The following is a 117037-nucleotide window of genomic DNA, read 5'->3' as shown; positions in this document are numbered from 1 at the left end:
TAGTGGTCCAATAAATCTGGTACAGATGTCGCTAAAAGCTGGTATTTGAATCAAATTTGAATACAAAATTATTTGGTTTTTTGCAATTCCAATTTTTCTTTTATTTATAGACCAAAAAAAAAGCAAAAATCTCTGTAGCAGTAGAGTTTCACCACTAAGTTCATAGTTCCCCATCATTATATGCTTCTTATTATACCATGCATATATGTAATATGCAAGGTATACTAAGTTTAGTCCCAAGTTTGTAACGCTTAAAAATATTAATGCTATGAACAAAATTTTGGTATTCGTTGTGTGCGTAGTCATGGTAGGGACAATAAAATCGATGCCAGCGCTACCAGTGAACAGTTTTGGCGTTAAAGGAGGCTGTTATGACTAATTTGCAATTTTTTACATGTTAATGTTATAGAAAATGTCAAATTAAAATTATTGAAAAACACTAATTAATTAAACTTAAGCATTAAAAATATGAAAATAAGAAATCAAAATGTACAAATATTATTTTTCAAATGTAAATTATCATAATTATTTATTTAAATTTGTGAGACAATAATATTAAATTTTCAATGTAAGTCATAAATGCAATCCATACAATTATATAGGCATCCATACAATTCTATAATTAAAGTAGTGTATCGTTCCCATGGAAACGCATCTAATAAAACTCACGCACGGTGCGAATACCTACTGTTATCAATTTGGTATTATATTCGATCCTGTTAATTAAGTTTCATAAGTTTCAATAAGGAAATAATTTTATTAGCGATAAATTAAAAGTGGCTATTTTAGTTATTAATACCTATAAAATATGATTAATCTTTTATGATTATTCACAAAAATTTATATTTAACAGGTGAAATAAATTTCTTTTTTTTTTTTTTGTATTTCATGTGATTTAATAAGAATTTTAACAAAGTGTGAGATATTTATTAGAAACATATATAACTATATTTAGAATTCCGTTTCAGACAGTTTTTTTTAGCAACTGATCTATACATTTCTTTTTTAGATATAACATGAAACTTAAATTTTTTTCTATTTTGATTTCGCATAAAAATTAAATGTTATTTGAAAAAGTTTGTTAGAGCAAATTCAATTTTTATGGGAATTAAAAAAAAACTATTTAAACTAAAGTTAAAACTTTAATAATTTATTGAAAACAAAAAAACCCGTTGTGCCCGAATAATTGAGATGTACGAGTACGGAAGTGGGGACACAAATTAAAAAAATATATATTTTAACTTTTAATGGTGAATTGTGTTATAACTTGACAATATAAGACGAAAAGTAATGATACAATTTTTCGATATCTGGAGTAATTTTCAAAATATCGAAAATTGAAAATTTTTATAAAATTATTTAGCTTTCCATATTTCGAAAACCAAGTCAGATATAATAAAATTCATCATCAAAGTTGAAAATCAGGTATAAATAATTAATTTCAACCTTAAATCTAAATTTTTCTTACTACCTTAACTTACAGAAATTCAGAATTCAAGCCGTAGCATCACCATACACTTAATCGATTTTTTTTTTTGTCAATTTATAATCAAAATAAATCATTTCCGAATCATTTTTATTTATATGTGTGTATAATAATTATATTATTATTTGTTGAAATTAATTTAAAATATATCTTTTTTATTTTCAATCTTTTTTGTTGCTGTAGAACTTTATTGTTATAAAACTATGTGCATTCATATTTAATATATTACATCATATAACTTCCATCATTGCTAATAGTGCAAAAGAGAAGCGCTTTTAAATCTATGAAAAGAATACATCAAGTTAGTTAGCAAGTAGCTAACAAAAACTTCGAAAAATATAACTTAAAATTAGTAGAATTGCATACTTGGTTTATTAAAATTGGACAAAATTTGCGTTTGATATAGAGAAATTCATTTTTTAGGATTCGTGTTACGTCATCATGTACAATAAATCAATTTTTTCTACTATGGTAGCCAAGTTTAACCTAAGATACAAAATTTTATAAAAAAATTTGAATAATGACTCAAATTAGAAGAATTGCAAACTTGATTTTTTAAATTAAGATAAATTTTGTGGTTGATAGAGCAAATTAAATTATTATACCATGTAGGTATATATGAAATATATCAAGGTATACTAAGTTTAATCCCAAGTTTGTAACGTTTAAAAATATTGATGTTACGAACAATATTTTTTAATAGGTGTTTAGTACCTGGATGACCGAGCTTTACTCGATATTTTTTCAGTTAAAAATGTACAAATTTTATCATTGATATATTAACCATTTAAAATGTCTCCACACAAACACCAATTTGAATTTTGCAGGAAAGTACTTTATATCGTCAACAATAGATGTCAGGAAAAGTCATATTTGGCAGTCAATGTTTCAGTTTTCCTGAAAACAAGGATAAAACGACGTTTTCTAAAAATGAAACCTAGCTAGATCAAAAACCCCCTGAATTCTAATTTTCCGAGATTGCTGATATATAATATATATATATATATATATATATATATATATATATATATATATATATATATATATATATATATATATATATATAAGATGAAATAACCTAATTAAACCATTAAAGAAGAAAACCATTTCCGGTTTTCCGTCCGTCTATCTGTCAACACGATAACTCAAAAACAAAAAGAGATATCAAGTTGAAATTTTTGCTCAGAACGTTACAAGTGAGATTAAATTCGCAAGTGAGCAACATCGGTCAATTGGGTCTTGAGTCCCATCTTATATGTATATAAGATATGTATATATCTTATATAGTCCCAAGGTATAGGTGTTCATAGAATCACCTAATTAATCCATTTCCGGTTGTCCGTCCGTCCGTCTGTGGACACGATAACTCAAAAACGAAAAAAGATATCGAGCTGAAATTTTTACAGCGTACTCAGGACGTAAAAAGTGAGGTCAAGTTCGTAAATGAGCATCATAGGTCAATTGGGTCTTAGGTCCGTAGGACCCATCTTGTAAACCGTTAGAGATAGAACAAAAGTTTAAACGTAAAAAACTTTCCTTTTAAAAAAATTAACAACTTTTGTTTGAAACATTTTTTACATGACGAAGAAAAATGTATAGACAGTGTTGATGACGCAATCGTTTGCTTTTTGACGTCACGTAAATAAAAAAATATCTACTTTTAAATAGCCACACACACATAACTGATATTCCCAGATTAATTACATACTATAAAATTTTTTATAAGGAACATTTTTTACATTTATAATTTTGTTCTATCTCTAACGGTTTACAAGAATTGTCTTACGGACAATTCTTACCCAAGACCCAATTGACCTATATTTCTCATTTACAAACTCGACCGCACTTTTTACGTCCTGAGTACGCTATAAAAATTTCATCTTGATATCTCTTTTCGTTTTTGAGTTAACGTGTTGACAGACAGACGGAAAGACAACTTGAAATGGACTAATTAGGTGATTCTATGAACACCTATTCCAAAATTTTTTTCGTAGCATCAATATTTTTAAGCGACTAAAAATAAACTTGGGACTAAACTTAGTATACCTTGGTACATCGTATAACAATTCGAAAAATATGCCCTATTGATATTGATTGACGATTATGGAAGTTTAATAAGAATCGAAATAAAAAAATCGGTACGTGTAATGTGTATAGGTACTTTTTTGATTCGATAGAACATAATAATATAAAATATATACATTTATTTTTATTTTATTTTTTAAGAAGAGAAAGAAAGAGTGGGAGAAAGCTAAATGTATCTCAAATTTGGTTTTCATCTTGTTATAAAACAAACATATTCTTATAAATACGTTACAAGAATTACATATTCAATATTATCAACGTTTATCGATTAGTCAAACAGTTGTGTTTTGTTGATTTAGTTGTGTGTATTGAGAAAATATATCGGATCAATTTTCATAATTTTCTGGTAAGAGAGACAATTTTAAACAAATTAAAAAAAAAATTTAGCGCTAAATTTTTAACGAAAGAAATATATAATTATGAAAATTTGTCATAAAATAATTTTTTCAAACTTAAAATTTATTTCTGGTTTTTCGGAAAAATTTTTTTCCATATTTGAATAACAAAAATCTGTGGAAATATGGTTCCAATTAAAATTATTTTATATATCCTTCAAAATGGTATTCTAAATTTTTTCTAAAGTAACGGTTAGAAAAATTAATTTTAATGGTTTATACAATATACAAGATTTTCTGTAAATGATCGCATCCGAATTTTTTAAATAGAAAAGTTCCTTGAGAATTTTTCGAGTTGATATAGGTACCGTTAATCTCAAATTTTAATTTATTGTAGTATTTAATTTTGCAAGTATTTTCCATTACTATTAGCAAAATTGAAATTTTTATAATAAGTAAAGTTGTAGAGAAAAACTTTTACTACAATTTTCAATTTATTATCTGATTATTTTCATGTTTAATATTTACGGTACAAAGACTTAATTTAATAATGGAAAACATTTTTCGAAAAATACAAAATTTTTGGATGTAAATTGAAACAACAAATATTTCTCGAGCTTGCGCGTGTATTTTAGGTTTCACGTTTTCAATTAAAATGTGCCTTATTTACCTTTTTTATTTTAACCGACTTCATACAAAAACGGAGGAGGTTATCAATACGACTGTATTTTTTTTTTTTATGTTTATTACCTCAGAAGTTTCGACTGGGTGAACCGATTTTGATGATTCTTTATCTATTTGAAAGCTGGTGCTTCCCGTGTGATCCAATTTCATTTTAGTCTAGTTCTGACAACGATATCCATGAGAAAACCACAAAAGTCTTAAATTTGCATTAAGTATGCACAACAAGAGGGCGAAAAACTCAATGTCACGCCAACCGATTGATTCTTTTTTTAGTGACAAATTAGTTAGTGTACCAAATTCACAAAAAATAACAAAATAAAAAAAAGCTTTTAACAAAAAGAAAACCGACTTCAAAAGAAGGACTTTTTCAAAACAAATTAAAATGCACTAAAAAGTAAAAACATATCGATAAAATAATGTAGTTAAAATTATTGTTATTTTTGGAGTCGGTGTCAGTCAAGCTAATGTAGCAATCTGTTTCGTCAGAGTTGATTTCTTGGCTGACACCGACTCCCAAAAATAACAATAATTTTAACTACATTATTTTATCGTTATTTTTTTACTTTTTAGTGCATATTAATTTGTTTTTGAAGTACGTTTTCGACAGAGTGTATAATTCCAGATTCGCGAGGATATGTTTATTATTTTTGGGTTGTTGAATCGAAATTTCGAAGTTATTTATTCGAAATCTGACTAATTTTATGTCAAGTTAGAATTTTGGGTGCAACTGGGAAAATATTCATCTGAAGATTAAAAGTTTCGGGGAGACTTTTATTTTATTTTGGGTCATAAAAATTAGAATATTTTGTCTGATGTTTAATAACCCCAAAATTAAGATTTAGTGCCCCCCAAAAAAAAAAAAAAAAAAAAACATTAAAATACTAAGTAATGTCGCGTTTCTAGAATTACACAGTCCACTATCACTCGATACCCGAAGGTTTGTAAATACGGAAGAAAATTATTCATTTTTAAAATTTTCAAATGCATATTTAAATTAATTTCCATGCAAATTGTGGTTTTTTTATGAAAAAATTAAAATAAAATAAGTGAAAACAAACAATTAACTGAGTTAATTGTCGAAATACCATGTATAGACAGTGTTGATGATCCAATCGTTTATTTTTTTACGTCATGTAATTAAAGAACGATATCATCCACTCTTAGATAGCCACACCTAATTTGTAAACAGTTATGTTTACGAAAAAATGTTTCAAACAAAAGTTTTTTATTTTTTTATAAGGAACATTTTTTACATCTAAACTTTTGTTCTATCTTTTACGGTCTACAAGATGGGTCCTACGGACGCAAGACCCAATTGACCTATCTTGCTCATTTACGAACTCGAAACACTGTTTACGTCCTGAGCACGCTATAATAATTTCAACATGATATCTCTTTTCGTTTTTGAGTTATCGTGTTGACAGACAGACGGACAGATAACCGAAAACGAACTAATTAGATGATTTTATGAACACCTGTACCAAAATTTTGTTGGTAGCATCAATATTTTCAAGCGTTACAAACTTGGGACTAAACTTAATATACCTTGTATATATGTCATATACATGGTATAAAAACCATAGAAAATCAATAGTTTTTTTTGTAAAAATTTAAAATATGGAAATAAGTGTTTAATTTTTTAATTAATTTTGTTAATGAAATTCTCAGAACAGTTGCGTTTTAAACATAATATTTTCAATAAATTCTTATACTTATTAATATTTTATTTTTTTATTGAAAATTTTTTGAGGTGAAAAACAGTTAATAAAGTTTTAATTTTTATGGTTGATAATTATTTTGTGGAGCTTTTAAGGTTTGTTTGAGCTTTAAAAAATTTATTATATATTTTAATTTAGAAATATTTTAAGTGGGAATCCTTTGAAGTTTTGATTATCTTTAATTTCAAGTAGATTTTTTTTTCGAGTATTCAGAAGAATTTTATTTGTTAAAAAACAATAAATTGTTAATTCAATGAAACGATGTTAAAGTTGACTTGCAAAATTAATAAATAGGCAACTTGAATTACTTATACATAATATATGTATAAGAGTTTTCGATTATTTGCAAACACTTAACATTTATGTCATACAAGTTGCCCAATTACTAATTTTTTAAGTAAACTTTAAAATTGCTTGTTTCTTTGAATTAAAAATTTATTTTTATTAACGATACTTATATTACGTTTACTGTACTATTTACCCTGTTTTACGACTCTACGTTACTAGTTGTTGACCTAAATTTTAACCTGATTATAAAGCGCGTACATTCTTGAAACGAAAAAAGAAAGCATCTTCTACATTAAATACTTTATGAGAAGAATCATAAAATTATGTAATTGCCTAATCATTAAATGAAAAGGAAAAAACTAATTAAAAAAATCACACCTATAATTTTCTAATTAGGGTCAAAATGTATAAATGTAGGTAACATAAGTAATATTAGTTCGTAGAACCAGGAGCATTTTAATAACACACTTTATTACAAGTAATTTCTTTATATATTCTACCCGGAACGATATTTATTTATTAAGTATTTTTCTTTGTTTTATAGAAAGTCGTAACTCATAAAATGATTTTTTTTTTTTGCTATTCATGTTGTCAATTAAACACGTAATAATATATCACACGACTTTTATAATAATATTTATAAAATCAATCAAAATTATATAATATTTATTATTATTATTATTATTTATTTATTTAATAATAATTATGTAATAACAAATTATATGTTACTTTTGTAGTGTGTATACGATTGTTGTAGATATTATTAATTTTTGTTTTATTGTACTTAAAGTAGGATATGTGGTATGAATATTGTACTCAGAGAGTGCAAAATAAGACAACAAAAAAACCATTCTTATTCAAGCATCAAATGTATAAGAATATTATGCAAAACTTTCACCTTTCTGAATATAACAAAAAGACTATAACGTGTAAAAAGTAGGAATCCAGTATTACCATTTTCCGGAGCCGATGAATAGGGTTGTCATAATTATTCTAGGATATAGTATGTAAAACAATTCATGAACCCTAATCGCCTGCCGTGTAGTAGATAAGTTCCTGAATCGATGGAAAGCATTTTCTTTCATTAGACATACATATGGCAGACCTGCCATTTTCGAGATAGAGGAAAAGGGGCAAATAAAATGAATAAAAATTGAGAAAAATTTCTGCCGCTTACCAAATAAGCTCCCTATAATGATCGCAAAAACGTTACATATCTGGCAACTATATCCCCCTTCCCTTCTCGACTAATATCAATCAAACTATGTTACCCGTTTTGGGACGTTTAGTTGGAGAGGTAAGGTGAAATGTCTGCCAGCAGTATGTAACCTTTCGAACAAAAAAAAAGCTGTGATATAAGTTTGACCGTTATGTGTGTCTGCTTGTGGTATCATAGTGTCTAAACCTGTCTAAACGGATGAGCCGATTTTAATATTTTTTGTTTCGTTTAAAGGCAATTTAATGGGCAGTGTTCTTAGCTATGTTTCAAGTACAAGTTTAATAATCCTCAAATCGGTTCAGTTTGGAGAAGGCTCTAAGGAAAAAGGTAATTTAATGGAGAGTGTTCTTAGATACGTTTCAAGTGCGAGTTTAGAGCTACGTACCCGAAAACTTTATCGAAGGTTTTTGTATTTTTGTAAATTTCATTTGTAATGAGAATAAATTTCAAATTATAATCTCTAATTTAACTCAAAGCTCCAGTTTCTTCTTTTACAATTTTATCAACATTCTGATAATTGCCTATTACTTATAAACTGACATCGCCCAACCATTCTTTTTGAAACTCTCTGTATGCTAATCACTTTTAAGCACTACATAAAACATGTGCATTAATTGTTTAAACTGTAATTAAAGATTATTATATAATTTATTGCAAAATAAAACACCATATGCCATTTTATTAATAATACCTTTTAATTTAATGATCGTCTTGTAAGATAATATTAAGTTACCTTCAGAGAAAGGAACGATAAACTCTAATTTCAAAAAAGCAAGAGAAAATAACAATTTACAGATTTAATTGTTTAAATGTGTTAATAATTTTTGTGCAAAGACTGCATATTTGCAAGAACCAGTAAACTAATATAAACAAAACAATTCCATAATTTGACCGTGGTAATAAACCTTTCTAATAAGGGTCACGGTAACCATTAAAAAACAAATTTTTTTTCTTCAAATAAATTACATAAAAATATTTGATAATAATTATGGTCCGATGTACAAAATCAAGATACCTATTTCTATTACTTAAATTAGTCAATATGAATAATATTAAACTACTTACTCTCACTTTAAGTCAGACAAATATTGAACTTGACTTAAATTCCGACTTAAAAGTCCGGTTGTTTTGAATGTATTACAAACGCATGATGGCTGCGGTATTACATTATTTTAATATGAAATGCACCTCCTTTCACTTTTTTTTTAAAGTATAAACTGTAAAATTCAGTTTACAATGAATGTTATAACAATATTAATAACTGTTGTAAAAATACGGGCAGATCCGTATATTGAACCCAAAAGTTGTAGGCAAATTTAGGTAGATAGAAGTTCAATTCTTTGCGACTACTCTTCTAATTTTCTTACCAGCCATCATATTTGGTGTAAATGTGTATTGAAGTCTTACGTCATTATTCTTTGTAAAGAAGGTTTTAGTCTTTAATGCAGATGAACTCTCGATTCTTTTTTGGTTACATGAGTTGCTTCATACTTATGATGGCCTTGAAACGTATTACGTAGCTACGATTAATGCCGCTGGATAAACCATAAATTATAATGTTTTATAATGCATTTCCTGTTTATTTCTTTGAACTCTGGGAAATATAAGGCAGCATTCCATTATTTGGGATGATAACATAACGATTTTATGATTTTTTTAATGGCTTTTCAGACTATATATAGTCCTGTCATTTTAGAATTTTAAATGGAATTTGTTTGTACCTCGACCTATAGGGCCAATTTCGAGGTCGCTATTCATGATTCCGATTTTGTTGATATTTTCAAGATTTTAAAATTTGCAAAACTAACCTCAGAAATGGGTTAGAATAATTAGCTTATTTTGCCAATAGCAATGCCCAAACTTTCTAATGACATCAAGTTAGATGTAGATTTTGATCTTTGCACCATTCAGAACATAAAAAAAATTGGCTCAATAGGTTGAGGTACAAAAAATTTCCCCATTTTACCCATTTTCCGTCTAATATGATACGTCTAATAGTAGGGATTACAAAAGGTAAGTATAGAATTTTGAAAAGTATTACCTAAATAAAAACTGAAACACGCAACAGCTAGTATCGGAACGCCGAGGGAGGCCTTTTTTATATAGATAAAATACTGAAAATCGAAGCAATAAAATAATATATTTCGATTATCAGTCTCTAATGAGTGTTCTATTTTTTGTTCAGGAAAAAACTTGGATTTACTACTTACATTAAGGGGATTTTGAATTCTCACCGCTGACTTAATATATGCTCTTTCCTTAAAGCTTCAAAATTGCTTCTTTAAACATTGTTAAATGCATCCAGAAAAAGAGCAAAATTTAAAATCATTTTCTTTTTACAGAAACTGTTTGAAAAATGACCAGCACAAGAAAATGGGTCACCGATATCGATGATTATAAATGTGAACTTCCCGAAGAAACAATTGAATTAGCGAAAAATGAGTTACGTGAAGATCCTGATACTCGTGACCAAACGTTGAAATCATTACGTAATTGGATAATGCAAAATCCAAGGATATTAAACTGTCGAATGGGTAAACAGTTATTTCACTAGGTTGATTGATCAGGAGGAAATCTAAAATTAATTTTATTTCTTTTGTTTTGATAAGGTAATACGAGCGCCAAGACAATTTTAGACTTAAGGTTAAAATTATTTGTACTTTATTTTTAATTTTGATGATGAATTTTGTTATAATTTCATGAATGTAGACGAAAAATAAGAATAAAATTTTTCGATATCTGCCTTGGTTTTCGAAATATCAATTTTGAGAATTGATTTAGACATAGCCCAACTTCATATTTAAAAAAAATCAAGCCTTTTATCAAAAATTGTTCAGGCACTCGTACATTCTTAAATTTTTGAAGAAGGAATGGTCCTAACGTAATAAAAACCAAATTAATTCTAGTTTTCCCCGAATTATTTTCTAACTTTTTTTTTCAACTAAGCCTTTGTACGAATGAAAAAACTTATATCATTTTTTTAACAGATGCGAGATTTTTAATACGTTTTTTGCGCTCCAAGAAATTCAGTGTTGTTCAAGCTCAAGAAGCATTGGAACGGTATATTCTTCTACGAACAACATTTGGCATAGCATTCAATTGTTTGGACATACAAATTCCTACAATGGAAGAATTAGTTGATCTTGGATATTTATTTGCATGTCCACAACGAGACTCGAAAAATCGTCGTGTAATTGTTGCTCGTCCAGGTGTTTTCGATCCACTAAAATATTCTAATGCTGACATGTGTCGCATTCATGGTATTGTCTATGAAACGCTTATGGAAGATGAATTAAATCAAATCCATGGATTTGTCCATTTTGCCGATGGACAAGGTGTTGGATTCTCACATTTAACGTTATTTACACCCAAAGAGGCGATAAGAATTGTGAAAAATGGTGAACGTACTTTACCAATGCGACATAAAGAGGTGCACGCAATTAATGTACATCCATCCGTGAAATTTGCTCTAGATTTTGGAATGAGTTTAATTTCAGAGAAAATACGAAAACGTGTGAAAATTTATACATCATTAGATGATGCTTTGAAAAATGGTATGGATACTACAGTGTTGCCCAAAGAGTATGGAGGTACAATGCCTATGGAAGAAATGATAAGTATGATTTTTTTTATTTTTGGGACTCCGAAGTGCTTGGTTATGACAGTCTTATTGCTTTCAATTTGGGACTTTAATTTTTTTCATATTTTCAATTTTACTGATAACTTTACGAAAAATGAAGGAATTGAGTTCAAATTTTGGAAAAAGATGTAACTTATGATGAAACAAGTGAAAACAAACAATTGACTGAGTTGATTGTTGAAATACCATGTATAGTCAGTGTTGATTTGTTTATCACATTACACGTACAAACATGTGACACATACGTAACTGATAATCAAGTATAGTACATATTATAAAATTTCTGCCTAATTGGCGCCCTCACGGGTAAACAGTAATGTTTACGAAAAAATGTTTCAAACAAAAGATTGTTTAGTTTTTGATAAGGAACATTTTTTACATTTAAACTTTTTTTCTATCTCTAACGGTTTACAAGATGGGTCCTACGGACCCAAAACCCAATTGACCTATGATGCTCATTTACGAACTTGACCTCAATTTTTACGTCCTGAGTACGCTGTAAAAATTTCAGCTCGATATCTTTTTTCGTTTTTGAGTTATCGTGTTCACAGACGGACGGACGGACAACCGGAAATGGACTAATTAGGTGATTTTATGAACACCTATGACAAAATCCTCCCTATTATCCTCCAGGATAAACCCTCCCTATTTACACATTCGCCGTTGGATCACTTATTGTTCCGCGATATCAGAAAAGAATGCAAAATTTATGCCTCTATTTTTTTTATTGTACAAATGTTTCTTTTACGATTTTGCAGCGTTTAAAATCGAAAATGGAAAAGTCCAATTTTATTGTCGATTATTATCAATTTTACTTTCTGCTATCTCACTTACTTTGTAAATAATCTAAAACTCAAGTAAAAATAATAGAAATTTTCGCTTCATTATGGGCTTATGGTCCAAAATTTAACTTATATTGAGAATTTAGAAACTATTATAGAAACTGAAACACTACGGTTTATCCTGGGCAATCTAAGCCTGATTCTTACCTGACTCTCCTGTATCTAAAATATAATTTTTAATTTTGTATTTTATAGAAATCTTTAAAAAAGAATTACATGAGACACGAGATACAATTATGAGCCACGATCTCATGGAAGTGAATGTTGAAATGTACAGCGAAAAGGCACGAGAAGGTGCTGTATCAGCATTACGACGTGAAGTATCTTGTGGAGCTGTTGGTGATATGATGCAAGGTGTTACTGGAAATTTCCGTAAATTAGAGGTGGATTAATATTAAAAAAATATATTCAAAATTTATATTTTATTATTTTTATTATTACTACGTAGATATTAAAACTTTTTTTGTTTTATAAATTTAAAATTATTTTGTTATAAAAGAAAATATGTTAAAACACTTAATGGAAATTAAATAACTATTCGAAGCAATTGGGATCTGATTTTCCTTCAAAAACTTTCTTACAATTTTATTTTATATTCTTTTATTGTTACATTGATGTTATACTTATTGCCTATATCAAATAATGTTACATTAAAATGTTCTTACTTACATATCAAAATATATCCCGTGAAGAATGACATCGAGATGTGTCTAACTTTATAAGGATGGGTCATGGGCCAGATGTATCTGGTGCGGGGGCTATGGACTTAGAATAAGGGAATCGATTACTCATGGTCAATATGCGATGGATTTCATTCTGAAATCTTCGTCTTGCGAAGAGGTGTCCAGATCTGTAAATCGAAAAGTTACAGTGGGGCACCTATTAGCATATTCTCAGAAAGTCAAACCGTAACACGGGCCTTTGAGGCGTGAAGATTCCAATCAAGGAAAGTTTGTGCATGCTTCGAGGAGCTGAAACGCCTGGCACTGAATAAAACAGTCAGACTGATCGGGTAAATTGACCACTCTTCTCAAACGCCCCTTTCACCTGAGCCTGTCTTTCCCATAGCAAGATGTTCCGTAGTTTACCGAATTAAGGAATGGCTACGACAAGCCCATTTTGATTACTGAGACTTTGTGGAAGGGATGCAACAGGCTAAACTGTGTATAACCACAGCTAGGCCATTCGACTGTGCTCATCTGCAACTTACTAGAGCACCTTTGAGAAGGGTGGTGGGACTCTTGACAGGACACTGTCGATTGAAGTATCACATGTTATTTGCCCCTGCAGAAATCTGCAGGGCATCTGATTCAAAATGTTCGAGCCTGAAACTTTGGATCCATCAATTTTGGGGGAGATATCGGCGGAGAAGTTGTGATCTAAAATGAGCGTCTCTTACCCGTAGACGTCTCATCTTCGGATGACATGCTGTTCTCAACGAGGAGACACCTTGGCCTAGGTACTAAAATTAAGGATTCACTTGCGGTACTCCTCTTTATTATTATTACATATCAAAAATTTCGAAATGGTGTTCCGAACTATAATTTCTTTCTTTGTACGTTAAAAAAATAACAAAAAAGATAAATGAAAGATCCGTTGGAGCTTATGAATAATTAGGATGAGCTTGATTTTTGTTTTAGGATCTTAGGGCTTCCAAAAAAAAAGACAGCAATTGAAAAAATTCCATTGGCTGTGATTCAAAGACAAAGTTTGTGGATATTTTATGAATAAAAACACAGATTATTTTTACAAAAACTCAATAAATTCTTATTGTCAATAAAAAATACAAATAAATAATAACAATTGAGAAAGACAGTATAATATTAAACGAAATAATTTTATCTAAAACCATCAGTTTTTACCCCCAAAACACCCACCTTACTATCAATCCGTTTACAACCGGTTTCTTCTCCATTAATATATAACAAAACATCATCAATTTTCTGTTCAGTCACTTGTAAATTGCGATTTTCCAACGATGCAATCACACATCGTCGTAAAACTTCTTTCGTTAAATTATTAAAATATATCACTGTTGAATTATTCACAATATTTGGCAAAATTAAATCTCTTGTAACGATTATTATCACAATTGTAGGATAAATTTGGAAATCATCACGCCTTAAGAACTTTTCAATTTTCTTTAAATCGTTAATTTTTAAATTATCAAAAATTATTAGATTAAAACTTGCTTTGGATAATTGGTTTAGTAAATCGATTTCATTGAAATGGATAATACCTACAATTTTGAAAATATTTTCTGGAAATATAAAATGTTTGGATAAAAATGTTGCTGTAAAGGTTTTTCCAACACCAGGATTTCCAACAAAATAAATTATACTTGAATTCGTTCTAAATTCTGCTTTAGTAATTGGCAGTAAATTTTCTATCACAGTTTCTTGTCCAAATAAATTCGTACGAATATCAGTCTCAAATGTTTGATTAAATAAATTCTTCACGATTAATTTCGTTTCGGTGGTTTCAATTTGTCGCCCAAGTAAGTAAGCGAAACTTATAGGAACTAAAAAACATATAAATACTATTAATTTCGAAAAACTTCGCCTTTCCAATGGTTTCTTGTCTAGTTTTGATTCATTTTGAATTGCTTTAAAGCTTTCGTCAATATCCATAGGTTCAATCGACTTTTCTACATTCATTTTTGTCGGTGGTAATCGTAATTGTTTTAAATTCGTTGGTTCTACTCGAAAATTTTCATTTAAACTTGTGTCCACGTCCATTTTCATATCATCAAAACTTGTACTGCATTGCATGTGGGTGAAAAATTGTGAAAAATGATTTTCTCCATTTGCATATTGCATATTGATAACACTTTGAAAACTAAATTCAATATTACAGAAATTTCCCACCAAATTTTCCAATAATGTTTTATCACAGTGAAAAAAATTGTCAGTGAAATTATCAACTTCACTCATGTTTTTTCATAAAACGGGGGAAAAAGTAGAATAAAATTTTTGATTAAAACATATTTTGTAAAATGTTTTCAAACTGTATCCTAACTGTCTTTTTTAAGGTTATGTTTTTGTCTTGTTTACAGTTAAATGTCATTGGCATTGCATAATTATGGCATAATTACACTACAGAGTTCATGGCACTTGTAATCCAAATAGGGTATTATCGTTAGTCAAAAATAAGTCATGAAAGTTGATTAAATGTTCTGATTTCGAGTTATAAAAGCACATTTTTCTTTTAAAATATTAAAATTAAAAATCGTAATTTTTAAACTGTATATCACGTGACCTAAAACGCGGGCAAGCTCTGCTGTGATGTCATTGCGGTATGAGTCATAGACCATCAGTTAGTTCAATGTAGACAGCTGGGTATAATGTATACATAGATAATAAGTATTTATATTTATTATAATCAGATGTCTATGAATAATATCTGTCAAACTTATTTGTGTTATTTCGTATAGTGATACCCATGTTACGTCATCAAATTGGATGCCCGCGTTTTTGACAGTTTAAAAAAGGTTTAAAATTTAATTTAACAAGAAAGCGTGTGTATTTTTCCGATATAAATTTTTGGTGGATTTTTATTAGCAAAATCAACATTTTGAAGTACTTTTTCAAAAATAGTGGAATACCCTATTCTTATTCCAAATACTTCTCAATTGGATTTCAAGTGATTACATTGAATTATTCAAATCCAACCCAAAAGAGTTGAGGCAGAACTGTTTAAGTTTATCTATACCAAAGCAATTGCCTTTAAAAATATAAAAAAAAATATTAAACAACTTTTTGATTTTCTATTGAGATTGGAGTAATAACAAAATATCATTATTGAAATTCAAAAATGACAAAAATTCGGTTCATTTATCAGTCGGATGAGTTTTTTTGTTTGTATAACATATCAAAGCTATCGATATCTCATGATTTTCAGAAACCTGAACAATTGTCAAGTAAAAACGATTTTTAGTATTTTTTGGGTCAAGTATCTCTGAGTTTTACGTTTTCTCTACGGGCTCGACAAAATTGTAATGATAAACCAAAAGCAAATCAAAATTGTTAAGAAAAGTTCCCACAAAATAATCAAAGACAGACAAAATAATGAAATGTTTAAGTTATATAGGCAAATGGTTTTACAGCTATGTAGTAAATTTCACATAAAATAAATAATATATCGATTTAAGATTATTTAATTTTTTTATTATAAAAATTCCATACATAATTATTATTAAATTATGAATCGTGATATATAAATTCGCATATTATGTGTTAAATTAATAATAATTTTTTTTGAAAATTATAAAAATAATTGAATCATATTAAACGAATTGAAACATCTGAAATGAATCACGATATTTTTAGTTTATAAAATAGCTAAGTATAATTTTTTTTTTTGTACAAAATGATTACACATAATTATTATGTCATTAATTTAATCATCAAATATCTTTTAATCAGATAGATATTGATTTTCAATAAATTTTTATATTTTTCTAATAAATATTATATTGAAAAAATATTAACTCATCTCAAAACAAATATACCTTATACAACCATATTGAATTTTTTCATAATTATATGAACTTCACCTTTCAAGGTCATTTTTATCAAGATACGCAAGTAAACAGTTAGCTTAGATTGTTTAGAGTAGATGGGTTCACTTTGGTAATAAATCCTCTCTTCCAGTAATATTAAAATATTAAAAGTATTTTCAATAGTTTTAACTCAATTTACTCAGTTCAAATTAGTAAGATGGGCAACTATTTTTTTGATAGTTTGAACTTAAAACCTACAGTTCTTGGTGGATGTCCTGGATGGTTTTTAAAAATGCAATTTTATGCAATTTTCTTGTTATGTTGAGTTAAAAAATGGATTTCTTTCCTTCAAACTTTTCTTTCGATATGCTCTAAATTTCCATTTAATGTTTCCATTTAATGATTCCTCATTATTTGCTACAGCTTTGTTTGTGATAAATATCTCCATTTGACTAATCACTAATACTAACGGAGAAAATAACTTAGTTTTATGTTTTAAAGTATTCAAATCACAAATATATCTATCTATATCTCTTAGAAAAACAAATTTTCTATGAAACTTATAATAATTTCCATTTTGGAAATAGTTTAAAATTTTGCTGTATTGATATAAATCATTTATAATTTTATAAATTTTTAATGAAAGATGATCTACGGCTAATTCGAATACTTAGATTTCGGGTGGCTGATTTTATCGTATGCTAAATTATATGATAAAGTATTAATCGATATTATTAGTAAACAGTATCGAACTAGCTCCCGAATAAAGTTTCATAAAAAAAAGGGACATCGTGATCCTTATGTGCCCAGAGCCTTCAAAGTTTAAGGACGGTTCAATATGCGGAACAACCTTAGATCGTATATTTTAAAGTAGTGTATTTTCAAAGGGAACAACATAGGTAAACCTATTTATTTATGTATCTTAATATTTATAGTAATTATTGGTTTTTTTGCTGTATTTCATGGTTGTTTTAAATTAAAGCAAATATTTATCTATAAATAATTTTTTTTGTTTATTTTTGTCTCTTATTATATTATTTGAGATAATTATCGGACGGTATGTTCGTTTGTTTAGTAGATGCTACAATTGGGTAATAAGTGTTTTTGTTTTACAGCAAAAAATTTGTTATAGATTCACTTAAAACTTTTGGAGGCCACACCTTTATATATCATTTTTAAATATCTATTCGTGCATTTAGATTAAAAGTTTTTTTTAAATAAATTTTGGTACCTAACTTTTAAAAATACCGAAAAATACTTCAACTAGCTGTTTAAGATAATTATTTCTCCAGCATGTTTATTTCTGTCCATACCTTATCTTCCTTATTCCTTTATCAAAGTCCATGATTCACCCTTCTTTTTCAAGCTTTTCATGTTGGCTTCTGATGAAAAGTATACTCACGGACTAAAATTGTACCACTTAGGAAAAGACAGGCTAGACAAACAATAAATAAATTTTAATAAACAAACTCATTTTAAATTTTAAGGTATTTCCAGCATGGTATTTGCAGTTTCTATGTTAAAGCAATGGTACAATTTTTTTTTCGACAGAATTTAACGAAAAATTAAATTTAAGAATTTAATAATGCTTACTATTAATTCCCAAAGTTTCAGAAATTTTGACCGTTTAAAATGGGAAATAATTATGCCAACGTCCCAATTTCGATCAATTTACGTCAAAATTAATATCTCGAAAGTGAAAATTAATTTCTAAATTTTTTTTTTAGAATTTTATTGTATAAACATTTTTTTCTACTTTTTCTTCAATATATAATAATATCATCAAAAATAGTTGGAGAGACCGGACATTTTACATGCTTTAAATGGGACATGACCCTCAAAATCGCGAACTTTGTCTTTAAATATCTCGCGACCTAAACGGCCAAAAATTATGAAATTTTAGGAATTCATAAATAAAGCTATTATAAACCCGAGAAAAAAAAATTCGGCCAAATCTGTCAAAAAGTGATTTCATGCTGGTACTACCTTAACGAAATTTAAAATGAGTTAAAAAATAAGTGTATCAGGCAAACATGATTCGAATGTAACAGTTTTTATAGATATTTTTCTAATACTGAAGACATTATTAAGAAGTGAATCAGCAACTGTAAAGATATTTCAAATGAAACTATTTTTAAAACACGTACTAATATTAATTTCATAACTTTTGTATTTGTAAACCACTTTTCTACGAAATTTGTTGTTGTCTTTTAGTCATGAGTATAGGGTAGCCATGGGTTACGATAGTCAAGGTGGCGGAATTCTGTACAGGTCGAGCTAGTTATTGTAATACAGTAGAACCTCGATAAGTTAAAGTCCAAGGGAAACACAAAATATTTTAAGTTATAGAGGTTTTAAGTTATCAAGTGTCTATGTTAGGTAAAGGTTAATATAGAGGTATGTACATGTTTCTATGTACCCTAGTTAATATAGAGGTATGTACATGTTTCTATGTAGTTACTGAGGGCCTATACAGAGATTATTTATTTAAGTTATAGAGGTTGCGTATTTTAAGTTATCGAGGTTCTACTGTATTTTGTTAATGATCACTGAAATGTAGACGACATAACAGCGCCAAATTGTTCAAAAATAGTAAATATTTTTTAGCATTTTTCTCATGATTCATGCAGTTTCTTTTTTGCTTCCCAAAAAATAAGTGTATGTAAATATTTGAGACTGGATTTTAAGAGTGGATTCTGTTAAAATTTGGAAAAATTATGCGAAACAAAGAGAAAAATTTTTCGATGAATACCATAGTTTTTGAAATATTGAAGCCAAAGATTTATAGAAAATCACTTGTATAAGAATCACTTTTAAATAATGAATATTAGTTTTCCAAATTAATCTTAAGAAAATTAGCCTTGTTACATAATAAAGTATACTTTTAAAAACACTTTAATATAGAATTTATATGTTAAAAACGAAAACTTTAACAGCTCAAATTTATAAATTTAGCTCGCCGTAAGGGCTATGCCTATACCAAAACAATAGCCTTAAGTACCGTACATTGTAGGGAAATTATAATAAACTGAATTTGTACTTCTTGAAACAAAATATTTCCCAGAGGATGCAATTTCCGTAATCGTTGGACATTTATTAATTGTCATGTAATTAAATTGCAGGTTCCGTCTTATTAAAAATTCATAGATATTTGATTTTTATTACAATCAATATGATAATTCGTACAAGTATGAAGTATATTGTGTTTTACAAACGCAAATAGCTAATTATAAAATTTTAAAACATGTAATATGAAGACCATTTTACATTATCGTCAAATAATTAAGTAACAGTGATTTTTCAATATCAAACAACAAATATTTAACCATCGCGATCGATCAATTACGGTGTCATTATACAACGAAAATTTCAAGTGTATTAAATTGTCTAGGTCTTAAAGAAAATTACCAATGCTAAAAATCTCATACATTGAATAATTTTTTGTTTAAAGTGCCCGAGTTTCTTAAACAGCAAAGCTTGTTTGATGAATAATCATTATGCGATAGTTTTTTCCGCAAGTCACACAATCACCCACCAATTTTCAGTAGATGATAATAGATGGACATGTTTTTTGAGTGAATAGTTTCATTACTCAACATTAGAGCGATAAGTTATTATATATATGTAGTCTCAATCAAATGTTTTTGAATGGCTCTCTCTTTCTTAATTTCTCAAGTAACACCAGGCAAAAAGTAGAAAAATCAAAAGGAATTCGCTTCAATTTTTTCCTGATTGTATTTTTATTTATTAAGCGTAGTATTCTTTCTCTAAACCTATCCTAAGTTGCACGTTTTTTTTTCGTTTTAAGTTAAGACCTCGCATAAATTATATGTAATCTGCATTTCGGTCAAACTTTTTCAAATTTTGGCAAATGATAGTTTAAGTCATTATGAATAAAAGTTTTCATGGTCACAAGTCATGAAAATGACAGAATTTCATGTTGTAGCTAAATTAAAGTTGGAAAATGTACTTAGTTGTATAATATATGCCTATGTGTGTATAGGCAAATACATTTACAGATATGTATAATAACATGCATACGTGTGTTTTTTAATGTAAGAGTGTTGTTTTTTAATTCTTGTTTTTTTGAAGAATATGTTACGAAATTCAAAGAAGAAGCAGTGTTAAATGTTCAGTGGATCAATAATATGGGCTAAAAAGTAAAAAAATAACGATAATAGAATGTATGTGTGTTTTTCTTTTGAAGTCGACAAGTTTCATTCTAATTCTAACATCTTAAGTTAGGTACATACGCGTAAGGATGCTGAAACACTAGGAAACATTAAATTATTGAGTCAAATAAAATTTAATACCTACATCGAGTGGAATTGTGTTTTTATTCATAAATAATAAAGACGGCAATTCAAACTCATTTAATAGATATTTCACATATCCGATCTATTTTTATGTGTCGGTGCAAAAAATTTTAGTTCCTATATTTTTATGAGTAGGTACTACTAGTGAATGTTTGTTAGATAATTTTTAAAACTAGCAGATTTTATGTAAGGCGATCGGATTGCATTCCCTAGATTCCGGAGGGGATAACAACGAGAAAATAACGCACCTAAAATTATAACTATCATATGATTTACCACTTCAATCTCCAATAATGTGAAACAACCATTACTGTCAACCATTAGTGTCATAATGTTAGAAATGATTAATTTATTGTAAAAATGGCATGCATAGGTACTCCTCATAAGGGAACTCACTTGAACATAGAACATAACTTAATTACTACATCAGTAACAAAACAATAAATGAAAACCTCCTTCAAAGAGGATGATCGAATATCTGCCATGACAATTTCAAGGACGATATACAATATTGTGTAGCTGATTGTATTTATTTTTTATTATTTATTTATTTATTTATTTACGTATTTTTTAATTCATTATATTTTACATAATTTACTAATTAACTGTTCATTCAAATTAATGAGGTGACGATGGATAACTGTTTGTGCATTTGAGAGATGATCTAATTCTATAGAAAAGTTTACTCATGCTACAAAAACGTATGAAAAAATGATTCTTTTAAACTTCAATTTTTAGTGAAAATATGAACCCAGTATGATTCCCAACTAAGTCCATGTCTTCTTCTTTACTGAGTTTTCTATGGTACTGTGAGGTTTGATTTATTCTAATAGGTTTTCAAATTTTTCCTGAATTTTCCAAGACAAAGAAATGTTGGTGATGCTTGTTTTCTATTTCTTCATGCTTGCATACGTTCTAGAGCCCAAAAATTTTCTTCATTATTCTTGCTCTTTGGAGAGATACCTACAAGATATGTATTTAAAGAGTACGCTATAAAAATTTCAGCTAGATATCTTTTTTTGTTTTTGAGTTATCGTGTTCACAGACTTCGAAAATTTCATAATGGATTTTAATGTTTTACAATAATGTAGCTCATACATCAGAATAATACATAGGCTATAATTTATAAAGATAGCAGTTGTAGGCCCGCATTGCTGAACGCATTCGATTTTATAAGCAATATTTATTTTTAATATTTGTTTTATATTTCGAGTGTTATGTATGGGAGAATAAGTGAGATCATCCAACGAAGTATGCGGGTTACTCCTAGTTGTTATATAAAATTGTTATTAACAAGTTTTATGACGCATATATTTTATCAGTAACTTTAATCATATAATTTTATAATATTTTTCCTTTCTAAATGAATGTAGAGTTTTACGAATAGAAATTGTTTTTATTTAATAAAAAAAAAAGTAACCAATGCCTAGAAAAATCTCTAACTTTCTCTTAAATAAAAATTTAATTTGGTCGGTGATACAGATAATCATGCAGAAGAAATTTTTAAAAAAGTTCGACCTTATAATATAAAAATTATTTGGAAACTATAGACAGTCGTCATTTCAATGAGAAAGTAAAATCTAAAAACCAAATCGACTTTTCCTAATAAAGTATTTCAAACTGAGATATGTCATATAAAGCGAGAAACATCATATAAAGTTCTAGGATTAAAACATGGTGCTTTCAAAAGTTTTTTCAAGACTTTAAAATTATTTGTAGCAGTAAATATCTAATCACTTTTTTATTGATTTCTTGGAAGTTTCTGAACATTAATTCAATTATGTACATTGAATTCTATTCTAACAACAAAACCTCTTTATCGTTAGCTGTTAAGTTTTTACATGGTATGCAATGTGCATTACTTAACAGAGCTACAGTTTACATAAGCAATGTGAAAGTTTTCTTTTTAACCAGCTTCAAAAACGAGTAGATTTTCAATTCGATTATATGTAATACCTATGGGAGCGTTCATAAATAACGTGGCTTAATTCCAACCACTTTAGAACTCCTCCCTCCCTCCATGTAGCCTCCTGTAGCTTTTACTATGTCCCCCCTCCCCAAATGGAACGTTGTTTTTTTTTTATTATTAAAAGTTTCAGAAAAAGTGTGTGATTTTCAATGGAGAGTGTTATGTTTCAAGAGCGAATAAAGGGTTTCGTACCCGGAAAAACTAAAAATTGGCGATGATCTTTCAAATCAGCTCAGTTTGGAAAAGGTTTTAAGGAAAAAGACAATTAAATGGAGATTGTTCTTTGGTATGTTTCAAATGCGAGTTTAGGGTTCCACACAAATATCACTTATTTTACTTTTTAGTGCATTTTTTGAAATCAATTCTATTTTTTTCTAAAAAAATCATTTCTTTATTTCTTTTTGTTATATTTTTATTGTAAATATTTATTTAATTTATTATGTGGAGTACGAACCTAAGTAATTTATTATTATTTTTCTATAATATGGTTAAAAAAAATCAATAACCACTTTATTGTTTATAGAAAAAACGGTAGGAAAATTTTATAATGATAAGAATGATATGCAGTATAGACACCTTTTAACGAGGCAATATGATAAATATATAAATAGTATTACTAGGTGTTATATTACTGTATATAAATTAAACTTTTAGATACACTATGATAAATTTATTCTTTTAAAAAATTTAAATAAAAGGAAATTAAACATTTTGTATTTAATTCATCAATTAGTTTAATTTATTGGTATCTGTGTATTTTTTGATATACATATTTAATATTTATTATGTCATAATTATTTGTTTAATTTTTCGTATAAAATGACTTCTCTCTTTTTTACTTATACTTATAATTTTCATATTGTAAATATTGAATTTAATAATTAATAAAAAGATTAATTGCGTCAATATTAAAAAATATATTAATATTATTTTTATATATGTTATCTGTGTGTTTATATCGTATATCATTATTTTATGATACTATACCTTCAGAAGATGTCTGGTTAATAGATTGCCTAGCAGCAAAGTCTATTTTCTCTAATTCTGAAACATTTTGATTTTTATGCCAAGGGTGGTTTATTGTGTAGGGCACCTCTTCAGAAAATATTTCAAACAAATGACTTAAAAAGTCTTACTAATTTTGGCATTACATTGGATGTGATAGACCTTTGCCTTACTTGAATATTCCACAACTAATTTCCTGTAACTTTTTGAGAAATAAATATTAAAGAACTACCGATAAAAACTAAACTTTTATTTTTAAATATGTGATCCATGGTATAAGACCATAATGTACTATGGCTCATATTTTAGTATTACTTTGATCAACCCTCACTGGAGCCGCTCGCTTCAATATGAATACTACATACCTATTCATTGATTATAGATATTGATAACTGGGAGTTGAAGAAGGCCCGAATTCAGTAGTTACAATTTCGACTACCAGATGGCAATACGTGTAATACCATTTTTTAATGCCAATAAAAATATTGAAATTCAAATGAGCTAAATCCCGCCAACTAACGATAAAAATTTGTACTATTAAACAGGAAGGGGACCGCTTTTTCAGTAGCTCCAATCTAGATCACCTGATTACTTACCATTTATCAATAGAAAGTTGTCTAAATCAAAGGTACAGGACAGTACGTCTTTTCGAACTTTACCTCCTCAATATTTTGCGTTATGTTTAAAAATGAAATATGCCTTAACTCATGAATAAGCAGTGTTTTAATTAGAATGTGATTGAAATACAAAACGCGATAGTCAACTTGTAAATAAATAAATAGTTAAAAGTTTTTATTTTTTGCCCTAAAAATTTTATTTCTAGGCCGCTTGAAAAAAAAAGGTCAGAAAAACCATTTTCTCGGTTTCTTGATATCTGGTAAGTATCTAATATCTAACTACCTCATAGATAGCAATATCTTTCATCTCAATAAAAATGTTGCATGCAAAAGAAAAAGTATACTTGCTGCTGTCCTGAAACTGAAAACTATCTCTCTACCGCGCTATAAACGCAAAGAATGTTCAAGGAAAACGGGAAGAAATGTTTTTGTTCATAATAGATTTCAGTTGATTCATCTTATGTCGTATATAATTTAAGAAGCAATTCTTGTATTAATACTAAATTGGCTATTAAAGAAACCCGAAGAACTAGGTTCAATCTGGTGTCAGATGATATCACCCACCAAACTCTGCAACGTTTGACTGTTGAAATGGCCCATCCTTGGTATGCAGGAGATTTTTGGGCGAAAAATCGATCTAGCTAGGTTTCATTTTTAGAAAACGTCGTTTAATCCGTGTTTTCTGGAAAAACTGAAACAAAACTGCAAAATTTGACTCTTCCTGACATCTATTGGCGAGTATATACATTGTATGTGGTTTTTTTCGTATGCATTATAGTGTGCGGTCCGTGTGGCTATGTCAGTTTTGATTGATACATAGCTGGTGTGATATACGTATATCGTAGTTAACGAAATAAAGTACATTATCGGGACATTCAAATTGGTATTTGTGTGGAGCGTTTTAAACGGTTTTAACTAAAAAATACCAAAAAAAGGTCGGTCATTCAAGTACTGTGTAGTAATGTGCGATCGGTCGCCAGTGCCCTGTTTAATGTGTAACGGAGTTTATTAAAAGTACTCCAATCGCAGTAAATCATTAATCTTTTCGATAGACACAATTCATGAATTTTCTCCAAATATGATTTTCTTTAACATTCGCAAGTGTTTTTCTTTTCAAACCATTACCGTAATAGATAAAACCTACCATAATAAAAACTTGTTAACCACATACAGGTACACATAATTTTTAATAATTTTACTTCTTCTTCTTATTTATAATCCTTGTAATAATCATCATGCATCATGTATTACACATATTTACCTATGAAATCATAATTATGTTTTTTTTTTCTACATACACAATTTCGATACACGATATCTTATACAACTTTTTTAAACAAAACAATATATTTTGCTATTTAAACCACTGTTACTTATTGATCCATTAATCAGTCTTAACTTTATTTCCTTCTCATCACACATTTATTCATTTGTTTTGACACAATAAAAAAAAAAAAACGTTATTAATTTGTTTTGTCTTTTGACCTTTCAAACAACCAATCAAATTAAAGGATTGGGTTTTTTGAATTTAATTTGAAATTTCAAAATGATTGTGAAATTTTTAAGTGTGACATCGATCTTATTAGTTAATTATGTGGTCAAAACATCGGTAAGTTCACCATCGTTAAAACAAGTTGATCGATCATTACATGTGCGTAGTTTACCACCCATTAATGGGATACAAAGTAATATTTATGAAGTGTATATGGAACCATATGGATTTGTAAGTGCGTTTTTAATATAATTTGCATGAAATTGGAAAAACTTCTCTTTTCTTTCTTTTTTTCTGCATGGTTCTATATATTTCTGTCTTAATTCCATAAATTTTTTTTTATTAAGGGAATTGTTGGAATAATGTAAGTACAAATGGATAGTGTTATGTACCAAATCTAATCTAATTTCCTTGCATTGCATGACTGCCTTTTTTGCATAAACTTACTCAAAATTCGCTTTTCAGGAGTTGACTGCCGTTTTTGCATGAACTTACTCAAAATTCGCTTTTAAGGAGTTGACTGCCGTTTTTGCATGAACTTACTCAAAATTCGCTTTTTAGGAGTTCATTATCGAGAATTAATATTCGATTTTCAAAAAAAAAAAAAAATCAAATACTTATTCTTCGAATTACAGGCGGGCCTAGTGGGAGGCTAAAAAAAAAACAGTGCACCGTGGTTGACACAATTTCAGCTCTTGTAGTGATCTGAAACCAAAAATTTGAAAAATTATTTACCAGTAAAGATGTCGCTATCGTCTGAATCTTAGAAAAAAAATTCACAAAGTGGTGTTGACATGAAAAAAATATTTTTTTAACCCTTTTTTGGACATTTTTTGAATTTTCATCAAATTTCAAAGGAATCGGTCCAGTAGAACTTGAGATATCATGCCAACTACCTCAAAAAACGTAGTTTCAAGAAAAACGCGTTTTAACTTTGAGAGATAATTCCGGCAAAGTAACTCGGATAATAATATAATACTCACTTTTAATTTATCAGCGATCTCAGATCCATACATTAGGCCTTCTTCTACGTCATATGCAATATCTTGCAAAGTTATTTCTGCTAACTGAAGCTGTTCTGTCTTCTTTTGAAACAGCAGAAGCTTGAAGTTCAGAGCCATCAAATCGAACTTCGATACCAGAAAATCCACTACATCTCCGAAAATTATTCGAATTTTGAAAAATCCGTTTAAGGACATATTCTTAATGTCTAATCTTTGAAAATATGTACCCAAAAACAAAATTGATTTGTTCAAATTTCTAGACCAAAATACTGCCTTTTAATACCCCGACCTTTTACACTATTTCCGTATGTTCTTTTTTAATAGGACATTGCATTAGTTTGCCTAATCTCAGTTTATATACCTAAGTAGGATTCCACTCTTTGTTTTGGAGTACCAAAATCCCAAACAAAAATAGACATTTTCTTTGTAGATTTCGAAATGTGAAATCTTATTATCGAAACCTTGAGATATGAGACTTTAAATAATATTTAAACCTCAAATTTCATAATTGTTTATTGAAAAAATTAACCTATGAATTTTAATCATTGACGTTAGCAAGTGTCTATGACTTCATTACCACCTTGAATTATGATTCAACTTCTAAACAAAAATAATTAACCTTTTCTTTAAAAAATTATTGACCTTTTCTTCCTTTTTTTCTACTAACCAATAACACTAACAACATCTGGAGCTCAGTGAACTTAAAATTAACTTTATAAATAGGAACTAGGACCGATACTTGCATCAGCAGTTATTCGTCCAAATGGTGGAAATTTATCGGGAGGTAAACAAGATGCCGCCAATGTTGGTATCAAGGTGAAAGGTGAACTATTATTACGTCAAACACATCCACCACATGGTCCCGTACAAATTGTTGGAAATATAACTGGATTACCACCAGGTTTACATGGTTTCCATGTTCATCAATTTGGTGATATTCGTGAAGGTTGTACGTCATGTGGCGAACATTTTAATCCATTTATGGTAAGTGTTTATACTTTGTGTTTTATATTTATGTATTACATATTGCATATCTTGTCTTTGTACGATTGTCTTGTACGGTTTTACATTTCTCACTGTTTCAACCCTCGGTTCCAAATCTAGGAAGTACAAGTTTTTAAAAGAGCATCATGAGTTTTTAGGTAACGCTTTTGTAAAATGGCGGATAGATAAAAAACGCCTAAAATGTGTGAAAGTTCTATCTTTTGAAATGATTTAAAAACGTGTGAAAAAAATTTCAAGGCGATGAATATTTCAGAAAATACAGGATAACAAATTGAACATACTTTTGAGTGGTTTTAACAAATTTAGTAAAAATAATGTTTAAAATTTTGGTACACTTTTAAATTTTTATAAAATTTCAGGCTCGTAGTCACGTACGACTTGTTCCCCGTACGGCATGTGACCGAAGTGTATAAAAAGTGTAAAAGTTATAATTTATTGTTTATTAAATGTTTAAAACGTCGCAAAAGTGAGAAATGTTGATACTGAAGTGATAATGGATTTGCGCGGTGACTTAAAATCCTAAGTTCAAAAATAGACTAAAAATTCCCCCAACAGTCATAAAAAAGACTGCTATTTTGTACTCTTTAGATGCTAGGCGAAAATTTTTTTTTAAATTTTCCTTCCTGTCTTTTGCTACTTTGAGCCCGTACTATCAGTTCTGGTCTACTGCGATCCTGTAACATTTATAAATAATATTTCTCACTCTTTCAACCCTACGTGCAAAGCGGCAAGGGGTAATATAAATTTTAGATTCTTAAGTAAATTTGAAAATACATGTTTTTAAATGACCTATTGCTGTTTCAAATTCAATATTTTTTCGCAAAGATACAGCTGTGAAATTTTTGTAAAATTTTGTGTAAAAAAAATGTCCCTTTAATACTTTTATTGAGCATATAAATATTTATGAAAATACTTGTTTATTTTCTGGATTTATGCACAGACATAGAGAAATGGACTGAACGTTCTCATCTAATTGTACAGTAAACAAAAGCAGAAATTTATAAGAGAGACAAATATATAAGACGACCAATTGATGTTCTCTATGTAAATGCTATAGAAAGAGACAGGTATTGGCCGTCAGTGGCCGTCTTTGAGAATATTGCTACAGGTATTGTCCATTCTTTGTCTGTGATTTTATGTTATTCATAGAGGCAACAAACACGACATATCAGTGTAAATCATTGCATATCAAAAATTATACATTGTATAGGTATTTTTATTTTGATAGGCAACTTATTACATTGAAAAGCACATCCATTGCCAATGTTTGATAACCAATTAAATTTTTTTATTATGTTTTTAGGTTCCACATGCTGGTAAAAATGATCCAATTCGACATGTTGGTGATCTAGGTAATATTTTAGCTGATGCTGAAGGTAAAGCTGAAGTAAATGTTATGGACAGTTATCTAACACTCAAACATGGCCCACGTTCAATAATTGGTCGTGCTATTGTTATCCATGAACTTGCCGATGATTTAGGACGTGGTCATACTGCTCAAAGTGTACAAAGTGGTTCATCTGGAAAACGTTTAGCATGCGGTATTATTGCCCATGTTAATTGATTTTATTTTTTGTTTGTTTTATCCAAAATTGTATTTAAAAAGTTGTTTTCCACCAAAGTATTTTATTTTTATGATTTTTTTTTTGAAAATAAATTTGTATTTTTGATTTTGAAATTTGGGGTAATAAAATTTGTTTTTTGTTTCTATTTGGTCAAACATTAAAAGTGTGTATTTTTTAAGAGTAAACTCTGAATTTGTTTATTTGTGCAAGTTTATGAGATGTACTTTCGAAATGCCTCAGGGTTTGTATAAATTATTTTGGCATAAATAAATATTTGTCCAGTGGGTTTTTTAGCATGTTAAATTAACACAATATTTCCGTTTTGCAACAAACTTGTTAAAAAGGCCTCTAAATGTTAAACAAACAAAAAAAATTGAAATATATTTTAAATATAATGTATTAAGAATACATTCCAAAAATGAAAAAGCAAAATTCGTATTATTTTTGAACTTATAAGTAATATAAGTTTAAAAGTACAAAAAAAAAAAAAAAAAATCCGATTTTTAGCGTGTTATTTAAAGCGCGCAATAACAATCACTCCTAAAAAGCTTTAAAACTAAAGAACAGCAACTTGTTGAACAGGAAGAAGCATTGTGATAAATTATTTTTGGACTTATTATATGATCCAAGAATCGTTAAAGCTAATAGTAAGGAAGTCTAATGATAGGTAAGAATATAATAAAGTCCATGGATTCTAAGATTTTTAATCATGGGGTTAAAAAATTAAAAGCATTATAAACTTTGAAAGGATTGTTGCAAATTTAGTTTACTTTAAAAAGATTCTGAAAACGTAATATCAAAAACTAGTCCTTTGGAATTATAATTGCCAAAATCTGAAACAAGGCCGAAATTTTCACAGTTTATTTCGGCGCTCGAGGTCACAAAATTGGATTAATCAGAATTACTGGATTTGATGTAAACTAATTCTTCCTTTCAGAAGACTTACTTTCCTTATCGGATTATATTTTTTAAAATAAAATAAATAATTAAATTTGGATTTTTTTAAATATATTTGAAATTTTTCAAAACACTCGAAAATTTTAAGAATTTCTTGATTAATTATGGGAAACAATAGTCTAGTATTAATAGTTGACTAAAATTATTCAAGGTATTCTTAAAATTTGCTCGATAAAAATTTTTTAGTGCCAATGAGTTTGATGCTTCGTTCCCTTTTACTACAGAGTGGCTCGTTTCTAAGTATTACTGTGTTCAAGTGGAAAGTAAGTAAGAATCAATCTTCTATGCTAAATATTCGAAAATTTTGAAACAAATATTTTAAATGTGTATTCGAAAACATTGAACGTAAACTTCAACGTAAATATTAAACAAAAACTGATCTGATGATTAATTGTAATATACAGTAGAATCTCGATAAGTTAAAGTCCAAGGGAAACAAAAAATATTTTAAGTTATAGAGGTTTTTAGTTATCAAGGGTCTATGTTATTGAATGCATCAGAAGGATGGGATGTTCTAAATTAGGGAATTCGGCATTTTTTTGTCTTTTACATTGAAGATTTCCTCCTGATTCTTGTTTCTTCAAGATTTCAGCTTCTTTTTTAATGATGAGAGACAATGTACTCTCATGTATTCCAAATTGAGCCGCAACTTCTTTCCTTTTCAATCCATTTTTCACTGCTTCTATAGCTTTTAATTTATCAGCGTAGGTGAGGGTTGGTAGTTTTCTTTTTGTACTCATTTTAAGACAGTTTTATCACACAGTAAGTAAAGCGATGTTTCCAGAACAACAATCAAAAAACTTATGATGCAAGTAAGTCGTTGTCACAAAGCTAACCACCGCAAAGCTTTGAAGAATTTAGATAAAGCAAACAATAGGTAATGTTATTGTTTACGTTAACAAGTAAAAACGTGCAAGCAATAAATATCGAAACCATTTGTTTTGACACTCTTTCAAAATGACTCATTCACACAATTTTATGTTATAGAGGTTGTGGAAACATTTCTTTTAGTTACTGAGGGCCTAACAGAAATTATTTATTTAAGTTATAGAGGTTGCGTATTTTAAGCTATAGAGGTTTTGGGCTCTGATGGGAAGGGAACGTAGTATTTTTTGAAGTAACTAAGGTTTTTATGTTACCGAGGTTTAACTTATCGAGATTCTACTGTATTTTATTTTGTACATAGCTTTGCTTGTTATAAAAATTACAGGAAAATTAATATTAGTGGAGAAATTCTTAAAATGGAAAGAGATATTTAATACAAAGCGCCCACTTGTTAACGGGCGGTGTGTCAAAATAAAAAAAAAAAGCTGAAGGGTTGTTTTGTGTTTGCTGAGATTTGAGTCAGCCTATATTATATTATTATTTATCGAAAGACAACATAATTTCCTATACGGGAACATTTCGAAATTCGCTTCGATTCGAAATCTTTTTTCTTAAATTCACCATCGACTTGCTCCAAACCGGTAGTGTTGTGCTAATACGGCCCTGTTAGAGGACAGATGCCAAAAATTAATAACTATTTCTTAGAAATGATAATATTTACTGCTATAATTTTCAAGAACAAATCATTTGTTTGATTGATACCTAGATGTAAGACTTAGTTTTTGTTAGCATTGAGTTAAGAGTTGCTGTAACCTTCTATAAAATTCATGTGATTTGATAAATTTTACATAATGTGATATTTACAAGGTAATAAAAACATTAATATAGATTTGTATCATTAATATTTAGATGATCCAATAACCCAGTTATTAATTCTTCAAGATTTAAGGTGTGTTTATTTTATTTTACTTTGAAATTCAATTTCATCTATCGTATAACCAAGAATTTCTATAAAACATACAAAATATTGTCTTTCGTTAGTCCATGAATGAGGTTTTACTTAACCACGATACTCGAATAGATAGTTTATATAGTTTGATAGTTTCAAAGCTAGTTTTACAATCAAAATTTAGTGCAGAATTGGAACAGAGTATATTTATCGAAAATAAAGTAGGATACGTTATTATAAATATGACTTAATAGTATTTGAAGTCAAAATAGTATTTTACGATGGTGTTTTGTTTCAAGTAGTCCGGTAGTCCGGCTGTTGTGTAGTCAACTAGGCAATTTGTATGACGTAAATGTAATAAAATGCTCTAAAAATATCGTAAACTAGGCAATTTGTATGACGTGAATGTAAAAGAATGCTCTTAAAATATCGTAAAAGCGTCAAAAACCAAAGTTTTTATATGTTTTCTTTTTGGAAAGCGCCGCAAGGTAATGTTTTTTTTTTGTTGCAAAAACAGAATCTGTCATTAAATTTTCCTCATTTTTGTACAATTAACATTATTGTGAGTTTTTAAATAAGGTACTATGCTAAAAATCACAATTTTAAAATGAAATAATTCAAAATTTTGCCACGCAAGATACCCCAAAATTGTGTTTTTTGTGATCAAGGGACTTTGAACTATTATTTACCGCAAAAATATGAACATTCACCCTACTTGCTCAAATAGCCGGATTACTTTAACTGAAAAGTTATGTAAATGTAAAAAAGTGTGTTTTTATATGCGCTGATCGTTATAAGCGATTAATTCATGTAAATGTCTTCATATAGGGATTCCGTGGGGACCTTTCAACTCGTCGTTATTGCCGATTCGTTGCTATAACCGAATTTAACTTAATTTAGAAAATAGCGCTACAAAAAAAGTGGCTTAGTAAATGAATTTAGCAAGAAACATTTTGAAACTTGCAATAAAATCGATCAACTTTTGTTATTAAATATTATATAACAATTAAATATTTATAAATACAGAAAATTTATTAAATGAAACTGGCTCAGGTGATGTTCAAGGTTAATCAAATTAATAACGCTTTCTTGTCTTAAGGATGTACAAGCAATATATCTAAGTACTGATAGGTAATTTGGCGTGAGAAAAGAACTGGGAAAAATAATAATTAAAAAAAAAAAATTTCATACAAAAATTGTATTGTTAAATTGAACGCTAGATCCTTACTGGTTAGAAATAGAGAACATTCATTTTTTTCCATTTTCGATCTTTCACAAGACTCACAAAATAAAGCTACTTACAAATTTCCAACTCTATCATTTATAGTTTTGGAGAAAATAGATACCAAATTTTTACTAAACCAAAAAATGTTTCTAACAAAAGCTGTTTAAACTTTCTATATCGAAGCTTTTGTTCTGTCCCTTACGGTTTAGATGGGTCCCACAGATCTTAAGATGGATCCTCAATGGTTGTCCAGATGGGTCCTACGAACCCATGGCTCAAATGACTGATGTTGCTCATCTACGAACTTGTTTTTCAGTTATCATATCGACGCGACAGTCGGACAAACAAAAATGAACCAATTAGATGATTTTATGAACATCTATACCGATGCATCATCAATATAAGCGTTACAAACTTGGGACTAAATTTAATGTACCTTGATATATTTCGCATGTTTTGTAACAATAAACCAATATCGTGTTCCATGTGATTTCAATTATACAATTACAATTATGTTCAAGAAATAGCTTTTCCAAAAATTAATCCCAAAAAAAGTTTCCGATACCGCCCTAATATGCACTATACTTAAAACAAAATTTAGATGCTATTTTTGAAACGATTAGATGGTAGTACATCCTTAAATTATATTTGTTATTAAACAAATAAAGTTGCAAATAATATTCAAAACAAAGTATTTTTTTTCTATCCCTTCCATATTTAGAAGTATTTTTTATACGTGCTATGAATTTTATTATAGTTATTAATTACAAAAATTTTAACGTATAATTTTATAAAGGCTTGGATACACGTGTATCTTAACTTTGGTTAAACTGGTTCGGCTGTCACGTGACTAGTTAACTAGTCAACTAGGCAATTTGTATGACGTAAATGTAAGAAAATGTTTATAAATATCGGAAACTAGACAATTTGTATGCCATAAATGTAAAAAAATGCTCTAAAAATATAATAAACAGAATCTGCGATAAATTTTCTTCACGGTAAAACTATTTTGAAGCAAATTCACCGATTAATTTATGTACAATTAGCATTATTGTGAGATCTTCCCTAAGGTACTGTGTTAAAAATCACAATTTTAAAATGAAATAATTCAAAATTTTGCCCCCTAAGAGGCCCCAAAACTGTGTTTATTGTGATCAAGGGACTTTGAACTATCCTTTACCGCAAAAAAGGATATTTACCGTACTTGCTCAAACAGCCGGACTACTTTAATAATATTTTTAACCTTCAGCACAACAGAAATAGAGGTGCTCAAGAGTTGACGTGTGAATTCGTGTGAGAGTTTGAGAGTAATGTCGTGTGAGAGTAATCGAAAGTTTTATGAGGCATGATTCAAGAAAATCTGTAGGTACAGTTTGAAGAGATTCTCAGTAAAAAAATCGCATTTTTCGAGGTTTTAATGACCTTGCTCGTCTTTTTAATTCCTTCAAATTGGGATAGAGCATTGAAAATTTGAAGTAAGTTCAGATAGAACTAAAGAAAAGAAATATTCAAAATCTAGGGGTCTTGAAATCAATTTTTTCATGACGTTGCTTTTACACCATTGGCAATTTGTTTATCTATTTATAAGTAAAATATTCGTTCGATTTTATCACAAATTATGTAACATTATATGTAATTAATATTATTTTTTATTTACGTATTTAAAAAGTAAAAGAATTTAGCCCTGAAATAATATGCCTATAACGAAAAAAGACTTCTTCCTCGTAATCTATGCAAAGGTATTTGCATCCATGCAATACCTTTTGCATAACCATTTAATAATGAAGACAAACCCTGTGTTTCAATTTTTTTTCGAAAAACTAATAGTTGTTCGTTAATAATTAATAATAATAACGAATTAATTAAGAATAAATTTCCAATCTATCGAAAGGAAAATATGGGCTGTTTTCCTTCATTCCTTTTTATTTCAAATAATTCGGCGGGGGGTGTAGAAATCTGGTGAAGAAAGTGGACTTAAACCGTCTAGAAGCAATGGTAAGTCAAAGCATCTATTTTATATAAAACGTAAAAAATAGTGGCAGGCAAAACTTTATGGGGGTTTCGGAGTGGGGTGGGGTTGAAGTAAACTGGAAAAAAAATTGGATCCTAATCGGTAAACTCAAGTGCGATTTTCTTGCTACAACATGTACTTTCATGGAAAAATAGTGGCAGACACCGCAGACTGGGAATATGGCGGTAATTTGAAATCAAGCGTGGGAGAGTTACCCTTTTTTCTAGTACCCGGCTAAGATCTATGTTAACTTAGATCACTTGAACTAATAAAAGGAAAGCATGTGTTGTTACATAAGAAAATAAAATATTTCTATGCATTTTATAACGATATTATACACTTCAAGTCTCATAAATATGATAAACCTGTTTTAAGAGTGGGGCTAGGAGGGGGCATATAAAACAATTATTTTTATTGTTTGGGTGGACTACAGAGAATAGGGATTGGATGATCATAAATGATAAACACCATACAAAGTTATTATTACTTAATACTGTGAAACAGTGTAAACAATACGAAATTGTGTTATCAGTGAGAAGTGATTTTTTGTTTAAAAATATTTTAAAGTTTTGTTTTTCATAGTCATAGCTAAACAGGTAAAATATATTTATTATTGTACTACTTTTATTGATATTTCTTAAATTCTTTGTATAAAATCATCGATAATGGCTAATAGTACGAATGCTATCAATATTTGAGAGAGTTCATTTTATGACGGCTGGATTTCGGTTATTTCTGTAACATGCGTGATGCGCCCTAGTAAAGCATCGAATAGTTAAACAAATAAATGAAGCACTAAAAAGGATGAACTGCCGATTTTGTGATACCCCAAGGTATCTGGTGCTCAAAGTGGGCAGTTAACACCTCGCCTATTTCGCCGAAACTCATTATTCGGAATTTTCGAGGACGCTGAACATGATTATCATTACCAAAATAGCCCGCGAGATACCTGTTGCCTAGGGTGAATGAAAAGGAGATGTCCAAGTACGAAATATGTTACATGTTCTCTTAAAACTTCAAGAGACGAGGTGTACACTGTCTGCCCTAGGCACTAGGTATCTCGGGGGCCATATTCGTTGTTATATTCGAGTTCAGCGTCCCAAAAAAAATCCGAGTAACAAAATTAGTAGTCTTATTTCCATCGATATTTAGTTCCAGTTTTTCCAGATTTTCATTTCTCTTTCATCACTTTTGCTCACAAAGTTTATAGACATCCTCACGAATCGATTGCATAAAACCGCATCTCAATGTGTATTATGGCTCACAAAATTGACAGTTCATTTTCTTCGACTAAATCATATGTAAATATCAGCCACACTAAAATTAATGCGAAATTTTTGTGTGTGTTAGTGTCAGCAACAGTAAATATGTCAATTATAATTTATATCGCTAAAAGATATGAAAAAATTGTCTTAAAATGGTTTTAAAATCTTTTTTCGGGAATGCACACACAAGAAACGCAGTTAATATAACCGCTTGATTTAATAAAAAAATATACAAAATCCAGCCGTGTTTTAGACAAATACCCAGTAAGTTTCAAAGTTTTTAGAATAGTATTCAAAGAGATAATTAAGAAATCCCAAAAATACATCATTTATGGTTCTTTTTATCTGAGTTATTCCATCAGTAATGGAGATCTTCACAGTTGGTTTACGCTTGAATTTAACGTATAAATCAATAATTATTATTAAATGCTAAAAATATTTGAATATAACTTGTAAATTATTTTAACAGATGAAATTAAATTCAAGGTTAATGTTTAACAATTGTAAATTTTATTAGCAATTATTCTTTAAATTAGTCTAATCGCAACTGTAGGAAGTTTCTGTTCAATGTTGAATGGTTGACTCTCATGCGATTGAATGAAGCCTTTCAAAGTTGTTTGATCTGAATCGTTTGGATGTGTTCTCGAATTCGAAATGAGATCGAGAAATTAAGTTTGGCATTATCAAATTATTGATTAATGTTTTTTTACGCACTGTTATAATCCATTTGGAAAATTGGTTACGGGTTGGGTTATTTTGAGGGTTTGGTATTAATTCAGTGTAATAATAATAATAAAACGTAAGAGGAATACCACAAGTAGATCCCTAGCACCTAGACCAATGGGTCCGCTGTGCCCTCGTTAAGGAAAGCCTGCTACTCAAGGGCGAGATGTTTTCGGGGGAAGAGATGCAATTAAATCAGATGAAGCTGTAGGATTCTAGCGAGGCCAAACGCCACTCAGAAAGCAGCTTTTCCGCTGGGATCTTTCTCAGGATTGATGGATCTAAGGTTGCGGACCCGAACATTCTGAATCTGATGACCCCAATGTTATTCAGATGGTAGTTTAGTCCTGCCTCCCTTCTCAACTGTGCTGTAGCAAGTTTTAGGCGAGAACATTCGAATGACCTGACTGTGGTTATAAACAGTGTGCAAAAGTCCGCTGTGCTTGGTCCCAGTAATCAAGACGGGCTTTCCGTAGCCATTCTGTGTTCTTAAAACCCTTAATTTTGCTGCTAATTACAATTTATTTGACCACATTTGTGTCTCGGAACTCTTTTTAATCAATTCAGAAAAAAACATGCGAAATTATTAAATTCAGGTGCGAAAAATTGCACATGGACCCTACTGATAATTGCGACTAGACTAATTATGGTTAGTCATTATTCGTCATGAATATAAATAATTTCATTTATTTATTCTTTCAATCGTAATAAATTGTTATCGTAAAACTTTGTACAAAATAATAACCTTTGGCCATCTTTCAGCCCCAATAGTTTAACAACTAATATTTGGTAAATAAATTTTAAAGATAAATAATCATTGTAAACGTATATTTTTAATATTTATGTATTTAAATTAATCCTTAAGGAATTTCGGTATTAATGAAAACTGACGTTTTTGGCATTGGTTATAATTAGATAATACTGAAATAATTTGATTTTACTGAAAATCTTTCACGGTTTATTTTGAAATTCGTTAAAAAAAACTCTTCAATTTACTCGTTCTCCAACTCGAAGTTTGTGTATTTTAGAAGAAATTGAATAAACACAAAAACATTTCGACTGATGACTTTGAGACTTTCTGTCGTTTTATAGTCAATATGTTTATATCAGTTAACTTAAAAAAAAAAATAATCATAATTTAGTAGAAAATCGATTTTACCCTAAGCCCCTTAATTTTGAAGTTTATGTAACCCAGAGATAAATACAACCTGTTTATAAGTTGAGATATTTTATAATTAGAGTAAATCCTAGCCGGTTTTGATTATGCAAAAGGTGTTGAGCAGTTTTTTTTGTTGAGTTATTTTCAAGAATAGCATTCAAATTTCAACTAGCCAATATATTCCTTAAATTTTCTTACGGTATTCTGGTCTAGAAGCCTAGATGAAAAATAAAAAATTCGTCGAATTTCAAGCCGGTAAAGTGGGGGCTAAAAAAAACACGGTGAATCCTGATTGACATGATTCCAGCTCTTGTTGTGATCTGAAGCAAATAGCGTCGTTATGAAAAGTCTTTTTTGACTGTTTTTTTTTTACCTTTTTGATTTTTTTAAAAATATTCAAAAATGAAATTTTTTTAAATCCAAGACAGAGCCGATAGTGAGATTTTAAAAGAAACACCAAATTTAATTGACGATCCTAAATCCATAATGGACCTTCTTCTATTTGAGTTTCTGGAAAGAACGAGTCGTCTGGCAACATCTGCCGTTTATTGCTTGATGCACTTCGCCGGCTTAGATGCGGCGTCACAAAATCCACTGTATCTCGGAAAATAATTCGAATTTTGAAATGACATATTCTTCACGGGCTAAACTTTGAAAATATGCATAAAAATTCAAATTTCTAGACCAGAATACCGCATTAAGACAATAAACTCAATGGCTTTCGCATAATCCAAACATATTAGTTTTCAGGTTTCTTCGCTCATTAATATTATTTCAAAAAAAATGTAAACAAATTCAAAATAATAAATAAAATACATAACTTTCATTTTTATCTTCTATCCTTGACTAAGTATATCTACCAGCTACAACTGAAAGTGGCAATCGGCTTTATTAAAAACTTCTGGTCGTTTGAAGAACATATCAACTAATAGATTTATTATTTTTTTAAGTAGTTTATTGTAAGCGACTTTTCTGTTAATTATGTAAGTGTAAATTTTTTTCTATTTATTCTAAATAATTTTTAATGTTGTTTATTATTAAGAAATTCCTATGAAGTTATAGTTTTATGCATGTTTGACCATTTCAAAGTCTTGCATTTTTTTCGATAATTAAATTTTATTTGATCATTTTGAACAAAAAGGGGTATTAAGTGTTTCTTTGAATATTTTTCAAAGTTGGGTTTTACATTTATGAAATAATCGCATGTTGAGTTATATTTTTACATTAGCTACGGTCTAAATTGCTAAAAAATGTGTTGTTTATTAGTTAATTTTTCGTCTTCCTAATTAAATTTTTTATGGTTGTTTGTTTATTAAAATTAATTTTTAATATTTTAAATAATACGAGAACACCAGAAAAAATTAGTTGGAACTACAGTGTTATCAACTAATATACAGCGTGTCTTTCTTTTTTAAGTTGATTTATGCTTGGAATTCGATAAATAAATTCAATCGAGGAAAATGCTACAAATGAAAAATGTTAGTTTCAAAGAAACACATCTTATATCGGCATTGAATTCGATCGTAACTGATAAACGTTAGATGAACGCTTTAAGTTTAAAAAATCTTAAATAAGTTTAAAAAATCTAGCTTTTTGTGCCTTTGTTCATTCAATTTGAACAAAAATGGTCTTTATAAAAATACAGCCATTTTATTGGATTTATCTGGTTTTTTTTTTTTTAGAAGAGTACCTCGATTTTGAAAAAACAATTATACGAAATAACAATTTTGATATGAAAAAAAAAATTTTGGGTAAAACTTTTCAGTCCGTTTTTACCTAAACTGAATGTTTCGAACAAAAAAATATTACTTTTTTAATCAATAACAACTTTCTAATTTAAAGTGTTCATCTATCGATTACCTGTTATGGAGTAGAGTGAGCTTTTCATTGAGCTAGAAAACCTAAGTCAAGCTTAATGTCTACGTAAGATGTGCGCCTACACATCTAAAAATTTTTCGCGTGAAGCTTTTTTATCAATAAAACTTATTTTTCGAGTTTCAAGCATTGTTCAAGCTAAAAATTCACCCTGTTACGTTTACGTTATACATGTATAATACTTTTCGATTGTTTGACAAACACCTAACATTTACGTCATACAAGTTGTCTAATTACTAATTTTTTAAGTGAACTTTAACATTGTTCGTTTCATTGAATTAAAAATTTATTGTTTATTGACAAATAGAAATATTTGCAACACTAACTCATGCCTTACTTATGATTTTTGACACCTAAGAAACACATTCCATGAGGTTTTATCAAAACGCGAGCGGTTTCTTTCATTTTCCTTTATTTGCCGATTTTTGTAACACCTATTACTGTATTATTAACGAAACAAAAAAATATATTTTTTTCAACGTATTTGTTTTGAATGCTAGTTAAAACCTTTTTTTCTTATCACATTTTCACGGTTAATTTATTAATAAGCTAAAAATAGCAACTAATTATGATTAATGATTTTCATTGAATATTTATTGACATTTGTAATAAAAGTTTGTTTTATTAGTTTACAATTAGACATTAATTCGATTCTTAAAGTTAGTTTGTTGGTGCCAGGATCCAAAATAAGTTGTTCATTTACATTTAAAAAATAAAATAATTTTGTAAAGAGGTGATACACAAACAAAATATATAAAGACTTTGTTTTTTTATTTTGTTTATAAAATCCAGGTAAATTTCGGTATTTTTTATTACGACATATTAATATAATAAGATTTGGACATTGACTTTTTAGTATAACTCTAACGTCAATGGATTTTGAAAATTATACCCATAAAATCGTACTGTATCGTGGAATAATTGGACTAAGCGTTGGTTAAGGTCTTGTAAAAATGCGGTTGAATTTTATTCTGATAAACGCGAATATGGAAAGGGCTCTTTGAAAAAGTGTCCTCAAGAAAATTAAAACAATTTCTTGTTTGATAGTTTGATGAATCTTAGCGTATAGGGTAAATTTTGAGACGAAAAACAGACACATATTTGAAAATGGATTTTTTTCTAATTGGATTCGCCCTTTTCGCAATCACGCTGCTTGTCTCAAATTTTATATTAAATCAGTCTCCCACTAATTAAGTATTTCAAATCATTTGCGATTCACAGATCACAGAAATGATGATTCAGGAAAATAATAAACTTTCCAAAGGAAAAAACAATAATAATAAACAAATAACACGTAACTGGATAATTTTGTGACTTAAAGAATGTCAATGTCGTCATGCTAATTTTTAATAGAGATTACAAGAACTTCTGATTTAATATTCATTTAGAATACGCCTGCTTATGTCGAACACAAGCCGAGAAAAATAAAGACACTTCGACGATAAAAATACCTACATTTCGATTTTAAACCTTGGTGATACCCGAATGCAAGGAAAAATATCATGTTTTTATAAAATGTAAAGTGTCAACAAAAGTAGGGAATAACAGAAAAATGGAAAACTCCTATTCCCCTATTAAACTTAATTTTTGTTGTTATATATTTTTGGGACGCTCTGTTTAAGTTCATAAAAAATGTCGGTCTCTTTGAAGTTCTTATATTTTAACATTTCCATTTTCTTTAACTTTTCAGAAAAATGAATCAATTTGTGATTGCAATTTTCGTTCTTTTTGGAACAATTCTAACGGCTAATGGAGTAAGTTAAACTGTTATTTTCCATTTGGAAAATATCGTAATTTAATGATTATTTATTGCAGCAAGAAGCAGTTAAGGCAACAGTTAAATTAATTGGTTCCATAGAAGGTAATATTACTTTCACACAAGCAGCCTATGGACTTCCAGTACAAGTGGAAGGTGTGATTCTTGGATTAGCGCCTAATTCTCAACATGGCTTCCATGTACATCAATCTGGTGATATTACTGGAGGATGTGGCTCAACAGGAGGGCATTTTAATCCAGAAAATGTATGCAATACAATTCCATATTTTAATTAGAAAGTGTACTATAATTCCAAGAAATCGTTCGTCGAAATTATGCAGGCATTTCTGCGCGAGGGGGTTGATTTGAACTATTAACCTCCTCCTCATTGAGAATCTTTCCAAATAAACTTGGATAGTCCATAGCCATTTATGAAACGAAATTTCACTGACTAGTCAGCTGTTCAAACTGTTTCGATCTTTGCTGACACTGACATTTTTTCAAATTTTGCTTGCCTCTTTTCCTACAAATAAAAAATTTGGACGAAGAATTTTGCGCAAAACTTTGAACTATACTCTCCAATTTTGCTCGATAATTTCCGTGGCATCTGAGTCGACCAAGTGAAGCTTTATCAAACCAAATTGGCGAACAGAAGGTCAAAAATTTTCTCGACGCACTCGATAATTGAAAAGAAGATGCATTTCCAAAAGTCTACCAAATGTTTCGTTATCTGGAAGTATTACCTGCGACCACAGCGATGAATGAATGCTACTTTTCAACTTTACGTCGTCTCAAAACATTCCTTAGATCAACAATGTCTGAACATCTACTAAACGGTTTAGCCTCGTTTAATGTACATCTCGGAGTGGAGGGTGATGCGCACAGAGTTTTAGAAAAGTTTTTTTTTGTACCTTAAATCCTCAGAATATCAAATTTTGACATAATGTCAAAATAAATGTTCTCTTACTCGAAAAAGAATTTCTTGTTGTTATTGACTGCATGATCGATCGAACATGATGAACAAAAGTTTGCCCCCCCTCCCCTGAATGATTCCTCTGCACGGGCCTGAGTGCATGATTCAGGTTGTATGCAAGCCAATTCTGTGGCGACTGTAATGTGAGGCATATTTTAAAAATTTGCATTATCTGATTTACACGTCATAACCGGTTTTCTTCGTTACAACAATTATTCTCGAATAAATTTCTCTAGGTACAAACGCTCTGAAGTTTTCCATGAAAAGTCTGTTATGTTTGCCTATAAGCGTTTGTACTTGGATACCATTAATTTTTATTTAAAGTTCAAATGAAAGTATTCGATGCACAGTTTTTTGGGCGATCGTTTCCCAGACTGCATATTGACTTTGTTTGTATTTTTCCAGCAAAATCATGGTGCACCAAATGCCGCTGTACGTCATGTTGGTGATTTAGGCAATGTACAAGCTAATGCCAATGGTGTAGCTCAATTTTCATTCGCAGATCATTTAATCTCACTCTGTGCTGGACCACACAGTATTATTGGGCGCGCCATAGTCGTTCATGCTGGTGTCGATGATCTTGGTCTAGGTGGAAATGCCGATTCATTGAAAACTGGAAATGCTGGTGGACGTCTTGCATGTGGTGTTATTGGACTTGCGTAAATTTTTTATTTATTTATTCTAATAAATCATCATAATTAATTAATAGGATTACCAACTTCTCGTGAATTGCGATAAACTTCTGAAAAAATGAAAATAATAAAAGTAAATTCGGCAACCCTATTATTTAATAAATCATAATAATAATTTAATCGTACGAATGATAACATTCCATTTATAAATAAATAAATCGTTTTGCACGGTTTTTAAATTTATAAATGGAAAGTTATGATTCGTTTTGTATGTTGTACAATTTAATTTATTTCGCTAATATTTTTTTTTTTTTTGTAAATTTCTCTGAATTTAATAAAATTAATTTGTGAATGCGTCCTTTTTCTTGCATTGTGTTTATCCTCATTAAATGTTTTAACACTTAAGGCGGTATTCTGGTTTTTATGACTGAATGTTTTTTGACAATTTGAATTTTTTTTTTTTAAATCCAAGAGTGTGCCGATAGAGAGATTTATAAAGAAGATTCCCACCAAATTTCGAAGAAATCGGTCGGGTAGAAATTGACATATTATGTGAACCACTTCCAAAAAAGTAATTTTCGAAAAATCCGTTTAAGGACATATTCTAAAGGGTCTAAACTTTTAAAATATGCAAAAAAGACGAATTTTTGTCTAATTTCTAGACCAGAATACCGCCTTAATAACGTTCGCTCTTAACAAATTTGTATGACATTTCATCACAGCGTAGATTTGTGTCAAATATATACCGAAATAGTGTTACGTCAGCATGTATGTCTTTATGTGATGCCCAGTGTCCTTGTCTCACATATGGCTATAATTTTATTTATTTTATTATGGTGAGATAATAACATTGGACCACACGCCACAGCTAGTGTAAGGTTCGAAGCTTCTTGATACAGGCTGTCCCTGAAGGATAAGTACAACGCTGTACCACATGTAGTACAGCTCAAAATAAGTCGATTTAGCTAAACTTGCCTTGGTGCCAAATGGCTTCGTTTGGAAGCTAGGCTGTCCTAAAGATTAAATTTTGAAGTAGTTTTTTGTAACTTAACAAGGTAAAAAGCATTTTGCCAAAATTGGAGCTCACATAAATTTTTTGTAAATTTGCATAGCGGCCACTTTCTAATTTGCTTTTTTATAATTTGCTGCTATAGCAGCTATTTCCAAATAATACCATTCATGAGATACAGCCCGCTGTCAGACGGGCAGGGGAGTCTTAATAATAGGGTGCTGTTGGTTACCCTTCGTGTACAGAACCCTAAAAATCAATTCGGTACTTAAAAATTTGGACAAGCTTAGCTAAATCGACTAATAGTTTTGAGTTTTACTACAGCTGAAACAGTTTTGTGTAGATATTAAAAAATCGGCGGTTGCAGATTTCTAATAAAAGGTCTACAAGCATTGCGTATTGCAAATTGCAAAGATTAAATTTTAGCAGTTAATGTTAAGACGTATTTCTTACGAATATAGAAAATTTCGACGTTTTCTAGCTAGGAGAAGCCTCAATCAAATCCTAGCACTGGATAAAAAAAGGAAATTGTCTCCAGTAGATGAAAACTTCGAAGGTTCACGACTTCTGTTAGATTTTCGTGACTCAATTTTAAGTTAAGAGAGTTGCTTACAAGAATTTGTTAACTAGAAAATTTTATAATAAAATTGTTTAGTATTTATTACGAATAAATTCGTAATAAAATTTATATCTGACCTAAAATTATGACAGATCATGGTTTATGCTTTATGTCAACTTATTTAACATTACTGTAATACACACTGCCTATAAAACTATCAAAAATCAGGAAGTATGAAATAAATTATATTGTTGTAGAAACTAGAAAATGTTATTTAATATTTAACGTTAAAAGATTATTAATTTGGATCAAAAGTTTAACAACCTTATTTCGAAACGGTAAAAGGTAGAATTAAATAAAAATTATTATTAAAATATTGAATATTTGAAATCAAGCACATGTGTGAATGTTCTCTTAAAACGCTTAAAACGAAAAATTATAACAGTGGATTAATTTACATATTTTACGAATAAATTATTTAATGATAATCATCTATCACGAAATTTCTACTAACCAACTAGTCTCGAGAAAAATGTATTCAAACAATGCTGTCACTTCCATGTAAAAAGAAAAAACTTATATATCCTATACACCGTCTGAACGGTGTATAAGAAATTAACAGGCAAAGTAAGTTTTTTTACCAAAAAAGGGCACATTTCTCATAAACCGTACAGAGAATCGATATGTATTTTTTACAAAAGACGTATACAAAGGTAGTTAATTGATAAATTTTAAATTTTGTTATCATTTTCATTCCAACACTTTAAGATATTTCGATACCATAAGTTGAAGATACCAAAAATTTGAAATTTTATTTATCAATTAATCATCGTTTTATATGTCTTTTGTGAAAAATTCATGCCAATTCTCTGTACGGTTTAGGAGAAATTAACTATCAAAGTCAGTGTTTTAAAAGTTTTTCATTTTTATGCACAGTTCTTTAATTTTGGTATGATTTAAAGCTTAAAAATTGAGGACTATTGACAAAAGTTTTTTATGTAAGTGGTAAAACATTTTTAAAAGTTCTTATTGACAAAAAATCAACATTTACCCAAATAGGATAAAATTATCCCCGATTTTAAGCAATTTTAGAGAATAGCTATACTCTTTTGATGAAAAAACTCTACTCTAGCTACAGACTAGTCATTTTTGACATTTATCGATAATTTTTGAAATAATTCGAATCGACTTTTGAAAAAATTTTTGTGAAATCTTATAATCGATACAACATCAAAAGATAAATTTTTAAATTCGATCAAAAATGAAAATATTTGGATCAAATTTCTATTCGACTTGCAGAGTAAACTAAAATATTATAACAATTTCTCTTGCAATTCTTGGGAGCACAACTTCATTATGCGACCAAAATGTTTTCCTGTAAAAGCTTTTTAAATATTAATTATGGAAGTGCGAAAACTAAAAGTTCAAAATATCGTTTTATCTTTTTGTTCTTAATAAAGTTCATTTTTTTCATATGACCTTTCGTAACACTATTTTCGTTTGCTAGTCACCACATATATTTTCAAGGTCCGTAGTAACAAAACCCAAAAATAGTATTAAGTAAGATTGATTAGAATGCTAGGTCTATTTTCTCTTTTCAAACTTCCCTTTAAGCCATTCAATTATTATAAAATATTTAGAAAGTTTTTCATGAGTTTATTCCACTAGCAAGTTAGTAAACCGAGATGAATTTCTTAAAAATTTTGAAAAAAAAAAATACTTGAATCGATTGTGCAGCGAGATATTTATAATAAAAGTGCAAATAATTAACATGCATTACAAATAAGTATAAAAGAAAACATAGTTTCGTGTATTCTTAATAAACCGTTTTTAGGAATATTTTATAAAACAAAATACCTCAGACTATATAGAGAATTTATTTCTGCATTAAATTACAGGAGTTATTTTATTATTTAAATAGACTCAGTATCACGCACTGAAAATTACAAAAATAGGCGGGGGTAGTGCCTTCATTTTAAGGAAAACCGTTTTATAAACCGGCAATATCCTCATAACCGTGCACTTTAGACCTAAATAACCTTTATTGTAGATAATTAAATTACCAACCTTTTTAGTAAAATAATTTTTTTTTGTATCACTAACCGTTTATAACTCATAAGACTATGACGATTTACTTATTGACTATTTGACCAATATCCCTTCTAATATTTTTTTAAACAAGAAAATGATAATAACTTAACTTTTATATCTACAAATTTTCGAAAACTTTTACTTTAAACTTTGTTTCCTAAAATTAATATTTATGACGTTATAACGCCTTTGATGAAGTTAGACTAAGTCTCAATCAATTCAGAAAATTTAAGGGCTGGTTGCCCGATTATTTAAAGAAATTTTTTATTTTTAACATGGTTTCTATTTTCATTTTTAGGTCAGCTAAAACATGCGCAGGTGATGGAAGTGGTGTAAGCGGATTGAAACCAACCGTTTTCACTATGGTTACAGTTATATTCGCTATGATTTTGAAATCATTATAAAATAAGATCTTTTTTTTTTAATTCTATTTTACAAAAAAAAAAAGCTATTATTTTTCAATTTACCAATAAAATGGTAGATATTATTTTTATTAAATTCAATTTTTTTAATTTGATGACTGTATTTTGGTACTTAAATTTTGTTTGTAAAAGTTATTTATATTAAAAAAAAAAAGCAAAAATAATAATAATTAGTTTTAATTTTTAAATATTTAAATATTTAAGATTATTGTAAGGTATTGTTTTGACAGTTGCATTGAAAACAGTGGCGTGAATAATGGAATTAAATGCATTATTTTTTATGTTATTTGATGTTAACAAATAAATTCTTTTAAAAATAGAATGTGTCTCATAATTACATTTTAATCGTGTTTACCCTCTAAAATGACCTTCATATATATTTGATGCACCGAACTAAAAATAAAATAAAGTTGAAATATATACGTTTTAAAACTGACTCTAGTTGCCCACAACTGAAATACTGAATTTCAAACTTGAAATTCGTCTTTTTAATGATTTAGCCGAATAGGGTATTATCGTTCGCTGCTGTATGAGCGCCGGGCAGTAACAGAGAAAATGGATCGATGTTTCTTCTGAATTTTCTCCGCATCTGTCACACGCGGGAGATTGTCTTTTTCCAATCTGATGTTGGAACTTGTTCATGTTAGTAACTCTACGATGACTCTAATATCAGCTCTGTTTAGTTTCAAGATCTCCTCGGCTCTGTTACCGAGCGAGTTTCCTTTACCCAACAGGCTTTTGGCGATTCGCCCACCCTCGTAGCTCAGGATATTATCGTTAGTCAAAAATAAATCATGAAATTTGAAAAAAGTTAAAATTTATGTAAAAATATACTTAAATATTTTGATTTCGAGTCATAAAAGCACTTTTTTTTTTAAATATCAAAATTAAAAATCGTAATTTTTAAACTGTATATCACGTGACCTAAAACGCGGGTAAGCCCTGCTGTGATGTCATAGCGGTACGAGCCATAGACCATCAGTTAGTTCAGTGTAGACAGCTGGGTATAATGTATACATAATAATAAGTATTTATATTTATTATAATTAGATGTCTATGAATATATCTGTTAAACTTATTTGTGTTATTTCGTATAGTGATACCCATATTACTTTTTCAAAAATAGTGGAAATATAGTTTTGAAGATACTGTTTTCGAGATTTTATAAAAATTGAAAGTGTCCAGCTAAAAGCTCATTTTAGAAATCGTCCCTCTATATATTTCGCTAACGGAAAATCAAGAAACGCCAAAAGACGTATCGGTATTTTAGGGGCATGAAAATACAGTCCCTACCTATTCAGTTTTCCTTATGCAAGGAAGTTTTCAAGGCTAAACTGCTATGTATTTATTGTAGCAGATTTTTGTTCTTTGAAGCATTTTTGTTTGAAAAAATTTCTAGATCTAAGCTTTTACTGATTTTTAAACTGATTTCAAGTATTTTCAAGTTAAAAAGCCATCACCATCAAGCAAATTTTTAAATATCAAATATACAAAATAATTTATTTTTCTTATTATTATTTTTTATTGAAAATCAAATTTCAATTCAAATTTTTTCAAATTTTTTTACTTAAAAATATTTTCCTATACTAGTCTTACAGTTTTGTGCCTTAAAAATTCACTTAAATCAGGTCAAACAGTTTGATCCCTGTTTCCGAAATATAAAGATGAGGCCGTTTTAAAAATCATTCTGTATTAATAGTACATATACATTAATTTCAATATAATTACAAATTTATTCCTAATGGTCATAACTTTTCTCATATAAAGCTCAAGCTTTGACCTAAATTGATATTTGTATTAATGTCACCAAAATATTATTATTACATTTCTATTTCGATGTAATCAATTACAATTACATTTGTATAAATAAATCTTGTCATTGAACTAATTATTTATGTTATTCACCTACTTTTTTGTAGTCCACTTTATTATATAGGTTTAGTTGTTCTCGCAGCTTTACCGTATGGACTATTGATTCATTGTTATGCCTTTTTATACCCTGTATATATCAGGCTCGTGCCCAAGGGGGGGGGGTGGGGGTCAACCCCCCTCATTGAGAATATCTTCATATAAATTTTGAACTAACAATATAGTCCTGATGACGAATCAGATATCCATACATAATTTGAGATCACGGTACATTCTTTGACTGCACGGCTCGTCTTTGAATCGAGTACTTCAAACAGAACACATGGACTTGGCTAGACTATCGAACTATTTGATGCTGCACAACATATTTTGCTTGAAAGAAGAGGAAACGTTGGAGAACAGTTCAGAAAAATTTTCAAAACGATGAGCGATATCTGCGATGAATACAAAATAGAAGTGCGGAAGCCAAGAAGATTGTAGATCAAATTTGAAATCAGCTTGTCAGATCGAGCTTGTGTCTTTGTCAATAAAATGAAAAATTTTGATGAAAACATTTGCTCGATTTTGTCAACTAGAATTCTATCCAATTTTCTGGTTCAACTTTGATAATTCCTGCGCACGGGCATGGTATATATGTAATACAGTGAAACTTGGATGAGTGGGACCTGGATAAGTCAGAAATCTCCATAATTGGAACTCGTGCTGAGGTCCCAACACTTTGGCACTGAATTACCTCTGTTAGTGGGACGAAGCAAACCTCTATATCTGGGATTTGTTCCTTCGAATTATCGTCATAGTTTTAGTTTTGCTTTACTATCATACGGAAGTTTATTTGAAAAATGATGAAACGAAGGCTCAAGTCGTTATCAGTACTTGAAAATCTGAAGTTAATTATCCGCATATGAAAGTAGGAAGACACGTGATGAAATAATTCAATATAATGAAAATTTTCAGTTATGTTCTGAATCTGAAGCTACGATGTTCTGAATCAATGTTTTGAAGGAAAACTAAAATGTGTACGTTTATCAGAATATCCTGAACTTGAACAGTGTTTGCTAACATGGTCCAAGCAACTTCTCAACTGACATGGGTCAAGCAACTGACCTCTATTAATAGAACCCTCTGTAAATGAGACAGATATTTATTTATTCCTGGATATCTGAGACACTGACTAAATGGAATACCTCTATAAGTGAGACAAATTTGTAGGTCCCTTGATGTCTCACTTAACCAGGTTTCACTGTATCAAGGTATGTGTACTAAGCTTAGCCCCAAGTTTGTAACGCCTAAAATTATTGATGCTACGAACAAAACTTTATTATAAGTCTTCATAAAATCGCCTAATTAATGCATTTCTGGTTGCTGCTCGTCCGTCTGCCCGTGGACACGCTAACTCAAAAGCGAAAAGAGATATCAGGTGGAGATTTTTATAGCGTGTTTGGGACGTAAAAAGTGAGATTGAGTTCGTAAATAAGAAATTTACTGGATAGTAAAATTTCCTTGAGCAAAGTAAAATTTAATTTATTTTATAGATACTAATAAATTTGGTAATATTCTTATAAAATGAACTTTATTCTCCATATGTTTTTAACCTGTTAATGAGCGAATCAATACTTTCGAGGGATATTGAACCTTTTTTTTGTTAATTTGAAATAAAAGTTTAAAAACCATGAGTAGGTATTAAAACAATAAAATAAAAATAAAAAAAACTAACTAAGTAGGTAATAATTATATTTTAATAATAAAAATGTGTTGTAATGGTTCGGGTAAATAACCTTAAAGAAAATCGATACGTAAATATTATTGATACCGAAAATAATATATGTTATTTTTGATAATATTGCTTTGTTAGTCATAGTTTCACCGAAAAAATAGACCGTTAACGGGAAAGGGTGGAGAATGGACATTTACACCGGAATCTTTTAGCTCAAATGAGCTGAAATGTATAGGTTATGTTTACTGGTCAAATCGATGTTTTAAAATTGGAAAGAATTATTTTAGCAATTTGCGGGGGGGGGGGGTTCACAAGGGGAAAACCACTTTATTCGAGGTTTTATGGCCTTGAAGTTGAGTACAATTTTTTTTAACGAAAAGTAAGAATACAATTTTTCGATATCTGGAATAATTTTCAAAATATCGAAAAATTGCAAATTTTTTATAATTATTTAGCTTTCGATATTTCGAAATCCAAGACAGATCTCGAAAATTTTATTCTTATTTTTCGTCTACATATTCATGAAATTATAACAAAATTCATAATCAAAGTTGAAAATAAGGTAATAATAACTTCAACTCTAAGTCTAAAATTGCGTTGGTACTAGTACTACCTTAATAAGAAATATATAAATTGAGGGAGAAATGTGAATTTAGTGATGGGGGTCTGCTGCTTACAGGCTTTTATTATAAATGCATGTCACCTTGTTAAAAATTTATCGAAAGAAAACGTATTACTATCAACTCATGCAGGTGTTTCTGTTTTATCGGAAAATTACGTAATGCATTAAAATTAAAATCACTCTATGATCATGCTATGGGCTAAATAGATATACCCTTTAAGAGGAAGTATCGATGATTTTTAACTTCCCAGCCTATAGTTAAGTTATTTTTATGAATACCGAAGGGTCGGGCTTCAACTAGTTGGTTTCGTGCACCGACGCCCTCCATTCAAGAGGCCCCGGAATACGGTCTAACAAACCCCGTATTGAACTAGCTAAAAATTCTTCCACTTTCAAAATGTAAGCAAAATAAGTTGAAACACAACTTTAATCATGGCAACTTATTTGAAAGAATACAGGATAGTTCTCAACAAGTTTCGTCATCTGTTAGAATTCCCCTGAATTTATTATGTTGTTTGTTTAGAGTTGTTTCGCCAACTTGAAAGATTCGAAAGTTAAGGCAATAAGCACACGGTCTACAAAAATAATCCATTAAATGAATTAAGACTTTGTTGCAACAAAAATCTTTTAACAGGTTGGCTGATAAGTCCCCGGTCTGACACATAAATGGCGTCGCTAGTATTAAATGCATATTATTTTTATATAGTACCAACCTTCAAATGATTCGTGTCAAAATTTGACGTCTGTAAGTCAATTAGTTTGTGAGATAGAGCGTCTTTTGTGAAGCAACTTTTGTTATTGTGAAAAAAATGGAAAAAATGGAATTTCGTGTTTTGATAAAATACTGTTTTCTGAAGGGAAAAAATACAGAGTCCGGAAACTCATTATCAAGCCAAGTTTTTGCTTCCACTGTATTTTTTCCCTTCAGAAAACAGTATTTTATCAAAACACGAAATTCCTTTTTTTCCATTTTTTTCACAATAACAAAAGTTGCTTCACAAAAGACGCTCTATCTCACAAACTAATTGACTTACAGACGTCAAATTTTGACACGAATCATTTGAAGGTTGGTACTATATAAAAATAATATGCATTTAATACTAGCGACGCCATTTATGTGTCAGACCGGGGACTTATCAGCCAACCTATTATAGTAATGCGTTTTAACGCAAAAGACGCTAGGAAAGAGAAGATAGCAAAAAAAATTACCCAAAATTGACAAATTTTTAAGTCAACTTTCTACAAGTATTTCTGACCCAAAAACTGCTGATAGTGGCTCAGATAATGTGCTAACCCCAGCGCCGGTTGAGAAGTTCACTGAAGAAAATCCAATAAAGAGATTAGTTAGACCAGGTTTTTTTGCACCAGGGCCTTTGATTTCCTATAGCTGCGCCTCTGAATCTCACCATACTTGCTAAAAGTATTTAGTTAATAATTAATGTTAGATTAGGCGAAAAACTCCTTAGATTTGTTTGAACTTTAATCTAACGACCTTGTACTAAAGGCTTTTAATATGACCTTATGAATATTAGGTCACATAGGTTATTAACCTTCATAATTTACAAGGCCTTTAAAAAATATACAGGGTATGGTAGAGAAGTGTGCGATTTTGAATAGGGTGTTAAATAAACACTCTTGAAATTACATGTAAATTGAATTTTCAAGTGAATTATAAATTGCATTTTTAATTAAAGTAAATTGTATTTATAAATACATCAATGGTTAAATTGCATAAAAAGCGTTCAAGAAATTTAAATGTAACATGAGTATAAATAATAATTCCAGAAAAATAAGATCCAACACAACACAACGCTTGATGAGTTATTAGTTGTTTACAATCTTTTGCTATAGTTATTTCTCTTACAACCACAATACTCTAATATAGTTATTTCTGTACAACAATAAAATTATTTAATTTTGCGCTATAATATCTCAACATTGGGACTGTTAATAATTTTGTTTTTCTTTTTTTAACTCAGAGCAAATACATATATATTGTTAAAAAGACAACCTCTCCAGTTCTCTCCTTGTTAATAAGATTAATGAGAGTGAAAGACGACCAGTCGAAATCAACTTTTGATGGTAATTGTATTATAATATCCTTAATAAATATACAAAAATTTAAAATTTTTGGACACTATGTCTCTAAGTAAGACAACTATTTTGTCAAAAATACAATTTGTAATTTACTTAAAATTTTCAATTTCCTAAATGCTTTTTCATGGATTTTAAGATTTACAACGTTTTTAAAATCATACTCTTCTCTGCTCCACTCTGAACATAAACATTAACAAATATTTATTGGAAATAAAATTTTAATTTTCTTGATTGATAACAATCATCAAAATTGAACTTACAAAATAATAATAATATCAGTCTAATTAGAGCTTTACCAAATACCAATTATTTATATAATGTAATGAAAAACTTTTTAACAAAAAAATACCGATTTCTAAAATGAAATAAACAAAAAATAATTAAAAATCATATAAGTCTCATATAGACTAGTAAGAATTTCAGAAAATCGAACTTTTAGAAAATTTGGATCCTGCTGAATCCGAATATGCCGGTTGTCTAACCGAAATCTCAACCGGAAGTAAGATATTCAAGATGGCGGTCAGATGGTGAATTTAAGCCCCCCCCCCTTAACTTAGGAATGCGCCCAAAATGTGTAATTATACGTTTTTGAAAATACACTTAAAAATATTCTAGGTTACAATTTTACCGTGCAAGATGGCGACTAAGATTACAAAAATTTACTCTAAAACAACATTTGAACTTAATTTTTAATTCAAGTACAAAATATAAGATAATACTTGTTGAAACAAAAACGAAAGCTTATAGAAGCTTACAGAAAAATAGCTGATGTGTCTTTCCAGAACCTATCATTTATCTACCGTTTTCCGATAAGACCAATTTTAAATAAGCATAATTTTGAAGTCATTTATTTAATTAAATAATCGGGCTAACTAACCTAAAATTTTCAAAATATATTGGGACTTAGTCCAACTTCATATAAAAAAATCATGCTTTTAATCCAAAAATGCCCTGACGCTCGCACAGCGTTGTTTATGGCTTATCCATCTAAATAAGTTTAAGTTATGATTTCAATGATTTTTCTCAATGTATTTTTAATTACAAAAGGATGTATTATAAGTAAAGTTTAGGCTAGGAACTGTAAATTTAATTTGCTTTGATATATATACACATTGTAATAAGACAATTAAATATTAAATTTGTACTCCAAAGACCTCGTAATGATTTTAGGTTCATAGGTTAGATTGTAATAAAAAACCTTTCTAGTTTTTCCCAATCCGTTACAACAATTGACAATTAGCTCATGTTTATAAATAACAAAGGAAAATTTTTATAGAAAAAGACAGAATAGTAACAAGCTTTTTAGTAAATAAAATACAAAAACATACATTTATTTTATTTTATCAAAAATTATTTCCTTTTTAAATAAAGCTCTACAATAGCTTCAAGTTTCCATGACAACTTGTTTGTTTTGATTTTTGAAATGAACCAACCAATTGCAATATGTATTTATATTTGAAAAAAAATTGAACTAAAGAGCTTTTTGTTCAAAGCACAATAATAGCTGTATTGTTGTTGATGACGTTCGATCAAACTTGTTAGTTTGGCGCGTATTGTTTAGTTAGTTATCAAAAGCATAAACAAGCAATAATAACTTAAGCACGGTAGTTTTGAAGTTGTGCATTTTGAGGAAGAAAAGTTTTTGGCAAAATGTTGTCGTGCGAAATGAATATTATTAAATATATTTTATTTGTTTTTAATTTATTATTTGCGGTAAGTAAAATTTTTTACTTAATTATATAGGATACTGAAAAATTTTTATCAAAAATTGGCAAAATTTTCCCAACGTAAGTAAAGTGCTCTAAGGATTACTTCAAAAATAATTTTTTATAGTTGAAAATTTGTTGAATACTTTATATTTCATAATAAACGTCTAGCAAACATTGCCTGTAATTTACTATTGAAAAAGTTTTATGCATATACTCAACTGTTGTGTATTAAAAGCTGCCTAATATAAAAACTATTAACAAAATATTACATTCGAGTAATTTGAGTTGCCAGAGTCTAATTTCATTTATGCAGGAAATATTTTTAGCCACTGTTGATGAGGTTTAAAAAAATCTGATAACTTCATAATTCAAAAATAGATAAAATTATATGAGGATAGAAAAAGTTTTTTCATAAAAAGTTGGCGAAGTACTATCAAATTAAGTAGGAAATATTCAATCTGTACTTTAAACTTGCTTAAAAATAGTTTCCTCAAGACTTTTCGACCTAACATGGGTAATTAATATATATTCATGAATTTCCTTGGAAAAAAGATAAAATTAAATTTAAAAAATAAAAGAAATGATTTTTCTTTCAAGTCTTTACTTTTCAACCGTTGTGTTTTCTAGCACAATGTCGAAAAAAGTGTTTCCAAAATAATAAAAATAGTTATCAAATGATAATTATTTTGTCAAACTTAAATTTTAATACAATTTTACAGTGCTAGTTGGAAAATGCTCTAAAACACAAACCCGTCAACTTTTCCAAATTATTCTTTTGCCCATCTTAAAATACATAAAAAAGCATTTAAGAAAATTAAAAAAAATTTCATAAATTGAACTCTTAGTAAATGGTATACATTTTAAACTAGTTAATTAAGAAAATTATAAATGAGTTGGATCTTGCGAGTTTTCCATAAAAAAAGAAATTTTAGGAAAGAGGACATAACTAACTACCAACTGCTGAAGCTCTGAAGGATCGGAATTGACAATAGGTGGTGATGAATAACTCGATCATCTGGAAGAATATAGGACGTCCTATTACTGGAGTTATTTTTTGAACTCAAATACATTTCATTAATTTTTTTGAAAGCTTCTAGCTGGAAAATGAAACCTTACACACTTCTTTCCTTACACAAATATTCTTACACACTTGCTTTATTATATATTTTAAGATGCTAAAAACATTATTTGGAAAAGTTAATGATATTTTGTTTTAAATCAATTTCAAAATCGCACATTCTGCTGCCTCCCCCATTATTTTACCATCAAAGAAATTAGATGTAGATGTAAGTTTGCACAACAATTACTATTATTATGAAATAAATATGCATTAATAATAATCATCCAATCATTCGAAACATCAAAAGCATTGCATTATAAACTTTTAACAAACATTGTCAGTAATTTACTATTGAAAAAGTTGTATGCATATACTCAGCTGTTGTGTATTAAAAGCTGCCTAACATAAAATTATTAACAAAATATTACATTCGAGTAATAGAATAAATCTAATTTCATTTATGCAGAAAGCCCATTAATTCTCGTTTAAAATTTAAATCAATTTCTATATTTATATTAATCAAATTGAATTTTTATAATTTAGTAAAAATTATCATCTATGGTTTTTCCTCTAATTTTATGGTGATATTAACGTTCAAAGTTCTAAAAAATAAAATTTGAAATGTTTTGACAAATTGTATTTTCGAACATTGAACGTAAATATTCAATGTTGAATTGTTCTTATCTTCTGCCTGTAGTTATTCGAGATTTGTATTAAGAGTTATTAGATAAGAGTTATACATTTTTAAATTAAAGTAAAAGCAAAACGGTATGAGATATCAAAATGATTTTTTATTTTATTTAAGCGATTGAATCTTAGCATTATTACTTAAAAAATAACCATATATAACATTTGCAAAAATAAAAGTTATTTAAGTTTTAAATCGAGCGTGAGCAAAATGCTCATAACGTGAGTACTGACGGGCTATAGTGATATCTCATTACGTATTGCTTTTATTTCAAATAAAATATGATAAATTCTTTTGATGCTATAAAAATATGCAAAATCTTGAAGAAAAAATCTTGAATGATCAACAAGGATCAACAATAATCATTATTACAGATCTTAATTTTAATTAATTTTAATAATTAAGGTGGTCCGACTGTTGTGTATAGTCAACTAGGCAATTTGTATGACGTAAATGTAATAAAATGTTCTAAAAACATCGTAAAAGAAGAAACACCGATTAATTTTTGTATAGTTAACATTAGTGTGAGCCCCCCCCCCCCATTGCCCCCCCCCCCCAAGAGGCCCCAAAACTGTGTAAACTGTGTTTATTATGACCAAGGGACTTTGAACTATCCTTTACCGCAAAAAATGTACATTCACCGCACTTGCTCAACGAGCCGGGCTATTTTAACCACGGTATCAACACACAGTATAAAACAAAGTCGATTCGTCTGTCTGTCCCTAATCCTTATGAAGAGTAAGTGGTTGAAATAGGGGTTGAAAAGAATGTGCTTCAAAATCTTAAAAAGTTGTGCATCGATTAAGCTCAAATATGGACAAGATATACAACCAGCTTCAAAGATTGTTTTTATCTATTTTTAACTTTCGCGGGGGAGGGGGTATAGAAAGGTGGAGCGAAAAAGGGGGGATAAAAAATCGAATATTTTCAAATATATCCAAGTGGCGTATCAAATAAGAGCAGTTCACAGCTAGTATATTAATAAAATGATAATTGTTTATATTTTATTGAATTTTGCTGTTACTCATATTATGATTAATAACTATTTTTATTATGACAAAAAAAACTATGTTTTTTCATCGTACATGAAAACCAATCGATTTATTTTCTCGTTATGAAAGTGCTTTGTAAAATTTTCTACTTTTTTTACACAATGTTTACATGCAATACTTAATAAATTGAGACTTGTTTACAATGGTCTACAAATATTATGTTTGCTATGTTTACAAAAACGGAGGATTTTTTTGATGTCACGGTAGACAATTCTTTTTGTATTATATTTCTTTGATTTTTTTTTTAGATATCTGGAATTGGTATAATATTGGCTGGTGCCTTTGTAATCAGTGACATTGCAGAATTTAATCATTTTGTTGAAGGTCGAGTTATGGCACCACCCATAGTTTTAATTGTGGCTGGTGCTATTGTATTCTTTGTCGCTTCATTAGGATGTTTAGGTGCTATTCGAGAATCAAGGAATATGTTGATTGCCGTAAGTATAAATTTCTATTAGAGCAAGCGCTAGAAGCAGTTTCATTTGCAAAACATGAAGACCATTAGCTAAACTTGAACTAATTCCCTAAAAAATAAAGTAATTCATCTTTCAACCCTTTAAACAGTTAAATGTGTGCTGCAAAAGTCACAAGTGACAATTTTTTTAACGAAATGACTCTCCTTCAGGCTTTTTGTTTCATTTTACGTCGAAAAAAATTATTATGTAGTTTAATGTTTGGAAAAACTCCGAACAGACCATTTTCAAAGCTGACAAACGATTCTAAAAATTTAATTTTGGAGTTGAAAATAATGTTTGAACATGGTCTGTTCGGAGAAAGAAAGTTCTGAAGAGTAATTAAAGATTACTTCATTCTAAAGCTGAAATTTTTAATTCTTAAAAGAATGTTATGAATGGGAATTATGGCATGGTTTTAAGAATTAAAACGTAGCTTATATCAATCATCAAAACAACGATATAGTCCTGTTAATGCAGAACTTTATGAAACGCATTTCCCTTGACTAGTTAGCTGTTAAAGCTATTTCATACTGTATAGAAGAGTTCAAAAAAATGTCCAAAACCGTTGGGGAAATCTGCGATGAATATACGACATGGAATTATGAGGCAGCGCTTGAATGTAGTACAGACTAATTCAGTTGAATTTTATTTCTGGATCACAATCTATACATACCGTACATCGATTTGTTTCTGCGACACATTTTATTTTCAACTTTTTGAACCATATTCTTCAATTTTTCCCTATCATTTTCGTGGTGCTTCTGCGTTGACGAAGTTTAACTTTGAAATGCGAAAGTGCATTGCCGGACAAGACGTCAAAAATTCACTCGAAGTACTCGATATTTGCAATGAATATGAATTGAATTTGTAAATTAACAAATTTTAAAAGCGTTCCTGCGAAACTATAGGGATTCATTTGTTTCCTGAGTAGGAAGGCATATCTTGCTAAAATTTACGACTTTTGTGTAGCTGGTTGGCATGGTTAAGCTGTAGGCATGAGCACATCTATTAACAAATAATAAAATTATCGTTTTACTAAAATTGATAAAATCGAAATATATGCGGAATGGAATTCTTCATAAATTTTAGAATTTCTCGCATTTCTCTATGACTCATTTCAATATAATTTTTAAAATTCTTTTATTTCTATTTTATTAGTTAATAATTTTATTTTCACCCTTGACCTTTCATAAAATTTTTTTTTTTTTAAATTATATAGAAATAACATTAAATTTTAGTGTTCTTTATAGCTTTATATTTCTTTAAAAATAATTACAAATAATTATTATTCAAATTATCAAAATCAAAATGTAATGAATACCTATATTACATATATAATAGGCTATGCAAGCTTTGATTATCATTGTCAAAAATAATTATTTATATTATACCTATACATACAAATTCACCAGAGAATTAGTAACAATTTTGTAAGAAAGGGTGGGGGGGGGGGGTTGTATATGGGGGTGTTATTATAACACTCTGTTATATATAAAAAATATTTATACAAAATAGATTCGTTTTGTAATTAAACATAATAGAAAAATTAGTTTATCGCGTGCTTTTAGACAATTGTTATTTTATATTTGTTGCTTCGATTTTACATATTTTGTATTACAGTGATACTTAATCAGTGGCGAATTTTTAATGCCTCTGAATCACTCATTTAAAATGATAAAACTTTCACGTTAAATTAAATAGCTTGTGTATTAAGGCATCATACTTTTTTTTATTGGATAGCGTAAAAAAAGGTGTAATATCTAGGATAAAAATTTATGTTTTCTTCTAAGGTCATACATTAAAATATCACTATGTAAATTGTACAAGTTCGTAGCACTAAAATTCCTCAACACTATGTATACTTTTCAAGAATTAAGGCAGTATTCTGGTTTAGAAATTTGAAGAAATCGTTTTTTTTTTTTTGCATATTTTTCAAGAATAGACCCTTAAGAATATGTTCATAAACGGATTTTTCAAAATTTGAATTATTTTCGGGATACAGCGGATATTTTCTTGTAACGAAGTACAAATTGATCGCTCTATACTGCGATCATAAATTCAGTTGCTTCAAAAGAAAGCAAAACAGTTAGGTTAGCATAAATAGCTTTGTAAGACATTATCCGAGTTACTTTGTCGGAATTGTCTCTCAAACTTTAAACGCATTTTTCTGGAAATAACATTTTTCGAAGTGGTTGACATAATATCTCAAGTTCTACTCGAATGATTCCTTTCAAATTTGGTAGAAATCTTTATAATCACTCTATCGTCTGGATTTTAAAAAATTTTACTTTTTCCTACTTATACTTCTTTTACCTATCCTTTACTTCCTCAAAATTTTACGTTATTACGTTGAGAATGATTTATAAAACATTAAAAAAAATCAAAATTTTTACTCTTTTTGTAAAGAGATTTCATTATCATAAAATACTCTCATTCGAATACAAATATCTCTACCAAGAAACTACATAAGCTTTAAAGTAAAGTCTTAAGGTACTACTTTTTACCCTATAGTATAACAAATTAAAAACACATGTTTTAGAATCACTGGAATTATTACAAATTATCTATACAATCAATCTAAAATGCAAATTATGGCTATAATAAACTTTAGTAGTTTTGTCCGATTAGTCCATTATTTTTAATTTTTTAATCCAAAGAAAAACTGATTTCTTTGAAAAATTTTCTTTTTTTTACAGTTTGCTGTTTGCTTATTAGTAATTTTCATTATGGAATTAGCTGCTGGTATTGCAGCCGCATGCTTTAAGAGTGATTTCCAAATGACATTAAAATCAGCGCTTAAAGGTTCTATGAAAAGTTATTCCAGTAACGATAATGACCGTTTGGCATGGGAAAATGTTCAATCAAAAGTAAGTTCATTTTTTAAACAGTTTAGGCAATATGTATTACATTCCTGAAATAACATTTGTGCATTTTACATATATATGTTATGGGCAAGTCATATACAAGTCTATGCATTAGGAACATGTTCCCTTATTGATGTACGCGTTAGTACATCGAATCCAAACCACTGTCATATTATTATTATTAATTTATTTATTAATTATTAATTTTTATTTCAACAAATATTATTTTCAATTAATTAAAATTATTTATTAATTTAATGAAAATAAATAGAATTTATGTAAAATTAAAACTTGTTTATTTATTTTAACTTTTCTACTAATACCGCTATTTGGATTCAACATATGTGGCGCTGTTTAGGGTTTAATAATGTAACTAAAACATTTTCATTAAGAGACCCATCCGGCCATGGTTTGGTTAGAAACTAATTGACTTGTATATATTATATGACTTTGGTTATAGGTCTTATTTAGGCAAAATGTTCAGAATTTTTTTTTCGATTTCTAGTTAAAATGCTGTGGAATTGATGGCCCAATCGATTGGTACAATGAAAGCCCAGAGCGTTTATTACCAAAAAGTTGCTGCCACCCAGTAAACGAAGGTGAAGATCCAATATCCGATGCGGTATGTCGTACAGCCATTGTAACAGCTGATTATGTGTATCAAAATGGTTGTTTTGAGAAGTTGGAAATGAAAGTCAATGGAGCCGCAAATGTTTTAATAGGCGTTGGAATTGGAATTGCATTTGTTGAGGTATTCCGTTGCAAAAATCATTCAATGACTTTACTTATGATGCATTTGTATACCGCAATGTTATTTTTTCAGATAATTGGAATTATTTTAGCATGTTGGCTGGCTTCGTCGATTAAAAAGGATGAAGAAGAAAAATAAACTTTAAGTTTTTGTTTTAATGTTTATTTATAAAAACAAAAAAATAAATAAATAGGTTAGAGAATGTTATATCACACCTCCTATTTTGATATTTCTTCCTATATCACAGATGGCAGATACTGTCTTAGTTAACTTTTTTTCAATAAATGTCACTGATTTTATTTTTATTTAAGAAAATTAGAAGTGTGATCTAACGTTCGCAGCTGGTTATAACTTTAAAAAAGAAATCTCATTTTATTGCTTTCGTGTGTGGCTTTTTATGGTTGGAATTACTATGTTTCGTTGGAAGCTTCATTATAAGAGTCCATGATGCTAGAATAAATAGAATCTAAGAAAAAAGAAAAAAAAAATTAGAGGTTTATTTGAAAATATTTATTTAATAATCTTTTTATAAAACATTAAAAAAAAAAACGAAGAAATATGTTTTAGAGTTAAGGAAAAAATTGATATTAACTAAGTCTCAAAACAGGATTTGGTACACTCGAGGTTAAATATGTTATTTTGATTAGTCATTCGTGATAACGATGAAAATTCTCTGTGATTTTTCCTCTAGTAAAATCAGAAAGAAGTCACCTGTCGAGACGTGAAAAGAACTGATTGAAATATTCGTTGAATATCTCTTGTGTACCTAATTTAATTTTGAAAAATAAAATGGCCATTTATAGGTTATTTCATATTAGTATAACTACATTATACAAAATATTTTGTAATATTCTTATAATAAAATTGTGTTTAGCAGAAGAAAGCACTTTGATGAGTTTAGAAACAAATTAGTTATATAAAACGGTCATGCAGCGTTGCCAACCCAAAATCTTTCTAGGTGGTAGATATGATTAAAAGTTAGTACATATTCTGCTTAAAAGTTGGTAGATCTAATCATAGATCTAGTTACTTTGAGTAACTCAAAGTTGGTAGACCTTCCTAAAAGTTGGTACAGATGACAACGCTGCGACCATGTTTAAAATTCTTGATTGTTATATAGCATAAAAGTGATTTTAACTGTTAAATACACCCGTTTGTGTTTACCTAGAAAAAATTCTAAATAGGTAGAATTTCATTTAAATAATTATCATACGTACAGCACAGACATTATGGTTCAAAATGACAGATTTTAAACCTTCATAGTACAAAAACTTTTAGTTTAGTTTTAAAATTTTATTTACAGTATAAAAAAAGATTTATGTAATATTAAGTTAATAAATTATATCATTTTATTACTGTTACCGTTTTATTAACTGTCTCGAAAATTCAATTATTAAATATTTTTTGAGAAATTACTATTCGATGGTATTACCAATTTTAAAAAAAGTTTAGATAGAAAGTTTTGTTAAGGTAATTTATTCAATTTCTATAATTTCACTACCATTTATATCATTTTATTTTTACCTGTGTCACTGCTAGCCCCAATAGTAAATAAATTATAACCCATTTTTCATAATCGCCAACATCACTCAGAACATTTAAACAACCATCAACAAATATGTAAGAAAAATCAATTAAAGGATCACATCGATCTGGATGAGTCGTAGCTTTTGGGCAACATGATTTTGGAATATAATCAATAACAATATTAAAATCTGTCACATCTGTACATCCACAACATTGTAACTAAAAAAAAAATGTAAATATTGCAAGCAAGTTGGACATTGGGTATTGAACTGTTGATGATTTCACAACTTTTATGACAGTTGAAATTACTTACACTTGTTTGTAGTTGATCAACTTGATATTTCGAATAATTTGAAGATACATAACTTTCTATATGATGCATAATTGAACTCGATATTTCTGGCGTAGTTGATTCTTTCCAATATAAATGTTTATAGTTAAATACTAAAGCTATCTCACTTATTATTAATATACATAATAGAGCAAAATGCTAAAAAAGTTGAATTAAATTAACTTTCTGCGATAAATATTTATTTTCAAAAAGTAAACTTATATTTTTAAGACATATGAGAAGGATTAATAATGGCGGCATTAATCTGATAAATGTAACTCTTGTTGAAATAACGAGTTGGTTAGGTTGAGTTTATCGACCATAGAGGAGTTTATTGGGTTTTAAAGCTTTTAGCCCTTGGGACACTGTTACAGAAAACGGAGATATTATTGTAAACGATATTCACCTGCTATTTTCTTTGTCCAAAGATATTATATAAGTACAGTGAATTGAGTAATGTGCAGTAAAATTAAATAATAATAAATTTAAATCTAGTAACATTTGCGTTGCGACAATTGGTATCGGCAGCCTAGTCTATCCTGCCACGAGACGCTCGTGATAAAAGCATTTGAAAGAAAAATGGCGAGCACTGTCAAATGACAGAAATCAAACTTAAGAAACGCAAAATTACTTACGATTATCGATAAAAGTATACTGTTATAAATATTGCCAATTATACCAAAAAATGTTATAACAATTCCAATGATGGCATTTAAAAAAATTACATGTAATGGAATACCCAAATAAACTTTTAGAAATTCCGTATAATCATCTAATGTAATTCTTGTAAATCCGCAAACGATTATTATTGCAATATTTACAAACTGAAACATAAATTATTCAATTAGTCTATGTGTAATTCCTTGTTAACGTTTCAAAACACGTAGAATTTCTTGCAGCATGCATTTCTACCTACCTACATGAAATGTAAGTTATAGCTGTGATTTTAAATGAAATTTTGTGCATAGTTTTATAATCTAATGTATTGCATATAAACTTCATGGAAACCAGTGGCGATCAACCGATGGAGAAGACGAAAAAGATTTCGACATCTAAATACCGCCCCGAAGTACTGTAAAAAATTTTACCGGCTTCTAAATGTATATAGGGTTTTTTTTTTTAAGTTGACATTTGGTTGAAACTCGAAGAATAAGTTTTATCGATAAAAATGGTTCAAGCAAGAAATTTTGGGTGTGTAGGCGCACATCTTACAGAGCTATTAAACTCGACCTAGGTTTTCAAGCTCAATGAAAAGGTCACTCTACTCCATACCTGGTTATCGATAGATGAACACATTAAATTAGAAGGTTGTTATTGATTAAAAAAGTAACATTTTTAATTCGAAATATTTTTCCGCAAAACTTACAGTTCCAATAAAAGGGGCTTGTTTTTCTATAAAGATCTTCTTTTTTTTTAAATGAACGAACAATCTCACAAAAAATTAGATTTTAGCTATCAATTTCCTACTGTCTAAACTATTCGGTCTACAAAAAAATGTTTGCGTATTTATAGAGAACAACTTAAAGTGTTCATCTAATGTTTGACAGTGATAAAACAGACTGAGGTTTAAATTGAACCTGAAAACTTCGAATTCGATGTCGATATGAGATGTGTGCCTTTGAAACTAACTTTTTTCGTTTGTACTTTACTTTTGTTTGACTTTATTTATCGAGTTTCAAGCAAATACCAACTTAAAAAAACCACTCTGTATTTTGATTATTTTCTTCGAAATCTAAGGCCCTTTGCCCCCTTAAAAAAATTATTTATAAAAAAATTCTACTTACCAATAAACATAATGCAATGAAAATATGTAAAAATTTAATATTCAACAATTGTTTAATCTGAGAATGTTATTCAAATTAAGATGAGCATTTCTGTGGGCTGTATTATGCATTTTGTTAAAATATATCCCCTTAAGGACCCACAATAAAAATATTTAGCTAGATTATAAAATTATTAATTAGCTAGACCGGTTTCGATTGCTTTGGCAATCCTCTTCAGTAGCATTAAACCTCTTAAAATTAAAAGTCTTAAAATTAAAAAAATATTTACAAATCCGAAAAAAGAACCGCATCAATCTGAAACAAATAATAATAAAATATTACCCTTAAAATAAAATTATTTACCCGATTATAATAATAATAAATCTTTATGTTACACCCTCTGAAATAATGTAACTGCCTGCTTTCACCTAAAACACAATAAAATATTAAGTTTTAATCCTAAGATAGGATTATCGTTATGAAAATATCAGAAAACTAAGGGATTAAGCCTGAAAATAAAATGTAAGATAAGAAACGTTGTAAATATAAAATAAAAAACACAGAAATAAAAATAAAAATAAAGAGAAAATTAGATTACCAACAAATTAAAAATTTTAATCCTCGGTATACCTAAAACAGAATAAATAATTAGAATTTAGAAAAACCTGCAATAAACCAAAATAAAATTTAACGAAAATAAGCAAATTAAAAACAAAAATTAAAAAATAAAAATAGAATTAATTAAAGAACAATAGAATAAGTATTACCAAATGAAGTAAAATGGTGTACCTAAAACAGAAGAAATTATTAATTAGCGTACCTAAAACAGAAGAAATTATTAATTAGTGTACCTAAAACAGAAGAAATTATTAATTAGCGTACCTAAAACAGAAGAAATTATTAATTAGTGTACCTAAAACAGAAGAAATTATTAGTTAGTGTACCTAAAACAGAAGAAGTTATTAGTTAGTGTACCTAAAACAGAATAAAATATAAAATAAATAAAAAATGAAAGTGAGCAAAATTATAAAAATACAAGAAAATACGTTGAAAAAATAAAAAATTTACCAAATGACAAACTGAAACAAACAAAAAATCAAATTAAGTAAAAATGATAAGCAAAAATAAAAAATAAAAATTAAATCAAAAAATAATAATAGGAAAGATAAATAAAAAAGATGAAAAATAGCATAAAATATCGATTCTCGAGACAACACAAATGAAACAGGTAACTAAAAGAAACCCTGCCCAAATTGTGTTGTTTTTCGATCACCATTCAAATAAAACAGGTAAAAAGTGTACACCACAAGTATAATTAAGCAATAAACTTAATCGTCACATGTACTCTAGTTAACTGTTAAAAATTTGGTGATTTTCGCTTGTCTTATATGCTTCGTTCGTTGAGGTACCGGCCCTTGATTGGTTCTTTTATTTGAATCCAATGGCTGGCCGACCTTTGTTGATTGGCTGGCATCTACACATAGGCTGTACAGGTCAGAGAATGGTACTGGACCTTTGTCGCTATTCAAAGCGTTCTTTCCCATTCTGTTGATGTACAAACTTTCGTAGGCATCAAGTTTCGATGGAATGTTGACTAATTTTAACAACTTTATCTCACCGATCTGATGTCCCGTTTCCATGGCGTGTGATGCCACTGATGACTTTTCCTTCCTTTTATTGTTGAAATGCGCTATATGCTCTTTGTAGCGTACGCTAAGGGAACGGGCTGTTTGGCCAATATAACCTTTCGAGCAATCTGTGCAATCAACTTTATATATACCTGACTTTTTGTTGTTTGGAATACGATCCTTCGTATTACATAACATTGACCTCAATTTCCCTTTCGATGTATATGCCACTTGTAGGTTTGTGTTATATTTTTGCATGGCCTCCGATACTTGGCTGGTTTTTTTGCCATAAAAGGTCAATGATGTTCTTAGGACTGGTTCTTCCGTTGACAATGTTGTTGTTTCTTTAAGGGACTTCCGCCATTTCGCCTTTTTCAATAATTGGTCAATTACGTTGGTTGAATATCCGTTGAGTACCGCCACATTTTTTATGTAATCCAATTCCTTCTTATAGTTTGTTGTTGATAATGGGTATGTTGTTAACCTGTGAACAAGAAAATTAAAAGCGGCCATTTTGTGGCTCCAATGAGAAAAGGAGTCCTTTGGAATAAACCTATCTACATTTGTCGGTTTCCTGTAAATGTTGAACGCCAACTTATCGCTATCTCTGGATATTTCGAGATCCAGAAATGGTAATTTTTCATCCTGCTCCTCTTCAACGGTGAACTTGATGCTGGGTTCCGCTTTATTCAAAAATTCCAAAAAATCGTGTACGCTCGTTTTCTTAGTATCTATAATTGTAAATATGTCATCTACATAACGATACCAATGTTGTGGGAAATACTCCGCTGCTTGTTTTAAATTCCTTTCCAATCTTGACATGAATATGTTTGCTAAAAAAGGGCTCAATGGGTTGCCCATACTGGTTCCATGTACCTGCTTATAAAATTTTTCATTAAATTGGAAATAAGTTTGTTCCATGCATAATCTGGTTAATTGGAGATATTCTCCTCTTTCCAGTTCAGGCACATTGTTCTCCGTCAACCATTCCTCCAGGTGGTCCAACGCTTTATTAATTGGCACACTAGGAAAAAGGGCCGTTACGTCAAAAGATACAAACTTATCCCCATCTACTAAATTTACACCCTTAAGTTTTTCTATGAGTTCCATAGAATTCAAGACACTATCACCTGTCGGCTTGTTGAATTTATTAAATTCTGACACAAGCCATTTCGCGATCTTGTATGTTGGTGAGTTGATCCCGGATACAATGGGCCGCATACCATCTCCTTCCTTGTGAATTTTCGGCAATCCGTACAATCTAGAAGTTAGTGGGTTTGATGATTGTAACTTCAAACGATCTCTGCTTCCAATCAGCGCCTGACATTGTTTGATCACCTCTTTTACCTCTTTGATATTCTTTTGGAGTGGGTGAAGTCACGATCACCAAGGCAGATAAAGGTAATGCTGTTGTTGTTTTAGATAAAGAAGATTACATTCGACGGATGGAAAAACTATTACGGGAAGGACCATATGAACGTGTCGAGAAGGATCCACTCCAAAAGAATATCAAAGAGGTAAAAGAGGTGATCAAACAATGTCAGGCGCTGATTGGAAGCAGAGATCGTTTGAAGTTACAATCATCAAACCCACTAACTTCTAGATTGTACGGATTGCCGAAAATTCACAAGGAAGGAGATGGTATGCGGCCCATTGTATCCGGGATCAACTCACCAACATACAAGATCGCGAAATGGCTTGTGTCAGAATTTAATAAATTCAACAAGCCGACAGGTGATAGTGTCTTGAATTCTATGGAACTCATAGAAAAACTTAAGGGTGTAAATTTAGTAGATGGGGATAAGTTTGTATCTTTTGACGTAACGGCCCTTTTTCCTAGTGTGCCAATTAATAAAGCGTTGGACCACCTGGAGGAATGGTTGACGGAGAACAATGTGCCTGAACTGGAAAGAGGAGAATATCTCCAATTAACCAGATTATGCATGGAACAAACTTATTTCCAATTTAATGAAAAATTTTATAAGCAGGTACATGGAACCAGTATGGGCAACCCATTGAGCCCTTTTTTAGCAAACATATTCATGTCAAGATTGGAAAGGAATTTAAAACAAGCAGCGGAGTATTTCCCACAACATTGGTATCGTTATGTAGATGACATATTTACAATTATAGATACTAAGAAAACGAGCGTACACGATTTTTTGGAATTTTTGAATAAAGCGGAACCCAGCATCAAGTTCACCGTTGAAGAGGAGCAGGATGAAAAATTACCATTTCTGGATCTCGAAATATCCAGAGATAGCGATAAGTTGGCGTTCAACATTTACAGGAAACCGACAAATGTAGATAGGTTTATTCCAAAGGACTCCTTTTCTCATTGGAGCCACAAAATGGCCGCTTTTAATTTTCTTGTTCACAGGTTAACAACATACCCATTATCAACAACAAACTATAAGAAGGAATTGGATTACATAAAAAATGTGGCGGTACTCAACGGATATTCAACCAACGTAATTGACCAATTATTGAAAAAGGCGAAATGGCGGAAGTCCCTTAAAGAAACAACAACATTGTCAACGGAAGAACCAGTCCTAAGAACATCATTGACCTTTTATGGCAAAAAAACCAGCCAAGTATCGGAGGCCATGCAAAAATATAACACAAACCTACAAGTGGCATATACATCGAAAGGGAAATTGAGGTCAATGTTATGTAATACGAAGGATCGTATTCCAAACAACAAAAAGTCAGGTATATATAAAGTTGATTGCACAGATTGCTCGAAAGGTTATATTGGCCAAACAGCCCGTTCCCTTAGCGTACGCTACAAAGAGCATATAGCGCATTTCAACAATAAAAGGAAGGAAAAGTCATCAGTGGCATCACACGCCATGGAAACGGGACATCAGATCGGTGAGATAAAGTTGTTAAAATTAGTCAACATTCCATCGAAACTTGATGCCTACGAAAGTTTGTACATCAACAGAATGGGAAAGAACGCTTTGAATAGCGACAAAGGTCCAGTACCATTCTCTGACCTGTACAGCCTATGTGTAGATGCCAGCCAATCAACAAAGGTCGGCCAGCCATTGGATTCAAATAAAAGAACCAATCAAGGGCCGGTACCTCAACGAACGAAGCATATAAGACAAGCGAAAATCACCAAATTTTTAACAGTTAACTAGAGTACATGTGACGATTAAGTTTATTGCTTAATTATACTTGTGGTGTACACTTTTTACCTGTTTTATTTGAATGGTGATCGAAAAACAACACAATTTGGGCAGGGTTTCTTTTAGTTACCTGTTTCATTTGTGTTGTCTCGAGAATCGATATTTTATGCTATTTTTCATCTTTTTTATTTATCTTTCCTATTATTATTTTTTGATTTAATTTTTATTTTTTATTTTTGCTTATCATTTTTACTTAATTTGATTTTTTGTTTGTTTCAGTTTGTCATTTGGTAAATTTTTTATTTTTTCAACGTATTTTCTTGTATTTTTATAATTTTGCTCACTTTCATTTTTTATTTATTTTATATTTTATTCTGTTTTAGGTACACTAACTAATAACTTCTTCTGTTTTAGGTACACTAACTAATAATTTCTTCTGTTTTAGGTACACTAATTAATAATTTCTTCTGTTTTAGGTACGCTAATTAATAATTTCTTCTGTTTTAGGTACACTAATTAATAATTTCTTCTGTTTTAGGTACGCTAATTAATAATTTCTTCTGTTTTAGGTACACCATTTTACTTCATTTGGTAATACTTATTCTATTGTTCTTTAATTAATTCTATTTTTATTTTTTAATTTTTGTTTTTAATTTGCTTATTTTCGTTAAATTTTATTTTGGTTTATTGCAGGTTTTTCTAAATTCTAATTATTTATTCTGTTTTAGGTATACCGAGGATTAAAATTTTTAATTTGTTGGTAATCTAATTTTCTCTTTATTTTTATTTTTATTTCTGTGTTTTTTATTTTATATTTACAACGTTTCTTATCTTACATTTTATTTTCAGGCTTAATCCCTTAGTTTTCTGATATTTTCATAACGATAATCCTATCTTAGGATTAAAACTTAATATTTTATTGTGTTTTAGGTGAAAGCAGGCAGTTACATTATTTCAGAGGGTGTAACATAAAGATTTATTATTATTATAATCGGGTAAATAATTTTATTTTAAGGGTAATATTTTATTATTATTTGTTTCAGATTGATGCGGTTCTTTTTTCGGATTTGTAAATATTTTTTTAATTTTAAGACTTTTAATTTTAAGAGGTTTAATGCTACTGAAGAGGATTGCCAAAGCAATCGAAACCGGTCTAGCTAATTAATAATTTTATAATCTAGCTAAATATTTTTATTGTGGGTCCTTAAGGGGATATATTTTAACAAAATGCTGAGAATGTTGTTGTTTATTTCTTGAAGACATTGTTCAAATTGAAGTTTGTTTATCTAATCCATTTTGTGTTTTGTAAAAATTAACAAAAGACATCTTTATATTCAAACATTACGGGAATTGATAAAATGACGGGAAATTGATAAAATTAGATAACGATTAACAGCGATTCACTTGTTTAATCAAATCAAAATTTTAAAATAATCAAAATCCTATTTTGTATAGTCTAAAAGCTGATGGCATAAAAAAACTGTAACACCAAGTTCGGGTGCTTAAACAGTGCCAAGTCGAATAATGACGAGTTAACCCGAATAAACTACGAAGACTTGAATAATACAGAGTTGATTCGGCTTTTGTGTTAATACTAAGTTATAAGACTTTTCCATAGGCTGTTTTAAACCATATTTTACAATTCAAAAATTTACGTTTGAAATTCAAATTTTGATAGGTTATCAGAAAATTGCTTTTTCAAAGGGTGGATAAAAAACGATAAAGGAGGAGTGGTTATTATAGTGTATGTGACATCTGTAGTCCGTGATGATCAACTATTAAGTTTGCTGGCCTTTTACGAGGGCGACTATTAAGTTTGACTACTTTGCGGGGGCAACTTTTAACTAGTAAGTATGAAAGCTTTAGTCCGTATAGGTGTTGTAACTCTTATACTATGATTTTTACATTAGTTCTTATGAACTGCTTCTTCTCTATCCCATCCTCTTTAGCACTTTCTTAAAGTATTTCTAAAAATTGTTTATTTTCTTTAAAGGAAGGAAAGGATACAAATGAGGGATGCTTTGATCTTAGATAGAATGTAATTGAGTTTAATTTACCAAAAGGCAATAAACAAAGATTACTTTTTGGCGAAGATTTAGTCTAAGCCAGAAGTGAAGTGTACAAGCGCCAACGTTGTTCAATTTATTCCGTGTGCTATGTCGAGAAGATGCTTGTTTGTCTCATTCTAAGATATTGCGTTTTCTCTTTTACCGTTAGATATAATCTGAGTAAGCATCTGCCGAGGTGCACAAACCTTTAAGGGCTGCAAGAAAAACACAATATTTTGGCGTAAAAAAGGAGAAAGGACAATTGGAAAATTCGCACTAATGAATCAAATTTTATTTTCAATCTTTTATTTGATTTGATTTTATTCAAAATTTATATAAACACTTAAAAATTAATGAAAAAAAAAAAGACTGAGAACGTGCGGTACGAACTTATTCACATCACAGATAAAAAATTATTTTAATTAATTAATTATTATAAAATGTTCTTAAATAATTTAACAAATAATAATTAATATTCTTATATTTAAAAATTAAACAAAAATATTTACAAATGATAATTAATTATTTCATTTTAAAGTATTTTAATCATCAACATTTAATAATTAGACTTTGATGTATTTCTGTTTCTAAATAAACTGTAAAAATTGTTGACTAAGCGACAATCACATAGAAATTTATAATCAAATCAAGACCGCTAACAACTATTAACAAAGTATTGAGTCATGTAGTTATTTGGTTCTATTTAGTCCATATCTAAAATACAATATAGTCCCATTTGAAGCTGACACACTGACTGACTGACTTGCCTATACAAATTCTAAGGGACTTCGAAATGCTAGAAACCTGTGATTTTAGGCATTCGACAGGGAATTGCTTGAACCTTCTGAGAAAAATCGAAAAAATGATACATTTTCATTGCAACTTTCCCTTTCTCCCCTCGAAAATGGGGAAAACTCCCGGAAACTACATTTTTCTGTTCTATTTAAGCTCGAAAGAATGGATTTTCAACAAGCGACCCGAAATAAAGTAAAATTAACAGAAAATTTCGAAAAATTTCACTCCCTACATCATAATCCCATGAAAACGGGAAACACACCCTTAAAACTACCCCCTTTTTTCTTTACAAGCTAGAGAAATGCGATAATTTTTTTTTTTTTCACTTATTGATTTTTGAATTATATTATGAATTAGTCAATAGAATTTAATATGTTTTCAAACTTTGAGCCAACACATTCAATCAATTAATGATTTCCAGTAAATTTAATTATTACTGGAAGCAAAATGAATTTTTTTTATCTTGCGTAGATCTCTTGAAACATATTGTTTCCTTCTCTGAAATTAGTACCGGCTAATAAAAATCGAATTTCCCTCAATACCTTATCTTCCTTCGACAGTACATAAGCGATCGAGATTTAAAATAAACATCTATGACTTCAAATATGTGATTTTCGTATGTAAATATAATTTTGTAGTCATTATTAAATCGTAAAACAACTTCCGGAAAAGGATTTCCTTGTTAGAAAATTTGTTTAAAATTTGTGGTTACATTATTATTTTATAAGCAACTTCATCACCATTTATGTAATAGCATTTGCCTATTTTTTATTTTTGAGTATATTTTTTAAAATTTAATAACACTCAGACTAGATGATAAGTTTATTTAGTTTTCTTTCGATTATAGATAGATTTTTTCGAGTTTGTACCGTCTTTGTTTGTTTATTTTAGAAAACAATTTTTTTAAATGATTTAATATAATAATTTTCTTTCTGAGTATGAAAAATTATTTTTATTTTAAATTCTTTCTTCGTTTTTCGACAATTTTTGCTTTTGAGGCATCGAAAAAAGAATCTTACTCTTGTCTTTTGTCGCTAAATTTAACCACGTAATTGTTTGCTCTTATTGTAATATTTGATTCGTGTTCTTTCGAAGATATCTTTGGAAAAATTGCACTGTCCAGTTTCTCTTTTCTCCTATTTTTTAAACTTTTTATCCTAATCGAAATAAAGTCTCTAAATAGGAACTTGGGAAACTCATTTTTTACTGGCAAGATGATTTGAATTTTTTTCACATTCCAGGTAAAGAATCTTCTTGAGTATTTTTCACTTTGAGCAGTATAATTTATAAAATATAAAAATTCACAATCGTCAAATTCATTTAACTTAAACATACAAAATATTTACAAATTTTCCTCGAGAAAATCGAGAAAATAATATCACTAACAATCAAACGATTCCTTACAAAATCCATAAACTTTATCCAATCGAAGGATTAGATTTAATCACATACTTTTTAAAAAAAAAACAGCCCGAGTACAGCAAATTTGTTGCTAAATTCACAGAACTAAAACCAAATGCTACGTTTGATTTGCAGTTGCTATTCGATTTGAACCTGACGATAACTGATCCCTATTTGATTGCTCATGATCTTGACTTAAATTATCCAAAGATAATTTAATCTCACTATTCTCGGATAAATTATGCTGATTTTCCGAAGTAGTTGTTTGTGAACCTTCGGGAATATCCGCAGCAGGCGATGTCGGATTTGGATCTTCCAAAGGCGCCACAGCACTGGTAATAACTACACTATTCCCAGCTGCAGCCGTTGCAATCAAATTAAGTGTATTTAAAATAATCGATTCCCTTTTATTTTCTGGGAATAGGGCAGCATAAGTTGGTGGTTGATCTAGTTCCTCATATGATGGGGGACCAGGAGTTGGTGGAGGAGGTTCTTCCACAGGAGTGTTTAAAATAATCACAGTATTTGGAGGTATAGGCATTCGACGTATCGAAGGTTGTGGTTTCATTTTTCGACAGAAACATTCCCATAATCCACAAAGCATTAAAATACATCCACAAATTAACATACCCAACATTAAGTAACCCCATGGGCCATAATGTTCCAAAGCCGCAGACACAGAATCAACTTCGACATCTTTTTTTGTTGTTGAATCACGCCGTAAAACAATATTTTGTGTTGTTCCCGAATTTCCATTTGCTGAATTTGCTGGATTAATAACATTTCGATGTATCCAACGATTACCTTGGATAGCTCCGGCTGGTAAATTATTGGAATTCTTTTTATTTGTGGATAGTTTTTTGATCCATTCATGTGCTATGTACTCCCATGATTGATGTTGTACAGCGCGGTCATGGCACATAGTAGAATCTTCGTCACTTTGGGCTTCACCACGTGGACAGTGCTGGATACCGTCACATACTAATTCCTCTGCGACACACATGAGAGGTTTGTAGCCAACGCTCATGCATGTGTGTTGATGTGGATTTTGGCAGAAATCATCTGGAATTAAAAGAAAAAATTAGCAATTAGCTAAATAATGTAAAAGCAACATCGGATGTCTTTGAGTTTGAAAAATAAGGTAGTTTTGACAAAAAAATGTAAAAACTAAAAATAGGGCATTTAACTTTGGGTAGTAAAAATTAAATTCTGAAATTTCATAAAAATTAAAATTAATGTGGAAATATACTTAAATATTCTGTTTTTGAGTCATAAAAGTACATTCTTATTTTATTATATTAAAATTAAAAGTCGTAATTTTTAATTGCATATCACGTGACCTAAAGCACGAGCCGCGCGATGTGATTTCATATAGGCAAAAATAATATACATTAATTACCAATTTATTGATGGCTTTCATAGTAATTGTAGGTTACGTTACCTACTTTAAAATTTATTTATACATATAATAATTACATATACAACTGTTGTTTTTACCAATATTACGTCACCAAAATGGCTGATAGCTTTTTTGCGAGAATGAAAAAGGTTTAAAATTTAATTTAATTTTATGGCAAGAGAAGCGTGTTTCTTTTGCTGAAATATATATTTTTCTGACTTTTTATTAAGAAAATCAACACTTTGAAGTACTTTTTCAAACATAGTAGAATGCCGTATGGACCGATTATTTTCCGGAATATATCTTAAAATTTTTTGCAGTTGTCAGCCAAATTAAACAAATTTTGGTGTTTTTGGGTCACCCAAAACTATTAAAGAAACCGACGGAAAATTATTTTGCTAATTTTAAAGGGTATTTTAAAGGCAATTTTGTATGCTTCTTCTCAGGGTATCGGGAAGTCCAAAAAAGTGTTAATCTGACTTACCTTGACCAACAGCTGTGATAATCATTTGCGTTCTTGATAATAAGTCAGGATAATCTCCAACTGGTGGATTCCATACAATTCGTAGTTGATGTGTAACTAATCTGGGTGGTGGTAATGGTTCGCCGTCACGACATGGATCAATTTTCCAAAATACTTTACGCCGATTTTCTTGTAAGAACTAAAAAAAAAACTTCTGGTTTAAAAAAGATTAAATAAATGCGAAGAGATGTACCTCTGAAGCTCAATTTTCGGCAAGGTCCCTATTGACTTGGGTTTTAGACAAATGCTTGAGAAGTTGAGAAAAATATTAGAAACTCCTAAAATCATTCGCCAAATATTTTGCTTTAATATTGTTGATTGTAATTTTGTCTTTAATATTGTAATAAACCAACCAGGATTAATAAATTTCGAATTTTGCCCCAATCTCCTAGATCAGTTTTTTGTATTTTATAAATACGTATCAGTAGACTGATGATGACTACATGGTAGTCGAAATGCGTATTTACAAAATACAAAAAAATGATCTAGAAAATTGGGGGCAAAAATCGAAATTTATTTCGAAATATCCTAGAGTTCTCATTTATCATCTTCGATAATATTTATACAACCAGAATTAGTTTTTGACATAGGCTGTTGAAGAAACGGCGCAGATGAATAAGAGTTATGGTGGAATTTTTATTAACTGACAATCTCTTCAATTACGAATAATTTTTAGAATACTAGATTTGGACAAACATTGGTAAAGATTAGTAAAGTTTATTTACTAAATAATATTTCTTAAATGGCAATTATTATGTTGTAAATACGCGCCAGGATATTATATTGTATATTAAGACATGCGCATTAATAATCAGGCTCTCTAATTTACTATCCTTCTCAATCATTTTGGAATGGTGGTTCTCACTCTGTTGCCAATACACGTTAGTATATTTTCAAAGAGTACTACAATACGAGTTTTATACTTACAACACTTAGCATGCAAGTTGAATTATCCTTTTTATTATCCGAATTATATGCAGCGGGTGCTGTTACAAATGACACAGATACAATGTGTGTTGTTGGTGCAATAATTTGCAATTTACATGGTCCAATATTATCATCTTTACTACCATTTATGGTTCCTTGATTATTACTATTACCAAATGTAACACTTAACGCTGAACCAAATCCACTTGAATTTAAGTAATGTTCAACACGTTCTTTATTACATAATGCTATTGTTGGTACTGTAACAAAAAGAAAATAGATTAAGTACATTATTAAGGTTATACGTACACTAAGTAATGTTAAGCTCATTAAAAAACAATAAAATGTTCTCTAGCCATTGAATCTAAACGGAAATAATAAAAATACTGTCGTGGGGTGGAACACACTTAGACCATAGAGTCCGTTGCGAACCCAAAAGGGTTGGTTCATCCCTAGCCACTACTCCATGAACCATTTTTATCTGTTTAAGAACAGTAGCAGTAGGGAAGTGCAAGAGCTGGGCCGTAAGCGAGAAGATGACATATCGTTACTTCCTACTCCACACGGTGACAGCTCCGGCAATAATAGTGATGCATTGATAAGCCCAGTCGTTCAGCGTAGTCAGTGTCCTGTAGTAGAAGCAACGATTTTGCTTACAGAGGCCCTTTAAAGCTATATAATATCTGCGGAACGCCAACGATTGAATTCAGACTATCTGTCTCGTAGAATCACAAGTGCGTTCCTCCCGTTCAACTAAGATTAGTCTTTCTTAAGATATCTTCATTAAGGAGTAACTTGCAATTCGCAAACGGAATTCGTGGAAACTCGTCGGCTTCACAATTCCCTGAAATGTCCCTGTGTTTCAGTATCCATACCAAGCTTACATCCATTTGTTTCGGAAGCTCATTTTAGGACGTTCGACAGTCTTGTGCAACCTTTGAGATTAGGTATAGATCGAGCTTAAGAATTTTAGCGCCGCTTGGCTGTCGGTAAAGATAATAATATCGCCGCAGATGATGTCGTATCCATTCGCATGCCTCGTTAATAGACATAATTTCCGCTTGATCCGGCAGTCGGAATGATAGCCGCAAATTTGGATTTCCAGAGTAACTTCACAACCTACTTTCCTCTCTAACTTAGATCACTCTTTGGCTTAACCAAGTTCTCCTCCCATTCCTAACTAGTGATATCTTCACTGAGAACTTGATCCCAAACTTAGGAGAACGTAATCACAGTAATACACGTAGCCGTGCGTGACAGTAGTGCGTATCAGGCCAGGGTGAGACCAGATTTAATCTGAGAGCCACACCTGCTGCTTATTTTTCTAGAGAACAGACTTTAGGCGTATTGTACTGAAATTTGATACAGATGCTTCTAAAACTCATATTTCCGCCAAGAAAAAATTATCTGCAATTTATCTATCCTTTTTTTAGCGAATTGTAAGGGAAAAATAGAAGTTTCTCTGAACACATATATTTATGTTTTCCCTTTCAAAAATATTAAAAATTTAATTAAATGTTCTCGAAGAAGCTATTTTCATAAAGAATTAGTAAGGAATTGGATAAATTATTCATAAGTTATATAAAGGGACTAAATAGCACAAAATTCATATTATTTTATTTAGACATTAAAATATTTATGTTTAGTTAAAATATCTCAAGATATACAGAGTATTTAAGCAATTAACTAAGCCAGTTGTAAGTGTTTTTATTTCTATTTGCCATAACAATGATAATAATGTGGCTCTTTTAATTATACAATAATGTTAAGTAATATATATTTAATGAATGGAACATATTTTTATTAAAGTAGCATTTAGTTTTACTTAACTTTAAGTAAACTATGTGTATTTTTTAATTCACGCTAAAATTAATGTAGATATTATACAATGATGTTTATATTTTCTGGATAGGTAATCATTATATTTGCCTCGATAATCGAAATTCATAATTTTCTAACATCTTTCTTTACGTTTTATGGTGTTTATAACGACTTTTCAGCCTGTGATCTATGATTTCTATATTTCCAGTCAAAATGGACTAAAGATAGTTGAAAAAGGATCAATACGAAAAATACATAGAAAATTTTGCAGAAAGTTAATAAATGATTAGCGAAATGCAACTACCGTTGAGTCTCGATAATCGGGACTCAATAAAAATCAGAATTTTTCGGATTACATCTATTATTTTTATGTAATTGTACTCGCTCAGGAATAGGAACCGGTGTAGAAAGGGCGGACGAAAACAATATTCGGAATACAAGCATATTTCAGATCATCGAGACTACTGTATTTAGAACAAGTGAAAACAAACAATTGAAAGTGTTGAATGTCAGTGCTTGCATTATTTTTTATAAATTTAGATGAGTTTAAAAACCCAACATCATTAGTTGAAGCTACCTGCAAATTTCACCAACGTTTTGTCCTAATTTGCACCCTCACGGGTAAACAGTAATGTTTATAAAAAAATATTTCAAACAAAAGTTGTTTATTTATTTATAAGGAACATTTTTTATACTTCAACTTTTGTTCTACCTCTAACGGTTTAAAAGACGGGCCATATGGACCCTAGACCCCATTAACCTATGTTGCTCATTTACGACCTCAAACTCACTTTTTACGTTCTATTCGCGTTTGAGTTATAGTGGTACACAGGCGGGCACATCGGCAGACAGGCAACCGGAAATGGACTAATTAGGTGATTTTATGAACATCTCTACCAAAATTTTCTTTCTATCATCAATATTTCTAAGAATTACAAACTGGGGACTAAAATTAGTACACCTTGATGTATATTTTATACATATAGGGTATAAAAATCAGAGTAGAAAATAAATTTAACTATTATTTATCATTTCTTCTATTTTAAAGAAAGATGATTTTTCATTTTTAAAGAAGGATTTTTTCAGCAGAAATTTAATGCGTATTGGTTGATGGTTTTACGAGCATTTATTTTTATACGGATTCGAATTAAAATACTTTTTCTTCAGCAGAAAGTAACGGAGTTTTGCGTCTTACTTACAAGTATTAGAATTTGCTTATAAGGAGAAATACAAAATTCAATATTCCTCGATTCATATTCATAAAATGGAAATATTTATTATGGACAAAGTTGTAGAAAATAAATTATACTATAATTAATGAATTAAAACAATAATTTACTTATTCATAAAGATATTGGTCTTGAACTTAAAGATCATATTCACTACTGCTTGTTAAATGTAGGTAATTTATAATAATAATTAATACACTTAGATAAAGTAACTGTTATTAAAGTCTCATTAAATGCAAACACCGAAAAAAAATTCATCAAATATTAATTAGCACGAAATCAAAAACAACAAAAAATTTTGTCCTAATATATTTTTTAAAACAAGGCTACAATCAAGAATTACGTAATAATTCATTATTTTATAATAATTTTTGTTTCTTCCAGCCTGTGAATAAAATAAACAGATTAATAAAATTAATTTATCTGATTTAAATATTAATTTAAGACGAATTATAATTATTTAAGTTAAGTAAATAAACAAATATATAACAACTTGGAAAGTAATTAATTGTTTAATCCAAGACTTTCTCAAGCCTAGTTCCTACTAAATGTGACCGAGATACTGCATGGAAGGGAATCTTGAATAGAAATACCTATCCTTATGGAATTTAGGTACCGAGATGAAGTACGTCTTAAATTCAAGAGCGGTTGCGTTAAAATCAAATTTCTATCTGGCAAAATAAAATTACAGCCACATTAAGGATGTACGAGCGTCAGATCAATTTTGAATAAAAGGCTTGATAAATAATTTTTAGAGGGGGGAGGGGTATGCTCGATTATTTAAATAAATAAATGACTTCATGGCATAGGCATATTTAAGATTGGTCTAATGGAAAACGGTAGATGGATGATATGTTTTCATAGATTTCTCCAAAACTAGTTGTGGAAATTAAAAAAAAAAAAACTATTTAAATTAAACTTAAATAAATTATTAAAAACAAAAAAATCCGTTGTTCCCTTCTAATTAAGGATGTATGAGCACGGTAGTTAAAAATATGTAGGCATATTTTCAATTTTGATAGTGAATCATGTTATAACTTGACAATATAAGACGAAAAGTAAGAATTAAACTTTTCGATATTATATATTTATTATATTATTATATATTATATATTATATCTGTAGTAATTTTAAAATATCCAAAATTGAAAATAATGTTTAGTTATTAAGCTTTCGATATTTCGAAAACTAAGGCAGATATCGAAAAATTTTATTCTTATTTTTCGTCTACATTCATGAAGTTATAACAAAATTCATCATTAAAGTTGAAAAAATAAGATTGAAATGATTTCAATCACAAGTCTAAACTTGCCTTGGCGCTCGTACTACCTTAATTTAATTTGAAAATGGTTTTTTTTATTGTTAGAATAATAGACCTATTAAGGGTTGTCATACTTATGATAAATGACTGAAAATTTGATGTCAATGTCTCCAAGTTTATAAGCAAATTTTTTCACCTTGTATAATCAAAGTGTCGTGGTAAATATTTATATATTCTTTCGTGAAGAAGTAATAAATAAAAAATTAATTGTCAGACTATTTACGGACATTGCCACTAAAGTAAGTAATAAATAACAAATTTAAATTAAGTTATCGTATCTTGATTACCTTTAACTTTTAAACAAAGTCAAGGGCATCCGTATATACGTAATGGAAAAATATCATTAGAATAACAAAATTAAACGAAATAATAAATAAAGAGTAAGATTTAGTACCTAGAAGTACAATATAAGTTGAATAATAATTTAATGAAATGGGGCCAACATCGGAATCAAAAATAATAGGCTGAATTTCCGTATATAGCTTCATTTTGGCGGTCTAAAAGTTGATTCAAAAGTCTCATAAATTTTCGCTTTTTAAGATCAAAGGCCCAAAAAATTAATTTTTTCGTGAGTATCTCCGTTTCTATTTGAATTCCCCCCCCCTCTGAAAATTGGAATCTAATCTTTCTCGGATGTCTAGAAGTCTCTTAGAATTTGTATAGATACATCTAAAATTATGTTTTATCCGATTTTTTAAGGGAGGGGGGGGGGCCGAGGTTGAAACTAAAATGTTTTTAATCGATTCAGCTTGCCATGAATTTTGAGAATATGCAAAAATATTTGTCAATTTGTGTTTTTGTCCACAATTTATTTAAAAAAATGAGTTGTGAGTTATCAAAAGTTAAACATAATAGAGATAATTTAAAGTAAGTACAAGAAAAATTTATGTTATGGCATATAAATATCCTGATGTTCTCTAAACAATAAAACAAGTATTTGACTTCTTATATTAATACTTTAAATTTTCAGAATTACTGATGCACAGATATGCAAACAGTATCGTGAGAGAAAAAAAAAAAACAGTTACAAGAAACTAATTGCACTAAACCTGCAAGGTAGCGTACAACAAAACTTATATTTATAATTAATTACTAATACAGTTATTTGTATTTCCAAATAAATTTTGTCCTGTTGTATATTATTTTTTTTTGGAATTGTATTTTTTTTTATAGCAAATCGATTACAAGTCGCGCTGAATACATTTAAAAATAGACAGAACAAAAAAGCCCTAAATGATTTAAAAAAATTGAACATGTGTATAATCAATCATTCAAACAAAAGTAAAGCTACATTTATAATGTGCGAAGATACGATACTCTAGCATGTCTAGAAATCCCTTAGAATAGTTTCTAGCATGTCTAGAAATCCCTTAGAATAGTTTCTAGCATGTTTAGAAATCCCTTAGAATAGTTTCTAACATGTCTGGAAATTCCTTAGAATAGTTAATGATAGCATCTTCAGGTATAATCGATGGGGGTGATTCTATGTATATTAGGGTGTGACTCATAGTACACTATGCTATTGTACCATAGAATAAACTTTATGTATCATGGTTCTCACATTTTTATCAATAGTTGTTTAATGTGTAAATTCTCAATTTAATACATAGTATTGAGGAATAAAAGTGCTATAAACTTGTAGGTACAAGTTCCATTATAATCTTTTAATGGATGACTTTAAAATACAAATAAATGCAAATTTCGTTTCTAGGCACTACACTTTCCCATATTACAAAAAAATTGTAAAATAAATCCGTGTATGACGTTTTTAAAACGAAATAGCTCGCGACATAATTTCAAGAAATTTTTATTAATTTCGTTGATAAAATTAATTAATATATTTGTTTATTAAGAAAAAAAAAATTATCTGTATTTTAAAAAAATAATAAATTTTAAAATTAAATTAAACTCTAAAGGCTGTATCACATGAGAATAATTAAATTTTAAGAAGGAAATACAATGAAGAATCAATTATATTAACATTTACTTAATTAATTGTTGATGATAATAAAATTAAAAATACCCATGTAGGAATCGCCATAGTTGAACGACGGGGCCTAGCCTGGTCCAGTACTGGGGATCCCAGCTTTGGCGCCCCGATATTGGCCCATGCTTGAGCCAAGATGAAATAATTAGCCTTGGCCGACCCAACGATAGCCCGAGCCTGGGACAAGGCTGGGTTGCCCAGCCATGGCCGATCCACTGATTATCCAAGCCTGGGCCAACATGGGTTTGCCATAGAATGGCCAACGCAAGGGAGCCCAGTCTTGGGCCAAGACTAGGCATCCTAGCCTTGGCCAATCCAATGATTATCCAAACCTGGGCCAACATTGGTTTGCCATAGAACGGCCAACGCAAGGGAGCCCAGTCTTGGGCCAAGACTAGGCATCCTAGCCTTGGCCAATCCAATGATTATCCAAGCCTGGGCCAACATTGGTTTGCAATAGAACGGCCAACGCAAGGGAGCCCAGTCTTGGGCCAAGACTAGACATCCTAGCCTTGGCCAATCCAATGATTATCCAAGCCTGGGCCAACATTGGTTTGCCATAGAACGGCCAACGCAAGGGAGTCCAGTCTTGGGCCAAGACTAGGCATCCTAGCCTTGGCCAATCCAATGATTATCCAAGCCTGGGCCAACATTGGTTTGCCATAGAACGGCCAACGCAAGGGAGCCCAGTCTTGGGCCAAGACTAGGCATCCTAGCCTTGGCCAATCCAATGATTATCCAAGCCTGGGCCAACATTGGTTTGCCATAGAACGGCCAACGCAAGGGAGCCCAGTCTTGGGCCAAGACTAGGCATCCTAGCCTTGGCCAATCCAATGATTATCCAAGCCTGGGCCAACATTGGTTTGCTATAGAACGGCCAACGCAAGGGAGCCCAGTCTTGGGCCAAGACTAGGCATCCTAGCCTTGGCTGACAATATTCAATTATTGAAGGGAAATCGCAGAATAAATCGTCATATTATTATTAGTATTATTATTATTATTAAATTAATTACATTGATGACATAAACTCCTGAAATGGACACCTTTGACATTGTAAAAATTTTAAATACCTAACAAAAAATGGCATATACAACCAAAAGGTATACAATGCGCATGTGTAATACTGTTTATGGAGTAGGTACATGTACTTACAATAACTTCCTCCGTCTCTGTCTTTTAGTCACTATCCTTTTTACAAAGTAATATTTATTTTTAAAACCTCTCACTAGTAAGATGTTCTAGTAAGGTGTATATAAACATACAATGTTATCGCTTCTCGGCTCAATGAGCTAAGATCAACGTGTAGTTCAACTCAATATCTGGTACGCCTCGCATTGCGAGACCAGTATATTAAACTATTATTTGGAACACGGTAGATTGTTAGGAGCTTGCTCCTCTTCTACCGCGGGTTGACTCAGTGTTGCAGTACAGCTGGAATTGGCCCTGTCAAATAAATCACAAAATAGAATTCTTCATAAAATAATCTTTAAACTTAACTATGGCCTAGCCCTGCCAACCAGGCATGGGCCAGACTTAAAACTTAACTATGGCCCAGCCCTGCCAGCCAGGCATGGGCCAGACCTAAAACTTAACTATGGCCCAGCCCTGCCAACCAGGCATGGGCCAAACTTAAAAATTAACTATGGCCCAGCCCTGCCAACCAGGCGTGGGCCAGTCGGGGTAACCGGTCTTGGGCCAGCATTATCATTCCAGACATTACCCAAGTCTGGGCCAAGTCTGGCTTACAAGTCTGGCCCAGAGTTCTGCATAGTTGGAACAATCCTGGGCCAAGCCTGGGCCCGCCATACTTTCCTACATGGGTAAATCGAAAAACTTATTCACCTCAAAAAATTTGTTAGTGTATACTATACAAGCAGCTATTACCTCTATCGATTACACTAATATAAATGTACATTCCCTGGCAAAATTTAATTACTTTGTAACACGCTATAAAATTTATCGATAATTGTAGGTCAAAGTCTTGGGCGCAGGCGAATGTCCTCTATTGCCCTTGACAACATTTGGTTAAACCAATAAATGTATTAATGACATATTTTTAGGTCGCATTTCCTCCGAAATCTGGCACATCGTTTCCTAGTACTCCACACTGTGAAAGCAATAATCATGATAGGCCCAGTCGTTCAACCTAGTAAGAGTCCTATAATAGAAGCAATGATTTTTCTTACAGAGGTCTTTTAATCTAAGATCAGGCTTTCTTAAGATATCTTCATTCAGGAGCAGCTTACAGTTCGCAAACGGAATTCCTAGATGTCTATTGATGTTTGTGTCTGACAGTCTTGGGCATTTCCTAGCAAACTCGCCGGCTTCACAATTCCCTGAAATATCCCTGTGTTTCGGTACCCATACCAATGTTACATTCATTTGTTTCGAAAGCTCATTTTAGGATGTTCGACTGTCTTTTGCAAACTTTGAGATTAGGTATAGACTGAGCTTAAAAATTTTAGCAATGACGATTTTCGAAAAAATGTTTTAGATGAAAAATGTTAAGTTTTTTTTATGAGGATCAACTTTCTAATTTAAAGTGTTATTCTATTTCTAACCGTTTAGGATCAAAATTGGCTATTACAGAGCCCCGAAGTCCAATTTGATGTCAGAACATGATGTCCCACAAATTAAGCTAGTTTTCTGTAGTTTTGTGTCCAATTGTACCTACGTCCCGAACAATCAAAGCTGCGTATAGTCGCATAAACTATGCTTTATAAAATTGTGTCAAAGTTTATAATTTGCACATTAAAATATAAATGTAATAAAAAAAATTAATAATAATTATTATTAATATTATATTAAAAAGTATTACAAAAATTCAATCAATCAATCATTTAATTAAATATATTTATATTAATATTATAATAAATTTTAATTTATGATTATGTTTTTGTGAGACAACAAAGTTCAATAAACTAAAATTATGTGATACACTAAATCATTTAAACATTTCTATTAAGTTTTATTAAATACATTGTCTATGTTCTTATCAACAAGTTTACTCCAGCCGTTGGCAAATGGCTGGAAAAATATTAGTTTCAAAGGCACACATCTTATACCGGCATCAAATTCGATCTAAGTTTTCAGGTTCATTTAGAGACATAACTGACAAACATTAGATGAACGCTTTAAATTACAAAGTTGTTCTTTATAAATACGCGTAAATACGCAACACTTTTTGTTTGAAACATTTTTTTTGCAAAACAAAATAGTTTAAACAGTAATTAATATCAAAAATCTAGCTTTTTGAACGTTTGTTCATTCAAATTGAAAAAAAATGCTCTTTCTAGAAAAACAAACCACTTTTATTTTATTTATTGGAAAACTTTTTTCGAAGAGTGTCTAGATTTTGCATGAACAACTGTCAATTATACGAAATAACAATTTTGGTTAAAACTTGTCAGTCCTTTTTTTGCGTAAACTGCACGGTTTGCGGAAAAATATTTCGAACATTTTCATCGATAAAACTTATTTTTCTAGTTCAAGCGCATGTCAATTTAAAAAAGCCACCCTGTATAATCATGGCCGATATTAGAACTAATTATAAGAATTGCCAATTAGAATTATCAATATTACATTATATTGATAATTTCAATTGACATTCCAATGTAAAAATTTACACAATTTATTAGACCGTAATATGTAATTCTTATCCAATGTTATATAAATAAATATAGCCAGTCTCTCATATTCTGAATCAGTATCAGACTGGTTATATATATGTTTACATTGACCCAAGTTGTTACAATTCTTTTCTTTTTTTTTATTCAAGGTGGTTCATTTTTTTATATAACATTGTGTACAGGGTAAAATAATATAATTACTTGAAACTTTCAAAGTTACAATTATTTTTAAAAGGCAATAGAGTAGTTTATATTATCCCTACATATTATAAATGTGAAAGTAAGGATGTTTGTTTGTTTGTTTGTTACGCTTTCATATAAAAACTAAAAAACGTTCTTCGTTAATGTTTCCTAAAATATAAAAAAAATTCTTAAAAAGAAGGAAATTTTAAAAACTCCCACTTACGGAATTCTCCACTATTTATAATTTTAATTTAAATCTGAAAATAGATCTTTTTGCATCATTTTTAGATTGTTGTAATATCGTCAAAAACAAGTATTTCACACTAAATAATTTTTTTAATGTATTAAATATTAATTTAAAAATTTGAACAAATTATTGTGTATTCTGAACGCTCTAAAGAATTTATTATCGTTGGAAATTTATCTTTAAGTTAATTTTTCAACAAGTTAGACAATTTCTTAAGAAAATTTTCTGAAATTTTTACGTTTTCATTGTAAACTAAAAAAAATGTTCAAATAATGGGCGTAAAATTTTTTGGCTTCGTAGAGCCCTTCTTAAATATATACTTAACAAGATCACATCAAGAGAGTTTAAAAAACTTTAATACTTTGTTTATAATAATTTGATCCATCTCAATCGTTTTAAAATTATTGTTAAATACTACGCCCGAACCCAAACTTAAATGAAAAATTTACATATACAGTGTGTCCCCAGATAGAGGTAACTATACATGTAAATTTTCTTATTTTGAATTTTGAGAAAAAAAGCCATTCTTTATAAAAAAATTTTGCTTATTTTGAAAAGTATGTAGGCATATTTAAAACTTCTAAATAATGCACAGGGTAGCCAAAAATTTGGTATCACTAGTTTTTTTTTTTTTTGTAAACTACCCATCCTTTTAATAAGTTGACAAAATGTTACTAAGAAAAGTTCCTCGAAATTAACAATTATGACTCAAGATTCAAATTCATGAACGAATTTCAGGAAGATCTTTCCAACTTTGACAATTCCATTCTTAGTGAATCCGAGAAAATAAATTTTCTTTTTAATTTTCTAACCTAGCCCACAAAAAAATACACTCTCGAATCGTACATGTTAATTGATTTATTATTATTTTCTTTCTTACGTTTTTTTATAATTAAAACTTTTGTTCAAATCAAAAATGATGCTATAATTAAAGTACACGGATTTCTTGATATTTTGTATAAAGTCATATTTGTTAATTGCGAGCAACTTTTCTGAATAACATTTTCTCAACTTATAAAAAAGAAGGGTAGTTTACCCAGAAGAAAAATAGTGATTTCAATTTTTTGGCTACCCTGTACATTATTTAGAAATTTTAAATATGCCTACATACCTTTCAGAATAAGCAAAATTTTTTATAAGGAATGACTTTTATTCTTAAAATGAAAAATAAGAAAATTTACAAGTATAGTTACCGCTATTCGGGAACACACTATATATATATCAAATATTTTGTTATGCATGATGGCTTCTTGATATTTCTGATACATACACGGAAAATATCATAAACATTTTTATTTAATATTAATTATCACGTGTTTTGGTTTAAAATTATAATATTTTTATTGTTTGCTAATCAGTTTAATATAAATTGTATATAATCCGCGGTGTAAGGTATTATTAATAACTAGCTGTATCAAATAAATTTTTATTTTACAAAAATTTAAATTCAAGAGTGTATACCTAAATACACCCACACCTTTATTTAAAGGGTCAGCAGATTTAGCAACGAAAATTCTTAATATCAACCGATATGAGGTTGCCTAAACCTCATTGCGAGAACAAATATGGCAAAAGTGGCCACGAATGTGATACAACTACCGTACGGGGTTGAGTGGTGAAGTGATTGATTGCTATTGATTTTAGTGTCTTAAGTCCTGCTATTGATTGTTATTGATTTTAGTGTCTTAATTGCTGTACCGGCTGCGCTACTGATGGTTGTATACATTTACACAAATATGCTATATTATAAAAATGATCAATAAATTTATTTCAAACTCACTGTAAGTTAGTAACAACAATCTTTATGTAGTTGACACAATCACATATGGACTAGACATGACAGCAATGTGTTTGTAATAACCAAATTCTATGTTTACAGCAAACGCAAAGAAATTTTCTTTTAATTAGCTTTATTTACACGAGTATATATTCTAACTAAGTACAATTTTATTTTCCATCAATAAAATGCATGAATTTAAACTAAAATCAATCTCTCTCATATAAGTAATGATTTTGCTTATTTAACTTCAGTGATTTTGTATCAATGAATTCATATTTTAAATTCAATCCCATTCTATTGTAAATACAAATATTTAGCTGTGCTTTTTCCAATCATTAGAAAATTGTTTGAAAGTATTTTGTGTTATACATCAAAGTAGCGTTTAGTAGTACAACCAATAGATAGAAAGGTATATATAATAATTCATAACCGAAAACAAAAGTTATGATAAAAATAAAGTGACAAAATTGTAAGAAATATTTTGATTCGCTCTGACATTACAATATTTATTGATCAAAATAACTTGATAAATCGAAATTATTAAATATTAAGTGCGTGAATTATCCCCCAAAATATGATTCATTAATCTTAATCAAATTATTTAATTCCAAAATAATTTTAAAAAAAAATCTATTTACTTGCAACGCAATCATAAACATTAATTATAAAAACACAGCTATTTTTATCCAAAAAATATTAATCATTAAACAAACAATATAATAAAATCATTACAATGGCCCCTTTTTTTGGTTACATGTAACCTTGAAATAACTGACAAATAAAAAAAAATGTGCGACTGCAAAGCCAAGCCTATAAATTACTTAAAAAATAAATAAATAAAATAAACTTTTAAGCCACATAGCTAGGCCTCTGTATACAGACTCTATGTCTGTATATCAAATTCACACCAAATTTTAAATTTCTTTAACTATAAGTACTTATAGCCCTGGAGCCCGTTACAGTAAAACTGCACTTAAACGGTTTTCGAAATTTCTCATATGAATTAATACTATTTAACGGTAAGTACAATATCTTGCCAGGTTTTTTTATTTTTTAACGCCCGAACTAAAAAAAAGGGTGTTATAAGTTTGACCATTATGTGTGTGAGTCTGTGTGTCTGTCTGGCTTTTTGCATCGTACCACCTAAACGGATGAACCGTTTTTAATTTTTTTTGGTTTCATTTGAAAGGTAATTTACCCGGAAAAAGCTAAAAAATTGGCGACGATCTACAAAATGCTTAAGGAAAAACATAAGTTAATGGGGAGTGTTCTTATATAGGTTTCATGTGCGAGTTTAGGATTCCGTACCTGGAAAATTTATCGGGGGGTTTTTAAGTTTTGTAAATTTCACTTGTTTACTGGAGTGACAGATATTTTGGTCAAGTTTTGAGCTGTCACACCGAGATATTTCGAAAGTAGAACTCAAAACGAACAATTTAAAGAAAAAAAGTAATTCCGCTATAAGGATAAAATATGATTGGCTTTATTAATTAAAAATCGATGTGGCAGAGCTTTATGCCACAATAAGAGTTGTCATACCAAATTTTCCAAAAATATAAAATTTGTAAAAATATTTCACTTATAAATTTGTTAAGAATACGCAGCTCCTGCGCACGTGACGAGCTTGTTTTTACAATTTATTTTCCTTTGAATTCTAGCTCCGAATTGATCAAATTAAATCAAATTTATTGCATTTTAATTTGGAAGTTTTTCAGCAGCTAATTGAGCCAAATGTATTATTTTAAAATAAATTTTCTGAATATAAATTAAATCAAAATTTGAATTAAAAATTCTTCTTATTTCTATGACCGACTAGTAACAAAAATGCTGAGAATGCGGTTGCATTGATTTGCTGCCGGCGCTATGTAGAAAGCATCAGGATAATTTTCAATATGGAAGTACAAAAAATTAACTAAAAATAAATAAAATTTTACATACCTGATGCTAAATTGTAGTTAAATAAATTTTGTAACGTTAAATAAACTATTAAAAATACACTTTGAAAACTCGACATTTTGTATATTTTATTTAAAATTTTTACATATTTCTGTTAAAAAACTTATAAAATTCCGTAATAAAAATCACTTTTCAATATTAAATTTTAAAAATCACTTTTATCACTTACACAAAATATTCACTAAACACTTTTTGAATAAAAAATCACGAAAATAAATTTTATTATTTTAATTTTTAAAGCATTATTTTATACTGAAATGAAGTGCTAAATATGTTTATTTGTTGTAAGTGATTCCTACTTCCAAGAATTATTATTATTGAACTGAGAAATTTACACATAATTATTAAAAATTCTCTTATCAATTTTTTTTTTGTTGTTGTTAAAGTTGTTGAATTTTTTTGATTAATTTGTGCTATTTTTTTTACTTTTATGCTGTTGATACTTTCTTGAAATGATTAAACCAAGTTTGTGCAATTCTGTAACAAGAAAATAAAATTGATTAAATTAAAAAGTACGCAAATGTTTATTTACATGCTAACGAAATTAATTAATTATCTAATAATTAAATCATTCTTATGAATTTTTAGGAGTTGATCTTTTTGAGTCTAGTTTGGGCCTAGTTCAGAGCTAACTCCTCTTAGAAAATAAATTGCGTAGGGTGGGAAAATTTGCTTTTTCTAGAAAAGTTGAAAACTAAAAAAAGGTATATTTTTTATTTGCCATAATTAAGCGATGGTTTTCATATGCATTGTATCGATCCCATTAAGTATGGATTTATTGAAAAACACAAATTATTGAAAAATGAGATTGTAATGTTATTTAAAACTAAAATGATTTTTGAAGTGAAAACTTCTATAGGCGCATTAGTCAACATGCTGTAAGCTAGAAAACTAAAAATTTTTTCAATCGAAAAACGAAACTTATGTTATAATATATATGTTATAATATGTTATAATATTTGAAGCTGTACAATTAACTAAGTGATTCTGATCTTTGCTTACTTCTGATTACTGTTCACAGATGGCATTAAAAAAATTATAATAGTTTTTTATACACAAATTAATAATTTCTATTTACAAATTATGATATTTTAATTATTAACACTACAAAAAATTTAAAAATTCAAAAAAAATTCAGCTACTCCGAAGTTTTAAGTTTTCACTTCCGCCGAAATTCATCAAGTTTGTTTTATTGCGCTTGACGATCTTCCGTATGAGGAGCGGGCATGCTAAACACAGTTTGAGGAGCACAGTTAGCTAAGCGAATTCCCTCAGAGATTGAAAAAAAAAAAAACAAAACATTATTCTTAAAATCGAATATTGTGTTTTTAATTTTCCAAGAATTTTTATTTCGAAAACTAAGCGCCTAGAGAAAAATCTCAAGAATATTTTCTTGCTTAAAACTGACTAAAAAATACAAAAATATTTTTATTTTAAAAAATTTAATATATTGTACTAACTAAATTTTTGAAATGATTACGCGTGCAAATATACACTGTAAATTTTTGTTTAAGGTTAAATCAAGGTTCAATTTAGATTCACTTCATTAAATTGTTTTAAATTACAAAAAAAATTTTATGGCAAAATCCAACAATTTAAAATTGAAGCTTAATTAAAAGTGAGAAATACAAATTTTGACAAAATTGTCAATAAATATTTTTATCATTAATTTTTTTGCCGAAGGTTTTTTTATCATTAATTAAATGAACGTGAGATTTTTCATACTTTCCTAAAAATGATAAAGGAAAAAAAAATTGATATTTTAAAATGTTTATAAAATTTTTAGCACATTTTTGTGAGTGAGAGAGTACTTTTGTGAAAGGTCAATCAACGTTCAGAAGATTAGAGGCCAAATATTCCTTTTCAATCTTATCATATGAGAAAAACAATGGTTTTGATATAGCACTTAAATTTGAGTGTATTGACACTTTTAAGTTGTGTAGGTAGGTCTTTTTTTATTATTACCCGACTGTCAAGAAGTGGGTATGATTTCGCGCGTATCTTGTACGAATATGTACATTTGTTTGTAAATTTCTTTATTATCGATCGCATCTTCTAAACAACTTGATGGGTAGGGTTCGGGTGTTTGAAAAAAACAAAACAAAATGGCGGATTTTTGGCGCGATATAGTAAAAAGTTAATAAAAAAAAATTAACCAAACTTATCGAGTTGGGTATCGAAATAAAGGAAATTCAAAGAGACACTAAAAAGTCTAAAATAAAATAAATAAAATCAAAAAATCAGAAACCCGACTGTGTTAAATAAAATCTGAAACGAAAGAAACAAATCAAGTAGTTTGCATAGCGACTTTAACAGTCGGGGTTCATTATTGGGAAAATTTGAGCCGTACAAGATTTTAGTAGGCCCTAACTAGTAAAGTAGCTGGACTTGTTTCTTTCTTTTCAGGTTTTATTTAACGCAGTAGAGTTTTGAATTTTGTTAATTATTTATTTTTTGGATTCATGACTTTATGTGTTATTAACCATTTTTCGCGCCCAAAAATGCATAAGTAATTTTAATATTTCTTTCTAAACAGGCAGCGTTATACAAGCTATGGTTTTCTACTTGTGATCATCGATAAATTCAATTTTCCATCTAGGGAACATTCTGTAAATTATTTATTGTAATTTTCCAAAAAGTTAATTATTATAATACCCAATTATCAGAGGATAATTTCCTAAATCGTTAAATAAATACAAATTGAATAATGTACAAATCCACTTATAAATATTAACATTAGTTTGTGACCATAAAATAAAATAATGGCGTATGGCTAATAATATGAGTCATAAATAAAGTTGTATAAAAGATTTCGAAAAAAAAAATGATAACGATTAAAGTGAGCCATTTCAATACCAAGTTTTTATTATAGTACATATCTTATGTAGTTTTGAGGTCACAGATAACTATTTTTTTTTAACTTTATTCAGAGAAAAAATACCTGATATGTTAACTTTTTCCGTACTGTTTAAGAGATATAATTCATTAAAACTGGGCAAAAACCTGAATAAAATTGGAAATTTTCAATTGTTGTATATACCTTAAAATGATGCAAATCTGGATTTTTTTGAATTTTTTGCCTTTTTGTTTTGTAATGTTTCGACTCATAATCGGATTTTGAAACAAATCGTTCGCATTATCCGAAAGTACATAAAAAACGTGCAATTTACATAAAAAAAAGGTAAAATCCGATGATTTATCTGAACTGTAATAGCAGTTGACATTTTTCAGAAAAATTCGTTTCTCTCAAAATTGAAGTTATGTAGCAGACTTAAATTGAATACATTTTTCTATGATCATAATTTACATCTTTTTCCAGTATTTCAACACAATTCTTTCATTTTTCGAATCAGAGAAAGTTAAAAATAAAAGGTTACTGCTGATTTCTTGAGATTTTAGAGGTTATTTTTGTTATGTTCAGGGTTCGATAGCAAGCAAAGCCGATGTAGAAATTCATAACAAACAATTCTTTTTTTATTCGTCTCAATCCGATGAATAGAATCAGAGATATTCAAGAAAACGTCACTAAAGAAAACAATGTAGAGATAAATTATCCCAAAACCGCGTACGGTCGTGCGATACTTTCAAAACCGGAAAACTCCTTGTCTGTTTTTAGTAAAAACATTCAGCCTTCTCCCAAATTTTTCCGTATATTATAAGAAAAATTATAAAATACATTAAACAAAAATATTTTTGCTGATTTGATTCGAGTGGTTTGGACTAAGCATTCGATACTGCTATACTAACTTTGTTTGTGTGCTTTAGATTTATGATAAACTACTAATGCATTTATAACATGTATATATACATCTACTTATGCCTCACTCTGTATTGACTGTTTCAATAATGTTAATGAAAATAGAATGCTATTTTTATTAATTAATCTATTAGATAAATATTTTCATATTCTTAAATGTATTATTATAATTAAATAACATTAACAATCATAAAATTATTGCACAATAATTATTTTAATAATTAATTATTATTAAATTTTTAATTTTTGAAAAGTTTATTTTGTAATTTCTTTTGAGAACAAAGACATTTGAAAAATGTAATTGAATAAATTTTTTAAATAATTCTAGATAATTTTATCACATATAGTTTATTAATTACCAAACATTTTGAAGTATTTAATGAAAAAAACTGTTTACGGCGCCTGGGAAGCCTTTGAACTTTAGATTAGAGAATGAAATTAAAATTAATTTTTTTCTGATGGTTTAAAATCTGGTAATGCAACAAAAAAGTTGATTTTGATTTAAAGGTTCAAAATTTTTTGATGAATGTGCTTTAAATTTCGGGATAGGTAGTAACCGTTTATACTTTATAGATAAAAATCGACGTAAAATGGCATTGCTCTTATATAAAAATCTCATAAAACCACATATTTTGAAAGTTTGTGATAATTTTTACTTAGAACGAATGAAAAAAAAAAAAAAAAAAAAAAAAAAACACTTTTTATAGAAAGTAAACGTATTAGCAATGCCATAGAAAAGAAAAAACCAAGTGTCTTCATTTATATATAAGGGATATACGACCAAGGTAGACTTAGGGTTGAAATTATTTTGATATTATTTTCAACTTTGATCATGAATTTTATTATAACTTCGTGAATTTAGACGAAAAACAACCTACCAATATTTCAAATTTTTTAAGCAGTCGTTTTGGAAATATTCACAATAATATCCTATTTTCCCTTAAATTTCAATAACCTGAAACTAGAAAAGGATGCTTTCCTGGCTATAAGTGTATTGAATAATTGTCATTATTTTACGTTACATACCATTTAATGAAGTCCTGCTATTATAAGTTGAATAACTCTCTATACCAATATGACTAAAATAATTCTAGGAAATGTACTTTCAATGATTTATAATCACCAAAAATGTGGTGACAGTAAGTAGCATTGTAATAAAAGCTTTTAGGACTTTTGTCTAAAGAATATGGTCTCAAAGTTTGTGCATCAACTTTCACGACACTCTGTACAAAGATTGTAAATATTTAAAAATTTAAAAAAAAAAAAGAAAAGATTATTACAAAAAAAAATAATGATTTTGAAATATATTTTGCGATAAACTTTTCTATAGTAAAACTGCAAAAGGAAAAACTGTTACCATGTACGTGGGACGTTGTAAGCGATGAAATTTTATAAAATTTATATGAATACAAATCTAAAACATACGTGCTGTATGGCCTTCGTACCATACTGTTAACATTCTAAGCTTATGAATTTTCATAAACAAAAATGTTATCAAAATTTTTCATCAGTCACATAAGCGGCAATCATGTGAATTTGTGTGTCCAATGTGTTCCGAATGAATTGCAATTTGAGCTGAATTTAATTTTTAACAGGCTCTCTAATAATATTTATATTTTTAAAGAGTCTGTTAACTATCAAGATTCAAGGTTTTACTGATTTCTATACCCTGTATATATGAAATAATATCAAGGTAAACTTATTTTAGTCCCAAATTTGTAGCGCTAAGAAATATTGATGATACGAACAAAATTTGGTATAGGTGTTAATAAGATAAAATCATCTAATTATGGTCCATTTCCAGCTATGCTCGTTCGTCTGCCAGCACGATAACTCAATAACGAAAAGTGATAACAAGCTGCAATTTTTAGAGAGTGGTCAGGACGTAAAAAGTGAGTTTGAGTTTATTATAGAGCATGATAGAGTCTGAAATTTTCTTTATAAAAATGAACAACTTTTGTTTGAAATATTTTTTCGTGAATATTATGTTTACCATTGAGGCGCAAGTTAGGAAAAACGTTTCCATTTTCTCCAAAACTATAAAAGATAGGGAGTTGAAAATTTGCAGGAAAGCGACCTTATACCTAAATCATTCCTGAAAAATGAAACAAATTCTAAAAAATACTTTCGAAAATTTTAAATTTATTTAAAAAAAAATCGTTTGTGAGAAATTATAATTTCTTCAATATTGTTTATTTTGTTTTTCTTGAAAATTCTTTCCAAGTATTTTCTTTATTTTCTGAAAATTATGAAAAAAGAATAATTTCTGAAATAATATAATTCATGATATCATAAGTTAACGTCTCTGATACCTACGTAATTCACTTATTGAGGGCAGACAATAGTTTTAATAAATTACATAATTAATTATAAATATATTGAAAAAAAAAAACATTTATTAGTCAAAGTGCAAAACAATATTATTTTTATTGATTTGATTTGAAAATATCAAACAAATTATCGAATCAAAATATTATTATTTATTTGCATTTCATATAAATTATTGAAGAAATAATCTGACCTTTTGCTTATAAATTTTTGATAATATATTCCTATAATCTTATATATTATTATTACTCTAGCAAGATTTTTTCTGTCCTAGGTATCCTTATCTTCCTTATTCCTTTATCAAATTCCATGATTCACCCCTAATTTTCAAGCTTATTGTGTCTAGGTTCGAGTAAAAATATATTCACGTCCAAAAAATTTACCGCTTAGAAAAAAACACGCTAGACAAATATAATTTGAACGAAAAAATATCATAAATTAAAATAAGTTATTAAGTTTATTAAGCAAACATGTTAGTTTTTACAGATGTTCTCCTAATACTCTAGACATAATTACTTTTTTTTTAACCGACTTCAAACAAAAAAGGAGGTTGTTATCAATTCAACTGTATTTTTTTATGTGCTTTACCTCAGTACTTTCGACTGGGTGAACCGATTTTGATGATTCGTTGTCTTTTTGAAAGCTTGTGCTTCCCGTATGGTCCCATTTCATTTTGGTCCAGTTTTGACAACGGCATCCATGAGAAAAGTATGCATATTTGCATTAAGTATGCACGACAAGAGGACGAATAATTCAATATCACGCCAACCGCTTTCGATGAATCTTTTTTTAGTGACAAATTAGTTAGTGTACTTTAGATTCACTAAAAATCACAAAATAAGAAATACTTTGAACAAAAAGAAAACCAACTTCAAAAGAAAAACTTTTCCAAAACAAATTAATATGCAAAAAGTAAAAAAATAACGATAATAAAATGTAGTTAAAATTATTGTTATTTTTGGAGTCGGTGTCAGCCAATATAATGTAACAAACTGTTCTGTCACAGTTGTTTCCTTGGCTGACACCGACTCCAAAAATAACAATAATTGTAACTATATTATATTATCGTTATTTTTACTTTTAAGTGCATATTAATTTTTTTGGGAAAAGTTTTTCTTTTGAAGTTGGTTTTCTTTTTGTTAAAAGTTTCTTTATTAATACATATTGTCCTAATATTAATTTAAGGAATTTGACTTTTTTCACCACGTATCAACGAAATTTGTTGTTTATTGTTTTTGGCCACATGGCCCACGGGTACAGGGTTACCCGTGCGGTAACTATGCGAACGGAATTCCCCACGGGTCGAGCTGGTGAAACATATCAGAGGATATAAGTTTAGTCCCAAGTTTCTAACGCCTATAGAAATATTAATGATATAAACAAAATGTTGGTATAGGTGTTGACACGGGTGTTAGCATTTTCTTTTCAATCAGAGAAATATTTAAATACATCACCTAAAACATCCAAAGAAAATTCAATCATAATTTTGAAGGTTGATAAATAATTATGATATCATTTTATTATTTAAAATATAATATAACACAAAAATTATTTTGAATATTTATTATATCGTTAAAATATTTGATAGCTAAGGTTTTACATTCAAGGCTTTACAAGGTTTTAAATATCTCTTTTAAATATAAAAACTTTTAACAAAAAAACCAACTTCAAAAAAAAAACAATTCAAAAACAAATTAATATGCACTAAAAAGTAAAAATAACGAAAATATAATATAGTTACAATTATTGATATTTTTGGAGTCGGTGTCAGCCAAGGAAACAACTGTGACAGAACAGTTTGCTACATTAACTTGGCTGGCATCGACTCCAAAAATAACAATAATTTTAACTACTATATTATATTTTCGTTATTTTTTACTTTTTAGTGCATATTAATTTGTTTTTTTTTTTTTGTTTTTTTTTTTAAGTCGGTTTTTTTTTGTTAAAAGTTTTTTTATTTTATGATTTTTAGTGAATCTGAAGTACAATTTATCACTAAAAAAAATAATCGAAATCGGTTGGCATGATACTGTTTTATTCGTCCATTTGTCGTGCACATACTTAATGCAAATTTAAGACTTATATGGTTTTCACATGGATACCATTGTCAGAACTGGACCAAATGGAAATGGGACCACACGGGAAGCACGAGCTTTAAAAAAGATAAAAAATCATCAAAATCGGTTCACCCACTCAAAAGTTCTGAGATAACAAACATAAAAATAAAAAAATATAGTCGAATTGAGAACCTCCTTCTTTTTTGTTTGAAGTCGGTTAAAAAGTGAATCAGAATAAATTATTGTTAAAAATTAAATTATTTTCATCAATAAAGATTCACCTGATTCAAGGATAAATTTATTCGTTTTAAACGTTCAACATTACGGTTCTTGGGCCGTAAACCCATTTTTCTTAAGAATTTGGTGAAATTAAAATAAAATATATATTCAGATGTATTTAATTTGTCAAAAAAAAAAGTTTTTCAATCGATTGTGAAACGAGATATTAATATAAAAAATTTATAAAAAAAACACAGTTTCGTGTATAACGTAAAAAAATTTTTTAGGTAAAAACTAAATAATGTTTAATAAAACAAAAAATTATGCAAATTTAGAAAAAAGGTGAGCAAAAATAACCTATAAATCAGGCCCATGCGCAGGAATTATCCAAAGAAGGGGTTCAAACATTAGGTCATAAAGTCAATAAAAACAAGAAATTCTTTTTTCGAGCAAGAGAATATTTAATAAGGTCAAAATGTGATATTCAGTCGAATTTTATTCAATAACGATGTATATTGAGCATGGATTAAATCGTTTAGCCGACCTTCAGACATTATCGATCTAAGATATGTTTTAAGACGACACAAGGTTTAAAAGGAGCGTTCATTCGTCGCTGTTGCTACAAGCAAAACTGTCAGAACACGAAGCATTTTGTAGATCCCGCCCGGTAATGCATTTTCGTCAAAAATGAACTTCATTGACCCAGATGTCGTCACGGAAATCATCGCGCAAAATTGAATATTCTTGTTCAAAAATTCGAGCAAGAGTTTTCATCAATATTTTTCATTTTATTGAGAAAGATACAAGCAAAATTCGATCTATAATCTTCAGATAAATCAGTCTGTATATTCGAGCGCGAGTGTTAAAACGAGAACCTTCCGCACTTCTATGTCGTATTCATCGCAGATATCGCTCAGGGTTCACTCAAAATTTTCCTGAACCCTTCTCCTTCCCCAACGTTTCCTTTTCTTTCAATCAAAATATGTTTCCCAGCCTCAGCTAGTTCGATAGCTTCGGCAAAATCCGGAAGAATTGCCAAAGAATTTACCGAGCTCAAAATATGCATGGATGTGCATTCACAGGACTATTTTGTTATTTCAAACTTTATGTGGACAGATTCTCAATGAAAGGGGCTTTGACCCCCAAAACGTCTTCCTTGCACATGGGCTTGCTATAAATATACTTTAATTTTTTAAGAAAATTTGACGAACGATTTTTATGTAATTATATAATTATGCAGTTTATTGGCCGATCAATTTTAATTTGCCAAAATTAAGTTAAAGTTTTGTTTAAAATTCACTTCCTTTTTCCTAAAGTAAAATGAGGAATTGTCTTGAATTTATTAGAATTATGTAAATCCACCATATCTATTACACTTACAACCTTTAAATAACTTGTTTTCGTGGATTCCATAACAAAATGATATAGAATTCCAAGGTAAATGTCTTTAAACTCAAAATTTAGGGAAGTTATAATGAATTTTTGAGTAAATTCAAAATAAGGTTGAATGTAAAAATTGTTAGAAAGAATTGAAATAAATCAAAAAGGAAGGAAATCTTTTAAATTCGTTTAAGTAAAAATTGCTTTATTCACAGACTCAGAATAATGTTAGCTGTGAGATTTTAAAACCTAAATAAATTAATTAATAAAACGAACTCCGTCAAGTGTGCATCTGTTTTTTATACTTATATATGAAATAAATGATTTAGTATAACAGTACCTGGATGATCGAGCTTTGCTCGTTATTTATTTTAAATAAAATCTCGCTAGATCGATTTTTCGCACTCGAAACCCCCTGCATACTAAATTTCATGAAAATCATTGGACCCGTTTCCGAGAGAAGACGACGTTTTCTTAAAATGAAACCTAGCTAGATCGAGTTTTCGCCCCAAAAAACCACTACATACTGATTTTCATGATTATCGTTGGAGCCGTTTCCGAGATTGATGACGTAGATTTTATATAAGTATAAAAAAACAGATGCACACTTGACGGAGTTCGTTTTATTAATTAATTTATTTAGATTTTAGATTGCTGGGACGGACTAGCTTGTTATATGAGCTGAGTTAACCTTCTTTAATAAAAAGAAATTATTTTATAACACTTCATGATTGATTTAATTTTATTGTATAAAATAAGAATATATGCAGCCATTATAAAACTATACCTACTTCCATTGAACAAAATCCAAGAATGCGGAATGTTGGAATGGAATGGCACTTTGGAGTTCCTACAATATGGATTTCCTGACATTCAAGTAAACTTATTAAATTTAGGCGAATAATGTAGGCGGTACAGTTTCCATCATTCGAAAAATAAACGACAGTTTGTTGGAACTGGAGCTATAAAATTCGCTTTTAGAACGCATTTTAAGAACGAATTCTCTTTAATTAATTAAGATTACTCGGCAAGTTAAATGTTTTTATAGTTTACGCCATTGTATCGTGAATAAACATGAATTTTAACCGAAAGGCTTTGAATTTACAATTGTATACAAGAGTAAGTAAAACATAGCATTCTATGATTTTAAATTTTTCGATACTTCGAAAGGACCTTAGAAATATTATTTATAGGCGAATTATTCTAAAATGAAAACAATTTACTAATTTTAAGCTTTGCTTTGGGTGAAAATTTTAATTTTGGAGTAATTGAAAGAAATTGGCAGAAAATTCAATTAGAAAGTTGATGGAATTCTCCAATCTTCCAAAAAGATTCCGGTGATACTTTAAATTGTTATTTCAGACCTGTTTTTTGAGATTGAAAATCTAGAAAAATACCCAATTCTGTATACAAAATTCACCATGGCTTGGCCCTATCGACATTGAAAAATTCTTTGTCTAAGTAGTTTTTCTCTCTTCACTTGGCTTTGAAATACCTCCCAGAAAAATGTTTTTTGTCATTAATCTTTTAATTAGGTTACGGTAGCAATGCCACGGGAAGTATTAAATATAATAATTTTAAGATCTCAAAAGTGTTTCAATAGGGTATTCCACTATTTTTGAAAAAGTACTTCAAAATGTTTATTTTGCTCATAAAAAGCCACCAAAAATTTATTTCGGAAAAATACACACGCTATCTTGCCAAAAACTTAAATTAAATTTTAAACTTTTTTTAAACTGTCAAAAACCGTTCATGATTTATTTTTGACTAACTTTTGATACCCTATTATGGAAGTAAAATTCACTAAAAAAACGTAATTTATTAATTGACACTGAAATAATTTTTATTAGCAATTTAGTAATTTTTAAGGGAAAAAAACATATGGATTTAATTTGACCATGGCTTTAAAAAAAATTCTCATTTCCTTATTGTCTTTAAAATAAATTACATTATTTTTTAACATAAAATTCTTGTGTGTTCTTGATTAAGTGCATTCAACTATATTAATTATATTCTAAAAATACCTAACAGCTATAAAAATTACACCTCTAAATAAAAATGTTAATTTGATTTATTTTTATCATAAATTTAGCCCCAAAGCTAATTGTTCATTAATTATTGTTTCGGAAGTTTTTTTCATTAATAAAATTTAAATACGTCAATTTTTCAATGTTTTAAAATAAAGTTATTTGTGATATTTCCTATTTTTTATGATAGTTTTCTTAGACTAAACATTTTTATTTAAAGTGTTTCGATACCAAAACTAGTGAAAGAATTTTGTGTGTCACTTTATGAGTATTTAATACGTCTTCTGTATAAATTTCAAGTCGATTCACTGTACGGATTATTTATTGAAAAATTTTAATAACAAATACTTTTTAAGGGACAAGCTTTTATTGTACTAAAAAGTAGAAAATAATTGTATCTCTAAGTCACTCATACCCGACTATTTGTAAAAGCTTGAGGCGGTTAATTTAAAATATCAAAAATGAATCAGAACGCCTCATCTACTCCACATGCCTAATTTTCTTTTCGATTCATCCTTGATATTAAGCGCCTCAAGCTTTTACCCATAGTCGGGTATGAGTGACTTATAGATAAAGTTATTTTCTACTTTTTAGTACAATAAAAGCTTGTCCCTTAAAAAGTATTTTTTATTAAAATTTTGAATTTAAGGCTAAAAAAATTTATTTATATAAAATATGGTGGATATATTGGACTTGGTTTTTACATGATGGTATATGAAGAAGTAATAATAAATGTTGATTTTTTTAGTCAATAAGTGCTTTTAAAAATGTTTTATCATTTACATAAAAAACTTTTATCAATATTCCTCAAGTTTTAAGCTTTAAAATCATACCAAAATTAACAACTGTACATAAAAATGAAAAACTTTATTTGATAGAAACAGTGACTTGATACTTAATTTTTCCGAAATCGTACAAAGAATCGATATGAATTTTTCACAAAAGACGTCTAAAAGGATGATTAATTGATAAATAAAATTCCAAATCTTTGGTATCATTTTCAATTTACGTTATCGAAATACCTAAAAGAGTTGAAATGAAAATGATAACAAAAATTTAAAATTTTATTTATCAATTAATTACCCTTTTGTACGTCTTTTGTGAAAAATTCATATCGATTCTCAGTATCGATTTATGAGAAATGAGTCCTTTTTTTGGTGAAAAAAATTAACTTTGATAGTTAATTTTTCCTAAACCGTTCAGAGAATCGATATAAATTTTTCACAACAGACGTATAAAAAGATGATTTATAGATAAATAAAATTTCGAATTTTTGGTATCGAAATACCTTAAGAAAGCATTTAATTAAATTATATATAACTTGTATTTTCAAGTGAATTATAAATTTTATTTTTCAGTAAATTAAGTAAATTGTATTTTTAACAACTCTAATTGTTCCTCCTGTTACAAATTTCTGTTCTGCCCTTTCAAGAGCCAAAATCTGGATATTATCACATAATCAGAAAGTTTTTTTAAGAAAAATTTGAGTAACAAAATCATATGATTCTACTATTTTCGATGACTAAATCAACGAAGGAAATAAAAATTTAAAATTGCCAAAAAAAAATTAATTAAATGTTTGATCGTGTCCATGACCCAAAAATGAATGACCTTGACTTTACAAATACAAATCAAAGAAATAAAAATTAATATGTAAAATAATGTTACACGTTTTATTATCCTAAATTTATGTAATAAATTGGATCATAATTGAATACAAACTACTGTTGATTGAAAAACGTGCTATTTTAATGGAGTCAATAATATGTTTGTTTTAAAGCTGGGCAGATAGTAGGGAAAGGTGTAGTGCCTCGACTTAAAATTATCATTTTTACAGTTTTTAAAACTATGCATTAAAATATCACAATGGAAACTTTCTCGGTTTATAGTACTGTTATTATGAACCATGGTACAATATCATTATGTACCATAGATCATACCATTAATGTGCCTAAAATCACCCCCACCGATTGTGTCTGAAGGCGCTTTCTTCAACATGCAATCACTCTGTTTCTGTTCACTCTAGAGAACATTATCAAAGATCCGCACCCTAAAGGTATTCCCTACTCGTGAGTGTCTGTCTTGGTATTTTCAATGACTCAGGGAGAAAGACACTCCTTTCTCCCCCATTTCACTTACCTACACCTGAAAACTCATAAAAAACAAGCAAAAACAAACAATTGACTGAGTTAATTGTTGAAATACGCTGTACAGAAAGTGTTAACTGTCAGTTCTTACATTATTTTTTATAAATTAGGAGAGTTTAAAAAATCCACACAATTATGGCGTCCGAAAGGCTTTATTTTTGTTTTCGAAAATATTTTACAAGACGACGATGAAGTTTCTGCAATTTTTCAACTGCCTATCCTTCACAGTTGTGAAGAAATTTGACATCAAAGTTTTGTCCTAATTTGTACCCTCACGGATAAACAGTGATATTTACGAAAAAATATTTCAAACATTTTTTTACAATTAAATTTTTGCTCTATATCTAACGGTTTACAAGATGGGTATTACGGAGATCGTTATAAGACCCAATTGACCTATGTTGCTCATTTACGAACTCAAACTCACTTTTTTTCCTGAGCACGCAATAAAAATTTCAGCTTGATATCTCACAACCGGAATGGACTAATTAGATGATTTTATCCCTATACCAAAATTTTGTTCATAGCATCAATATTTTTCAGCGTTACATACTTGGGGCTAAAATTAATATACTTTGATATATATTTCAAATTTACAGGGTATAACAATATATATTATAATTAAAATTTTCCAGAAAAAAATTTATTTAGTTTTTGACAAAAATGGAAAGATAAAATAGAACAAAACTGTCTTTATTTTTTATTTTTCGTGATAATTTTAAAGTTATAGATAAAAATATTCGTAAAAGATCGTGTAACGTCATAATGTTAATTAATATTTGTATACAGTGTATACTATTCAATTAGCAATATGACGTCACAACGATGTTTTACGAACGATGTTTTGTTGGGCGTTTTCGTTTCTCTTTTGAAAGTTCTTTTAAAACTGTCTGTAACCTTAAAATTATCATGAAAAAATATAAAAACTTTTGTATAATATAAAAACATATATGATATTTCCATTTTTGCCCAAAATCCCTATTGTGTTTTGCCCAGTTGTATTTATAATAATTTTGTTTCATTTTCAAAATCACCTTCACTTAATTAAGAATGACATTTTACTTACACTATTTTAATTCTTAAACACTACAAGTAAGTAATTGTTTTAACAAGCTAAAGATATTTTATTAGCTACATATGACACTCACTATATATACAACAGTTTTATCAGCTATAAATTCTTCATTTTATGTCATAGCAGCAGAAGTTCAGTGTGACATAGATGACATGATTGACATATCAATAAAAACGTTTTATTTAAATATTTTGTAATATTATCAATTGAAAATTATTTTTAATAAATTCAACCAACTTTTATTATACCATGCATATATGTAATATGCAAGGTATACTAAGTTTAGTCCCAAGTTTGTAACGCTTAAAAATATTGATGCCACGCACAAAATTTTGCTATAGGTGTTCATAGAATCACCTAATTAGTTTATCGTCCGTCCGTCTGTGGACACGATAACTCAAAAACGAAAAAAGATATCGAGCTGAAATTTTTACAGTGTACTCAGAACGTAAAAAGTGAGGTCGAGTTCGTAAATGAGCATCATAGGTCAATTGGGTCTTGGATCCGTAGGAAAGCGAAGCGGAGTATTAAATAAAAGATCGTGACGTGTACATTACAAAACTATAACCCCGGCGGAATTCTGATTTCAAAATCGTCATCAGCGACCTCAAAATCATCCGAGTATACGTTTTTGGTCCTTGAATATTTAACGAATATTGCTTTGTTGGGTTAGGGAAGAGCAATAAGTCCCAAGAGGGGAGAGTATATCCCCATTCTAACTTCGGAATCGTGACCAGTGAACCCAAAAACCCCCGAGTATACTTTTTTGGCCCATTTTGTCTAATATTTACAGAATGTTGCCGTTTTGGACCAGCAGGAAGGGGACATTGCCTCAGGAGAGTTATATCGGAATTATATATACTTTTTTGATCCATTTTGATCAATACTTACAGAAAATTGCAGTGTTAGGACAGCGAAGGGTGAAAAACCCCAAGAGGAAATGGATTCTAATGATTGGCCTATTTGCCCATATAATTCTGTTTGAAATGCTAAAATGACACGACTATATATGGAATAAAACGTTATTAAAAGTAATAATTTATGTAGGAAAATTTTGCAATGTAATTAAATAAAAAGTAGAAGTACTGATAACTACTTACTAACCATAAGAAAAGCCGAAAAATTGACAACTATCTCCCTTTATTTTTTTTGGATAATACCTAATAATCCTTATTCCAAAGCACCGAAGATTAAATTTTGCACTAATTTGATCTAAATCACACTTATTTCACACAAAAAAACACTTGTACCAACTATAAAATCATTAACATACAAACTGATAAATAAAATTAAAGAAATTGAAATGAATATGTTTTGAAAAAAATTTTCTAAAATACATAATATTCCAATCTGAAATATACATAAGGTTATCATTAAACTTTCTGAACCAATTCCAATTTGAAACTCATCAAATATTACTTCAAAAATGTTCCGGGGATTAGTTTTATAGTTTCATCTTTGTCTATCTTAAAAATTTATCGTGAAATAAAATAACAAACAAACAAAAAAATTAATAATTTTGTGAGATTAATAATTTATAAAGTTTAGAAATAAAAATAGGTTAATTTCACAATAAATATTTATTTAATGATAAAATTTTAAAATATGTAGTTGTTAATTTTAATTATAATTGAAATCACAGTTTTTTTTTATTCAAAAATAATAAAAAAATTTGTAAACAATAGGGGATCATCCTGATGTGAAATTGGCCATATTACCCATAAAAATGTAAAACTAGATTTGATACCGTGAAAAAATTTGAAAGCGAAATTAAAATTGTTTAAAGAAGTTATAAGTACCTGATCAACGATTGCATTCAAAGGTTGCCCATCTCATTTTAGCAAAACAAAGTTTTATATGTAATCATTATGGCGATACTCACGTATGACATCACAAGTGGGTATCTTCCTCTTTGTTTAATTAGGAACTTTAAACGTTCATATATCTTGCATTAAAGTTCCGAGAGTCAGCAGGATTTATGGAAATCTAAATTGTATTGTTAAGGTTGTTGAGGCACTACAGAACAAAAAAAAACCAGCATCTTAAAATTTTGAAAAATGGTTCAAACATTTGTTCATAAACATCACGGTTTACCCCTTAGGGCATAAATTAAAGACAAAATTTTGATGTCTTTTTTCTCCAAACTTTAAAAAATAGGAAGATAAAAATTCGCAGGTAGCTTCAGCTAGTCGTTTTGTGAGAGAATCTCGAAAAAAAATTTAGATCTAAGTTATCGAATTCCAAAACAAATGGGTCGAAAGACTGCTCTAATAGGGTATTATCGTTAGTCAAAAATAAATCATGAAATTTGAAAAAAGTTAAAATTTATGTAAAAATATACTTCAATATTCTGATTTCATGAAATATTTGATGCTTGTGCATACTACGTGAGCCAATCTCTCATCACGCGACTTATGATTACCGAAGAGTTGACGCGATTGCTGACGGGTTTATTTTTTATCGCTCCGTTGCATGTTAATTATTACCACGCTTCAGAATCTATTTTAAACAAGTGAAAACAAAGAATTGACTGAGTTAACTGTTGAAATACCATGTATAGACAGTGTTGCCTACTCTATCACATTACTCATATACATCTCACACATACATAACTAATAATCCCATATTAATACATACAATAAAATTTGCATCTAATGTGTGCCCTCGTGAGAAAACAGTAATGTTTACAAAAAAATGTTTCAAACAATAGTTGTTTATTTTTCTATAAGGATTATTTTTTACATTTAAATTTTTGTTCTTATCTCTAACGATTTACATGGTATTTCAAGACCCAATTGACTTATATTGCTCATCTACTAATTAGACCTCATTTTTTACGTCCTGAGTGCGCTGTAAAAATTTCAGCTTAATATCTTTTTTCGTTTTTGAATTATCGTGTTGAAAGACGGATGGACAACCGAAAATGGACTAATTATATGATTCTATGAACACTATACCAAAATTTTTTTCGTAGCATCAATATTCTTAAGCGTTACAAACTTGGGACAAAACTTAATATACTATGTATATTTCATATATATATAGTATACAAATTTATTTCCACAAATTTAATACACCTAGATTAGCAATTATGTTATAATTTCATAAAATTCTTCAGAAAAGTAGATTTACGGCCAAACTATATTTTAAAGGATGATAAAATGGAATACAAAATGTACAAAAATCAACGTTTTGGCGAATTTTTATTTGATAAATACTAGGTTACAAAAAATAATCCCGCTAACACTGATTATATACATTAAGTAAACTAGTTTCAAATGATATTTACTTACAACGGTGCACAGCAATGAGCTAAATAAAATGAAACGGTTTATTTTTATCTAGAGTTAAAAAATATACAGGGTGGGTCATTTTAATCCTAACACCTAAAGATCTAGTTTTGTAGTTAACTAATCAAAAAATAACTTAAACTAAAGTTGCAGCGTTTGATGGGGGATATCATGTTCTGACATCAGATTAGATCTAGTTCTTCGTGTTTCTTTAATGACATATTTATATCATGCATATATGTAATATGCAAGGTATACTAAGTTTAGTCCCGAGTTTGTTACGCTTAAAAATATTAATGGTATGAACAAGGTGTTTATAAAATCACCTAATTAGTCCATTTCCGTTTGTCTGCCCGTCTGCCCGTCTGTCTGCCAACACGATAACTCAAAAACGAAAAAACATATCAAGGTGAAATTTTTACAGTTTACTCAGGACGTAAAAAGTGAAGTTCGTAAATGAGCAACATAGGTCAATTGGGTCTTGAACTATGGGTCCCTAGGACCCATCTTGTAAACCGTTTGAGATAGAACAAAAGTTTAAATGTAAAAAAACTTCCTTGTCAAAAAAAGAAACTTCCTTGTGAGGGCGCAAATTAGGCGTAAATTGTATAGTATGTATTATATGGGGATATCAGTAACGTATGAGTAAAGTGACATGTATGTATGTGTAAAGTGATAGAGTAATCAACACTGTCTATGCATGGTATTTCAACAATTAACTCAGTCAAGCTAACTTTTTTCGAAAAAATGAATTAAACAAAAATTGTTAGTTTTTTTTATGAGGATAAACTTTTTAATAAAAAATTTTTTTTTATCTCTTACCGTTTAGGATCTAAAAACCCGTAGAACTAGGTCCAATCTGATGTCAGAACATGATGTCCCCCATCAAACTCTGCAACTTTTGTTTAAGCTATGTTTTGATTAGGTAATTACAAAGCAAGATATTTAGGTGGATAGATCAAAATGGTCCACTCTGTATATTAATTTAGCTTTAGGTATTAAAATAAAGAGATTATTTTCTTTTGATATCGTGCAGATTTGATCTACTAAACTCAATATATCTATATAATTCTATATCGAGTTAGTTTAAAAATATAATATTTATCTTATTAGAGATACTTAAAATACATACAGAGCTATTCAATTAGATGTTAACATATAAACGGTAGAAATTTTTCCCAAAAGGATGTTACTTAGAGATGCAAACGATACATCGATGTTTTTGAAACATTGATATTAAGGTAGAAAAACATCGATGTTTGCCATTAGTATTTTAAAATATCTATGTATCGATGGTAAGTTAAACGTTCGAATTTTTCATCGAATTCGTAACTATTTGTTTCTATTTATTTTCTAGAGTTGCTGGGAGGAGGTGGGGCAGGTTGATTTGAAACTCCACTAATTTTTCAAATGAATGCAGGGGTTAATAGTGATGAATGTTGCTAAAAGTCTAACAATGATGTAGCAAAAATTTTTGAAATCAGTGTTTTCCGACAGGTTTTCAACATTTTAGTCCAAGAGTCACCTGATAACCAGATGAGACATATTTTTTATGAAATTGTATTGATTTTTAAACATGTCTATCATAGTTTTTTTATCGATAAGTGTTCATGACTATTTTTTAACCCCGAACTAAAAAAAAAAAAGGGTTTTATTAGTTTGACCGCTATGTGTGTGTGTGTCTAGCTGTCTATAACTATACCGAGCTGTTAACCAATCGAAATTGATATCAGAAGAAAGATAATTTAATTACGAAAATAATGGTATATAGACTTGCCCGAAAAAAACCGTTCATGGAAAAAATTTATTAAAATTAATTTTATTAAAAATAGAGATAAAAACTTTTCGATAAAAAAGTAATGGGATATTTAAAAATGAATAAAATTTCATAAAAAAAATGTGTCTCAGCTGGTTATCAGGAGAAGATACCGTCTGTTAGACTATTAGAAAATATTATAAAACTTTTAAATTCTATTTTTAAAATTAAAACAATAATTTAATATCAGGAAACTAATAAAGAATTTTAATCCAAATTTGGTTTTATTTTTGTGTGCTTATTTTAATCTAAAATATTTATTATAATAACTGTTAACAATTGTTTTTGGTAATCATAAAATGTTTTTAGATATGTATATTTTTTGTCTCCAAGTACAAATGTCAATAACATTTTCAATTATTAAAAAATTAGTATTGATGGCTGGCAACGCTTTGGATAGTTTATTTTTGGGCAAAGTTTTCGAAAGCTAAATTTCAGGTATATCTTTTTTTTGCACTTAGGTATTTACGTCTTGCTCGCAATAGTAAACTTTTTCAAGAGGGAGAGTTTTTGAAAGAAGCCTGATTAGCATGCGCGCCTTAACTTCTTGATTATTTTGCCTTGTTCTCGCACATGTTTGAGAATAATCGTTCCTTTGTCATAAGATATCACTGGTCGAGTAAAATTTTTTTTTCACTTTTATACGTTAGAACATTTTTTATAATTTCCAGAAATAGGCTTCCAAATTTCTCTAATACATAAGGTTTTTGAAATATTTTTATAAAAAAAATCCGTTTTTCGATTTTCGATTTGAAATTTGAAATTTTGTAACATTCCTTTAAAATTTTGAATTTTTCCAAAAAAAATGTGTTTGAATTCGTCAATAAGTCATATAGGTCAATTGAGTCTTGAATCCGTAGCTTTTTTAGCCCAGTAACTCTCACAATCAGATTAAAAACCTTATACGTACTGCAAATAATATGTTATATTTACATAACCAATATAATTGAAATTTATGCTAATTAAATTACCAAAAGTATTTTTTTCCCTCTTATATTATAATTTTTATCAAATATAACCGCTTGGTAACAAGATTGTTCAATATTCAATTATTATTTTTGAAGGTTAACTTTGATATTATGTAAATACAATTTCTAAATATTAGGACTTTCGAGTTCATGATTTTTATACCATGTATGTATGAAATATACATAGTATATAAAGTTTAGTACCAAGTTTGTAACGCTTAAAAATGCTGTCTGTCGTCTGTCTGTCGTCTGTCTGTCGTCTGTCTGTCGTCTGTCTGTCGCCTGTTTGTCCGTCTGTCATCACGATTACTCAAAAACAAAAAGAGATATCAAGCTGAAATTTTTATAGCGTGCTTTAGGGAGAGTGAAGATACAGTTTCTAATTTTTGTTAAACGGGCTCGTCTTCATGGACACAAAAAAGTCAAATTTGTTTTTTGTTTTTTGTTTTTTTTTTTTTTTTTTTTTTTTTAATGGAACAACATTTTTTTCGTAAAAGATTCTTTTTCTGCGTCGCAAAATAGGGCAATTTTTGTTTGAAAAATTGGTTTCCGAGACCACAATTTTCGTAGTTAGATTTTACGATTTTTCACTATTCTCGATATCTTTAAAATAATGTATTAATCGTCCGTAAAAACTAAGAAAACCTTATTAACGACTGATGAAATCTTCTCCTGAAAATACTAAAAAACCCGAAATAATACAACCCACTTATGAACCATAACATTTCCAATAGTAAATGACATTTCCATTTCAGCGAACCATAATTGGATATCATCCGCCAGAAAATTTGGGAATTTTGGTAATGACGAACCTTCGAAAATAGAACTTTTTATATTTCCATTTCTTGTCAACATTCTGTAATCAAGATTTATGCTTATAAATCCTTAAAGCCACAATGTCAAAACGCGAAAATTTAATAAAAAGAAAGCAATAGTTTTAAAAATATGAAAAGAATAAACATATCATTCAGTTTGGACGCGTTGTACCAAACATGTAAGATCTTGCTCTTTCATCTGAAAATGCTGGCATCTAAAATATGAAATAAAAATCAGGGAATTACTTTGGACGAAATTAAAATCGGATATCTTAAAAAATCAAAGGTTGATTTTTTTTGGCGCAGCGAACAAGAATACAACTACAAAAAATGTGTAATTCGCTACTTGAAAAAGCAAGTTTGACATTGTTGGAACATGAGGATGGCCCTGAATGATAAAACTAATAATTTTTATAAGCCCTGTATATATTTCGATAGATGAAATGAAATGTTTTTTTTTTTTTTTTTTTTGTAAAAGATGACAAAATGTATTTTATTGTTGCAAAATAAATTTAACTTCTTTTTTCTTTCTGTCACTAAAGAAATTAGAAATATTTCTTCAGTTTTTTTCACATCGCCGCGCTGCAAACAATAATTTCTAATTATTTTTTTATTCATGCATAATGATTTTATAAAAATATAGCTATTTATTTATTTATTTACTAGCCTGATACTCGCCCGTTTCACTTGGTTTAAAAGTAAAAAACAATACTTTATAGCCTCCACCTCTCTTGATGTGCACAGTTTTCAATTTTGTTAAATGTAAAATAGTCATAATCGATTGAGTATATCAGAAAAGTTGGCCATGAATGGTTTGACATTTACTATTTAAAATTTTTACAGAATACTTTAATTTATGGTTCAAAATGATGATTATAGTGTAAAAATTTAAGATAGTAAATGTCAGATTAAAGTTTATTTTTTTAAATATATCTTTATAAATTATAGCTCATGTGTTATTCTGATATATCAGCTATATTGCTGTACAGTTTCATTAAAAATCATTCGCTAGTTTTAGCGTGAATGCGTAACAAATAAACAAACAAACATCCTTTCTTTCGCATTTATGATATATAGAGATTGTAAATATAAAATTTAGGTTAACTTGTTACATCTCTTTATTTAACTGCGTTAAATTTTACCATGCACGAATACAATAATTACTTAATCGTCATTATTAGCTTAAGCTAATTCATTTAAGTAATTTTAGTTATTTATTTAATTTATAAAATATATATTCCAGGCAATCCAGGCGCTGTGGCAGGGGTTCTGTGAGCATTACCGATATACGTTCATTGCTTTATTTTTCCTTTTTAAGCAGTGGATCCTCCCGCTTTGACAAATTTTCTGCAATCCGCAATTTAATTTTTTTTTTTTAACTTTTCAAAAATTTAACTAACTATAATTTTGAATTAAAATTTAAATTATATACCGAATGTACAAAAATAAATTGCCAAAAACGATCGATAGGTGTCGTGGGCACTCGGTAGGAACTGTATATTATAAGAACAGTGAGTAAAATGATCCCATCCTGTTTTTTACCAAACATTTCAAATAAAATTGTATTTGTTTTTTTTACATTGCATCAACGATTAGTAGGTATAGACAAGAATAATTGCTAAAATCTTCTAAATTAACATATTCAAGACCCGCCACATGATGAGGGATCATTTTACCCGCAACGACATATTTGAATATCGTCATTAAACATTAATATTCATTATACGCCTATCAAAATGAGTGAAACAACCAGCCAGCGTACCAACACAAAAAAGAAATTTTACGTTGAAATTTGCCTTACCATAGCGAAGCAATAAAATTATTATTTTTGTTATAATTCAACACAAAGCCATTTATCGACAAATATACTAAATGGCTCTAAAGGTCTACTTAAAACAACGAGGGATCATTTTACCTTCAGGGTCAGTTTGTAAAACATTCTCTTACATGTTTTCTAACTGAAATGCTTGTTTAAGATTATTTACCATTTATTCTGATACACCGGGTATGATTAAAATCTTTCTATGAGACAAAATAAATCATTAATCTTTTAAAACCTTTAACAATAAAACAACGAAATTATGGAAAAATTTTTTAATCCCGAACAATTTTTATCAAGTCATATGATTTTTAAATCAAAATAAATATTAATCCAGACAGAACCAGACAGCGTGCTATCTTCTAGTGCTCAAAATATCCATAGGGTAATAGAAAAATCGTTTCTATAGCTTCAAAAATCTTTCAAATTTAAAGTATCTAATGTAGTTTTCAAGATAGTGTACACCTGTTTCCGATATTTCGCACAAAGACGAATGGTAGCGAAATAGTAACTTCAGATATGAAAAGTGTGAACCAAAATTAATTGGCTTCAAAAAAATCCCATTCGGATAAATCGGATAAAATTTGGGTGTAATCGACAAAAATCGATTTTTTAAACTTAATGACG

The 117037-nt window shown here is 29.3% G+C and overlaps 6 protein-coding genes and 1 pseudogene across 8 annotated transcripts; 5 read left to right on the top strand and 2 right to left on the bottom strand.

Moving 5' to 3' along the window:
• The first annotated feature begins 3810 nt into the window (after nucleotides 1–3810).
• Nucleotides 3811–12731, top strand: LOC123294884 (alpha-tocopherol transfer protein-like). Of its 2 annotated transcripts, none has more exons than XM_044876070.1 (4): nucleotides 3811–3917; nucleotides 10158–10349; nucleotides 10803–11432; nucleotides 12493–12731. In XM_044876070.1, the coding sequence occupies exons 2-4, from the start codon at nucleotides 10172–10174 to the stop codon at nucleotides 12687–12689; spliced, it is 1005 nt and encodes a 334-aa protein (XP_044732005.1). In that variant the 5' UTR covers nucleotides 3811–3917; nucleotides 10158–10171; the 3' UTR covers nucleotides 12690–12731. The 2 variants fall into 2 exon arrangements, with proteins under 2 accessions (XP_044732005.1, XP_044732006.1); XM_044876071.1 differs by lacking the exon at nucleotides 3811–3917 and adding an exon at nucleotides 6356–6403.
• Nucleotides 12732–26094: 13363 nt separating this feature from the next.
• LOC123294886 (superoxide dismutase [Cu-Zn]-like) lies at nucleotides 26095–29846 on the top strand. Its single transcript, XM_044876072.1, has 3 exons — nucleotides 26095–26428; nucleotides 27925–28185; nucleotides 29510–29846. The coding sequence occupies exons 1-3, from the start codon at nucleotides 26252–26254 to the stop codon at nucleotides 29768–29770; spliced, it is 699 nt and encodes a 232-aa protein (XP_044732007.1). The 5' UTR covers nucleotides 26095–26251; the 3' UTR covers nucleotides 29771–29846.
• A 6335-nt stretch (nucleotides 29847–36181) lies between these two features.
• LOC123296995 (superoxide dismutase [Cu-Zn]-like) lies at nucleotides 36182–48221 on the top strand. Of its 2 annotated transcripts, none has more exons than XM_044878741.1 (5): nucleotides 36182–36334; nucleotides 42451–42514; nucleotides 42576–42782; nucleotides 43895–44148; nucleotides 48079–48221. In XM_044878741.1, the coding sequence occupies exons 2-5, from the start codon at nucleotides 42455–42457 to the stop codon at nucleotides 48182–48184; spliced, it is 627 nt and encodes a 208-aa protein (XP_044734676.1). In that variant the 5' UTR covers nucleotides 36182–36334; nucleotides 42451–42454; the 3' UTR covers nucleotides 48185–48221. The 2 variants fall into 2 exon arrangements, with proteins under 2 accessions (XP_044734676.1, XP_044734675.1); XM_044878740.1 differs by lacking the exon at nucleotides 36182–36334 and adding an exon at nucleotides 39716–39868.
• A 7793-nt stretch (nucleotides 48222–56014) lies between these two features.
• Nucleotides 56015–63338, top strand: LOC123295533 (CD151 antigen). Its single transcript, XM_044876916.1, has 5 exons — nucleotides 56015–56217; nucleotides 59262–59450; nucleotides 62165–62335; nucleotides 62838–63083; nucleotides 63156–63338. The coding sequence occupies exons 1-5, from the start codon at nucleotides 56155–56157 to the stop codon at nucleotides 63219–63221; spliced, it is 735 nt and encodes a 244-aa protein (XP_044732851.1). The 5' UTR covers nucleotides 56015–56154; the 3' UTR covers nucleotides 63222–63338.
• An 81-nt stretch (nucleotides 63339–63419) lies between these two features.
• LOC123296260 (tetraspanin-6-like) lies at nucleotides 63420–68248 on the bottom strand. Its single transcript, XM_044877722.1, has 5 exons — nucleotides 68114–68248; nucleotides 65577–65765; nucleotides 64924–65100; nucleotides 64608–64829; nucleotides 63420–63549 (listed from the first exon to the last, which is right to left on the bottom strand). The coding sequence occupies exons 1-5, from the start codon at nucleotides 68246–68248 to the stop codon at nucleotides 63451–63453; spliced, it is 822 nt and encodes a 273-aa protein (XP_044733657.1). The 3' UTR covers nucleotides 63420–63450.
• Nucleotides 68249–75180: 6932 nt separating this feature from the next.
• LOC123296259 lies at nucleotides 75181–92770 on the bottom strand. Its single transcript, XM_044877721.1, has 4 exons — nucleotides 92695–92770; nucleotides 78560–78819; nucleotides 77594–77771; nucleotides 75181–76772 (listed from the first exon to the last, which is right to left on the bottom strand). The coding sequence occupies exons 1-4, from the start codon at nucleotides 92768–92770 to the stop codon at nucleotides 75829–75831; spliced, it is 1458 nt and encodes a 485-aa protein (XP_044733656.1). The 3' UTR covers nucleotides 75181–75828.
• On the top strand, nucleotides 86186–86368 carry LOC123297027 (annotated as a pseudogene).
• Nucleotides 92771–117037: the final 24267 nt, after the last annotated feature.

Source organism: Chrysoperla carnea, chromosome 3 (assembly GCF_905475395.1).
Source record: "Chrysoperla carnea chromosome 3, inChrCarn1.1, whole genome shotgun sequence".
Lineage (NCBI taxonomy): Eukaryota > Metazoa > Arthropoda > Insecta > Neuroptera > Chrysopidae > Chrysoperla > Chrysoperla carnea.
The sequence above is the reverse complement of the archived record's forward strand: the minus strand, read 5'-3'. Positions and strand labels throughout refer to the sequence as shown.

Excerpts from the sequence above, each read along its gene's own strand:
- LOC123296259 (XM_044877721.1), bottom strand. The coding sequence starts at position 92,770 with ATGTCGAGTTTTCAAAGTGTATTTTTAATAGTTTATTTAACGTTACAA. Across the intron at positions 78,820-92,694 it reads TAACTACAATTTAGCATCAG|TACCAACAATAGCATTATGT; the intron begins GTATGTAAAATT and ends TTTTTGTTACAG. Across the intron at positions 77,772-78,559 it reads CAACTTGCATGCTAAGTGTT|TTCTTACAAGAAAATCGGCG; the intron begins GTAAGTATAAAA and ends TTTTTTTTTTAG.
- LOC123294884 (XM_044876070.1), top strand. The coding sequence starts at position 10,172 with ATGACCAGCACAAGAAAATGGGTCACCGATATCGATGATTATAAATGT. Across the intron at positions 10,350-10,802 it reads GATATTAAACTGTCGAATGG|ATGCGAGATTTTTAATACGT; the intron begins GTAAACAGTTAT and ends TTTTTTTAACAG. Across the intron at positions 11,433-12,492 it reads GCCTATGGAAGAAATGATAA|AAATCTTTAAAAAAGAATTA; the intron begins GTATGATTTTTT and ends TGTATTTTATAG.
- LOC123296260 (XM_044877722.1), bottom strand. The coding sequence starts at position 68,248 with ATGGGAAAGAACGCTTTGAATAGCGACAAAGGTCCAGTACCATTCTCT. Across the intron at positions 65,766-68,113 it reads AAAGAACCAATCAAGGGCCG|TTTGTAAATATTGCAATAAT; the intron begins GTACCTCAACGA and ends TTTATGTTTCAG. Across the intron at positions 63,550-64,607 it reads TGGGGCTAGCAGTGACACAG|ATTCTATTTATTCTAGCATC; the intron begins GTAAAAATAAAA and ends CTTTTTTCTTAG.
- LOC123295533 (XM_044876916.1), top strand. The coding sequence starts at position 56,155 with ATGTTGTCGTGCGAAATGAATATTATTAAATATATTTTATTTGTTTTT. Across the intron at positions 56,218-59,261 it reads TTTTTAATTTATTATTTGCG|ATATCTGGAATTGGTATAAT; the intron begins GTAAGTAAAATT and ends TTTTTTTTTTAG. Across the intron at positions 62,336-62,837 it reads GGGAAAATGTTCAATCAAAA|TTAAAATGCTGTGGAATTGA; the intron begins GTAAGTTCATTT and ends TTCGATTTCTAG.
- LOC123294886 (XM_044876072.1), top strand. The coding sequence starts at position 26,252 with ATGATTGTGAAATTTTTAAGTGTGACATCGATCTTATTAGTTAATTAT. Across the intron at positions 26,429-27,924 it reads ATATGGAACCATATGGATTT|GAACTAGGACCGATACTTGC; the intron begins GTAAGTGCGTTT and ends CTTTATAAATAG. Across the intron at positions 28,186-29,509 it reads AACATTTTAATCCATTTATG|GTTCCACATGCTGGTAAAAA; the intron begins GTAAGTGTTTAT and ends TTATGTTTTTAG.
- LOC123296995 (XM_044878741.1), top strand. The coding sequence starts at position 42,455 with ATGAATCAATTTGTGATTGCAATTTTCGTTCTTTTTGGAACAATTCTA. Across the intron at positions 42,515-42,575 it reads CAATTCTAACGGCTAATGGA|CAAGAAGCAGTTAAGGCAAC; the intron begins GTAAGTTAAACT and ends TATTTATTGCAG. Across the intron at positions 42,783-43,894 it reads GGCATTTTAATCCAGAAAAT|CAAAATCATGGTGCACCAAA; the intron begins GTATGCAATACA and ends GTATTTTTCCAG.